This window comes from Somniosus microcephalus, chromosome 24, assembly GCF_052327205.1.
Source record: "Somniosus microcephalus isolate GS21.2 chromosome 24, FLI_Smic_1.0, whole genome shotgun sequence".
Taxonomy (NCBI): domain Eukaryota; kingdom Metazoa; phylum Chordata; class Chondrichthyes; order Squaliformes; family Somniosidae; genus Somniosus; species Somniosus microcephalus.
Window position 1 is genome coordinate 19022652 of NC_141010.1, and position 122412 is coordinate 19145063.

The 122412-nt window shown below is 45.4% G+C and overlaps 3 protein-coding genes across 6 annotated transcripts; 1 reads left to right on the forward strand and 2 right to left on the reverse strand.

The window, feature by feature from the left end:
* Nucleotides 1-8854: 8854 nt before the first annotated feature.
* On the forward strand, nucleotides 8855-52849 carry atxn7l3a (ataxin 7 like 3a). Of its 3 annotated transcripts, none has more exons than XM_085966292.1 (13): nucleotides 8855-9271; nucleotides 12707-12818; nucleotides 16461-16593; nucleotides 21743-21914; nucleotides 29452-29549; nucleotides 29835-29857; nucleotides 29977-30022; nucleotides 31889-31920; nucleotides 34776-34844; nucleotides 35099-35142; nucleotides 45632-45703; nucleotides 46731-46864; nucleotides 48128-52849. In XM_085966292.1, exons 2-13 carry the CDS (start codon nucleotides 12768-12770, stop codon nucleotides 48271-48273), a joined length of 1020 nt encoding a protein of 339 aa, XP_085822418.1. In that variant the 5' UTR covers nucleotides 8855-9271; nucleotides 12707-12767; the 3' UTR covers nucleotides 48274-52849. The 3 variants fall into 3 exon arrangements, with proteins under 3 accessions (XP_085822418.1, XP_085822416.1, XP_085822417.1); XM_085966290.1 differs by lacking the exon at nucleotides 8855-9271 and adding an exon at nucleotides 14677-14875 and having other exon boundaries at nucleotides 12728-12818; XM_085966291.1 differs by lacking the exons at nucleotides 8855-9271; nucleotides 45632-45703 and adding an exon at nucleotides 14677-14875 and having other exon boundaries at nucleotides 12728-12818.
* A 7002-nt stretch (nucleotides 52850-59851) lies between these two features.
* tmub2 (transmembrane and ubiquitin-like domain containing 2) lies at nucleotides 59852-77858 on the reverse strand. Its single transcript, XM_085966293.1, has 4 exons — nucleotides 77688-77858; nucleotides 69943-70563; nucleotides 62393-62690; nucleotides 59852-59988 (listed from the first exon to the last, which is right to left on the reverse strand). The coding sequence occupies exons 2-4, from the start codon at nucleotides 70539-70541 to the stop codon at nucleotides 59932-59934; spliced, it is 954 nt and encodes a 317-aa protein (XP_085822419.1). The 5' UTR covers nucleotides 70542-70563; nucleotides 77688-77858; the 3' UTR covers nucleotides 59852-59931.
* Nucleotides 77859-89536: 11678 nt separating this feature from the next.
* Nucleotides 89537-104422, reverse strand: asb16 (ankyrin repeat and SOCS box containing 16). 2 transcript variants are annotated; one of them, XR_015073445.1, is made up of 6 exons: nucleotides 104031-104422; nucleotides 99309-99576; nucleotides 96996-97488; nucleotides 95897-96010; nucleotides 93594-93724; nucleotides 89774-89857 (listed from the first exon to the last, which is right to left on the reverse strand). XR_015073445.1 is itself a non-coding variant. In XM_085966294.1 (5 exons), exons 1-5 carry the CDS (start codon nucleotides 104326-104328, stop codon nucleotides 89672-89674), a joined length of 1359 nt encoding a protein of 452 aa, XP_085822420.1. In that variant the 5' UTR covers nucleotides 104329-104419; the 3' UTR covers nucleotides 89537-89671. The 2 variants fall into 2 exon arrangements, 1 of the variants encoding a protein (XP_085822420.1); XM_085966294.1 differs by lacking the exon at nucleotides 93594-93724 and having other exon boundaries at nucleotides 89537-89857; nucleotides 104031-104419.
* Between the last annotated feature and the right edge of the window lie 17990 nt (nucleotides 104423-122412).

The following is a 122412-nucleotide window of genomic DNA, read 5'->3' on the forward strand; positions in this document are numbered from 1 at the left end:
AATGAGTTGATACCATCATTGCAGCACTGTTGCTCCTTATGCCAGGATGCTATAAAAATACTGCATTGGTGTCATCAGAACCTCACTGTGCAAGAAATCCAGCTGAAGATTGTGGCTTTATTCCATTCAATGCTTCCCTGGGATTTGACATACTTCGCCACAAACTTATGTCTAATGCATTTGAATGAAGCATTTTGTACGATCACTTTTTTAAAACCGCATTTTATTACATTAGCCAAGTAAATTTAGAGGCATCATATAGCAAAGCTACCTTGTACAGTGCAGTTATACCTAATGTAATAAAAGACCTCCATATTATGTTAATCTTCTCTACACAACTGGAATATTTGACTTCCCTTTCAAGAAGAATGGAGACAAGAATAAGATGAAGAAAACGCAAATGAAACCTAGAATTCTGACTCTTTCCTAACAATAACGGGGGCGGAGGCATAGCCTGCCTCAGGAGGCACTGACTACTCTTTTCCTTTGTTCAAATGTTAATGTTGTGCACGATCTTTTATACTGAAAACAGTTTTATGTCATGTCCTTTTAGCTTAAAGGGACAATACTTACCAGTACTCTATTACACAATGGATATATCAGTTTTGCCTTTCATGTGGATGTAAGCAAACTGATTATCAGGAGTATATTAACGAGTAAAGTATACATTTTATATGTGCTCAAGATGTAAGTGCTGGAGGGGCCAGGAATTGAATACTTTCCCATTGCAAGACCCTGGTCTCGGTATCACACCCACACCATTAGATAAAGTGTAAAACTCCTTCCCCTCTGTCCTCGGTCTTGGAGGAGTGGCCACTATGCACCAGTGAGAGATTATTGAGTGAGATGTCATTTTACAAGCATGTTTGCGATCTGGGTGCAGGCTGGGTGTTGCAGACTATTGGGATCTGGATGCAAATGCCCAGGAGAAGTCTTGCATCTCAAAGCACTTCCAAGCGGAGTGAGGACGTACTGACCCAGGGGGCAAGCCTGGATTCAGACCCTGTGGGGGGGTCTGGGACTCGCCAGCCCAGGGTGGAATGAGCATTGTTTGTTTTACCCCAGGGGAGGGGCATTACTCGCTTTACCCTGGGGGGAGGGGCATTGCTTACTTTACCCCGGGGAAGGGGCATTGCTCACTTTACCCAGGGGGGAGGGGCATTGCTCACTTTACCCCGGGGGAGGGGCATTGCTCACTTTACCCAGGGGAAGGGGCATTGCTCACTTTACCCCAGGGGGAGGGGCATTGCTCACTTTACCCCAGGGGAGGGGCATTGCTCACTTTACCCAGGGGGAGGGGCATTGCTCACTTTACCCCAGGGGGAGGGGCATTGCTCACTTTACCCAGGGGAAGGGGCATTGCTCACTTTACCCCAGGGGGAGGGGCATTGCTCACTTTACCCCAGGGGAGGGGCATTGCTCACTTTACCCAGGGGGAGGGGCATTGCTCACTTTACCCCGGGGGAGGAGCATTGCTCACTTTACCCAGGGGAAGGGGCATTGCTCACTTTACCCCGGGGGAGGGGCATTGCTCACTTTACCCAGGGGGAGGGACATTGCTCACTTTACCCCGGGGGAGGGGCATTGCTCACTTTACCCCAGGGGAGGGGCATTGCTCACTTTACCCCGGGGGAGGGGCATTGCTCACTTTACCCTGGGGGAGGGGCATTGCTCACTTTACCCCGGGGGAGGGGCATTGCTCACTTTACCCCGGGGGAGGGGCATTGCTCACTTTACCCCAGGGGTTGGGGCATTGCTCACTTTACCCAGGGGAAGGGGCATTGCTCGCTTTACCCCAGGGGAGGGGCATTGCTCACTTTACCCCGGGGGAGGAGCATTGCTCACTTTACCCAGGGGAAGGGGCATTGCTCACTTTACCCCGGGGGGAGGGGCATTGCTCACTTTACCCCGGGGGAGGGGCATTGCTCACTTTACCCTGGGGGAGGGGCATTGCTCACTTTACCCCGGGGGAGGGGCATTGCTCACTTTACCCCAGGGGGAGGGGCATTGCTCACTTTACCCTGGGGGAGGGGCATGGCTCACTTTACACCGGGGGAGGGGCATTGCTCACTTTACCCCGGGGGAGGGGCATTGCACACTTTACCAAGGGGGCGGGGCATTGCTTGTTTACCCCGGGGGGAGGGGCATTGCTCATTTACCCCGGGGGGAGGGGCATTGCTCACTTTACCCTGGGGGAGGGGCATTTCTTGTTTACCCCGGGGGGAGGGGCATTTCTTGTTTACCCCGGGAGGAGGGGCATTGCTCACTTTACCACGGGGGAGGGGCATTGCTCACATTACCCTGGGGGGAGGGGCATTGCTCACTTTACCACGGGGGAGGGGCATTGCTCACTTTACCCACGGGGGAGGGGCATTGCTCACTTTACCCACGGGGGAGGGGCATTGCTCACTTTACCCTGGGGGAGGGGCATTGCTCACTTTACCCCGGGGGAGGGGCATTGCTCACTTTACCCCGGGGGAGGGGCATTGCTCACTTTACCCCGGGGGGAGGGGCATTGCTCACTTTACCCCGGGGGAGGGGCATTGCTCACTTTACCCCAGGGGAGGGGCATTGCTCACTTTACCCCGGGGGAGGGGTATTGCTCAGTTTACCCTGGGGGGAGGGGCATTGGTTGTTTACCCCGGGGGGAGGGGCATTGCTCACTTTACCCCAAGGGAGGGGCATTGCTCACTTTACCCCGGGGGGAGGGGCATTGCTCACTTTACCCAGGGGGGAGGGGCATTGCTCACTTTTACCGGGGGAGGGGGAGGGGCATTGCTCACTTTACCCCGGGGGGAGGGGCATTGCTCACTTTACCCCGGGGGAGGGGCATTGCTCACTTTACCCAGGGGGAGGGGCATTGCTCACTTTACCCAGGGGGGAGGGGCATTGCTCACTTTACCCCGGGGGAGGGGCATTGCTCACTTTACCCCGGGGGAGGGGCATTGCTCACTTTACCCCGGGGGAGGGGCATTGCTCACTTTACCTCGGGGGAGGGGCATTGCTCACTTTACCCACGGGGGAGGGGCATTGCTCCCTTTACCCCGGGGGAGGGGCATTGCTCACTTTACCCCGGGGGAGGGGCATTGCTCACTTTACCTCGGGGGAGGGGCATTGCTCACTTTACCCCGGGGGAGGGGCATTGCTCACTTTACCCCAGGGGAGGGGCATTGCTCACTTTACCCAGGGGGGAGGGGCATTGCTCCCTTTACCCCGGGGGAGGGGCATTGCTCACTTTACCCCGGGGGAGGGGCATTGCTCACTTTACCCAGGGGGGAGAGGCATTGCTCCCTTTACCCCGGGGGAGGGGCATTGCTCACTTTACCCCGGGGGAGGGGCATTGCTCACTTTACCTCGGGGGAGGGGCATTGCTCACTTTACCCAGGGGGAGGGGCATTGCTCACTTTACCCAGGGGGGAGGGGCATTGCTCCCTTTACCCCGGGGGAGGGGCATTGCTCACTTTACCGAGGGGGGAGGGGCATTGCTTACTTTACCGCGGGGGGAGGGGCATTGCTCACTTTACCCCGGGGGAGGGGCATTGCTCACTTTACCCCGGGGGAGGGGCATTGCTCACTTTAACCCGGGGGAGGGGCATTGCTCACTTTACCCCGGGGGAGGAGCATTGCTCACTTTACCCCGGAGGAGGGGCATTGCTTGTTTACCCCGGGGTAGGGGCATTGCTCACTTTACCCCGGGGGGAGGGGCATTGCTTGTTTACCCTGGGGGGAGGGGCATTGCTCACTTTACCCTGGGGGAGGGGCATTGCTTGTTTACCCTGGGGGGAGGGGCATTGCTCACTTTACCCTGGGGGAGGGGCATTGCTTGTTTACCCCAGGGGAGGGGCATTGCTCACTTTACCCAGGGGGGAGGGTCATTGCTCACTTTACCCCGGGAGAGGGGCATTGCTCACTTTACCCTGGGGGGAGGGGCATTGCTCTTTACCCCGGGGGAGGGGGCATTGCTCACTTTACCCGGGGGGGGGGGGGGGCATTGCTCACTTTACCCCGGGGGAGGGGCACTGCTCACTTTAGCCCGGGGGGAGGGGCATTGCTCACTTTACCCCGGGGGAGGGGCATTGCTCACTTTACCCCGGGGGGGGCATTGCTCACTTTACCCTGGGGGGAGGGGCATTGCTCACTTTACCCCAGGGGAGGGGCATTGCTCACTTTACCCCAGGGGAGGGGCATTGCTCTTTACCCCGGGGGAGGGGCATTGCTCACTTTACCCCAGGGGGAGGGGCATTGCTCTTTACCCCGGGGGAGGGGCATTGCTCACTTTACCACGGGGGGGGGGCATTGCTCACTTTACCCCGGGGGAGGGGCATTGCTCACTTTACCCAGGGGGAGGGGCATTGCTCACTTTTCCCGGGGGAGGGGGGCATTGCTCACTTTACCCCGGGGGAGGGGCATTGCTCACTTTACCCCGGGGGGGGGCATTGCTCACTTTACCCCGGGGGGGGGGCATTGCTCACTTTACCCCGGGGGGGGGGCATTGCTCACTTTACCCCGGGGGAGGGGCATTACTCACTTTACCCCGGGGGGGGGCATTGCTCACTTTACCCCGGGGGAGGGGCATTGCTCACTTTACCCCGGGGGGGGGCATTGCTCACTTTACCCCGGGGGAGGGGCATTGCTCACTTTACCCCGGGGGAGGGGCATTACTCACTTTACCCCGGGGGGGGGGGGGCATTGCTCACTTTACCCCGGGGGAGGGGCATTGCTCACTTTACCCCGGGGGGGAGGGGCATTGCTCACTTTACCCCAGTGGAGGGGCATTGCTCAGTTTACCCCGGGGGGAGGGGCATTGCTCACTTTACCCCGGGGGGGTGGGGGCATTGCTCACTTTACCCCGGGGGGGGGGCATTGCTCACTTTACCCCGGGGGGAGGGGCATTGCTTGTTTACCCCGGGGGGGGGGGTGCATTGCTCGCTTTACCCCAGGGGAGGGGCATTGCCTGCTTTACCCCAGGAGGAGTAACATTGCCTGCTTTACCCCGTGAGGAGTAACATTGCCTGCTTTACCCCGGGAGGAGTAACATTGCCTGCGTTACCCCAGGAGGCGGAACGTTGACTGCTTTACCCCAGGGGGAGTAACATTGCCTGCTTTACCCCGGGGGGAGTAACATTACCTGCTTTACCCCGGGAGGAGTAACATTGCCTGCTTTACCCCAGGAGGATTAATGTTGCCTACTTTACCCCGGGGGAGTAACATTGCCTGCTTTACCCCAGGAGGATTATTGTTGCCTACTTTACCCCGGGGGAGTAACATTGCCTGCTTTACCCCAGGAGGAGTAACATTGCCTGCTTTACCCCGGGAGGAGTAACATTGCCTGCTTTACCCCAGGGGGAGGATCATTGCCTGCTTTACCCCGGGAGGAGTAACATTGCCTGCTTTACCCCGGGAGGCGGAACGTTGACTGCTTTACCCCAGGGGAAGTAACATTGCCTGCTTTACCCCAGGAGGATTAATGTTGCCTACTTTACCCCAGGAGGAGTAACATTGCCTGCGTTACCCCAGGAGGAGTAACATTGCCTGCGTTACCCCAGGAGGCGGAACGTTGACTGCTTTACCCCAGGGGGAGTAACATTGCCTGCTTTACCCCGGGAGGAGTAACATTGCCTGCTTTACCCCAGGAGGATTAATGTTGCCTACTTTACCCCGGAGGGAGTAACATTACCTGCTTTACCCCGGGAGGAGTAACATTGCCTGCTTTACCCCAGGAGGATTAATGTTGCCTACTTTACCCCGGGGGAGTAACATTGCCTGCTTTACCCCAGGAGGATTATTGTTGCCTACTTTACCCCGGGGGAGTAACATTGCCTGCTTTACCCCAGGAGGAGTAATGTTGCCTACTTTACCCCGGAGGGAGTAACATTGCCTGCTTTACCACGGGAGGAGGATCATTGCCTGCTCTGGAAGGCCTGGATAGACTAGATGCAGGAAGGATGTTTCTGATGGCCGGGGAGTCCAGAACCAGGGGTCACAGTCTAAGGATAAGGGGTAAGCCATTTAGGACTGAAATTAGGAGGAATTTCTTCACCCAGAGAGTGGTGAACCTGTGGAATTCTCTGCCACAGAGGGCGGTGGAGGCCAGTTCATTAAATATATTCAAGAAAGAGTTGGATATATTTCTTAAGGCTAAAGGGGTCAAGGGATATGGGGAGAAGGCAGGGACAGGATACTGAATTTGGATGATCAGCCATGATATCATTGAATGGCGGAGCAGGCTCGAAGGGCCTACTCCTGCTCCTATCTTCTATGTTTCTCTACCCCAGGGGGAGTAACATTGCCTGCTTTACCCCGGGGGGAGTAACATTGCCTGCTTTACCCCGGGGTGAGGAGCATTGCCTGCTTTACCCCAGGAGGAGTAACATTGCCTGCTCTACCCCGGGAGGAGTAACATTGCCCGCTCTACCCCAGGAGGAGTAACATTGCCTGCTCTACCCCGGGGTGAGGAGCATTTCCTGCCTTACCCCAGGAGGAGTAACATTACCTGCTTTACCCCAGGAGGAGTAACATTGCCTGCTTTACCCTGGGAGTAACATTGCCAGCTTTACCCCAGGAGGAGTAACATTGCCTGCTTTACCCCAGGAGGAGTAACATTGCCTGCTTTACCCCAGGAGGAGTAACATTGCTTGCTTTACCCCGGGGTGAGTAACATTGCCTGCTTTACCCTGGGAGGAGCAACATTGCCTGCTTTACCCTGGGAGGAGCAACATTGCCTGCTTTACCCTGGGAGGAGCAACATTGCCTGCTTTACCCTGGGAGTAACATTGCCTGCTTTACCCCAGGAGGAGTAACATTGCCTGCTTTACCCCAGGAGGAGTAACATTGCCTGCTTTACCCCAGGAGGAGTAACATTGCCTGCTTTACCGCGGGGTGAGTAACATTGCCTGCTTTACCCCAGGAGGAGTAACATTGCCTGCTTTACCCCAGGGTGAGTAACATTGCCTGCTTTACCCCGGGGGAGTAACATTGCCTGCTTTACCCCAGGAGGAGTAACATTGCCTGCTTTACCCCAGGGTGAGTAACATTGCCTGCTTTACCCCGGGGTGAGTAACATTGCCTGCTTTACCCCGGGGGAGTAACATTGTCTGCTTTGCCCCAGGAGGAGTAACATTGCCTTCTTTACCCCGGGGTGAGTAACATTGCCTGCTTTACCCCGGGGTGAGTAACATTGCCTGCTTTACCCCGGGGTGAGTAACATTGCCTGCTTTACCCCGGGGTGAGGAGCATTGCCCGCTTTACCCCAGGAGGAGTAACATTGCCTGCTCTACCCCGGGAGGAGTAACATTGCCCGCTCTACCCCAGGAGGAGTAACATTGCCTGCTCTACCCCGGGGTGAGGAGCATTGCCTGCTTTACCCCAGGAGGAGTAACATTGCCTGCTTTACCCCAGGAGGAGTAACATTGCCTGCTTTACCCTGGGAGTAACATTGCCAGCTTTACCCCAGGAGGAGTAACATTGCCTGCTTTACCCCAGGAGGAGTAACATTGCCTGCTTTACCCCAGGAGGAGTAACATTGCTTGCTTTACCCCGGGGTGAGTAACATTGCCTGCTTTACCCTGGGAGGAGCAACATTGCCTGCTTTACCCTGGGAGTAACATTGCCTGCTTTACCCCAGGGTAACATTGCCTGCTTTACCCCAGGAGGAGTAACATTGCCTGCTTTACCCCAGGAGGAGTAACATTGCCTGCTTTACCCCGGGGTGAGTAACATTGCCTGCTTTACCCCAGGAGGAGTAACATTGCCTGCTTTACCCCAGGGTGAGTAACATTGCCTGCTTTACCCCGGGGTGAGTAACATTGCCTGCTTTACCCCGGGGGAGTAACATTGTCTGCTTTGCCCCAGGAGGAGTAACATTGCCTTCTTTACCCCGGGGTGAGTAACATTGCCTGCTTTACCCCGGGGTGAGTAACATTGCCTGCTTTACCCCGGGGTGAGTAACATTGCCTGCTCTACCCCGGGGAGGAGTAACATTGCCTGCTTTACCCCAGGAGCAGTAACATTGTCTGCTTTACCCCAGGAGTAACATTGCCTGCTTTACCCCAGGAGGAAGAACATTGCCTGCTTTACCCCAGGAGGAGTAACATTGCCTGTTTTACCCCAGGAGGAGTAACATTGCCTGCTTTACCCCAGGAGGAGTAACATTGCCTGCTTTACCCCGGGGTGAGTAACATTGCCTGCTTTACCCCAGGGGTGAGGATCATTGCCTGCTTTACCCCAGGGTGAGGATCATTGCCTGCTTTACCCCAGGAGTAACATTGCCTGCTTTACCCCAGGGGGAGGAGCATTGCCTGCTTTACCCCGGGTTGGGGGGGGGGTAACAGTGCCTGCTTTTCCCTGGGGGGAGTAACAGTGCCTGCTTTACCCCAGGAGCAGTAACATTGTCTGCTTTACCCCGGGGTGAGTAACATTGCCTGCTCTACCCCGGGTGAGTAACATTGCCTGCTTTACCCCGGGAGGAGTAACATTGCCTGCTTTACCCCAGGGAGGAGTAACATTGCCTGCTTTACCCCAGGGAGGAGTAACATTGCCTGCTTTACCCCAGGGAGGAGTAACATTGCCTGCTTTACCCCGGGAGGAGTAACATTGCCTGCTTTACCCCAGGGAGGAGTAACATTGCCTGCTTTACCCCGGGGGGAGTAACATTGCCTGCTTTACCCCGGGGTGCAGCCCTGTGGAGCAGCGCACGGTGCACCCAAACTTGAAACGGGCTCCCGGGGGGCCCGCGGTCACCGCCCCGCCCCAACCTCCTTCCTCGCTTTGCGATTAGTCGGCCGGGCGAGAGCGCCAGCCACCATTGGCTGGCCGGCCCCTGTCAATCAGTCTACCTCCCCCCCCCTGCCAGTGACGCGCATCCGCCCTCAGGTTGCGCTGCACGCGGCCTGGGCAGAGCGAGAGCGAGCGGGCACCGGGGCAACAGCAGCCGGGCCCGGGGTGGGGGACAAGAAGCAAGGCTGCCATCGCAACGCCTCCGGCCAGACCCAGGCTGAGGCCCAGCACCGCCACCGGCCGCGCTTCGCCGCTCTGCAAAATGGCAGCTCGGGCTTGAAGTGCGATTGCGCCGAGAGCCGGGCGCGGATCAGATCGGATCGGAAGCCGCTCTCTCTCTCCCCCTGTGTGGTTTGGGAAGGAGCGAGATGCAGGAGGGCCGTGGGGTCGGGGGCGCTGCCGGGCTCTAGAAGGCGATGGACTCGCGGCTGCAGAGTTGCACCATTCAGGATTGATTGGGTCCGGAAGCAGCGGCGGTAGAGAGAGGCATCTGCAGGTACAAGGCTGAGAGAGGGATCTGCAGGGGGGCCTGGGAGAGAGAGAGAGAGGGATCTGTACACACCTCCTGGGAGAGGGGGATCTGTACACACCTCCTGGGAGAGAGAGAGAGGGGGATCTTTACACACCTGGGAGAGAGAGAGGGATCTGTACACACCTCCTGGGAGAGAGAGAGGGGGATCTGTACACACCTCCTGGGGGAGAGAGAGAGAGAGGGATCTGTACACACCTCCTGGAAGAGAGAGAGAGAGGGATCTGTACACACCTCCTGGGAGAGGGGGATCTGTACACACCTGGGAGAGGGGGATCTGTACACACCTCCTGGGAGAGGGGGATCTGTACACACCTGGGAGAGGGGGATCTGTACACACCTGGGAGAGAGGGATCTGTACACACCTGGGAGAGAGGGATCTGTACACACCTCCTGGGAGAGAGGGATCTGTACACACCTGGGAGAGAGGGATCTGTACACACCTCCTGGGAGAGAGGGATCTGTACACACCTCCTGGGAGAGAGGGATCTGTACACACCTCCTGGGAGAAGGAGAGAGGGGGATCTGTACACAGCTCCTGGGAGAGAGAGGGATCTGTACACACCTGGGAGAGAGAGAGGGATCTGTACACACCTCCTGGGAGAGAGAGAGGGATCTGTACACACCTCCTGGGAGAGAGAGAGGGATCTCCACACACCTCCTGGGAGAGAGAGGGGGATCTGTACACACCTCCTGGGGGGAGAGAGAGAGAGGGATCTGTACACACCTCCTGGGAGAGAGAGGGGGATCTGTACACACCTCCTGGGGGGGGGGGGGGGTGGTGAGAGAGAGAGGGATCTGTACACACCTCCTGGGGGAGAGAGAGAGGGGGGTCTGTACACACCTGGGGGAGAGAGAGAGGGATCTGTACACACCTCCTGGGAGAGAGAGAGAGAGAGAGAGAGGGGGATCTGTACACACCTCCTTGGGGGGGGGGGGGATCTGTACACAGCTCCTGGGAGAAAGAGAGGGGGATCTGTACACACCTCCTGGGAGAGAGAGAGGGATCTGTACACACCTCCTGGGGGAGAGAGAGAGATCTGTACACACCTCCTGAGAGAGAGAGAGGGGGGGATCTGTACACACCTCCTGGGAGAAAGAGAGGGGGGATCTGTACACACCTCCTGGGAGAAAGAGAGGGGGATCTGTACACACCTCCTGGGAGAGAGAGAGAGGGATCTGTACACACCTCCTGGGAGAGAGAGAGGGGGATCTGTACACACCTCCTGGGAGAGAGAGAGGGGGATCTGTACACACCTCCTGGGGGGGAGAGAGAGAGGGGGATCTGTACACACCTCCTGGGAGAGAGAGAGGGGGGGATCTGTACACACCTCCTGGGGGAGAGAGAGAGAGAGGGGGATCTGTACACACCTGGGAGAGAGAGAGGGGATCTGTACACACCTCCTGGGAGGGAGAGAGAGGGGGATCTGTACACACCTCCTGGGAGAGAGAGAGGGGGGGATCTTTACACACCTGGGGGAGAGAGAGGGGGATCTGTACACACCTCCTGGGAGAGAGGGGGGGATCTGTACACACCTCCTGGGGGAGAGAGAGAGAGGGGGATCTGTACACACCTCCTGGGAGAGAGAGAGGGGGATCTGTACACACCTCCTGGGAGAGAGAGAGGGGGATCTGTACACACCTCCTGGGGGAGAGAGAGAGCGAGGGATCTCTACACACCTGGGAGAGAGCGGGGGGATCTGTGGTACAGAGAGGGAGAGGGATCTGCAGACACAGCCTGAGAGAGAGGGAGAGGGATCTGCGCATACCACCTGGGAGAGGGAGGGATCTGCAGATACAACTGGGGGAGAGAAGGATCTGTGGAACAGTGAGAGGGGTCTGCAGACACCGTCTGGGAGAGAGGGATCTGCAGATACCTCCTGGGAGAGAGTGGGGGATCTGCAGGTACCTCCTGGGAGAGAGTGGGGGATCTGCAGATACCTCCTGGGAGAGAGTGGGGGATCTGCAGATACCTCCTGGGAGAGAGTGGGGGATCTGCAGGTACATCCTGGGAGAGAGAGGGATCTGCACATACATCCTTGGGGAAAGGGATAGCCTGAGGGAGGAGCAGCTGGGGAATACACATTGAGAGTGAGGGATACAGTCTGAGGGAGTGATCTTTAGACACAGTCTGGGAGCGGGTTGGATCTTCAGGACAGCCTAAGAGGGGAATCTGTAGATACAGTCTGGGAAAGGGAGTTCCGCAGGTACTGCCTGAGAGGGAGGGATCTCTAGGAGTAGCCTAAGAGGTGAATCTGCAGGGACAGCCTGAGAGAGGGGACATCAATCCAGAGAGAGACAATCTCCGACTCAATGAAAAGACATCTCTGGCTCAACACACACAAGCAGGACACGCCAGAACCTTTCTAAAGGAATAGTTTGTGACTGGTGCAATATAAATGGGGGGGAAAACACTCTAGTTTTGTTTCTTTAAAATGTAAAATTAAAATGATCTGATTGTATTTCACAGAATTCTAATCAATCCTGATGATCTTGATTTTTTTGCCTAATGTGTATGGAAACCCATCGTCATGCTCAAGAGTCTCAACTGAGCTACTGAGAAAAACATACAGCTGGAGATTCTGTTTGCCCATACACACTCCCCGTAGGGACACACCCCACTTCCTAAGTCCAGGGTGCTTCAACGCAGGTTGGCAAAAGCCAGGGCTTGGGAGTCTGGTGTTCAACCACCGAAAATCACACGGCTTACCAGCACAAACTGCTGATAAATTTTCCACATCTTCGCCAGCCAGGACCGTCCTGTCAATTAGGACATTACCTTGAGTTATCTGTAGCTGAATGTGAAGAATCTCAGGCCCCAGTGATGAGTCTAACCCTTCAAATCCCATTGGTGAGAGAACCTGCCTGTCCCAAGCATTGGACCACTGAGTTTGCAACAGAGGATTGACATGATTATTTCCACAAAGTAGGCATCATGTTTAACTGCGATTCAACTCTATTGTGACGAATGTGTGATCACTAGCACGCTTACTGCGGACCAATACAACATCTAAAACAAATACGGAAAATTACCAAAATAAAACTTTCACACATCCCAAATTGACCCAGTTCTGATTTATTCTTTTATAGATTGCAGATATTTCAGTACATTTAATGCCAAATTTTGTCAGCCTCAGTTACATTATAAACACTGCTACAATTCATTATGTAGTTGTAAGTAATAAAGTAGGAGAGTAACGTCAACCAATAGGGTTAATAGCAATGCCTTTGAAAGCGACTAATATATTAGCTTCCTGTGTTTGCTGTTTGTCCTGTTGTACAACATGTAGAGTAGAACATATCCCCCCCTCACAAATAGTTTTCCTGGGATGCCCCTGGTTTAGTGTAGGTTTCAAGTCTCCATGTTATTTTTAAACTAACATTATCTTTTCTTTTTCCTAGTGTTCTCGCTGACCACCTTGTTACTATGTAGAAATAAAATAGTACGGAGTACTGATTGCCAATGGAAATGGAGGAAATGTCATTATCTGGCTTAGAGAACAGCAAATCCGAGGTAAGGAGCAGGAGTCTTAGGAGTTGGTCCTACCTCAATAACTATTTTGATATGATATGGTTGTTTGGTTTTAGCGGGTGCGTGGACGTGTATATCCAGTGAGTGATGATGTCTGTGCTGAATGGGGGAATATGTGCTTGCTGAGGGTGTGTCTGTTGCATATGTGCTTGTTTGGGAGGTATGCATGTGTTGAATGCTTCGAAAGGATATGCATACGTGCCCAGTGACAGAGTATATGTGTTGTGTATGATGTGTGTGCATACTATACACACACAGTAATGAATTCAAAAACAGTAAATGTGTGGATTACTTCAGGATATCTTAAGCCATAACCATGGGTTTGCGTCACCTGTAGTAGAATTGGGTCTGTCCATTTATTAGTTGCCATCTGTGAGTTTTGTTCCCGTCGTGGGGTTGGGATGTGTTTCTGGCTTTTCTTACGACTGTAAACTTCTCCCAATTTCTTCTTGCCGTTGATGACCTCTTCCATACCCCTCAATTTTATTACAGCCTTTTGAACACACTCTCCGCCATCCCTCCTCTTCCCGTGTCTATTTTTCTCAGTGTGAATCTGTCTGTCACTCTTCTGTGTTCACGAATGACCATGTTTCTCCCTGTTTTTGTCATGCACTCATAGATGGCCTTCCTTTATCTGGTCACACATTCCTAAGGATTTATATAAGGTACTGGTTTCGTGTCTGAGGCACTAGTCAGATGCAGATGTGGCTGAACTATCTGCTGGGAAGCTGAGCTTCACCAGGGCACCAGTTTTACAGGTTCCACTGGCACCTATAAATCTGGAGTTCCTGGTGATAGTCAACTACAACAGTGAAGTAATCATTTTCTCCTACCACAGAATCAGTTTTAATCTCTGAATATTCTGATGTCTGACGTCAAACATACAGCAGGAATGCGCTTCGTTCATATTCGTCCTCGTGACCGACCTGCTCTTGGATGTTCCTCTGAGTTCTTCTTATTCCCCAGTCTTGACACTTCACTTCTTCACGTGGGAGACCCTTTATTTGCTGTGGTCTTTGCCTGTTGCATTTCACCTCTGACCCGTGCTATCAAACAAAAAGGCTTGGATCGATACTGTGACTCCTAGGATGCGGAGTAGAAACAAGCACAGTGTCCACTTCCCTTGTTTAAGCAGCAGTTTTTCCTCATCTTTTAAGCTTTGGCGTTCTGAGAAGCAGACAAGGATACCTGTTTGGATTTGGTCTGCGAGATGCGATAAGAATTCTTTTTGTCCATTTGTTAGTAATGTGCTATGTATGAAAACTCAAAAAAGAACTTCAGGTTTGACCAAGCATTTTACAATGCCTGGCCAGCCACCTTTCTTCCATCCCAGGCATCTTGGTATTCTGCTGTGAAGCTCGCTCACAGATGTCTGCTGTTCTCTGTAACTGAGTGTACAGATTCTTGATCTCAGCCAGTTGAATATAGTCTCCGGTGATGATGGATAATTTCAAAGTGAGCTTGTCCCTGTGACAATCCCCTGGCGTGTGATCAGTGGGACCGCGCCTTCTTTTTACATTTTAGAGCATTCTGGGGTCAGAGGAAAGAAAACTTTGAGCAAATCTTGAACTTTGAAGGAGATTATTTTGGCCACAAGCGAAGGTTTTCGTCCAGAGTCCCGACTGTCTCCTCAGATATGGAAAATGAATAAAGTGGCTCCGGATTGGCTGGTGAGTACGCTAACTGATTCCATCTTTTACTTTTAGTCAGTGTTTCTCCAGTCACTGGGAACTGAATCTGCCCAGGTGGACCACTCGCACTGACTAAACTTAGAATAATTTTGCTCAGCTTCTCGGCGTAATTTTAGACTGGCCTAAATTTCTGTTCTCTAACCTAACAGAACAGATGACGAGAGAAGTCAGTTCATAAGAGGATCGTGTTGTGCGAACTCTGCAGCCATGCCCAAGCTGAAACGGGTATCTTCGGAGAAGAAGCAGAAATACTGGCGACAGCTGAAACGAGACCAGAGACAGATGAGCAGAGAGCACAGTGACCAGGCCATGGAGTTTGACGCTACTCCCGAAAGTTCGGCAGAGCAGGCCAGTACCACCACACCCTCTTCTGTTCTTTGTCACTGCGTTTCATTGCTCTACCATGCTTACGTGTCCCAGCGTTGAATGCTTTTGATGTTAAACCACACTTTTCTTTATGTTGAGGATGCACTTTTGGTTCACTGAATGAATAAAGGTTCTGTCTTCAACGCTGGATATCCGTGTATTCTGTTGCTTCATCTTTTGCAGTTTTTTTTTGAACAGTAATTTCGACAATACTATACGTGGCTGTTCCCTGAGGGACTGCCACAAGGCTAGGCCTCTTAACAAGGCATTGCCACCATCATGACTAGGGGTCACAGTCTCAGAATAAGGGCTCGGCCATTTAGGACTGAGATGAGGAGAAATTTCTTCACTCAGAGGGTTGCGAATCTTTTGGAATTCTCTACCCCAGAGGGCTGTGGATGCTCAGTCGTTGAGTATATTCAAGACTGAGATCGATAGATTCTTGGGCACTAAGGGAGGGATATGAGGATAGGGCAAGAAAGTGGAGATGTAGCAGATCAGTCATGATCGTCTTGAATGGCGGAGCAAACTTGAGAGGCTTTATGGCCTACTCCTGCTCCTATTTCGTATTTTCTTCTCACTTTCTTCAGTCTCTACTTGTGGCATTGCCATATGGCGGGGGGGGACTCGGAATTGTGCGGCTGAAAAAATGAGAAACAAACCACATTTCGTTCCACAGAAGGTTGCTTTGCTCTTTGTGTTGCCCCGTGTACTTGGCCTTATTGTCGAAATGGGAGAAAGAGGTGGGTAAGGAGTGGCTGACGCCACCCAGGGATGTAAGCGCACGAGCTGGAGTGTTGTGATATTATTACGCAGGGCTTTGAAATGGGCGTGGGCAGGGTAATCATGATCTGTAGGGTTGAAATAAGAGGATAGCTGGCAGCATGTTTTTGAGCCTTTTTTGGCTGTGCAAGCAAGTAGCCCGGCTGCCATCCGTTGCTATCCTGACATATCCGCAGATTCAGTAGGAAAAATGGTAAATCTATGTCTCCTGTGTGGCATCACCTCTCCGCTCACTGTGCACCCTTGTGGTGACATGGCAGTATTATTCCTGTGTCCAGCTGGTGGTTTGGGGCCCTTTCCTGCCGAAGAACCGTTGGAATTTGCTGCAGCTTGGTGCTGGCGCTCCGGTAGATCCCAGTAGTGTGACATGCGGACCAATTTAGTGTGGGATTAAGAGGTCAGTCCAAGATGGTGCAAACGGTTAAATGTCCAGGAGCACCCCCACTAGAGGCTGCTGGTGTGGTGCACTCTACTGGCAGGACATCAGCATTCCATTGCTTCACAGTGAGGCTACTCTCCTCGCCAGAGGGACTAAAACAAATTCGTCTCAATTTTTTTTGATTTAAACAGCTAGCTATTTTTCTGAAAGTTGCGTATCATTTTGCGATGCCTTTTGACAAAAATTTGGGAACTGATTAGAAACTAGCTTCCTTGGTAAGGGCGCTTCTATGAGGAGAGGCTGGTTGGCTTCCTTTGGCCTGTCTGAGGAGGAATCGGTTCGCCTCCATAGTGAGTGTTACTCTTGTGAATCTCTTTCCATTTACCTGTGAGCTTTGTGTTTCAGGCCATAGCTCATGAGATCTATTCTGATCTCGTAGACGATGCGTGTCTGGGACTTTGTTTTGAGGTGCACCGAGCTGTAAAGTGTGGTTATTTCTTTTTGGATGAGACGGACCCAGACAGCATGAAGGATTTTGGTAAGTGTGTTTTGTGTGACTGGAAGGATGCTTGCCTTGAATATAGACATATCTTTGGCGAGAGCTGGGAGCAGGCGTAGAGAACGGTTTATAGGCGGGTTTAATGGATAAAGGCACTGCACCATTGTGGAGCTGAGCCATACAGATCAGGGACATCCCAGGTTCAGCGCTTGGTCAGTGCTGGGTTAGTTGATCTCTGTCAGGCTGGCAGGTGGGATGGCGTCGTTGGCCGCAGGGCCCCAAGAGCAGGGAGAAGAAAAATTAACCAGGGTTCCCACAGTGGCTCATGCTGGAAAATGTCGGTGCTTGGGCGATGAGCTAAGCTGAAATGACCCCATAGACCCAATAGCAGGCTAACACTCACTAGCGAAGCTTACACATGAAGAATGGCTGCTTGCACGCTAGCACCGATGGAACTGTGATCCAGGATGGCTCTGTGTCGTGGAATCTGGGTAGAACTGAGAAATACCATGGGGCAGAAAACGTTAGTGGGAGTTGTATACAGACCCCCAAACAGTAATGCTGAGGTTGGGGATGGCATTAAACGGAAAATTAGAGATGCGTGCAATAAGGGCACAGCAGTTATCATGGGTGACTTTAATCTACATATAGATTGGGCTAACCAAATTAGTAACAATACTGTGGAGGAGGAATTCCTAGAGTGTATACGGGATGGTTTCCTGGACCAATATGTCGAGGAACCAACTAGAGATCAGGCCATCTTAGACTGGGTATTATGTAATGAGAAAGGATTAATTAGCAATCTTGTTGTGCGAGGCCTCTTGGGGAGGAGCGATCATAATATGGAGAGTGAAGTAGTTGACTCAGAGACTAGGGTCCTGAATTTAAATAAAGGAAACTACGATGGTATGAGGCGCGAGTTGGCTAGGATGGATTGGGGAACGTTACTTAAAGGGTTGACGGTGGATAGGCAATGGCAAACATTTAAAGATCGCATGGATGAATTACAGAATTTGTTCATCCCTGTTTGGCATAAAAATAAAACAAAAAAGGTGACTCAACCGTGGCTAACAAGGGAAATTAGGGATAGCATAAGATCCAAGGAGAGGACATATAAATTGGCCAGAAAAAGCAGCAAACCTGAGGATTGGGAGCAGTTAGGGATTCAGCAAAGGAGGACAAAGGGATTAAATAAGAGGGGGAAAATAGAGTATGAGAGTAAGCTTGCAGGGAACATAAAAACTGACTGTAAAAGCTTCTATAGATATGTGAAGATAAAAATATTGGTGAAGTCAAGCGTAGGTCCCTTGCAGTCAGAATCAGGGGACTTTATAATGGGGAACAAAGAAATGGCAGACCAATTAAATACATACTTTGGTTCTGTCTTCACAAAGGAGGACACAAATAACCTTCCTGGAACGGTAAGGACGGGGAACATAGGATCTAATGAGAGGGAGGAATTGAATGAAATCAGTATTTGTAGGGAAATGGTGTTAGGGAAATTGATGGCATTGAAGGTTGATAAATCCCCAGGGCCTGATAATCTACATCCTAGGGTACTTAAGGAAGTGGTCCTAGAAATAGTAGATGCATTGCTGGTCATCTTCCAAAATTCTATAGACGCTGGAATAGTTCCCATGGATTGGAGGGTAGCTAATGTAACCCCACTATTTAAAAAAGATGGTAGAGAGAAAAAGCCTGACATCAGTAGTGGGGAAAATGCTAGAGTCCCATTATAAAAGATGTAATAGCAGAGCACTTGGAAAACAGTGACAGGATCGGACAAAGTCAACATGTATTTACAAAAGGTAAATCATGCTTGACTAATCTACTGGAATTTTTTGAGGATGTAACTGGTAGAATAGATAAGGGAGAACCAGTGGATGTGGTGTATTTGGACTTTCAGAAGGCTTTCGATAAAGTCCCGCATAAGAGATTGGCGTGCAAAGTTAAAGCACGTGGGATTGGGGGTAAGGTACTGACTTGGATAGAGAACTGGTTGGCAGACAGGAAGCAAAGAGTTGGAATAAACGGGTCTTTTTCCGAGTGGCAGGCAGTGACTAGTGGGGTACCGCAGGGATTGGTGCTAGGACCCCAGCTATTCACAATATATATTAATGATCTAGACGAGGGAACTAGATGTAATATCTCCATGTTTGCAGATGTCACAAAGCTGGGTTGGCATGTGTGCTGTGAGGAGGATGCAGAGAAACTCCAGTACGATTTGGACAGGTTGGGCGATTTGGCAGATGCAGTATAATGTGGATAATTGCGAGGTTATCCACTTTGATGGCAAAAACAGGAAGGCAGATTATTATCTGAACGGCAATAGATTGGGAAAAGGGGAAGTGCAACAAGACCTGGGTGTCCTTGTGCACCAGTCGCTGAAGGTAAGCATGCAGGTGCAGCAGGCGGTTAAGAAGGCAAATTGTTTGTTGGGCTTCATAGTGAGAGGATTCGAGTACAGGAGCAAGGATGTCTTGCTGCAGTTGTACAGGGCCTTGGTGAGACCACACCTTGAGTATTGTGTGCAGTTTTGGTCGCCTTATCTGCGGAAGAATGTTCTTGCCATGGAGGGAGTGCAGCGAAGATTCACCAGACTGATACCCGGGATGGCAGGAATGACGTATGAAGAGAGATTGGGTCGATTAGGCTTATATTCGCTAGAGTTTAGAAGAATGAGAGGGGATCTCATTGAAACTTATAAAATTCTAACAGGACTAGACAGACTAGATGCAGGAAGGATGTTCCCGATGTCGGGGGAGTCCAGAACCAGGGGTCACAGTCTAAAGATAAGGGGTAAGCCATTTAGGACTGTGATGAGGAGCAATTCACTCAGAGAGTGGTGAACCTGTGGAATTCTCTACCACAGAAGGCAGTTGAGGCCAACTTATTAAATATATTCACGAAGGAGTTAGATATATTTCTTAAGGCTAAATGGATCAAGGGCTGTGGGGAGAAAGCAGGGACAGGGTACTGAATTTGGATGATCAGCCATGATCTCATTAAATGGCGGAGCAGGCTCGAGGGGCTGAATGGCCTACTCCTGCTCCTATCTTCTATGTATCTATCTATGTGTTTCCGGCGAGGGGGTAAACAATTTGGTAGGTAGGATTTTTTCAGAGAGTTTCAGGGACTCATTGAGCAAAGACTGCAATCTGCTCCGGGTAACATCTTGGTCTGCGGTTCCTATTAATGTTTGTGCCATTTTTAATTGGACAATCACTGGTGTTTTGGACTAACAAATCCAGCATTTAGTACAGGCATTGGTTTATCTTACAATTTTTCTAAATGACTGTAGTGTCTTAAATCAAGATAACGACCTATTCTTCATTCGGTTATCCTCTATGTACAGCAAGTGAGCCTCACATTATCAGTAAGGAGAGATTTGCAAGAACTCTGTCCCTTTAAGAGGTTGTTTATCAAATGTGCCCCTCCTTCCTCCCACAGCATGTTTCTGCATCCTGGGTTTCACTTCTTTGTCCTCTTTGGCTAATTTGGTTCCTCAGCATAGCGAAAACTGTCCACAGACTTTTGTTTTACTTAATTTTGTTCTGACTGTTCCTTCTACTTTGGAGAAAAGTTAAAATGTTAACTTTGGTTAGGACCCATGAAAGTGTGGATGGCCTGCTTCTGCATCCAATCAAAGTCATCATCTAACGTGCAGTCTCTGATCTGCAATGCTGCAGAAACCGCCCCACTTGCACAAGGATGTAAAGGCTCGTTAGGAAATCCTTGTTTGGACAATGGCAGATGTCTATGTTAGAAATCCTGAAAAGAATTGGGGGAACAAAAGGGTTAAAAATTAGCATTAGAATGAGATAAATGCTCCATTCGATATAGCATTAGCCAAAACTATGGCCAGGAGTCCTCGGTGGAGTTGAATAAATAATCAAACAACTGGTCCTCTACTGTGGACTCAAACCTGATCTCCAGTGACCAGCTAGATACGTAGACGCTAAGTAGTTTGTTAACTGCAACGTAGATTATGACTTTGGTTGGATGCAGGAACAGACCCATGACAAGCAGTGTCTACAGGAATTAATCTCATTCTAATGCTAATTTATAATCATCTTGTTTCCAACATCTTTGGGGTTTTTAGCTGAAAATACCCTGAATGCAGCTACTGAGGAACGCACTTAAATATCCATTGCCTCAACCTGTGCTTCCCTTCATCCCTGAGAAAGGCCAACATTTTTGGACCATTGCCTACATACCAAATTCATTAGGTTGGATTTGTATATTGGAGGGAAATAGAATAGAATTGATAGATAGGTGATTTCCTCCCAAGTGTTATGTGTAGTAAAATTCTAAACACGTTTATAAAGAACAGGTTTATGAGTTTCCTCTGCACCGCATACAGATGAAATCTTTCCTGCTGGAATTATCCCAGATTCTACCTTGGGTGAGGATCTCACAATTTAGCATCCCTGGAACTTGGTGTTTTCAGAAGAGGAGGGAGAAAGTTGTTGGGTGGAACTCTCCAGTGTTTCAAGGCTTCATTGAACGAAGGGTTTTCTGTCACTGTGATACAGCCTTTCGGCAAATGCCAAAAGCAATCTGGATGTAATACTAGATAAACACACACACAAAGGTCACCCCAGAAGCAAAACAGATTTACATTGTGCTTCCTTTTCAAGCCAGAAGTGTTTCAGCATCTCTCGTAAAAGGAGGAAGCATATCTGTATGCTTGACTATCCTTGGTCCAAATCCAAGATTCATTTCCTCTTTCCCAGGAAGAGACCATATTTGTGCCCATCCATTGTTTCTTTGACAACGGAGTGCAGATTTCATTGTGTAGATATTAACATATTTCTGCCGCTCTAAAAACACTTAGCAATCAAGCGGTCAGTGCATCTCATGGGGGATGTGATGCCGATCCGAAGAGCAAATGGCACATGTCTCTGGTCTCAGTGCAGTGGGGAAAGGGTGGTTAGGGATTGTCTTTGAGGGTAAGGGAACAGGAAATTTCTCTGGATTTGAAAGATGCCTTTGTAGGTGGGGATTGGAGAGTGGTGTTGGGGCTTAAAGACTGCTGTCAGGATTGCAGATTAAGATTTACTGTTGGGCATGAGAATATGGCACTGGTTTTGAGCTTGCTGCAGGTTGCAGATGAGGGAGGGCAGGATTATCACACTTGCATTATTTTTCAGTCCACTCGTTAGTGATGTTTGCTTCCGTGTTTCAGAAATTGTGGACCAGCCAGGTGTGGACATTTTTGGTCAAGTCTACAACCAGTGGAAGAACAAGGAGTGCGAATGTCCAAACTGCAGTCGCAGTATCGCTGCCTCCCGCTTCGCTCCCCACCTGGAAAAGTGTTTGGGAATGGGTCGCAACAGCAGCCGGATTGCAAACAGGAGGTCAGCTAATTGCCTGAATGAACTAAGGTTCTCTTGAGCTTGAGTGGTGAATCTAAAAGGCAACTGCCATCTAAAATGTAAACTTGCACATATTTCAGTGTTCTTTTTGTTATGGTTCTTAACTTCGCCACTCAAATAATCATACTTTCCAAGACCCTTGACTAGTTCCAGCTTTTCAAAGTTCTTTGTCTGACCTGGTTCCAGGGTTTAGTTCGGCTTTTATAAACTCCTGTTTCATTTGATCTGTGGTAACACATACTGTCTGCCGTGGTTCAGTTCAGCTCCTCCATTATTAAGGTATACGATGCCAAATAGAAGAGATTTGTATATTGGTGTGGGCTAATTTCTTCATTTCACTTGATTGCAATATCTTGACTACTTTACTTTGTCACCGTTGAGAATGATACAGCACAGATACAGGCCATTTTGACCCATCAAGCCTGTGCCAGTGTTTTTCGTCACATGGGACACATAGCCTAATTCCACTTTCCTGTTCGCTTCCCATGCCCTTTAATATTCCTCTTTTTCAAGCAACTATCCCGATTTTCCTTCTTGAAAATATTATGGACTCTGCTTTAACAATTATTTGTAGCAGAGAATTCCCCAAAAAAATTTCTAACCCCTTTATTTTTTTTTGTTATTATCTGAAATTTGGGCCTTCCTGTTATCGTCTTGTCAATTATTTTATCACTAGTTACCCTATCGGAACCCCTCATAATTGTGAAGAGTTCCATCAGGTCACCCCATCAACTTCTCGGGTCTCTTCCTAGCTATAGCCTCCCTTCCCCCCACATCCCTGGTGCATCTACATTGTACCTTTCCCTTTGCTTTTATCTCCTTCCTATAATGGGAGGCCCCAAAACTGTGCACAGTATTCCAGCTGCAGCCTAACTAAGGTCTTGTACAAGTTCAACATTACCTCCTTGCTTTTTGTATTATTTGCTCCTAGATACAAAGCTTTCATTGTTCTTGAGGCCTAATGCTCCCTCTGGCAACCATTGCATCCCAGCACCTTCCACAGTGTCAGCTGTGGCTCAGTGGGTAGCACCCTCGCCTCTGAGTCAAGGTTGTGGGTTCAAGTCCTGCTCTAGGAACTTGAGCACATAAATCTAGACTGACACTCCCAGTGCAGTGCTGAGGGAGTGCTGCACTGTCGGAGATGCTGTCTTTCGGATGAGACTTTAAACCGAGGCCCCGTCTGCTCTCTCAGGTGGACGTAAAAGATCCCATGGCACTATTTCGAAGAAGAGCAAGAGAGTTATCCCCGGTGTCCTGGCCGATAGTTATCCCTCAACCAATATAACAAAAACAGATTATCTGGTCATTATCACATTGCTGTTTGTGGGAGCTTGCTGTGCGCAAATTGGCTGCCGCGTTTCCCACATTACAACACTTCAAAGGTACTTCATTGACTGTAAAGCGCTTTGAGACGTCCGGTGGTTGTGAAAGGCGCTATATAAATATAAAATAAGTCTTTCTTTCCCAACTGAGTGTACAAAGCTTGCGGAACACACCCTGAAAGATGCGTGGAAACATAAACCACACGGTCTTACCAACAACACCAGCTTGGTTGTGCCCAACGTTCCCTTTAAGCTGCGCAGCTGCCTAGAGGTTTTTAAATAGAAAACCGTGCCTGCGCGGAATTTTGACTGGCCCGCGCAGCCCGTTAAAGGAGCCGTGCGGGCCAAAAAAAAATTAGAGGGAACATTGATTGTTCCTATGATTTTGAGTAACCTCAAATTCTGAAACACAACAAAAAACCTTACACTTGGGGTAGCACTTTGTGAATTCATAGAAATTTCATTTTTAGTTTAAAAAAAATTAATTTTGGAAGGAAGTGAATTCTTTGTAACGGTTACTCTTATTCAAAACTCTGAGTGTCAAGTGAGCAAACTTTATATTCTAATGACTCGACATTATATTTTATCAGACAGAACTGACGTTAGGTGTCGTTTGAATTTTTGATTACAATCTTGTAAATTTGATTTGTATCAAGATTTGCCCAGATTCTATCCACCATCTGGTTCACCTGAGCTTTAACATTGATTTCACTGCAGTGATGTTTATAAGGTCTTGGCATACCATTTATATACAACCAGCATTTGCCAATCCTGGTAGCTGCTTGTTTCTTTTGGAAATACAATACTAGATGGTTCTATCTGTAAACCTGGTTTTGTGAGGTGAGTTACAAAATGCATTTCTATGCTGTAACTTAACTAGTCATAATTGACTAACAGAATGAAAGCTTATTCTGCATAAGTAGTGGTTAACTCAACCGTCACCATCAAGTAGATTTCTACTGAGTTATTTTGTAAGGTAATTGCATGGAGAAGCTTCCTTGCTTTGTGCAAACATTCCCGTTTGTGAAAATATGTAATTTAGCACGTCTGTGCTAGTTATCCACCCCCATTTCCCATCCTGCACTTGTACAATTGATAGATGGAAAATGAATGAATCAAGTGTTAAGTCTGTGTGCTATATTGCGAATTACTACACAGACCACAAGAGTAAACTTTAACAGGTCTTTACTAGTTGAAGGTCAGGGCGGAACTGCCCAATAAATCATTACACAGCACTTATATACCGGTGTGGTCACCACCGGTATTACAGTATACGGCAGCCAAGATAAAGTAGTGCAACCCTTAAAATAGTTCTCTTAAAGGTGGAACGGTTACATACACTACAATCCTCCCTTTTTAGGTTAACAGTATATCTTCCCATTAAACATAACATCATAACATATATACACAACTTAATGTAAAAACAGTTCACAGATTCAGTCTCTCTGGAGGCTTCCTGACTCGGTCCGGATAACGCCTCGGTTGTGTAGTAGTTTTCGGTGGTAGTAGGTTCTTTTGGCAAGGTCGATTCGGCTTGAATGTCAGTGTCGGGTTCATCTGGTTCCAGTATCACCGGATCGGAGGTAGATACTATGGGTATCTCTGCTTCATCATTAGGCGTATAGAGTTGTGGTGTAGGTTGTCCCTTTTCGGATGACGCTATGATCTGGTCAGCATGGCGCTTTATTATGCTTTCACCAATGTCCACGGTATACATCAGCGGTCCTAGTCGTGTGCAAATAGTTCCAGGCTGCCATTTCTCGGTACGGTAGTCCCAGGCCAAAACTTGTTGACCTATCTGGAAGGTTCTAGTTGGCCTTTCATTCATGCCTTGAAATTGCCGGTTCTCTACGTCCCTTCTGATGTTTGGCTTGATCAAATCCAGCCGGCATCTTAGTCTTCTATTGAAAAACATCATGGCAGGAGTTTGGTTTGTGACCGCATGTGTTGCATTCCTGTACGCCAACAAGAAGTTATCTACCTTATGTTGTAGATTTATGTCTTCATTACCCATGGCCTTTATGGCCTTCTTGAAGGTCTGGACAAACCTTTCAGCTAATCCATTGGTGGCGGGATGGTATGGGGCGGACGTGTAGTGCTTAACCCCATTGTTTTTTAAGAACTTCCTGAATTCTTCGGACACAAATTGCGGTCCATTATCAGAACAGATCTGTTCCGGCAGCCCATTCCTGGCAAATATGGTCCTTAATACTGTGATGGTTTTTTCCGTGGTGGTGGAGGACATCTTTATTACCTCCGGCCACTTGGAGTGTGCATCCACTGCGATTAAGAACATTGAGTCCATAAATGGACCAGCAAAGTCGATATGTACCTTTTGCCATGGAGATGAGGGCCACTCCCATGGATGCAGAGGAGCTTGTGGTGGGGCGTTTTGGACCTTCTGGCATCCTAAACAGCTCTTGGTCATTTCTTCGATGTCTCCATCGATACCTGGCCACCACACGAACGCTCTGGCTAGGTTCTTCATTTTCACTCCACCCAGATGCCCCTCGTGAAGCTCCTTTAGCACTTTTTGCTGGAGTTTGGGTGGAATCACCACTCTGGATCCACACATCAAAGTTCCTCGGCACACTGACAGCTGTTCTCTTCTTTGCGAAAATGCTGGCAACAGTGGTTCGCCATGTGCTGGCCATCCCTTCACCGTTAAATCGTAGACTCGTGAGAGAGTTGGGTCATTTCTTGTTTCCTTTTCGATCGTAGAATTTGTTACTGGTAGACATTCCACTATGGTTGAGTGGAACATCTCCACTGGGTCCACTGTAGGCGCCTCTTCTACCGTTGGCAACGGTAGGCGTGATAAACCGTCAGCATTCCCATGCTGTTTTGATCCTTTGTATTCTATGTCATACTGGTGTGCCCCTAGGAAAAGGGACCACCTCTGTAGCCTTTGCGCTGTCATAGTGGAAACGCCCTTTTTAGGGTTGAATATGGATACCAACAGCTGGTGGTCTGTCAGCAGTGTAAACTTCTGGCCCTGCAGGTAATGATGAAACTTCTTTATTCCCCACACCAGGCTGAGAGCCTCCCTATCTATCTGAGCATAGTTGCGCTCAGCGGAGGTCAATGATCTGGATGCAAATGCGACTGGCCTTTCTGAGCCATTTGGCAACTTGTGTGAGAGTACTGCTCCAATACCATAAGGAGAAGCATCACAAGCTAACCGAATAGGTAGCGTTGGGTTGAAGTGAGCCAACACTTCCTCTGAGGTGATCAATGTCTTGCTTTTGCGAAAGGCCTTCTTACAGTCCTCGCTCCACTTCCATGGTACTTCTTTCTGCAAAAGAGCATTCAGCGGGTGCAGCACCGTGGATAGATTTGGCAGAAACTTATGGTAATAGTTAATCAACCCTAGGAACGATCTCAACTGGGACACATTTTCCGGAGCGGGAGCCTTCACAACCGCTTCGATCTTGTCAGGTGACTTGTGCAGCCCCTCCTGGTCAATGACATGACCACAGTACGAGATCCGTTCCTGAAAGAACTCACATTTCTGGCGATTAACTCGAAGGCCATATTCCTTCAACCTGGTGAGCACCAGTTTCAAATTTGCAAGGTGTTCCTCATCGTCATCTCCTGTAATCAGGATATCGTCCAAGTAACATTGAGTGCTTGGAATTCCCTGTAATACCTGCTCCATGGCCCTCTGCCAAATTGCCGGAGCCGAAGCCACTCCAAAAACCAGTCTATTATATCGATACAAGCCTCTGTGCGTGCTGATTGTGAGATACTGGCGCGACTCTTCCTCAACTTCCATCTGTAAGTACGCTTGCGCCAGGTCTATCTTGGTGAAGCGTTTCCCGCCAGACAATGAAGCAAAGGTATCCTCAATCCGCAGAAGCGGATATTGCACCGTGTGAAGCACCGGATTAACTGTGATCTTGAAGTCTCCACAGATGCGGACCTTCCCCGGTTCCCCTGGCTTGTTACTCGATGAACGCTTCATGACGGGAACAATGGGCGTGGCCCACTCACTCCAGTCCACCTTAGACAGTACTCCTGAACGTTCCAGCCCTTCCAGCTCAGCTTCCACAGCAGGTCGTATCGCATACGGTACCGGTCTGGCTTTGAAAAATTTTGGGTTTGCATGTTCTGCAATCTTGATTTTTGCCTTAATTCCTCTCAGTGTTCCCAGTCCCTGTTGGAACACCTCTTTAGCCTCATCCAATATTCTGGACAATCGTTCAGGTTTGACATCTTTTTTTCCGGAATCTACCGTTATTGCGTTTAGGGAGTGCCAGTCCATATTTATTTTCCTGATCCACTCCCGTCCCAGAAGTGGTGGACCTCCCTCAGGTAGTACATATAAGTCCATTCCTTGGTGTTCTTTGCCCTTGTGTATCACCTTGACTTTTATCTTTCCGATGGGGTATACTTTTTGCCCCGTGTATGTCTGCAATACTATCTCCGTATCCCATAGGGGAATATGTTTGAATAACTTTTTGTAATCTTGCTTATTCATGACCGTCAACGCCGATCCGGTGTCCAATTCCATCTTCACTTGGACTCCTGCTATCTGCAGTGTGACCCAGATAGTTTGTCGGTCAGCTTCCTTACTCACGTTGTGAATTCTCAGACTACCCAGTTCCTTGCTGTTGGAGTCCGAATCCGAATTCTGTTCATCCGAACTCTTCTCAGCCACCTTATGTACCTTTCTGCACTTTTCCTGTGGTGACGTTTTGTTGCTGGTCTTCTTTCCTGACCGGCATACTTTAGCTATGTGACCAAGCTTGCCACATTTTCTACATTCCTGGTTTTTAAACCAGCATTGGTTCTGATCGTGTGTTGTCTTCCCACAACGATAACATTACATCAAGTAGCAAAGAAGATCACACCAAAAGGACATTTAACCACATTATTCATCATTGCAGTTTATCTAGATTGAGCCGGGATAAGTGGTATTAAAGGAGTGATCTACACAAGGTACTTCTGAATGCCAGATTGGGATTGGCGATGTAGCAGTACTTTATTCATTCACGGGATGTGGGCATCACTGGCAACTGCCCATCCCTAATTGCCCGTAACTGAGTGGCTTGCTAGGGCAGTTAAGAGTCAGTTAAGGACGGCAGATTTCCTTCCTAAGGACATTAGTGAAGCAAATGGGTTTTTTACGACAATCCGGTTATCTGACTTCTGAAACAACAAGGCATCTTTGGATTTTTATTCCAGATTTATTTATTAACTGAATTTAAATTCCCCAGCCGCTGTGGTGGGATTTGAACTCTTGTACCCCGGATCATTTAGTCCAGATTACTAGTCAAGTAACATAACCATAACTATAACTATGCTACCATTCCCTATAGGGATATAGCATCGGGTAGCAGTATGATCAGTTGTGGTTATCTGACTTCTCAAACAACAAGGCATCTTTGGATTCGGGCTCATGTTGATGTAATACAGAAATCTGCAATGTCGGGTACACAAGTGTTTGTCAGCTGTGGCTCAGTTGGTAGCACCCTTGCCCCTGAGTCAGAAGGTCTGTGTGTTCAAGCCCAGAGACTTGAACACAAAAATCTAGGCTGACACTCCCAGTGCAGTACCGAGGCCCCGTCTGCGCTCCCAGGTGGACGTAAGAGATCCTATGGCACTATTTCGAAGAAGAGCAGGGGAGTTATCCCCGGTGTCCTGGTCAATATTTATCCCTCAATCAACATCACTAAAACAGATTATCTGGTCATTATCACATTGCTGTTTGTGGGAGCTTGCTGTGCGCAAATTGGCTGCCATGTTTCCTACATTACAAAAGTGACTACACTTCAAAAGGTGCTTCATTGGATGTCCTGAGGTCGTGAAAGGCCCTATATTAATGCAAGTCTTTATTTTTTCAAGCCCTTTTCTTTCATCTTTTCAATGGTTTCAAAAGGGTCCAATTAAAGAAGCGTTTAATGGGTGCCTTCTCAAGCTTTCCGTTACCTTACCTGTTCTGTAATGATTGCTAAGCTTCAGTACTCCAGGAAATGTTTTGAATTGTTCCTTTAACCATCTCCTCTTCTGTAAATTTAACATTTCATTGCATGTAAAAAAAAAACTTGTTAATAGACACCACGATAATGATTGAACATGTAACAGCCATGGGCATTAATTATTTTGAATTAATTATTTAGACACCTTGGCAAGGGGCTTAAATATAATCGTGTCCGTGGCCTTTATGCTGATGTGCATTTTATTTTACATTGTAGAATAGCCAGTAGCAACAACCTCAGCAAATCTGAAAGTGACCAAGAGGACAACGATGACATCAATGATAACGACTGGTCATACGGATCTGAGAAAAAAGGTAAACTTTTATCGATACTTATTATCCTTGGGCCTCAGCTGCAGATATAACTCTGCAATGCATGCTGTCTCTTCCATATGGTCTCTGATTGGTGTGCTTCAGTTTATGCCTTGATTGCTCTCTGGTTTGGTGTGTGCCGCAGCTACTGTCTCATTCCGTGCACCCCGAAATGGGATCTCAGTTGACAAAATGTCATCCTTTATACCCCCTTAAAAACACTAGATTTTGGAAATTATTTTCTGCGTCAGCTAAGATTTCTTTTTCTTTTTCTTTTACTTCATCCAGCAAAGAAGAGAAAATCTGATAAGGTACGTACCGGCCGAGGGTTATTTGTATTTCAGGAGGTTGAAGGCTCTTATTTGTTGCCCTGATGGTAGGAAGCACCTCTGCTGCTGCTGCTGCTTAAAGAGCTGCTTCTGTCTTTCAGAATCCCAACTCGCCGCGGAGATCCAAATCTCTCAAACATAAAAATGGTGAGCTTGTTTTTCATAAGTGTTTCTGTTATTTTAAGAAGTACTCAACAACTATTGCAAACCTGGCACCTTTATTTTGCACTTAGAGTTACATCTATCATCCCAATGGTTCCGCTTCATGCAGCGTTGTACCAAGGACGTACAGATCGGGAATATTCCTGGTTAGATCCCTAATCTCTGCTGTGTATCAAGTGCTTGGATGAGATACAGTCCCGAGTTTTGAAAGGAAACATCAGCCACAGATCAGACCGTACAAAGGTTAAGGTTACTTCTGTATTTATTTTCCATTTAAATAATGAAACACCAGAGTTAGGAACACTCGAGCACGACGCAGTTTCCACATACACACAGCACAGAAAATCTGTCAGAAAGTTAGTGGGCTTAGAATTAAACAGGTCTCAGTATTAGCAGCAGTAAAATGCAAACCATTCATCAAAGCACTCTTCCTCCTGCTCAAACTTTGTTGAAGAACATACACACGTTCAGGTGAGCTCTCTGTTGAAACATATGGCTTATAAACCATGTTTCTCTTCGAATTTTGCATTTACAATACCATCAGATTCACAGATGGTATATACAAATAACAGTGAGTTTTAATGATTCAAGAGAATCTTGCTTCAAATACACCCAGATAACTATTACCAATTCTTGATCCTATACTTGAAACAAGAAAAATCACTTTCTGTTGACGCACATTTAAACATCCTAAATGTCTGGAGCCAAAAAAAAGTCGTACCCTATAAATCAGCCAGCAAACAAAGCTGTTATCACCGAATTCTTTGATTAGCATTTTGAACCAAATAGCCCAAGTCCTATGTAGCAAGTCCAGCCACGCTGGAGCCATTGGGGGGAAAAGAAGGGTTCTGACCAAGTGGTCTACACCCAAAACATTAACCTGCTGTTTCAATTTTTAGATGCTGATGAACCTGCTGTGTATTTCCAGAATGTTGTGTTTTTATTTTAGAACTTGGTTTGACTTTTGTTACTTTAGGGTTTAAAGAATGCAAGTCACAACTGGGCATATTTTCAATTTTTGTCACGGGATGCAAAAACTGAAGTAGTATTCCACTTCCCGGAACTGCCAATCCTATTTGATGAGCACAAAGTTCAACAGCAAACACAAATTTTATACTATAACCAAATGGAGAAGGGAAACAACAATATTTATGGGATTTCATGCAAACCGTGCAGTGAATAATCAGTGTCAGCTTAATAGCAAACTTGTGGCATTGCAGAAATGCAGCATGTACCCTGATGACTCATTAGATAAATTTACTGGAGTGTGGCACTGAGTCATAGGTGTCGCATTTGATACCTGACCTGAGTGCTGAGTTGCTTGATCTCAGTCGAGCGGCAGGTGGGGATGTTAAATTGGTTCATGCCAGTGGGCTAGGTGGGGAAATCTGGCCACGGTTCCGGTTCCTTATCGCTATTTTGTAAAAAAAAAATTATTCATTCATGGGATGTGTGCGTCACTGGCGAGGCCAGCATTTATTACCCACCCCTTGAGACGGTGGTGAGCTGCCTTCTTGAACCGCTGCAGTCCGTGCTGGATTCTCCCTGCTGGATGTGCCTGTGTACGGACGTCGTGGATGACAGCAGGATCCATCCAGCTCTGCCACGATCGTATGGATTGCTAACGTTCACTCTGTAGGTTCGTCCATGATGACTGGCCACATGGGAAAGGCACCGGAGCGGACAGCTGCAGACACCTGCAGAAGTCATGGGGAGAGGAGAAAACCTTTTGTTTTTAAATGCCGTGTACATTTTCCAATCGGAGAATGAAGCTCTGCTTCCTCGTTTAGTTAAAACCTTGACATAGATGAGACAGCTTTTGATCACATTACTTGTGCCATCTTTTTGCAGGCGAGCTCAGTGGAAACTCAGATCCATATAAGGTAATAATGCACACTTCTGCTTTGCTTATTTGTTTGTGTGTATGGCTCATATTTCAGTGTGACTATTTGATTGAAATGTGGTGTATAAGAATGAGAAATGAGCCTTAAGCTGAACCACACACAGATGAATATAAAATGCTGCCTTTCTGGTTTAAAGTCATTGCAGTTAGGCTTCAGCGTCACCATAATCTTTACGCACTCCTTCATTTACCACCTTTGTAGTTTGTATTCAACCGTAATAATGTTTAAGTACTTACTTAATGGGTGCTGTTGGTGGTAGTTGTGTTTGAGGAGTCTCTGCTCACCAATGATATTGGTTATATTTGACAAGACTGTACTTGCCAGTGATATTGGTGGATGTATTTGAGGAGACTCTACTTACCCATGGTATTGGCAGTTGTGTTTGAAGAGGCGTAATTTTTTTATTCAGTAGCAGGTGCTTGAGTTGTTGCTGAACCAGCCCCAATTTGTGACAACTAGGAATAAAGCCTCTTTCTCCATGGTTTCAGGGAAGTGATTCTGAAGGAGCAGAAATTTTTCCCTGAACAGGGAATTTGCTATATTTTACCGACAGTTAGGAAGACAACCAGCAAACCTAGAGTTGGCCATGTGGAAAGAAATTCCTTTAAAGCCTGGGGGATACAATAGAGCCTGGATGCTACCAAGACTGCTTAAAATAAATTTCCCCCCATTTTTTTAGTCATAGTCCACATAAAGACGGTAATTAGAAACCCGTGGAAATGTGCCTAGAAATTTTGACATGCTTACTCAATCCAGAATGTGGTTTCAATTCAGAAAGAATTCTGCCATTAAGCTCATCAAATGAAATGTGTTTAATAAACATCTTGCTGAGGCCTCAGTCTCAAGTCCTGAGAATCATAGCCAACTGGGTTGTCCTTGTGCCGAAAGAAGCTGGGAAATTCTGCTTGCCATCTATGAAAGAGTTATTTCCTTCATATAGCTCAGCCTGAAGCTATGCCCCCATACTTGCTACAGTGTTAGCTAGTACCAGAAGTGAGATCGTGGCCTTATGAAATGGCTCAGTTTGGGTTTTGTCCAGCTTAACAGAGCTGCCCATGTCGACGTTTTCAGTAACTGAGGACATGGTATGAACTGAGTTGAAAGTCTCAGATATGGAATCCTACAGTACAGAAGGAGGCCATTCGGCCCGTTGTGCCTATGCCGGCTCTTTGAAAGAGCTATCCAACGTGTGATTACTATCTAGATCTTTCTCTTCCTAGGAGAATGGTGGAGTCAGCAGTTTGCACTATGTCCTACTGGGGCTAGGAATCAGAATTTCCTGGATCAACACCAATTCTGTTGAGATGACTGCTTTAGGTAGTCCCGGAGAAAAATCCAGTGGGGGCATTGAGTAGCAGTCGGTGACTTAGGATTCTCTGGTTTCTCAGTCAGAGCTGAAAAGAGTTGATGCTTTTTACCAGTAACCAAATTCACAGGTTAGGCTAATTTGTGACCGGTTTTGGAAGATGATGTAGTGGGGGGGCTGAAGGACTACAGTGCTTTCTGTGTGTGTGTGAACCCCTTTGCTTTAGAAACAGACACTGGCTGAGACAGAGGAGGGTAATTACAGCACCTGCCTTTTCTTTTGTTTATACTGAAAACTCCAAAATAATTATCCCTATAAAGATTCCTTAATGTAGCTGTGGTATTTACATAACCAGCGGGTAAGGAAAGCACCATCAAAAAACACTTGCCTCACTGTCTCTGCGTAAGACTCCTAGAAAATCTCACCCTCACTTCTCCTTTCTAGCACCCCCTCCCCCTTGCAACAGTGTAATCTCAGACTTGCTGTTAGCAACACCAGGGGAGACCTGCTGAAAATATAAAGGTGTTGCATCTAGCTCCTGCTAGTCAAAGTGTCACATTTTGCTACAGATGCAATCTTTTAAAAAAAAAAGCAGTAAACAGCTGCCCTCTGGCCTCAGCAGTTTTGTTCTTGAGAAGCAAATCCAGGTAACTGTAGCGACATGTATAGAACAGTGACCTTAAACGGATAGGCCAGGTTGGCAGCTAAACATCACAACCAGGCTCCAGACCCCAGGTGAATTGTAAGCAATGCCACGGAAAATCTTCTGGTATTATTTGGAATGATTTACAATTCCCAAATTTATCTGAAAATCAGTAAAATCTGAAATTGAAGACGCTTTACAGTAGAACATAAAATATCTGATCACAGCATATGGTTATCCAGAGTCTCGGGCTCTCTACTAACATTGCTGTTTCTCAATCTTGATGGGACTGATTTGCCTCTCTTCACACCCCACCCCAACCCCCGGGTGCTAATCAGTGGCAGCCAGAAAGTGTGCCCCATCTGACCTGCAACAGGTGTGGAAGTGAAACTACTGCAGTGGCCCTGAGAAAACTGTAGCAGCAATAATGGTCACTGGCTATGGGACTCTCGAATTGCTGCCCAAAAAGTATCACCCAGAAGGCCTCCACCACCAATCTCTGGAAGAAAAAAGGATTCGCCTTTTTTTGATCCTCTGGTGTTTTCCAATCCTCTGCTCAGAGAGGGGCAGGGTGAAGGGCCTAAGGCCTACTTGTGGGATCACTTCAAAATGAGTGCCCTTCCAATGTTGTGGGTGGAAATTGAAGCAGAAGGGCTAGTGACCTCCTTTTCCACCTCACTAGCCTGCCTGCCCTTTGCGTCTGCTGCGGTTGCAAGCCTCTCCTCCCCTCTTCCACCTAGGCCCCCCAGCAGAAATCCTTGGACAGCATGAAGGGACACAGACCCAGCTTAGGAGCCGAGTGTCTCCCAGATGGATTGGACAAGGAAAGTCTGAAATAAGTCTTGACTCTGCAGTAATACTTGTTTCTGTTCTCCTTCGACACAGTACAATAATAATTCTGGCATCAACTATGAAAACCTGGGTCCTGAAGAGTTGCGCTCGTTGCTTACAACGGTGAGTGTTAACTGACTGTGATAGGAGCGAATGATCTTGGAAAACTGGATAGCTCTTGAAGTACAGTGAAGATAATTTCAATGCCCGCAGTTACTTGTGAGTTGTCACGTCCATTCATTTGTGAAAATACTCTAAGTTGCTTCTACTCATCCCCCCCACTTTCTCCACAGTGTCCAGTTTTATGTGACTGATCAGTCTGCTTTTAGACAGATTCCATGGGACGTTCTCAGTAAATCTGTCTTCTCTTTTTTCAGCAATGTGGAGTCATCTCAGAGCACACCAAGAAAATGTGCACACGGTAAGAACCCTACAAATTAGCTTATCATAGAAACAAGGTGATGCGCCATCAATTACTCAAAAGACTGAAGTTGAGCGAGTAACAACCAGGCTTTTATTAACTAAAGAATGAAGGTCTTGTCTCGAGTGGTCGACCCGTCCAGAATACTAAGGGACTGGGAGGTAGTCACTTATATACCTGGAATAGTGGGAGGAGTCAGCCGAGGCATGTCCAGACCTGTACCTAGTGGAATACACATACAGACACCGACAGGTATGACAGTGGTTTACCACACAAGGCAGTCCAGTGATGGAGTCTCTGCAGTAGGATCATAGAATGGTTACAGCACAGAGGGCCATTCGGCCCGTCGAGCTTGTGCCGGCTCGCTCTAAGAGCACTTCAGCTAGTCCCACTCGCCCCATCCCTTTCCCCATAGCCCTGCAAAATGTTTTCCTTCAGGTACTTATCCAATTCCCTTTTGAAAGCCACGATTGAATCTGCTTCCACCACCCTTTCAGGCAGTACATTCCAGATCCTGACCACTCGCTGCGTAAAGAAGTTTTTCCTCGTGTCGCCTTTGGTTCTTTTGCCAATCACCTTAAATCTGTGTCCTCTGGTTCCCGACCCTTCCGCCAATGGGAATAACTTCTCTCTATCTACTCTGCCTAGACCCCTCATGATTTTGAACATCTCTATCAAATCTCCTATCAACCTTCTCTGCTCTAAGGAGAACAACCCCAGCTTCTCTAGTCTATCCACGTAACTGAAGTCCCTCCTCCCTGGAATCATTCTCGTAAATCTTTTCTGAACCCACTCCTTAAGGTCTTCACATCCTTCCTAAAGTGCAGTACCCAGAATTGGACACAATACTCCAGTTGAAGCCGAACCAGTGTTTTATAAAGGTTCATCATAACTTCCTTGCTTTTGTACTCTATGCCTCTATTTATGAAGCCCAGTATCCCGTATGCTTTTTTAACCACTTTCTCAACCTGCCCTGCCACCTTCAATGATTTGTGCACATATAGCCCCAGGTCTCTGTTCATGCACCCCCTTTAGGATTGTACCCTTTAGTTTATATTGCCTCGCCTCGTTCTTCCTACCAGAATGTATCACTTTGCACTTTTCTGCGTTAAATTTAATCTGCCACGTGTCCGCCCAATTCACCAGCCTGTCTATGTCTTCTTGAAGTCTATCACTATCCTCCTCACTGTTCACTATACTTCCAAGTTTTGTGTCCTCTGCAAATTTTGATACTGTGCCCTATACACCCACGTCCAAGTCATTAATATGCATCATGAAAAGCAGCGGTCCCAGTACCGACCCATGGGATACACCACTGTATACCAGTGATACAGTAACCACCGCCCATCATGTCTTGTAAACTGCTTCTTGAAAATTCCCTCAGCAAAGATTGTTAAATTCATGAGGCTCGATTCAGTAGCAAGTCATGGCATTGGCAATGAAGCACACAGGAATGGGCCTCCTTGTACGGAATAGCAAGGTGCACAGTGGACTGGGAGAGACAAGTAGCACTAGAGTAAAGAATAGTTCAGAAATGGGAGGGATCAGACAGGGAGCAAATGCAAAGCAGTCTAAAATGGGTTTGGATTGCATGTACGTAACTGCACAGAATATGGTAAATAAGGTTGGTGAGCTGTGGGCACAAGTCTCCACATGGAACTATGATATAGTGGGGATAACAGAGACCTGGCTCAAAGAAGGGGAGGATTGGCAACTTAATATTTCTGGCTACAAGGTGTGGAAGATAGGGATGGAAAAAATGGAGGGGGTGGCCGTATTGATTAACGAAACTATTATAGCACTGGAAAGGGATGATGTAGTTGAGACAGAATCTATTTGGTTAGAATTAAGGAACAATAGAGGAGCTATTACGCTACTGGGTGTAAACTATAGGCCACCAAATAATAGGTAGGAGAGGAGCAAATTGCAGAAAGATGCAAGAACTGTAGAGTAGTGATAATGGTGGACTTCAATTATCCTAATATAGATTGAAATAACAGTGTTAAGGGCAAAGAGGGGCAGGAATTCTTGAAATGTGTACAAGAGAACTTTCTTGATGGGTATGTTTTCAGCACAACAAAGAAGGAAGCAGTGCTGGATCTGGTTGTGGGGAATGAGGTGGAGCATGTTTTAGTGGGGGAGCATGTGAGGAACAGTGATCATAATATCATCAGGTTTAGAATAGCTATGGAAAAGGACAAAGAACAATCAAGTGTAAAAAGACTTAAAGAAAGAAAAGAAGACTTGCATTTCTATAGCGCCTTTCACGACCACCAGACGTCTCAAAGCGCTTTACAGCCAATGAAGTACTTTTGAAGTGGAGTCACTGTTGTAATGTGAGAAACGCAGCAGCCAATTTGTGCAATTGAACAGGAGGAGGGCTCATTACGGTGAGTATAAAAGGGATCTGACCCAGGTGGCTTGGAATCAAAAATTGGTTGGCAAAACAGTCACTGAAGAATGGAAGGCTTTCAAAGAGAAGATGGTTTGGATACAGAGTAGACACTTTCCCACGAGAAAGAAAAGAAGGGCATCCAAAGCTAGTTCTCCCTGGATTACTAAATATATAGAGATTAAAAATGAAATAGAAAAAAGCGACTTATGACAAATATAAGGTTCATAATACAGTTGAGAACCATGCTGAATACAAAAAGTACAGAGGAGATCTAAAGAAGGGAATAAGGGACAAATCGAGAGTCTGAGGAGAGATTAGCAGCTAACATAACATGGAACCTAAAAGTCTTTTCTAAACATACAAATAGTAAAAAAGTAGTCAAAGGAAGGTTGGGGCCAATTAGGACCAAAAAGGAGATCTTCTTGTGGCCGCAGAGGGCATGGCTGAGGTACCAAATGTGTACTTTGCATCTGTCTTCACTAGAGAAGAGGATGCTGCCAATGTCGCAGTAAAGGAGGAGGCAGTAGCAATGTTAGATAGGATAAAAACAGATAAAGAGGAGGCACTTAAAAGGATGGCAGTACGCAAAGTAGAAAAGTCACCCGGTCCGAATGAAATGCATCCTAGGTTACTGAGGGAAGTGTAGTGTATGTGCCTTTAAGAGCCCCATGTGTACTGTAATGCCGGTAATGGCCACTCGGCTATATAAGCCTGAGTATTGTGTTGTATCCGTTAGTTCCCCTCCAGACTTTGTTTAGTAAACACCTATCAAACCAACTCCTGTCTTCAGTGTCTCTATCAACACACAGACACAACAGTGGCGACGAAGTGGAAATGGACTTACCTACAATTCGGCAGGACCTCAAGGACATCGATTCCTCTGGCGTCCAGAAGAATCAAGAAGTGAAAGAAGCTGTTGTTTCACCAGCTGGCCAAGCTGGTGGCAGGTACTGCGGTAATCCTTCCTGGGCGTCAGGCTGGGGCTCCAGCGGCTGGCTCTACAGCTGGGCCAAGCAGCGAAAGCGGAGGCAAGCAGTAACAGACGGGGAGGGAGCACTCGGGAGACGGCCGGCGCTGCAAGCAGGTCGGCGTTCAGACCTAGAGAGAGAGTCCGGCGGGAACGAGTCTCCAACTGTAAATAAATAAATAAATAAAAAAGAACGGAAACAGCGTTGTCATCGGCGGGAAAGCGCGGGAAGCGCCATATCTTTTCTGCAGAAAAGAAAAGCGCGGGAAGCGCCATATCTTTTCTAAGATGCCTAATTCTGGCAATATTGATGCTTTTGATAACGAGATAGAGGATTGGACCACATATGTGGAAAGAGTGGAGGTATATTGCACCGCAAATGGAATAGAAGATGAAAAAAAAGCTTCAGTACTTCTAAATCTAATGGGCGCAAAGACATACAAGCTGTTACGAAACTTAATCACTCCAGCCGAACCGATGGACAAGAATTTTAAGGAGATTGTTGATACCCTACACTGCCAATTCGAGGCAGGACTGGCATTCTCTACGAGACAAATTCGTCTGCGGTCTCCTAAGTGTAGGAACACAAAAAAGGCTACTTTCTGAGAAAGATTTAACACTGGACAAGGCTTTCAGTGCAAGAGGAGCTGCAGAGATACAGCAAAAGCCACAAGACTTCGGCACCCATGAAATGACACGGGGTTTCGAGAGATGTTATCACTGCGGCAGATCCACCCATGACCAGAGGGACTGCTGGTTCAAGGACAAAGCATGCAGGCAATGCGGAAAGATGGGACACATTACACGTGTATGCCGATCTGGAAACAAAAAATCCACTAACAGGAAAAAAATCAATAAGGAAAAGCACAGAAAGGTACAAGTGATGACAGACAGTAGCTCCGAAGACCAGAAGAGCGATAGCGACTCCGGGAACAAGAGACTAAGCTCTCTCAAATTACATAATGTAATTGCCAAAGAAGATTACCAGACCATTTGGGTTACCCTCACAATAGCAGGGTCCCCAGTTAAAATGGAGCTAGATACAGGATCAGCTCTGACTGTCATAAATCGACAGGATTACGAGCGGCTATTTCCGCATATACCTTTAAAAGACACATCCATTATCTTGAAAACATATACGGGGCAGAAAGTATACCCCAAAGGAAAAATAAGGGTGCCTGTTGTATACAACGGCAAGGAAATACAGAAGTTGTATTTATACGTTCTACAAGATGGTGGTCCACCGCTGTTGAGACGTGAATGGATCAGGAAAATACGTTTAGACTGGCACTCCATTCAGGCACTGACGGTGACCAGTAAGGAAAAAAATGATGATGACGTCATACCTGAACGATTAAAAGACATCTTGGCCAACGCCAAGGAAGTGTTTCAAGAGAAACTAGGAACCTTGAAAGGCATCACCGCCTCAATAAAAGTGGAAGATGCAGCAATTCCCAAGTTTTTTAAGGCAAGACCGGTGCCATACGCAATTCGTCCAGCAGTCGAGGCAGAGCTGGAGAATTTGGAAAAGGCAGGCGTATTATCTAAAATAGATTGGAGCGAGTGGGCAACACCCATCGTCCCAGTCATGAAGAAAGCATTGAAGAATGATAAATCTGAAGAACAGAGAAAAATTCGCATCTGTGGAGACTTCAAGGTGACTGTAAACCCGGTCCTTCACACGGTACAGTATCCTCTTCCGAGGATAGAAGATATTTTCGCCTCGCTATCCGGAGGGAAACGTTTCACCAAAATTGACTTGGCACAGGCATATCTACAGATGGAGGTTGAAGAGGCCTCTAAAAAATATCTCACGATAAATACACACAAAGGTCTGTACCAGTACAATCGACTGGTTTTCGGAGTAGCATCCGCTCCAGCTATCTGGCAAAGAGCTATGGAGCAAGTCCTCCAAGGGATTCCGGGGACTCAATGCTACCTAGACGACATCCTTGTAACAGGAGAAAACGACAACGAGCACCGTGCCAATTTGGAGCAGGTGCTCACTAGGCTGAAAGAACAGGGCCTACGAGCAAATCGCCCCAAGTGCGAATTTTTCCAAAATCAGATATCATATTGTGGCCACATAATTAATAAGGAAGGGTTGCATAAGTCACCTGAAAAAATTGAAGCGGTCATAAAAGCCCCAGCACCTGAAAATGTTTCACAATTAAGGTCATTCCTGGGATTAATAAATTACTATCATAAATTTTTTACCGAACTTATCAACTCTTCTACACCCTCTTAATGAACTGCTACAAACAGGAGTAATTTGGAAATGGAGCGAAGACTGTAAACGTGCCTTCCATAAATGCAAAGACTTAATCACGTCCAAAGAAGTTTTGGCTCATTACAACCCATCACTGCCAATCAGACTGGCGTGCGATGCATCCTCTTACGGCATAGGAGCAGTATTATCGCATAAATTCCCTGATGGCTCGGAACGGCCGATAGCTTTTGTGTCACGCTCATTGAACTCAGCTGAGCGTAACTATGCCCAAATCGACAGGGAAGCACTCAGCCTGGTATGGGGAGTGAAGAAATTCAACCATTACCTACACGGACAAAAATTTACCTTGTTGACTGACCATCAACCCCTCATCTCCATATTCAACCCTAAAAAGGGGTCCCCATTATGACAGCGCAAAGGCTACAGAGGTGGTCCCTTTTTCTAGGGGCACACCAATAGAACATAGAATACAAAGGGTCAAAACAGCATGGGAATGCTGACGGTTTATCGCGCCTACCGTTGCCAACGGTAGAAGAGGCACCTACAGTAGACCCAGTGGAGATGTTCCACTCAACCATAGTGGAATGTCTACCAGTAACAAATTCTGCCATTGAAAAGGAAAGGAGAAATGACCCGACTCTCTCACGAGTCTACGACTTAACGGTGAAGGGATGGCCAGCACATGGCGAACCACTGTTGCCAGCATTCTCACAAAGAGGAGAACAGCTGTCAGTGTGCCGAGGAACCTTGATGTGTGGATCCAGAGTGGTGATTCCACCCAAACTCCAGGATAAAGTGCTAAAGGAGCTTCACGAGGGGCATCTGGGTGGAGTGAAAATGAAGAACCTAGCCAGGGCGTTTGTATGGTGGCCAGGTATCAATGGAGACATCGAAGAAATGACCAAGAGCTGCCTAGGATGCCAGAAGGTCCAAAACGCTCCACCCCAAGCCCCTCTACATCCATGGGAGTGGCCCTCATCTCCCTGGCAAAGGGTACACATCGACTTTGCTGGTCCATTTATGGACTCAATGTTCTTAATCGCGGTTGATGCACACTCCAAGTGGCCGGAGGTAATAAAGATGTCCTCCACCACCACGGAAAAAACCATCACAGTATTAAGGACCATATTTGCCAGGAATGGGCTGCCGGAACAGATCTGTTCTGATAATGGACCGCAATTTGTGTCCGAAGAATTCAGGAAGTTCTTAAAAAACAATGGGGTTAAGCACTACACGTCCGCCCCATACCATCCCGCCACCAATGGATTGGCTGAAAGGTTTGTCCAGACCTTCAAGAAGGCCATAAAGGCCATGGGTAATGAAGACATAAAACTTCAGCACAAGGTGGATAACTTCTTGTTCGCATACAGGAATGCAACACATATGGTTACAAACCAAACTCCCGCCATGATGTTCTTCAATAGAAGCCTAAGATGCCGGCTGGATTTGATCAAGCCCAACATCAGAAGGGACGTGGAGAACTGGCAATTTCAAGGCATGAATGAAAGGCCAACTAGAACCTTCCAAATAGGTCAACAAGTTTTGGCCCGGGACTACCGTACCGAGAAATGGCAGCCTGGAACTATCTGCACGCGACTAGGACCGCTGATGTATACCGTGGACATCGGAGAAAGCATAATAAGGCGCCATGCTGACCAAATCATAGAGTCATCCGAAAAGGGACAACCTACACCACAACTCTATACGCCTAATGATGAAGTAGAGATACCCATATCTACCTCCGATCCAGTGATACTGGAACCCGATGAACCCGACACTGGCATTCAAGCCGAATCAGCTTTGCCAAAAGAACCTACTACACCACCAGAAACTACTACACCACCGAGGCGTTATCCGGACCGAGTCAGGAAGCCTCCAGAGAGACTGACTTATAATTAATTAACTGCAGCAATGTATAGATTATTTTTCTTGTAACATGTAATTAATAATTACTTAAAATATTATGTACTGGTTAGCTAAAAGGGGAGGAATTGTAGTGTATGTGCCTTTAAGAGCCCCATGTGTACTGTAATGCCGGTAATGGCCACTCGGCTATATAAGCCTGAGCATTGTGTTGTATCCGTTAGTTCCCCTCCAGACTTTGTTTAGTAAACACCTATCAAACCAACTCCTGTCTTCAGTGTCTCTATCAACACACAGACACAACAGGAAGTAAGGGTGGAAATTGTTGAGGCTCTGGACACAATCTTTCAATCCTCCCGTAGATATGGGGGAGGTGCCAGAGGACTGGAGGATTGCAAATGTTACATCCCTGTTCAAAAAAGGGGAGAGGGATAAACCCGGCAACTACAGGCCAGTCAGCCTAATGTCGGTGGTGGGGAAACTTTTAGAGACAATAATCTGGTAAAAAATGAATTGGCACTTGGAAAAGTATGGGTTTATCAAAGTCAGCACGGATTTGTTAAAGGCAAATCATGTTTGACTAACTTGATTGAGTTCTTTGATGAAGTAACGGAGAGGATTGATGAGGGTAGTGCAGTTGATGTTCTGTATGTGGACTTTCAAAAGGCGTTTGATAAAGTACCACCTAATAGGCTTGTTAGCAAAATTGAAGCCCATAGGATTAAAAGAACAGTGACAGCATGGATACAGAATTGGCTAAGGGACAGAAAGCAGCGAGTAGTGGTGAACGGTTGTTTTTCGGACTGGAGGGAAGTATACAGTGGTGTTTCACAGGGGCCAGTATTAGGACCACTGCTCTTTTTGATATATATTAATGACCTGGACTTGGGTATACAGGGCATAATTTAAAAGTTTGCAGATGACACGAAACTTGGAAATGTAGTAAACAATGAGGAGGATAGTAACAGACTTCAGGAGAACATAGACAGACTGGTGAAATGGGCAGGCACATGGCAGATGAAATTTAATGCAGAGAAATGTGAAGGGATACATTTTGGTAGAAAGAATGAAGAGAGGCAATATAAAAAATGGTACAATTTTAAAGAAGGTACAGGAATGGAGAGACATGGGGGTGTATATACACAAGTCTTTGAAGGTGGCAGGGCAGGTTGAAAAGGCTGTTAAAAAAGCATATGGGATCATTGGTTTTATTAATACAGGAATAGAGTACAGAAGCAAGGAAGTTATGCTAAATCTTTATAAAACACTGGTTAACCCTCAGCTGGAGTATTGTGCCCAATTCTGGGCACAAAACTTTAGGAAGGATGTCAAGGCCATGGAGAGTATGCAGAAGAGATTTACTAGAATGGTACCAGTGATGAGGGACTTCAGTTATGTGGAGAAGCTGGGGTTGTTCTCCTTAGAGCAGAGAAGGTTAAGAGGAGATTTGATAGAGGCGTTCAAATTCACAAACGGTTTTGATAGAGGAAATAAGTGGCAGAAGGGTCAGTAACTAGAGGACACCAAATTTAGCTGATTGGCAAAAGAACCAGAGGTGACATGAGGGGGGGGGGAATTACGCAACGAGTTATTGTGATCTGGAATGCACTGCCTAAAGGGTGGTGGAAGCAGATTCAATAGTAACTTTCAAAAGGGAATTGGGTAAATAATTGAAGGGAAAACATTTACAGAGCTATAGGGAAAAAGCAGGGGACTGGGACTAATTACCAAAGAGCAGGCACAATCGGCCGAATGGCTTCCTTCTGTGCTGTATCATTCTATGATTCTTTCATTGGTGAAACTGTAAGGATGACTATTTGCGTAGAGTAGCCAGTGATGTACTTGAAATTATAGGCCCGTCATTTCCGATCGGAGGCTTCCTGCGTGCGGAGGCCTCCTATCGGAAAAAAATCTACGGACTTACCTGAAGGTTCCCGAGGTCCGGACACTTCCGCTCCTGGGCCTCTCCACAGTCGAAATGTGCAGGGCCCACGTATCCCAGGGGCGCAGGCGGTTCGCAAGCGTCCCTGGGATCATGTGGGCCAGGCCAGCCAATGAAAGAAGGGAATCCCCCTTCATACTTTTGACAGATAGACCCGTCAAATATATGAATGGGGATCACTGAAAAAAGACACTAAAACATTAAATAAATGTTTTTTTAAAACCATCACATTTTTAAAATGAATTAAAATTACATTAAATTAAATACTTTAAACAAAAATTTATTTTTTGAAAAAAATAATTAGTTTTTTTTAATGGTGCTAAAAATAAAATTAACCTTTTTTAAAAGTATTTTTTTAATTATAAATGAGTGAAATTTTTCAAAATTTTTTTTGAAAACTCTTTTATGCTGGTAAAAACAGGCCTTACGCCTGTTTTTACCAGGCGTAAGATTTCTAAGTGTTTTCAGCGGGTGGAGGTTCTGTAGAGGCCCTTCTCCAGGGCAGGCGTCCGATCTGTCAAGAGCATTCTTGACAGATCGGAAATACCGGTTTTCAGTTCATGCGCTTCGCATGCCTGAAACCGGCATTTCCGATGTGTCCTACGGGTGTGTACACAGCTCGTACACACCCGTAGGGATCGGAAAGTACGGGCCATTATTTTCTCTCAAAATATTTGAGTCTGAGAAAAAAAAATTTAATTCAGGCTTTGAGAAATGAGCAGCTCTGGGCCAATACATTAAAGAATGGCTGATTATTACTCACTGATTACTCATAGCACTGTACATGTGGGAAAGCCCAACAGGATATTTTAAAAGCCACAGGAGGATTGTAGAGTATCCCAATGTTAGTAGCTCAATTACAACAGAACCAGTTATGCTGGTGTGGAGCATAAACACCGGCATCGACCTGTTGGGCCGAATGGCCTGTTTCTGTGCTGTAAATACTATGGTGGATGGGACGGGCGGTACCAGCTGGGGGGCAACTGCTATACACAGTTCTGAGTGATCAGTCTCAATTCAGGTGCACTACTGTATCTGTACAGCACTAGGTGGTATGTTTCTGTTTAACTACAGCTTACTATTGGCTTTCAGATCTTTGCGGTGCCCTCAGCACACAGATGAGCAGCGGCGATCTGTACGGGTCTACCTCCTGGGATCTTCAGTGTAAGTTCTGTTGAGTGAGGAAGTGATGTTAATACAGTTCCAGCGAGTTTGGAAGGGGGCTTGTTTAGGCTCTTACTTTGAACATCTACAATCACACGCTGGGATGTCTTAACTCCTACGATTAGAACTGGGGATTTTCGGCTCAAATGTGGCGCCGTAGTCTGAACTATTTAATGTGCTTCAACCCTGACATCCACCTACTCCTCAGATCTAGCTTTGCAGTGTCCTAAATAGCACTTGACATCATCTTCCTTTTCCCATCCACCAGCACAGAGAAAACAAAGGTTGATTTGTCCACCTACAGTTTTTAACTGCCAAAAACTTAGGACTTGCTCAGTGCTTGGGCTGAAATACTCACCTATATGCTGAGCTGTGCGGAAACCATGCCGCACATACTCGTACACGTGGACACTGCCCCTTTATGAAAATTGTCCTGAGACACTAGGTAGTTTTCTCTTGCTGTGCTCGCTCTTGATCTAGTCCTTTTTTGCCTGGAAGAGAATGCATTGAGACGAACAAGAACACTGAAATATAAAACAATAAATCAGGATAACTGGCTTGTGGAATAATTTACTATTCAAATGGGAAAGCCATTGAGACAGACAATAGAAATTGATTCAAGAGTCGTATTTATTGAGAGAAGAGATTGAGGAATATGGTGAGAAAGTGGTTAAGTGGAGTAGATTATATTAAAAGGGCAGACTTATTGGTCCTGATGGCTTTTTCTTAGTCATAAGTATATTAGTTTCAGTAAAATAGCTTCAAGCCGTGCCAGGTCTGAAAGGTCAAAGTGCCCTGCCCTCAATACAGCAGCACAGTCCATCCCAAAGAAGAAGGAAGCAAAGCAATTTAATCCAATCGGTTGTGCAATGCACAGTAAATTTAATTCATATGGGGCATGAGTCTCTTCCTCTTGTTCTATCTCTTCTCCATCACTACTTATGAATCGACCTAAGGAGGATGGTAATTATCACAATATGATTACAAAATGGTGTGATTGCTCAGACTGTCTCTTGCCTCATTTCAGATCCCTTCCGGAATCTGAAGTAAGTGTAGAAAATGAGAGTTATGATGCCTCAGAGAGCCAGAGTTTTATGAGCCGACTGCAATGGGATGGCACATCAGATATTTCGCCTTCTGACTCAGCATCTTCCAAAGCAAGTGAGTGCCTTTTTGTGCTAAAGGTTGGTAGTGCTGGATTATTGAAATCAGACCAGACTTGTATCATTCCGAGGATGTTTTTGCTAAGAAATTGGTATTTATTTTCGAACAGTGGGACTGGCGCTATTGCTAATCCCTGCCTCAACTAGTAGCTTTTCTACTTTGTGAAGAAGGCGATGGGGAAGATAATAAATTCACATTTTTTTCCCCATTTTCTCCCATCATGTCATGAGGATTCTGATCCATGCTGTGGGGATAGGTGCTGACTACCCCTCTGGTACCTTGCCCAGGTGGTCATTTTTGACCTGCGAGCCTAAACAGTGAGTCTTGGTAGCCTATCTTGACATTTGAGCCTGATCCTGCCCACACTTGCACTTTGAGATAGTGATCAGAAGTGGATGCTCTGGCTGATTCTCCCACTCCCAGCCAGGAATACTGAGGCTAATTCAGCTGCCCCAAAGTAAGATCAGCACAGTCAGATCTGGGACCTTCGCTGTCTGTATAGCTCTATCACTGGGCAATGTATTTACTCGCTGAGCTTCAGAACAGTGCTTTCCTTGTAAGGCGCATTCTTGTTTCCTGCTGTGTCTTGTATTTGCCGTGGCAGCAGAGATTCTCCAAAATGACAAGTGACTATCACACAATATATTGTGTGTTCCTCTCCTGACATCACTACTGGAAGCTAATGATGGCCCCATAATTTGATTAGAATGCCTCGGACATTCGCGTCCTCCCAGCTAACTAGCAACTAACTCAACAAGAATTTACAGGAAACTTTGGTTTATCCGGAGGTTGTATGTCCGGAAACCTCGATCTACCGGCAGAAATCAGGAGCTGTTTTGTTAGGTTTTTTTTCTTCTCGTGGCTTTTTTTCACCAGTCAGGCTTTGCAAAGTCTCTCTGAAGCTGTTGCTAAGCTACAGAGACGCTTCCAAGATACGGGCCGACTGTTTAGAAGCTGTTGCTAAGCAACAGTGTTTGTTGCCAGATACGGAGCTGCAAATCTCCGTATGCTTCAACATTAACGCTGGTATGTCCGGCAGTTTTGATAGATCGGCAACAGCTCGGTCCCGTCGGTGCCGGATATAACAAAGTCTCCTGTATTTCTAGTAGAGAACTCTTGTGGTGGTTGGTATTTGGTTTAATTTGCCTGCTGTTGCTTTTGATGCCCAGCTGGCTGTGCCTGAAGCGTGTTTTGTGCCTGAAATGTCCTTCAGTATGGTGGAATCTGTTGCTAACACATTTTTTATTGTTCCGTGTGAAGGTACCAACAATTCTGACTCCAAGAAGAGCAAAAAGAAGAAGCCTCACCTCGGGCTCGCTGGTGCCCCTGGCATGAGCTCCAGTAAGAAGAAGAAACTGAAAGCACCAGCTCCGCCCACTCCCAGCATATATGATGACCTCAACTGAAAGAAGTGGAGCTACTTTTATTTTCTTCTCCTGTTCTGTCTCAACAAGTTTCACGTTGGTGGTTACTGTGATGAGATGGCCATTGAACCACCCACTTGCTAAGAAGAGTGGATTGGCTTCAAGACTGTACTTGACCCTTGGATGCCTGTGGTGCTGTAGGCTGAAGGCTTCATTCCATGATGGTTGACAGTGTCTTTTCCTATTTATTATTCACAGAATGAGGAATATTGCTGGGTGAAATGTTGCTGTTTTGATTGCATTAATTGTGTATGGATCTCTGATGCCCGAAGCTGCCACTCGTTTCTGACCTTCCTCCAGATCAACCTCATTACCCCTTGTTTCGCCAGACCTGGCTATAAGTTTACAACTTGTTTTTTCCCTTTGTACAGAGTGCAACATTGTGTGATGCCTCACAGTGCGGTCATAGCATTTGTTGTGCCAACTGTATGAGGTTTGTCTATTCAGGAGGGCAAGGGTTATTCACTGTGTAACTTTGTAGAGTTACTGTGTATTTATCGAAGGTTAGGGTTTCTGATCGTAATGTTCTTCATAAGAGCCGTGGAGAGCAGGCCAGCAGTCAGGATACGCGCAGCACATAGAATTCAAAAGTAGACTCAGTTTTGAAGAAAAGACTGTTTCTCAAAGATAGATTTGATCTGATCATTCCGGTAAATGATATCAGCATCACAAGCAGGAACTTTCTGCTGGCTTATCCAGACTGTAATTCAAAAATATCTTCGTTTGTCCAATGCACCTTTTTTTCGAAGCTCCAGCCTACTCCAAACCTCCCACAAGATTAATTGAAATGTAGGTGTAAATACTGCAAGGTATTTATGTCTGATCTTCCAACAGTTTCCAGGACGTCTCTTGTTTATGGGTTGTAAGGGATTGACCACTCTGAACAGTGGCCCAGCATTTCAGTTTGAATAATGGAGGCTGAGCAACTGTAATAATGATACGGACCTGAAGGACAGAGATTGGTTTCTCAGTGAAGCCAAGATCGTGAAGGTTTTTGTGCCGATTCTTGTGGGTTTGAAATGCCGCCTGGGTGTACCAGTGTCAGCAATTGTCAGTTGGAATTGAGGCATATGGCTGCCGTTTATTTGCCTGTTTTGGTTACAGCAGCACAGCAGATGGATGGACAGCAGCAAACCTTGAAGTCCCTTATGGCTAACACCAGACACTTCCAAGTGGTCAAGACAGCAACTCATTGCAGCCTGTTTGTTATATCGTGATCACCGTGACATAGTCTGACACCATGGTCCTAAATATTTTGAAGTAATGGATTGACTACGATCACTGAAAGTGGGTTCCTTCTCACGCTGGAAAGTCCCTGTCAGCAAATCCTTTTGAAACTGCCTTTGTTCCCATTCTTACTGATATCACGACATTGGTTGACCGAAATTGGGTGCCCAGGTTGGAATGAGGGGTACTTGGAGAAAGAGACCATTGATTGTCATCACTTTTCAAAACAGCATGATTTTTTGCGTGCGGGACCAAATTGGAGTAGACATTTCATTGTGTTTACATCTGAGAAGCTGGAAATCTAGTTTTTTTTTCTCAAAGTATATATATTAGCAAACCTAAGATGGGTGGATCTCAATTGCTTCTTGACATTATAATCGTTGGGAGAAGTGGTCTGTGTGTTGCTTCCTGCCAGGCAGCATGATGTTGCCCAACACTAAAAAAAAAACATTGCACTTTACGTCTGTTTGTGTGTGTGTGCTGGATTCGGAAGGTTCTTCTGGACTTGATACGGCCCTTTCTCAGGGCCGTGAAAAAAAAAACAACACAACTGTTGTGAAATGCTTTGCAGATGAAACTGAATGATCTGTCGCAGATTTCAAAGAAAGGAAAACAAAAAGAAAATCATGAATGAATTTGGCAAATGCCGTTGCTTTGTATTTTATGTTGTAGCCAGCTGACCTGCGTAGCACATTGAGCATGTTCTTTTTGAATCATTATGTAACATGACTAAAACTTGTGCTTCCAGTTTTGCTGCATCTTGACTATAAAAACAAAATATAAATCAAGGAGTAACTGCAACGGAATGAATCCTTGCTATGCAGAGATGCTACAGTCTAATTTTGATAGACAAATATATTCCATACTGGGCCCTTGTAGAGCATGGACTAAAATGGCATATGATACATTGGCTATAATGTTGCTTCTTTAAAATTGTGTGCTATGTGAATAATACGAGAGTTATGTTCAGTCATACTGTAGCAGCCAAACACATGAGAGCTGTGGTCATTGCTTTTCATATTAGCAACTTTATTTTAAAGCAGAAATTTTTTAATATCTTTCAATTAACCAGATAATGTTTGACACTTTTATTTCTGAATCTTTATATTTTACCCTTTTGATTCCTGCTGCAGTTTGCAGCTCCCTTGTATCCCCCTTCTTGGGCTAGGAGATCAGGGCAGACTGAACCAGTCAGAAGGGCGTGCTTAGGGTGCAAGGAAGAGCTCTTCAGTTCCTGGGCGACCTGGCCTTCCTCGGGAAGTGTGAGTGATAGTCAGGCTGGGATTTGAGATCCCTTTTAGTTCTGGAAGTGATTATTTGCCTTTTCTGTGTATTTGTATTGTAAGTTCGGGCTGGAGTACCACCTGCTGGTCAGAGAGGTCACTGGCCACCCATTGTATTCCCACTTGAGATTACAGCTGTACACATTATGTGTGCTAGTTTCTAACAAAATACCTGCTCCAGTTTTCCACTCATTAGTTCAACAGTTGATGCACCAGGAGATTGTTGTGCCTTTCTAGTGCAATACTTAGATGTTGATCAGAAGTTTATATGGGTTACAGTCCTGGGTCTGCCGTCATTCAGAGTTTAATTGATTTCCAGCTAGGAACCGAGATAGAGCGCTCAACCTTGAATGCAAGCTATTGCATCTTCAGAGGAAAAAGCAGATGTTGTGCGGCATAGACTGATCATGATGAAGTCTCTGGCCCAAGCCAATTTGCCTCCTGCACTCAGAGGGGGCTGTAGTGGCAAGTTATATAACCAGTCAGTTATGTAGGGTATATACTAATGGGTTGCTGTGACGTGCAGCATCTAATGTTACTAAACAACTTGGATGGAAATTGTTAACGCTAGAATCCTCTTAATGAGGGTACTGCTGTAACACTTTAAGGGTTGATAGTTTTACAAACGGACTTGTGTCTCGATGTCCGAGTCTATATTTACTTCTGAAGGGAACTATAAGGCTGATGCAGGTTGTGCTGGTGTTTGGAAAGAAACACATGCCCATAAACATTCTGTACTTGAAAATGGAATTGTCACCTCAACATAAAAGGTTCTTTCGTTTTAACAAAATTTGTTATCTTGTCGGGCTCTTTATTTTTGATGTTACATAAGCTGTACTATGCCTAGATAAGTCTAAACATCCACGCATATTTGTGATGGACAGTAAGTAAAATGTATGTAGTGACTGTCTCTGTCACCATACTGAGAGGTGGGAACCTCACGTGCAATTCTCCACTTGAACACTGAGCTCACTTTTATGCGGAAAAGTACAGACATTTGGCGCTCGAGCAGTATACATCGTGCCAGCGACCGCACTCATTCTAGCACCAGGTTTTACTTGCAATGATGTTGACGTTCCTATTGGTACTGAAGGCTTACTCATGGAGCTGGTGATGCTGGGAATGCTCATTCAATCTGTGTTTTCATGATTATTGGCACTGGCTTTTCTGTACTTTTGTTGGTACACTGTGGAATATGACGACAATGCCAGGCATGTCTATACTGTCTTGTAACGCTGGTTTGTCTAATTTCTTGTAACAGCACTGGTATGTCTGTACATTCGCATTAAGTTAGTAGGTGTACTCGACACTGACAGATGTTCATATTACTAGTTTATTTTTTTAAGTGAATACTGTGTGAATTTAGCAAGCTCCATTATTAACAATCAACTGCTTCTGTTGCAGTGCAGTAAGGCCAGAATTCTTGCATTGTACATGTGTAGGCAGGAGGTAGCCCCATGAGCATGGAGGCACAGAATGATCTTGTAGACTTGCTATAATATATAGGTGAGGATTACAGTTAGCTATGCATACTTTGCTGTGTGGGATACAGAGCAGCCATACACACTTGCTGGATATGAGCAGGTATCTATGATTTCCACAGAAACAGCTGAAGACCCCCCTCCCTCTTTGTGCTTAATGAATCTTTAGATTCCTGTTGTGAAAATAAGCACCCTTAATATCTGCATGGTATTGGATGTAGCTGTGTAGTACTGAAAGCCTCATGGCTCCCAATAGGTTTTTTTTTGGTCTTTGGCTGTGAAACTGGAAACGCAAGTTTTATTTATTATTTAGATGCAGGTTTGAGCAGGATAATGTGTATAATCACGAGTTGGGGGGGGGGAACATTTGGCTCAGTTTTTTGTGACTGTTGTGCAGTGACACTGAAATATGCATGCAGTTATATCTGTCGATAAGAATAGGGTCCTGTAAGTTTTAATTTTTCATACATATCCCCAAACAGAATGCTGGTTCACTGTATATTTCTGTAACCCATAGTGACTATGTGCTGCTTCAGTGTAAATAAAGGTGTACAGTTGAACTCTGAATCTTTTGACTGTCTTTATTGTTCTCAATATTGGTGATTACTGACCCCATTTATTCTCGCCTCTCTCTGACAGATCTCTTATTTGTGAGTAAAACCGATGTCACATCATAATGGGTTATGTGCATGCAACCGTTTTTTTGGTCGTCAACAACAACTTGTATTTATATAGCGCCTTTAACGTAGTAAAACGTCCCACAGCACTTCACGGGTATTATAAGACAAAACAAATTCGACACCGAGCCACATAAGGACAAATTAAAACAGGTAACCAAAAGCTTTGAGGTTTTTTTTTATTATTCGTTGTTCATTATTCCCATTCGTTATGGGATGTGGGTGTCGCGGGCAAGGCCAGCATTTATTGCCCATCCCTAATTGCCATTAAGATGGTGGTGGTGAGCCGCCTTCTTGAACCGCAGGGGCAGTTAAGAGGTGTTGGAGAAGGATGGAGTGGTCAACCGTGTCAAAGGCTGCAGACAAGTCGAGAAGGACGAGGAGGGATAGTTTACCTTGGTCACAGTCACAAAGGATGACATTTATGACTTTGATGAGAGCCATTTCGGTACTGTGTTGGGCGGAAATCCGATTGGAGGGATTCAAACACGGAGTTGCGGGAAAGATGGGCACGGATTTGGGAGATGACAACACATTTGGAGGGGAAAGGGAGGTTGGAGATGGGGTGGTAGGTTGCAAGGACAAAGGGGGTCAAGAGTTGATTTTTTGAGGGGGTGATGATGGCAGATTTAAGGGAGAAGGGGACAGGACCTGAGGAGAGAGAACCATTAATGTCAGCTAACGTGGGAGCCAGAAAAGGAAGTTGGGTGGTCAGCAGTTTGGTGGGAATAGGGTTGAGGAAGCAGGAAGTGGGTCTCATGGACAAGATGAGCGCGGAGGTGTCATGAGGGGAGATCGGAAAGAAACTGGAGAAAGATGTGAGTTCAGGGCTAGGGCGGGGGGAACCTTAGAGGAAGCTAGGGGAAGGAAGGGAAGTGGCAGAGGCAGCTGAACAGATGATCTCAATCTTAGAGACAACGAAGTCCATGAGTTCCTCACACTTATCGGAGGGTGGAGGAGACGGGTGAGGGGTTTATCTTTGCATTCCAGAATGATTCTGGAATAGTGAGCAATTTTGGCAGACGAGAGCAGGACCTGATAATGCTCTACGTGGTCCAGCCTGATCTGGCGGTGAATGGCTAAACCAGTTGTCTGCCATATCCGTTCAAGTCTGTGTCCCTTGGACTTAAGGGAGCAAAGATGAGGGCCGTACCAAGGGAACAGTCAGGTTGAGAGTAATTGTTTTAATAGGGACTAGGGCATCAAAGGTGGTGGTGAGGATGCGGTTGAGGTTAACTATGTAGTAAGGGACAAGAGTTCAAAAATGGAAAGATTCTTCAGGATTGGGGTGTGGGGTCACTTGTCCTATCACTGTAAAAAGATTCCCTCCATTACAAGGGGCGTCCAGTAAAGAAAGATGTGCATTTATACAGCGCCTTTCTTGACCACCGGATGTTCCCAAAGCGCTTTACAGCCAATGAAGTACTTTTTTGAAGTGTAGTCACTGTTGCATTGTGAATTTGTGCACAGCAAGCTCCCACAAACAGTAATCTGTTTTTAGTCATGTTGATTGAGGGATAAATAACTCCTCTGCTCTTCGAAATAATGCCATGGGATCTTTTACATCCACCTGAGAGAGCAGACGGGGCCTCAGTTTAACATCTCATCCAAAAAACACCTCCAACAGTGCAGCACTCGCTCAGTACTGCATTGGAGTGTCAGACTAGATTTTTGTGCTTAAGTCTCTGGAGTGAGAGTTGAACCCAGGTGAGAGTGCTACCAATTGAGCCACTAGCTGACAGCAAGAATGGGGAAGCATCTATTGAACAACTGGCTACAGAAGTGGTACAACTCGTTAAGCAGCTGGCCACAATGCATATTAAGAATCTACTGCCCACAATATGTAGGTCAAGTTCCATTAGTGGCAGTATTGCACTTTATACTGTGTGCACTGTGGTATGATTCAGGAATCAAATGCTGCACTTTGTATTTCCACTCTTGTGAAGGTGGTGCTTTATTCTGAAGTATAGTTACATCGCTGCTAGTGATCCTTTGATATCTCATCCATCCACGTTGCTAGTCTCCATGGGACCGATATGTGCTTTCAGCTGCTTATACTGGGAAAACTGCAGGCGGCTGCCCACCACTTTACAATGTATATGACCAGCGAGAGTCCCTACCAACTCGGTGTACTTAAGATCAGCTCTTGAGAGAGTGTCAGTCAGCAGGTTATTTAAACCATAAGGACAATCACTGCTGAATCTGATTACATCCTGACCTGATGATGTCAGCACTGTGCCAAGGGGTACATGTATTCCAGACCTGGGCTCTGAACTTTCGACAATGAGAAGATGTTTCCACTTGTGGGTGAAACCAAAACTAGGGGCCATAAATATAAGACAGTCACTAACATATCCAATAGAGAATTCAGGAGAAACTTCTTTACCCTGAGAATGGTTAGAATATAGAACTCGCTACCACAAAGAATAGTTGAGGCGAATAGCATAATGATTTTATCTAGCTTCCCCTTAAGAAATGAGGGAGAAAGGAATAGAAGGTTATGCTGATAGGAGTTCGATGAAGAGGGGTGTGGCGCATAAACACCGGCATGTACCAGATGGACCAAAAGGCCCATTTCTGTGCTGTACATTCTAGGTAATGACATAAAATGGGCAATATTGTATTTTGATCTTCGAAAACTCTTTAAACTATCAGTGAAAGTTCAATATTCATTACCTCTTATTTTGTTCCAGTATAAATTTCCATCATGCAGTAAATTTGATTGGTAACTTACCCTGAAATATTTGGTCTGTCAGTGTGATTTATCTGTCTATTGGAGCAATCAAGAGAATGTGGTGGGCTTTCCAAGCATCGTTCCAGCGTGTAACTTGAGAAAAGAGTAATTGTTAATCTTGAAGCACACCCACCCATACACTCCACACACAAGGTGTATAAATTTCAGTTCAAAAGGAGGCATAGGCATATCTAAGCAATTGTGTTGTTACTGAGAGTATAAAGAATGTCTCTGAATTGTAACATCTTAGCACCAACCCAAAAAGAACTACATCATTGAGCAACTTTGTGTATCCTGCTTTCAGAAAAATTGTATTTGTGAAACGTTCAAAAATCAGATAATTATTAGTGAAATTCATGAAACTAAGTCCATCATCTTTGGAAAAAAAAAGAATTATGAACCAGGTCTTTAATTGCAAAGAAGCACTGACAATGTAAATGTTAAGGTTTTTAAATGTGGAAGTTGAAGAAATGGGTAATAAAAATGCAAAGCCTTCAGACTGAAGTTAAAAAGAAAACACTTTTTACCCACTTACAGGGTTAGATATACAAATTCCCTCCCCCCCCCCAGTGAAACTAGAAACATTGTCAATAAACTCCTTTTAGAAATGTTGTATATTTTAATAGGAGATTGAGGATAAATACAGCCATAATCAAATACTTGATGGAACACTATATAATGAAACTGAAAGTTGAATATCCTAGGCAGTATTGTTATACATGTAGACTATCCTTTATCCGAAAACCTCGGGACCAGCCGTGTTTCGGTTTTAGGAAAATTTCGGTTTTCGGAAGGTGCGCGAAAACACTTCGGTTTTCAGAGGTAATTCGGTTTTCGGGAGTGCGGATAAAGGATACACTATCCCTTATCCGAAAATAACGACTATAAATACTGTAGTTACAGGGATAAATACTGTAGTACAGTTTATTTGTAAGGAAAACATTCAGTAAAACTTCAAACATGTACAGGTACAAACTAAGCTAAATACCTGTACATAAACATGCAATAAAGGTACATTACATCTGGCTTGAGGATCTTGGAGAAGATGGTACATCAGTGTTGTCATCATTGTCATCAGGTTGGAGTTGGACATCTGAAGATGGGCCAGGAACAGGATTCTCAAGTGATGAAGCATGACTACGACAGACGGCCTTTTTAAAGACTTCTTCCAGTGTCATCTGTCTCATTAACATTGGTTTCTGTCTAAGCAGTCTCTCTTTAATTGAGTAAACTTGCATAATCTCTTGCTCACTGATAAATGCACGTTTTTCAAGGCCAGCAATTAACTGATCACACATTGTCACCATATCGTCTATGGGGATTTTGTCACCTGTGTTCACAATGTCATCATCATCATCACTACTGTCCTCATGCTTGTCTTTATTTAACACCATTTCAGCAATTTCCCCATCACTCAACGAATTCACAACAGGTGCATCATTGTCAATGTTCAGCACTTCTTCGATGTCAGCTTCCTCTAACGTATTTACACTTTCGGATGATAAACCTTTGGCGTAAGTGAGGAGGTTTGATATCATCTTCTCCTGACAGGAAATCCTTCAAACTCGTCATCTGCAGGTCCATCTTCATGAAACATCGTTGAAGGCCAAAGTCTGTGCCAAGCATTTTTTAATGTTGGTTTGTCAACATCGTTCCAAGCATTAGCAACTGCATAAATGGCATCCTTAACATTGAATTCTTTCAGGAAGCTTTGGATTCCTTCGCCTCTGTTGATTGCATCAAGCATAGAGTTCAAAAAAACGTCTTTATACTTGCTCTTCATGGAGCGTAAAATTCCTTGGTCACAAGGCTGTATTAAAGATGTCACATTAGGGGGAAAGTTAATGCCGAAAACATAACTTTTCACAAGAAGTTCAGGAGGGGGATGTGCGGAGCAGTTGTCCAGGAACAATAAAATTTTGCAGTTTTCTTCCAGTCCAACTTGCCTGCAATGAGCTCGTGTCGCTGGTACGAAGTGGTTATTGAACCAGTGAGAAAATATTCCTCTGGTTACCCATGCTTTCCTGCTCGCATAATAATGCACAGGTAAATTGCATACACCTTTCAAACATCTCGGATGTTGGCTTTTTCCAATCACTACCAACTTTAACTTGTGTGTGCCTGCAGCATTGGCACACCCAAGAACAGTCAACCTGTCCTTAGCATCCTTAAAACCTGCTGGTGCACTCTCATCAGCCGTTGCTAATGTTTTTCTAGGAACGTAGCGCCAGAACAGAGCTGTTTCATCAGCATTGTAAATTTGTTCAGGACCGAGGTTTTCATCCGATATTATTTTTGCAAACTCATCTATGTAATTTTCAGCTGCTTCATGATCAGCAGAAGCTTTTTCACCACAGATTTTCAGATATCTTATACCATGACGCTTCTTAAATTTATGCAGCCAACCTTCTGAATATTTACACTCAGCTTCAATGTTCAGTTCTTCATGGTATATTCTAGCTTGCTTCATGACCATCAAACCAGTCAGTGGCACACGTTCACCTCTGCGTTGTCGAATCCACTCAATCAGCACACGGTCAAGATCTTCATTTTTTGCCCTATGCAATGTTTTCCTAATTTTCATTAGTTTATGGTCATCACTGTCAGTGTAAAATTTCAACAACTTGTCTTTCTGTTTCTTTAAGTCATATACGGTGGTACTTCCCACACCATATTCTTCAGTAAGATGTCGCACAGACACACCACGATCAAGCTTCTGCAATAACTCCACTTTCTGCGATATCGATAATGAGCGACGCTTCCTTCTCTGCTTCTCACTGTTACCCATTGGGGTATCTGCAGCTCTTTTTAGCATTTTCACAAATTGTTAAAAGCCAGCAAATATCTAAGAGAGCTGCAAATATCTAAGAGCTGCAAATATCTAAGAGAGCAGCAAATATCTGAGAGAGCAGCAAATATCTGAGAGAGCAGCAAATATCACACAGAGCAGCATAACACCTGCGTGGGTCAAGCATCGGGTCATGCTTTGCGCCACTTTCGGCTTTCAGAGGTTTTCTGGTTTCGGATGTGTGGATAAAGGATGGTACACTATCTCTTATCCGAAATTGGGTGGGGTTCGGCGGGGGTGGGGTACGGCGGGGAGGTCGGGGGTCGGGTTCGGCCGGGGGTGGGGGTCGGCGGTGGTCGTGCGCATTTCGGTTTTCAGAAGTCATGCTTTGCTCCACTTTCGGCTTTCAGAGGTTTTCTGGTTTCGGATGTGCGGATAAAGGTTTCGGTTTTCAGAAGTGCGGAAAAATGCTACACTATCCCTTATCCGGCTAGGCCTGTAAGTCATGCGCCACTCTGGTCATGTCGTGCGCACGACTTACGCTGACCGAAAAAACCTTCGGTTTTTAGAGGGTTTCGGTTTTCGGAAGTCCGGATAAAGGGTAGTCTACCTGTAATGACATTTGGGATTTTGGGAGATTAGTTTTTAGGGGCAACAGGACTCACGAAAACATTTTTTTTTAATTTTTTTTTTTTTATGTACTGTACTGGAATTTTTAAACTGCATTTAGCCACTCCCTTCAGGAAATTAAAGCCACGACAGGACAAATTGCAGAAGCAACATGCTTGATGAACTAAATATATCTAATGCCACTTAAAAAGATGGTTTTATAGAACATAAGTAGGAGGAGCAGGAGTAGGCCATACGGCCCCTCGGGCCTGCTCCGCCATTCAATAGGATCATGGCTGATCCGAATCTAGACTCGCGTCCACTTCCCTGCCCTCTCCCCGTAACCCCTAATTCCCTTATCTGCTAGGAAACTGTCTATCTCCGATTTAAATTTATTTAATGTTGCAGCTTCCACAGCTCTCTGGGGTAGCAAATTCCATAGATTTACTACCCTCTGAGTGAAGAAGTTTCTCCTCATCTCAGTTTTGAAAGGGCAGCCCCTTATTCTAAGATTATGCCCCCTAGTTCTAGTCTCACCCATCAGTGGAAACATCCTCACCGCATCCACCCCGTCAAGCCCCCTCACAATCTTATATGTTTCGATAAGATCGCCTCTCATTCTTCTGAAGATAGTGAAATGAATGAATTCTCACCTGTGCATCATCTCCACACACGCTCAGTCCTACTTGCAGTACTCTGAATCAGTACCGAATCCCTACATCATACATGCACATAAATAAATCAACCACCACAAACTCAGAACTGGTTTCTGTGTTTAATTACATTCAATGAGCTGTTATTGCAAAACAAAAGGGAGAACATTTCAGAAATGTTACAGATTTTAAACCCAATAGCCCAGTGCCCTGCTTTCAGCACAATACAGGTCTGTTCTACAGATCTGAAAAATAAACAGCAGCAATATTTTAAAATCCTGAGGGCACAATTAAAAAAATTATAAAGGCAGCAGAGATATTGACACAACTCCCTCTGGGCATCCACTACGCTGATTCTCTTTTCAGGTAGCCACCATGCTCCCTCATCCTCTGGCCACAGCCCTCCCTCTCCCTCCGAGTACATTGGGGATTCACCGTCGCCCCCACCAGGTACCAGCCAGCATCAAGACCTCCCTACTTTGTAGGCTACACTCCTCTTCCTTTGGGTACTTGGCTGCTCCCCATCTCTCCTTTGGGTACTTGGCTGCTCCCCATCTCTCCTTTGGGTACTTGGCTGCTCCCCATCTCTGCTCAGGGTATCTACCATGGTGCTCTCCCTTCCCCGGGCACTTCTCCCTAGCTTTGCCTTGGGCTCATACCAGAGGAGTCTTGATTTTTATTGAAAATATTTCCAAAATAAGCAGCTCTCTCTTGATAAAGGCTTGATTTAAAATAGTGAAGTCTGAGAAATATTAAACCAAGCGCAGATCACTTTAGCCAATCTTTGCTGCAATTTCTGTGGAGCTTTAGACTCAGTGGAAAGGGACTGCCGAGAAGCACATATAATCCCACATCACGGACAACAAATTTAGGTGAATTACACCATTTTACAACATTGAACCATGTAAGCTGTGGATTTTAAATTGGTGACCGGCATTTGAATTAAATCTCTGCTGCTGTTTTATTCTTTTTAAAGCGCACGTTTCTCACTTTGTGGCAGTGTTTTCTTTGTAAAACTCTCATTTCTGATTATTTAAACAACTTCTTCTTTTCTCCACTGGTCCACTTTAAAAAAATTTGCTGCTTTTTTTTTGGTTGTAGAACTTTCCTTCTCTATAAAGCTGACTAAATTTGTACATTGGCTAGCTTCGCTCCCCACTTTTCTCTCTCAAACTCTGACCTTTAACTGCAGTAGTACTGTGTAATCTTAGAATAAACATGATACGGTATCAGGAAAGCAGTCATGGAACAAACCAGAGATTGGACACATCTTAATACAATTATGCATATACAATGGTTGCTGCACTTTAATATGATCAAGCAGTTATAAAAAATCATGTAAATATTACATAGCCTGACATTCAAAAAATCAGGGGGTAAAACTCGTAGAATTGATCATTTGTTGAGCTCCTTTGCCAACTGCCATGAGTAACGGCATTGAGCGGCTGTGGACAAAAGAAAGATCCACCTTTTACCATCGTGTCGAATCTCCGTCTCCCTGGCTTTTGGAGACCACTGTAATAACACCAGATGAAATAACACCTTCTTTGTCCACTTCACGAGGCTTTGTCTGTTGGTGCGACGATTGATAGCTTTTATATACAGGAAACTTTCTGGTATCCGGCACTGACGGGACCGAGCTGGTGCCGTCCCATCAAAACTGCCGTAGAAACCAGCGCTAATGTTAAAACATACGGAGCTTCTGAGCTCCGTGTGAAGCAACAAACCCTGTTGCTTAGCAACAGTTTCAAAACAGTCGGCTGCAGCTGCAAGCGTCTCTGCAGCTAAGCAACAGCTAGACCTTGCAGAGCCAAGACTGGAGAAAAAAAGCAACGAAAAGAAAAAAAACTTATCTGAACCGACTCCTGAATTTTGCCGGTGGATAGAGCTTTCCGGACATTTAACCTCCGGATAAACGAAAGTTTCCTGTATCATGCTTTACAGTAATACACCCCATCTCTTAAAAACAACCTTTAGGGCTTGCAAGCTGACGACTGGTACTGTAAATATAGTGGAGCCCAGATAAATGCATGCCTGACCCATGACAAAATTCCCATTCGCTGGCACTATGAAAAATCCAATCATACATATACCTTCAATGCCATAGGGGCTTGAATATTTCTGATCGTCGGAGACAAAAATCCTTGCATTTGAAACGTAAATTTTTATATTGGCAGTTTAATATTCATTGAATGCAAGACCGGATTTATATTAACGGTTCCTTAAGTGTTCTTTTGGGGCAAATTTACTTTGCATTTATCAAGATTCGACTGTATGAAACATTATCCGGCTCAATGTAACCTTATTCCTTTATAAATCAACAGTAAAAGTCCCCATCCCAAATTCTGCTTAACTGTGAATGATCATTTCCTAGCTAGGCTTTTAAAAAAATTTATATCATTAAATGCGAGTAAGTTGCCAACAGCATGGTACTCTGGCAAAAGTCAGTGCCAAGCTGGATCCCGGTTTTTCTTTTTTTTTAAAAAAATACACTGGTTCCACATCACATCTTATTTCAACATTGACCAGTAACACCACATTCAGTTGGGCTGGATAAGCAGTGATGAAGATGAATGAGAATACATCACTGTGCCTTTATCGACCGTAAATGCCAAACACGAGAAAACTGAAGAAAACGGTAACGCCAACCAGGGAAACTGTGGCTGGTGCAGTGAAGAACTGGCGGTAGTTGATGCGGTAGTACCAGACTACAGCAAGCATGATGACAAAAACTGGGATCATCAGGTTGCCAACGTTAAGGGCAGCTTGGTTCTGCTCCGCCACGGAGGAAACAGCGGGGCCAGGGGAGGATGCAGTCTGCGAAATGTGACAGTGGATGACACAGTTGTCTGTGATGTTGAGGGACCCAAGGGTGCGGGACTGGTCCTGCAGAAGCTGGCCCTGGTAAATGAACTTCATTTGCTGCTCCTGTCCTGGGAAATATTTGCTGGGGAAGAGGGAGAAAGGGCACACAGAAACAGGGAGAGAAAATGGAAAGCGGCGAGTCAGAGAGAAAATTAGTCAGAACAATTTTCATAAACTCTAAATAGAGAAATAATGCTGAGGTCAGACAATCGATTAGCATTAACAGTGACAAAAAGAACATCTACTTTCTGTTTCCATAATTTTGTTCTATCCATTTTCTTTCCTCCACCTGAAGGCATTGACTTTTTGCTGGGGTACGGGTCTACAGACATCAATCACCCGTTTGCACCTTGTCCAAATGCCCAGTATTTGTGTTGAGAGCACAGACAGTGAGCAATGTCCATACGTGCACTTTCAGCAGGGGTTGCTATATAGCAATCAGTGAGAAACCATCCCCTAGCACAGCGCAGATGACAACTGCAGTTTCCACTACCCCAGTTGCGATCAGCTAGCTCAGCATAGACTGGAGATCAAACTTCGCACCTTTCAGATCTCTGTGGCTCCGTTACATCATTTGTCTTCAGACTTTGAATTGATGCAACTCCTGTTCCAAAATGAACAGCTGAGGATCCAGGTTCCTTGCAAGATCTTACAATGTGAATATACCAGATCACTAGATCCCTACAGCACAGAATGAGTTACCTTAATATGTGATTTTTAAGATTTCAGTTATTGAATAAGCACCAAAAAGCAGGTGGAGAAGAATTTAAACTGGAAAGTTTTGCAGTCACGTATTCTAACTTGCCCTTCACCTGTTTTGTTGCACCACCTATGTTTCCTCTTCATTGAACCCCAAGTCCCGTACCAACTGGCTCTGATCAAGTTACGTTCCTCGATCAGCCTATCCTTCACTCCCAGTACAGTCTTTCATTTAGGAATCTGTAAGTGTAGGAATCTATTTCCATGACATTTGAAATCATTTTTGACATAACTGTCAATATTTCATATTTTAAAATTCTTATGTTTGATAAATTTCCCAACAAGCTATGTGTTGACCTGGCCTATGTTATTCATTTGAATGGCAGCACTCGTTTCAATCTCACCAGAATGACTTGCTTGTTTATGGTAATTACTAGGAGCTGCCAATAACTTCACAACTTCCCCATTTTCAGTATGCCAATGTCGTTTGTTGCCGGCAAAATGGCAAGTGTCCTTTGGATTAAACATTTCAGGCTAGAAATGACTGACAATGATGTTAGCAGGCAAATGCTTACTGGACTTGGCTCTGCCCTTTTCAAAGCTAACATTAACCCATGGTTAAAGGGTGAACAGAGGAATGCCACACCAATGTGTTACGTGTTCCTCCACTAATAATGACAAGTCATTTCTAGGCTTTTGAATGTAACAGCATCAACCTCTCCTTTAGGCTTCCCAAATGACAAAAATATAATTTATATTCACAAAATTCCATAAAGCGAAGTTACAGGCTAAATCACTAACAATGGAAGATTATTTCAAACAATAAGTTTAAAATGATAAACTTTAAGTCAATCATGATGTCCCTCCTCCCCCATAGATTCTTCCATTGATCAGCACATGAATTATAGCTAACCTTCATCATTACTTATTTAGCACTACAGATTTGAGCTGAATGTACTGTACTTTAATCAAGGGGGACATAGGGAACATTGACTGGCTCCAAGCAAGAAGGGACCACGGGGTTTCAATCAACCAAGATGAGAGCGTAAAAAGAACACAATAGGGACATGGAGATTTGAGGCACCAGGAAAGTTCACAATGTAATGAGGCTATTAACGTCAACATAAAATATCTGATGGTCCTCGGAGATAAATTTCAGTTTTCAAATTCTAATGAAATGCTTCATGTTATACATGAAGGAATCTTCTTAGGCAGTCCCTCGGAACCAAGGATGACTTGCTTCCACATTAAAAATGAGTTCTCAGGTGACTGATGAGTCCAATGCGGGACCTACAGTCTCTGTCACAAGTGGGGCAGACGGTGGTTGAAGGGGCGGGTGGGTGGGGTGCTTGGGTTGACGTGCGCTCCTTGCACTGCCTGCGCTTGGCTTTCGCTTGCTCCTGGCGAAGAGTCTCGAGGTGTTCGGCGCTCGGCGCCTTCCCGGATGCTTCTCCTCCACTGTGTGTGGTCTTGGGCCAGGGATTCATGAAGGAATAGGCATTCAGAAGCAGCTGTGCTAAAAAAAAATTCTGAGTTCTGACAAAAGGTCATTGACCTGAAACGTTAACTCGGTTTCTCTCTCCATAGAAGCTGCCTGACCTGCCGAGTATTTCCAGCATTTTCTGTTTTAGTTCAGATTTCCAGCATCCGCAGTAGTTTGCTTTTGTCCTCAACAGTTCCTACTTTATTACAACAGTGTCTTGTTGACCACTTCAGTTCTGGAGAATGACCTTCTGGAACATTGTGTAGTTGGACCATGTAATGCAGGTGGGCAAGTGGGTTGGGAATGCAAATGCCCAGATTCAGAAGGCATCAGAGAGAAGTGCCAGAATACTAAATTGTCTATACTATTAACAAGGAGCCTTACTTAATTGATGTGGTCAAATTAGCTTTAGCCATACAAATTCTGCAGGCTGAATCATAAACCCTTCTCAATGTATCATGTGATACCTATACACAGGCTGGGTAGGAGAGAAGGCCCTCTCCCAACAATCAGTTCGATTCCTCATCCCCTACAAATTTCACTCTTCCACTCCTGAGGATGATGGCTTCTACTAGTGAGGTGCGACCACTGGCAGCTCTTCAGTTTCACCCAAGTGACTATTCTTCGTGTGTGGGCCTGGACAATGAATGCTGGCAGGCTACGGGGAGAGCCTGATCCAGTGCCTATAGACACAGGTTTTCCAGCCAGAATGAGGGGATAGCTTCAAGAGCAGGGTCCTTGACTGATGTTCCACCTTCCTACCCCTGGGCAGAAATTTAAATGCACGATTAAAATCAATACAGTACAATATTCCAATAACTACACAAAAAAGTCACTACAGAGACTAGAAAACAGCTCAGAAAGATTTTTGATGTGTAGAGAATGAAAACTGTTCATCTAGGCTGACAGCTCAAAACATTTCGGCTGGGTAAAAGTGAGAGATCTTCCCTAGCAGCAGCCCTGCAGACACTGTCCAGCATGGCTTCCAGGTCACAGAATTTAACTAATGGAATGACATTTTCCTACTTGGCTTCCTACCTGGTAAGCAACAATATTGTAGACAGTATTTAACTATCACTTTGCCAGTCTGTTTCAAAATAGCAGGAGACATACAAGGCCCATAAAATATTAAGGACTGCCTATTTTTGCAGAGAGGGTCGTTCCATCTACGGCCAAGCATTCGTGTATTGAATTCCATGTTCCATCTGCGACCTGTGCAGAGGCAGCTGAAATGCAGCAATGCTAGATTAGGTCCCATAGGCATGGTCTCCCTCACTCTCCCAAGCGAGTGTCAACATGACTCAGTTGGCAGTTCTCTGGACTCCAAATAAAAAGAATGTGGATTCAACCCTTGCCCAAGGATGCGAGCACATAATCTAAGCTGACACTTCAGTGCAATAATTAGAGAATACTGCATTGTCAGAGATGCAATCCTTTGGATGGGATGTTCAATTTAGGCTCCCTCTGCCTTTACTGGTGGTTCAAGTGGATATTAAAGATCTCACAGCACTACTCAAAAGAGCAGGCAGTTCTCCCAGTGTTCCTGTCCAACGGTCTTCCTTCAACCAACACCACTAAAACCAGATCAACTGGTCATTCATATCGTTGTTTATTGTGGGACATTTTTTTTTTAATTTTTTTTTTTACACAAAATGGCTGCATGATTCACCTCCATAGTAAATGTGACTACACATTAAAGCAATATATTGCATATGTAGCAATTTGGGATAATTAAGAGATATGTGATAAGGTGCATTATGAAAGAAAGTTCTTGCTTTGAAGGGTAACTGTGCTGCTTGGAGCTCAGCCTGTTCATATGCCGTTTGGATTGTGCAAAAGCTTTGGCTCCAGGTGCCCTGTAACCATCACCAAGTGGTGATGGATGATGTAACCTGAACACCTTTAGCTCCAGGGCCAATGATCAGAAAAGATAACAGATTCACTGCTGCCCGTTGTGAATGGTGAATGACCAGAAGGGCACTGGGCAAGGTTTAGTTTCATGGAACTTGCATTTAGCACTATGTACTTTCAGACCGAGAACGGGCAAGTCGTACTTTGCAAATAGCTGCAGTTCTTGGTACAAGGGAGATGCCATGCTCTGGAGAGTGTTGGTAGCCTGTTGGTAAGGAAGAATGGCCAAAGTTGTTCAAAAAGGTACAAATATCCTTATTTTGGCTCCAAAAAGGAATAGCTTTGAGTTGACAAAAACTCAGAGCAAAGCTTCTCAATTGCCATCCTTGCATTCTTCTGATAAAGTGATCCAACATGCCAACTATGTAAATAAGGACAGACCTGCAAGTGTCACAGCTGTAGCTGGGCTGCAACAATATAACTGCATTTCATAAACACTTAGGGGGCAGATTCCCTGCTCACTGGGAGAGCTGGTAAATACTGTCTAGGGAATGAAACCTCGAACAGTACCGTAGATGAACAACCACATCAAAGAAAGCATTTTCACGGTCCCGTGCAGTCAGCCAATCCCCTGAGCAAACTATCTGAACAACAGGAAGCTATTCTGGATCTGTCCTTTTCAGAAAGAATGAACAAACTTGCATTTCATTTATATAGCACCTTTCATGTCCTCGGCACGTCCCAAAGTGCTTCTCAACTAACAAATTACTTTTGAAGTATAGTAACTGTTGTCATGTGGGCAATCCTAGCAATCAATTTAGGGCACAGAAAAATTCAAAGAAATTGTCTTGAATAGGCACGGGGCACTAATTATTTGCAAAGCTCACAAAATAATTTCATTACTGCCCCTCATCAAATCTCCTGCATCACACCATACTGAAGCTTATTGTTGACTTCAGCAGCTGGAATGTCTCCAGATGCTTGGCTCCCTTGACTTCAAATGTAGGGAGTAGTTCAGCTCTTTGGTTTATCCGACCTAAGCATTGGCAACAATGTACCTCCACTGGGCTAAATAAGGTAACAAAAGATTTCCCAACATAGAAACATAGAAGATAGGAGCAGGCCATTCGGCCCCTCGAGCCTGTTTCGCCATTTAATGAGATCATGGCTGATCATCCAAATTCAGTACCCTGTCCCTGCTTTCTCCCCATATCCCTTGATCCCTTTAGCCTTAAGAAATATATCTAACTCCTTCTTGAATATATTTAATGAATTGGCCTCGACTGCCTTCTGTGGTAGAGAATTCCACAGGTTCACCACTCTCTGGGTGAAGAAATTCCTCCTCATCTCTGTCCTAAATGGCCTACCCCTTATCTTTAGACTGTGACCCCTGGCTCTGGACTCCCCCGCCATCGGAAACATCCTTCCTGCATCTAGTCTGTCTAGTCCTGTTAGAATTTTATAAGTTTCAATGAGATCCCCTCTCATTCTTCTAAACTCCAGCGAACATAAGCCCAATCGACCCAATCTCTCCTCATACGTCATTCCTGCCATCCCAGGTATCAGTCTGGTGAATCTTCGCTGCACTCCCTCCATGGCAAGAACATCCTTCCTCAGATAAGGTGACCAAAACTGCACACAATACTCAAGCTAGGTCTCCAGAGGATGGCCAGAAGAATTCCCACTGTGTGATTAGGGACAGGGGGATTGGGCTTCTTGTGCACATCCTGTTGGTGCCCTGGGATAAATGCTTACAGCCCTTCAGCAACTCACAAAAGACTACGGTGATGCGGCGTCTACCTTGGTGTGTGAGCGTTAGATTTGCCAGAAAACCATTGCAGGCATCACATCAAGGTTCTGATGTTAACATTTCTATTTGTCTTAATAAAAATTTCAACCTGGTCACCAAAATCATCTCCAAAATCTTAGACAGTAGGTTTACAGAGCAACCCAAAATCCACGGTTACTGGAGCTGGCTCTAAGCAAAGAAATTGCAGTCCCACAGGTCCAGCTTTTTAAACTCCATGTCTGAGGAAAACAAAGAGTTCTTGCCTTGAGGAGCTCGATGTGCTTTATATGAATTTGACAGATTACAACAGTCACTTGGAGGTGAAGTACATAAAAATTTTGAACAGGTTAGATGCATGTAGAGAAGCTGGCTGTTAAAAGGCAGCTGATGGACTACCAGGCTGATACCTGGGATGGCAGGAATGACGTATGAAGAGAGATTGGGTCGATTGGGCTTATACTCGCTGGAGTTCAGAAGAATGAGAGGGGATCTCATTGAAACTTATAAAATTCTAACAGGACTAGACAGACTAGATGCAGGAAGGATGTTCCCAATGGCGGGGGAGTCCAGAACCAGGGATCACAGTCTAAGGATAAGGGGTAAGCCATTTAGGACTGAGATGAGGAAGAATTTCTTCACCCAGAGAGAGTGGTGAACCTGTGGAATTCTCTACCACAGAAGGCAGTGGAGGCCAACTTATTAAATATATTCAAGAAGGAGTTGGATATATTTCTTAAGGCTAAAGGGATCAAGGGATATGGGGAGAAAGCAGGGACAGGGTACTGAGTTTGGATGATCAGCCATGATCTCATTAAATGGCAGAACAGGCTCGAGGGGCCGAATGGCCTACTCCTGCTCCTATCTTCTGTGTTTCTATGTTCCACAAAACTCCTCGTGACATTGTCCACAAGAGGGGAAGGGCAAATCCTACTAAAGCCCCCCAAAAATTGGCTTTTCTGAAGGAGGGCTATAAATCCTGGGGAGAACTCTGCAAAGTTCCATCACCGAGAGCTCATCAGTCTTGCTAGTGGCACACGGAGTGCAGTCCTCGGCGTCAGGTCATTCGGAGTCACCAAGTCCATGGACTGTCGTTCTAAGGCCTCAGCTGGCAGTTTGAAAGGTTTAAAATAAAACATGGGCGATGATATGCAGTCCCTCAGAACCAAGGATTCCCCTGGCATGTAATAGTCACCCAGCCTGGAGCCAGCTCCGAACAAACGAGCTCTCAGGTCTTTGTCAACTCAGACAAATGTTCTCACATTTATAGTATTTTAATTGTTACTACAGGTCAACAAATTGTTCTATAACAGTCAGCAATATTTTACACACAGGGTTTCTTTCATTTTCAAACATTACAAAGTATCTGGCTACATTGTTGCAAAATAAAGTTCAAGGGAATTTTTTTACATTTGATAGGATTTTAAAAAATAATTTTAATATGGCATTTCAGAGATCTCCGTGATAAAGCTGCTTTTAAATCCTCCAAATAATCTTAACTTACAAATATCTTACCTCTTCAGAAACCCAATGGTATCATCTGGTTTCACTCGTGCAACCTCTTCGGTGTCATTTAAAAACTTCAGCCGTACTTTAATCTGCCCTTCGCCCTCTTCACCACTATCCACTGTGTGAGTAAGAGCATTGCAGTTCTCAAGCATTCCTCGGTCCAGTCCCTCCCCAGTGCTAATCTCACTGGTTGATGCTCGCTTGCGTAAACCCTGTATGTTCAAAAGAGGATCGAGACTCGAATCGGTTAAATTGGAAGCCCCTTCAATTGGCACCTGCTCACTTGTGGGTCCATTGTTTCCAGGTGATGCTCCCGGCCCAGAGTCGCCTTCTTCCTCTGGCTTTTGCTCAGCAGATGCAGTTGCTGACTGGGCTTCATCTGCCTCGGGGGCTGCTGCATTGGCCACATACCGCTCGACACTGCTCAGACCCACTAACGATGGGTTCCCCGTGGTAACAATGGTCCCAAATATTTGCTCACTACGATCAGCCACATGTGTGGAGAGCCAGGCGAGGACAAGCGCCAGAACCAGGAGAACGATTCCACACAGAACTGTAACTTCATCACCAACTCCTTCGATAAATGACATGGCGCTGGGGTCCATTTATCGAAAATACTCAAAAAAACTGAGAGAAAATGAAAACATTGTCAGTAACGTCATGTACTCTGTCATTATAATACTTTCTTGCCATCCTCATCACTAATAAACATCTTTATTATCCTAAATGTCTTTTGCTGTTCATCTATTGATTACAGTCTACTCCTGATAATTACGTCAATTTTTCCATTAAGAATTCTGATTCCCCAATCATTTGAAATAAGCAATGGAAATAAAATAGCAAAGTGGGAATTTCAGTGCTAAAAATAGATGTTGAATTATTGGTAATTTGAGTTAAGCATCTTTGAAACAAGAGGGGTCAGCTAAGTTATTGAGCCTGACAACGTGAGGAAGCCCAATTAAACACGACTATATTAAGGTCCTCACACCGTCACACATGAATTTGCCCCAGCCAGCTCTCTCAAGTCGGAGGTCAGCACTCCACAAAACTATTCAAAAATCAGAAAGAAAAACTAAAGAAAACTAGTTATTGTACCAGGTTGCTTGTTTTTTTTTTAATTATAAATGGGCCACGGTGGAGGATTTCGCTTTTTTGCAAAACTTTTTACTTTTAAATTACGTAGCAACAGTTACAATACGCTAGAAAAACCCTAAACAGAGATACAAGGAAAAATTCTGTCAATAAAGGAGTTGTCACGGTCGCACTCGATGAGGCAGAATAGCAATATTGCAATAACGACGAACTTAATTACAAGATTGTAACGTCTAAACAGCTGAGGCAAGACTAAGCAGATCAACCGTGGCATGCAATGACCTTGTAAATTAAGACATGAGACATGGTGGCGAGAATCTCGACAAGGACTAAGCCAAGGAGAACCATTTATGGTTGGGACCAGGTGAGCAAGTCGTTGAATTTGTACTGGAAAAGGTCTTAGGCATGACTTTCAACACCAGTTCAACAAATATTTGAAGCAACACACCCGCACAGAAAGAGAAAAATCAGAGAAAAATAGGTGAACAGTACGGGGAGGGGGAAAAACAGATATAAATGGCACAGCTTCCTTTCTCCAGGGAATTGGAAGGCAATTGCATACTGTGAACAGCTCAATTAAATGCTCCATTCCTCATCAAACTGGACCGCCACAGGGAAGCACAAGAGACAATGTGATAGGTCGGGTGCTATACAGAAACTTGCTTAAGACTTAACCTCGTGCAATGTAATGTCAATTTGACTGGACTACAATACAGATAGTTTTTGCTCCTCCCCAACCTCTCCAATCTCCGCTACCCAATGATGCACCACACTGGCGTGTGGTAGGTACCATGAAGAATTTTAAGTTGTAACTCCCACAGGCAGTTGCTAGTTGACAGTGGGAAGTGGATGTCAAATAACCTCCATTTGGATTCCCTTCTTTTATTATGCCATACCAGCCATTTTGACAACTTCTGACCTGAACACAGAACTGCCAAACAACTGAATGACACTATCTGAAGTATAACCACCCCCCACAAACTACAGGGAACTTTCTGGTATCCGGCACTGACGGGACCGAGCTGGTGCCGTACCATCAAAACTGCTGTAGAAACCAGCGCTAATGTTAAAACATACGGAGCTTTTGAGCTCCGTGTGAATCAACAAACCCTGTTGCTTAGCAACAGCTTCAAAACAGTCAGCCGCAGCTTAAAAGTGTCTCTGTAGCTAAGCAGAGCCTGACTGGAAAAAAAAAAAGCAATGAGAAATAAAAAAACTTATAGGAAACGGCTCCTGAATTTTGCCGGTAGATAGAGCTTTCCGGACATTTAACCTCCGGTTAAACGAAAGTTTCCTGTACCATCTATCTCAGTTTTGAAATTTCCAATTGACCCAGCCTCAACAGCTTTTTGGGGGAGTGTTTTCCAGATTTCCACTATCCTTTTTGTGAAGAAGTGCTTTCTGACATCACCCCTGAACGGCCTAGCTCTAATTTTAAGGTTATGCCCTCTTGTTCGGGCTCGCCCACCAGAGGAAATCGTTTCTCTCTACTTACCCTATCAGATCCTTTAATCACCCTTAATCTTCTATATTCAAGGGAATACTATGCAACCTGCCCTCATAATTTAACCCTTTTAGCCCCGGTTTCATTCTGGTGAATCTGCGCTGCACCCCCTCCAAGGGCAATATAGCTCGCCTGAGGTGCGGTGCCCAGAACTGAACGCAGTGCTCCAGATGGGGTCTAACCAGAGCTTTGTACAGCTGTAACTAACTTCACCCCTTTGTATTCCAGCCCTCGAGATAACAGCCAACATCCCATTAACCTCAGTAGGTGAAAGAGCTTTAATTAGTTCCTAATTCATGTTAATGACTTGGATATGAATGTAAAGGGTATGATCAGTAAGTTCGCGGATGATACAAAAATTGGTAGGGTGGTAAATAGCGAGGAGGGTAGCCTCAGTCTGCAGGACGATATAGATGGGTTGGTCAGATGGGCGGAACAGTGGCAAATGGAATTTAACCCGGAAAAGTGCGAGGTGATGCACTTTGGGGGGACTAACAAGGCAAAGGAATACACAATGAATGGAAAGACCCTAGGCAAGACGGAGGGTCAGAGGGATCTGGGTGTGCAAGTACACAGATCCCTGAAGGCGGCGGAACAGGTGGATAAGGTGGTAAAAAAGGCATATGGGATACTTGCCTTCATTAGCCGAGGCATTGAATATAAGAGCAAGGAGGTTATGATGGAGCTGTATAAAACACTGGTTAGGCCACAGCTGGAATATTGTGTGCAGTTCTGGTCGCCACACTACAGGAAGGATGTGATCGCGTTAGAGAGGGTGCAGAGGAGGTTCACCAGGATGTTACCAGGGCTGGAGCGCTTCAGCTATGAAGAGAGACTGGGCAGGTTGGGTTTGTTTTCCTTGGAGCTGAGGAGGCTGAGGGGGGACATAATTGAGGTGTACAAAATTATGAGGGGCATAGATAGGATGGATGCTGAGGAGCTTTTTCCCTTAGTAGAGGGGTCAATAACTAGGGGGCATAGATTCAAGGTAAAGGGCGGGAGGTTTAGAGGGGATTTGAGAAAGAACTTTTTCACCCAGAGGGTGGTTGGAGTCTGGAACTCACTGCCTGAAAGGGTTGTGGAGGCAGAAACCCTCACAACATTTAAGAAGCATTTGGATGTGCACTTGAAATGCCATAGCATACAAGGCTACGGGCCAAATGCTGGAATATGGGATTAGATTAGACAGGGCTTGATGGCCGGCGCGGACACGATGGGCCGAAGGGCCTCTATCCGTGCTGTATTACTCTATGACTCTATGACTCTATACTTGACTTGGAAATGTTGAATGTTGATAGTGCCTGTAAAAGTGGCAAAAAAAAAGATTCTATTCCCCACAGCCTAGGAATGACTGTTGGCAATACCATACACATTTGTATGACATTGTTCTGTATGCTATTTTAGTGAGGCAATAACCCATTTAAAATAAAGCAGTTAGGGACCTGCATTAAAGTACTGGACAGGGAATGTCATACAAATGTGTCAACTACTATCACCAACAATTAACATTTCATCCAGTCTCCCACCCGAAGCTGGCCCACAGACATATCTCTCCCTTCTTAATCTGCAGACCTCCAAGTTCCCCTCCAAGTCACACACCATCCTGGCTTGGAAATAGATCACCGTTCCTTCATAGTCGCTGGGTCAAAAGAGTACCTTCACCACACGGACTGCAGCAGTTCAAAGTGGCCGCTCACCACCACCTTCTCAAGGGCAATTAGGGATGGGCAATAAATGCTGGCCTTGCCAGTGACGCCCACATCCCATGAACGAATAAACAAGACCGACCCTTCAGCAATGCTGTGGTCCACATTCCTAAAACGAAGCTAACAGCACCATTACTATCTGCCTCTATTAATAGTAATAATCAATGCAGCAGCATGTCTGATACTGGAATAAGAGACCTTGAGCTGATTAAAGCACTTGCACTTTAATTATCTCTACATTCCTATTTCAACAAAAGACTTTTAAATGGTCATTGTAACGATAATAATCTGAAGAAAGAATGAATAAAACAACTTGGCCTAGAAATTCGGTAGGCTTAGCGCCGCTTTTGAGGCGCTAGAGGGCCTAGCCGGAGTTATGGCCAGTTTGGAAATTGAGTGGGTCCCTAAATCGGCGTTAGGCCGTTAGCGCTGCGCCGGCACCGATGACGTCATCGGTGTGCGCAGCGTCCCGGTTGCCATGGTAACCCGCCCGAACTCCGAAATTGACTTGCGGCCGCCTCGCCCGTGGCAGCCGCAAGCAACGTTCTGGCAGAGGTGCCTTACTGGACTTTGCGCCGGCGCATTAAAGGCCCCGCGGCGGCCGGCCGCTTTCCCGCCGGCCGCCTGGCCGCAGCTCCCTCCCCGGACTTCTCCCCCCCCCCCCGGGACAGATGCAAGCCCGGCACTTGTCCGAGGTGCCGGGCTCATTTTTACAATGATTTTCGCGGGCCGCGGCCGGGTGCAGGCAGCTCCTCCTTAAGGGAAGGAGGAGGCCTGCACTTCCCGAACCTGCCGCACCGCAGCGGGCGCCGCAGCGCCGGAATAGCGCCGCAATTCAGCGCGTAGCGCCAGTTTTCAGGCGCAAACAGCTTTCAGCAGCGCCGGCAGCCGTTTGGGCGCAGAACTAGTGAATTTTTGGCCCGCCCAGCGCGACTTAGCTCCGGCACTAACTTCCGGCGCTAAAGCCGTCGCTGCGCCAAAACCCAATTTCTAGGCCCTTGTATTTAAATAGCATTCCTCAAGTCAAAGACAAAGACAAAATATATTTGTTTAACTCCTTGCCTCATTCACACCGAGACATAGTGACATAAACTAAAGATAGACCCCAAAATATCACAGCTATACATTAGTTATGTATGAAACAATTCAATCCCGGTATGATTGCAGTATCACTAAACTACCATCCAGTACATCATATCTCCACATTTCTTTCCTTTAGAGCTCAGAAGGTTTATCATTGGTTTCTTGGGAGCAGGGATAATTGCATTTCCTTCTTGACTCAGGAAGAGATGGATGAATGTGTATAATACATGATAAGGTGTTGGGGGGGTGCAATTAATTTCCTATATGCGGGCTGAACCAATAACCATGACCATGAATGCTAGTTATGATCAGCACACAAGTGGAATGTGGATCACATCACATAGCTAACAGAAAAAATGTTGGACTAATTAATTAAAATACAAATTAGATATAAATGTTAAGTTGTAACTGAATTAATAAGAGGACTGCAGACTTGTTTGCTACTGTGAAATAATTTTATTCTAATCTATTCTTAACTGCATATCTTCATGGAACACAAATATATACCATAATAATAATAATAAAGGTGAGACCAGCACATGTGGTGTAAAAATAATCTTTGTGTTGGTGGGTGGGAGATAACTCTAGACATAGTGATTTTTGATGTTTGGCAGGTTATCATTAATGATCAAGTGCCTGGTGCAACACACACTGCGGTTATAGACAGCCTACCCAATTTAGGTTTTATAGGTTCTTTGTAGTAGGAAATCAACTCTTCCACATTGAAGAATTGCTCCTTGATGCGTTGCCAGATGTCAACAGTCCACAGTTTTGAGATCATCTCATTAGAGATCTTTTTAAATTATTCATTCACTGCCCATCCCTAATTGCCCTCGAGAAGGTGGTGGTGAGCCGCCTTATTGAACCGCTGCAGTATACTTCTTTGTGGCGGTTTGGTACAACTGAGTGGCTTGCTAGGGCAGTTAAGAGTCAACCACATTGCTGTAGGTCTGGAGTCACACATACCCAGACCAGGCAAGGACAGCAGATTTCCTTCTCTAAAGAACATCAGTGAACCAGATGGGTTTTTACAACAATCCAATAATGCCATGGTCACCATTGCTGACACTTTATTTATTAACAGAATTTAAATTCCCCAGCTGCCGTGGTGGGATTTGAACTCATGTCTCCAGGTCATTAGTCCAGGCCTCATGGATTACTCGTCCAGTAACATAGAAAAAACATAGAAGATAGGAGCAGGAGTAGGCCATTCAGCCCTTCAATGAGATCATGGCTGATCATCCAAACTCAGTACCCTGTCCCTGCTTTCTCCCCATATCCCTTGATCCCTTTAGCCTTAAGAAATATATCCAACTCCTTCTTGAATATATTTAGTGAATTGGCCTCAACTGCCTTCTGTGGTAGAGAATTCCACAGGTTCACCACTCTCTGGGTGAAGAAATTCCTCCTCATTTCAGTCCTAAATGGCTTACCCCTTATCTTTAGACTGTGACCCCTGGTTCTGGACACCCCCGCCATCGGGAACATCCTTCCTGCATCTAGTCTGTCTAGTCCTGTTAGAATTTTATAAGTTTCAATGAGATAACAATCACAATCGACCGTAACCCATGTGTCAATGAGGAAAGTGCCACAGCTTCTGTGGCTTATCTTGTGTGCATGAAGTGAACTGGCTTTAATCATCTGTGACTCAATAAAAAATGGTTGTGTTCAAACTGCTTGTCTGAGCTTTATTACAAAATAGCCTTGCAACTTCAATTGAAATATAATTGAACTTTGTCGAATGGCCCACCTGAACCAGTTTCTGTAATGTTAAATCCAAATTCTGAAAAGGTAACTGGAACACTATAGAAATGGTTATGCAGGACAGTATTTTGCGTGAGTAACATAACCACTATGCTACCGTACCCATAGACTGCAATACGTTATACCCATCCTGGAACCATCTCAGTTGACTTAGATACAAATTCCAGAATTCTTGCTGCACAAGTATTTTCGCAGCACTTTTCCATAAAATATTTTTTTTTTGGAGTGTGTGCTGATTCTGTAATTCTGCACCAGTCGGGTTTGAGACACTGGGCTGCAGATGTGTGCACACACAGGGTTCATGCCCACAGCACCTTCCAGAGTGGCCATGTCGGTGCCCACAAGAGCTGTGCCCTGGGCAAGGTGCCAGGGCGCTGATGGCACTGTACAATTAAAACCTTGCAAACTCTGCTGCTGCAGAGCCTCCTCCCCACCATTTGAGGGGCCGGGAGCCGGCTGCACCCATATCCAGCCCGGGGAAGAGGAGGGATCGGCCTCACTCGGCCAAACCCGGCCCGGCCCATCGCTGCAAAGCCCGGCTAACTGGCCCGCGCGTACAACACCGCTCGCTCGGCAGCGGCCTCCCGCTTTCCCCTTCTCACCTGTCCCCTAACACCATGTTCCCGGGGCGCTGGGAGTCGAGCTGCTTGCGAAATGTCGGCTCAGCAGATTCCTCCCAACCTCCTCTCCTCCTCCGCCGCCGCCATCAACACACACAGAGTGCGACGTCAACGCAACTATGCGCTCCTGTCGCCCGGCCGCGACTGCGCCATGACGTCACCGCAATCCGCGCTCTCCCGCCGCAACTGCGCCTGCTGTAACGTCAGGGAAAGGCCACCGCATGATGTGGGTGAATCCTCTGGCAAATTTGAGCCAATAAAATTATTTTGAGTCATCTTCTTTGGCATTTCTTTAACAAGATTAAAAGAGTGCGCAAGTGCAACCTAGTACGTGTACTTTAAGCAGGGGTGGGGGTAATAGTAGGAGAAATATAAGTAGAGAAGCAAAACTTTGGTTATTTTCAGCTCCTTCAGCCAAAAATCCCAATCCTGACTGCACTAGCAACCACATTGCTGTGGGTCTGGAGTTACATATCGGCCAGACCAGGTAAGGGCAGCAGATTTCCTTCCCTAAAGGACATTAGTGAAACAGATGGGTTTTTACAACAATCCGTTAGTTTTCATGGTCACCATTACTGATACTAGCTTTTTTTTTGCTCTTAGAAGTATGGTAGCATAGTGGTTATGTTGCTGGAGTAGTAATCCAGAGGACTGGACTAAAAGGTTCACCAAATTGATTCCTGGGATGAGAAGAGATTGTGTAGATTGGGCCGATACTCTCTGGAGTTTAGAAGACTGAGCGGTGATCTCACTGAAACATACAAGATTCTGAGGGGGATTGACAGGGTAGATGCTGAGAGGTTGTTTCCCCTGGCTGGAGAGTCTAGAACCAGGGGTCATAGTCTCAGGATAAGGGGTCGGCCATTTAAGACTGAGATGCGGAGGAATTTCTTCACTCAGAGGGTTGTGAATCTTTGGAATTCTCTACCCCAAAGGGCTGTGGATGCTGAATCGTTGAGTATATTCAAGGCTGAGATAGATTTTTGGACTCTAGGGGTATCAAGGGATATGGAGATCGGGTGGGAAAGTGGAGTTGAGGTAGAAGATCGGCCATGGTCTTATTGAATGGCAGAGCAGGCTCGAGGGGCTGTATGGCCTACTCCTGCTCCTAATTCTTATTTTCTTATGTTGGCAGGTTATTTGACCACTGTGGTGTATGTGCCTTTAAGAGCAATTGTGGTGTATGTGCCTTTAAGAGCCCCAGGTGTGCGTAATGCCGGTAATTGCCACTTGGGCTATATAAGCCTGTGTATTGTGTATATCCTTTAGAACCCCCCCCCCCCACCCCCCCCCCTACCCCCCCCCCCCCCCCCTACCCTACCCCCCCCCCCCCCCCTACCCCTACCCCCCCCCTACCCCCCCCCCCCTACCCCCTACCCCCCCCCCTACCCCCTACCCCCCCACCACCCCCCCACCACCCCCCCCCCTCCCCCCCCCCCTACCCCTACCCCCCCCCCCACCACCCCCCCAGACTTGCTTAGTACATACCTATGAACCAACTCCTGTCTTCAGTGTCTTTATCTACACACGGACACTACAGTGGCGACGAAGTGGAAACGGACTTACCTGCAATTCGGCAGCACCTCAAGGACATCGATTCCTCCAGCGTCCAGAAGACTCAAGGAAGTAATAGAAACTGTGGTTTCACCAGCTGGCCAAGCTGGTGGCAGGTACTGCGCTAATCCTTCCTGGGCGTCAGGCTGGGGCTCCAGCGGCGGGCTCTACAGCTGAGACAGGCAGCGAAATCGGAGGCAAGCAATAACGGACTGGGAGGGTGCACTCGGGAGACGGCCGGCGCGGCAAGCAGGTCAGCGTTTAGACCTCCGTCGGGAACGAGTCTCCAACAGTGAATAAACAGAAACCACAGTAAAACAGAGAGAAAAAAAAAAGCGCGGGAAGCGCCATATTTTTTTTGAAATGCCTAAGTCTGGCAATATTGATGCTTTTGATAACGAAACAGAGCCTAACTTTGGCAATATTGATGTTTTTGATAACAAGATAGAGGATTGGACCACATATGTAGAAAGAGTGGAGGTGTTTTGCACCGCAAATGGAATAGAAGATGAAAAAAAAGCTTCAGTGCTTCTGGATCTAATGGGCGCAGAAACATACAAGCTGTTACGCAACTTAATCATTCCAGCCGAACCGATGGACAAGAATTTTGAGGAGATTGTTGATACCCTACACTGCCAATTCGAGGCAGGACTGGCAGATTCTCTGCAAGACAAATTCATCTGCAATCCCCTAAGTGTAGAAACACAAAAAAAGGTATCTTCTGGAAAAGATTTAACACTGGACAAGGCTTTCAGTGCAATAGGAGCGGCAAAGATACAGCAAAGGCCACAGGACTTCGGCACCCATGAAATGACACGGGGTTTCGAGAGATGTTATCGCTGCGGCAGATCCAACCATGACCAGAGGGATTGCTGGTTCAAAGAAAAAGCATGCAGGCGATGCGGAAAGATGGGACACATTCCACGTGTATGCCGATCTGAAAATAAAAAATCCACTAACGGGAAAAGAATCAATAAGGAAAAGCACAGAAAGGTACAAATGATGACGGACAGTAGCTCCAAAGACCAGAAGAGCGATAGCGACTTCGGGAACAAGAGACTAAGCTCTCTCAAATTACATAATGTAATTGCCAATGAAGATTACCAGACCATTTGGGTTACCCTCATAATAGCAGGGTCCCCAGTTAAAATGGAGCTAGATACAGGATCAGCTCTAACCGTAATAAATCGACGAGATTACGAGAGGCTATTTTCGCATATACCTCTAAAAGACACATCCATTATCTTAAAAACATATACGGGGCAGAAAGTATACCCCAAAGGAAAAATAAAGGTGCCTGTGGTATACAACGGCAAAGAAATACAAAAGTTGTATTTATACATTCTACAAGATGGTGGTCCACCGTTGTTGGGACGTGAATGGATAAGGAAGATACGTTTAGACTGGCACTCCATTCAGGCACTGACGGTGACCAGTAAGGAAAAAAACAATGATGACATCATACCTGAACGATTAAAAGACATCTTGGCCAACGCCAAAGAAGTGTTTCAAGAGAAACTAGGAACCTTGAAAGGCATCACCGCCTCAATAAAAGTGGAAGATGCAGCAATTCCAAAAAATTTTAAGGCAAGACCGGTGCCATACGCAATACGTCCGGCAGTCGAGGCAGAGCTGGAGAATTTGGAAAAGGCAGGCGTATTATCCAAAATAGATTGGAGCGAATGGGCAACACCCATCGTTCCAGTCATGAAAAAAGCATTGAAAAATAACTCTGAGGAACAGAGAAAAATTCGCATCTGTGGGGACTTTAAGGTGACTGTAAACCCGGTCCTTCACACGGTACAGTATCCTCTTCCGAGGATAGAAGATATTTTCGCCTCACTATCCGGAGGAAAACGTTTCACAAAAATTGACTTGGCACAGGCATATCTACAGATGGAGGTTGAGGAGACCTCTAAAAAGTATCTCACAATAAACACACACAAAGGCCTGTACCAGTACAATCGACTTGTTTTTGGAGTAGCATCAGCTCCAGCTATCTGGCAAAGAGCTATGGAGCAAGTCCTGCAAGGGATTCCGGGGACTCAGTGTTACCTAGACGACATCCTTATAACAGGAGAAAACGACAACGAGCACCTTGCCAATTTGGAGCAGGTGCTCACTAGGCTGAAAGAACGGGGCCTACGAGCAAATCGCCCCAAGTGCGAATTTTTCCAAAATCAGATATCATATTGTGGCCACATAATTAATAAGGAAGGGTTGCATAAGTCACCTGAGAAAATTGAAGCAGTTATAAAAGCCCCAGCACCTGAAAATGTTTCACAATTGAGGTCATTCCTGGGATTAATAAATTACTATCATAAATTTTTACCGAACTTATCAACTATTCTACACCCTCTTAATGATCTTCTACACACAGGAGTGATTTGGAAATGGAACGAAGACTGTAAACGTGCCTTCCATAAATGTAAAGACTTAATCACATCCGAGAAAGTTTTGGCTCATTACAACCCATCGCTACCAATCAGACTGGCGTGCGATGCATCCCCTTACGGCATAGGAGCGGTATTGTCCCATAGATTCCCTGATGGCTCGGAACGGCCGATAGCTTTTGCATCACGCTCATTGAACTCAGCTGAGCGTAACTATTCCCAGATAGACAGGGAAGCACTCAGCCTGGTATGGGGAGTGAAGAAATTCAACCATTACCTACACGGACAAAAATTTACCTTGCTGACTGACCATCAACCCCTCATCTCCATATTCAACCCTAAGAAAGGTGTCCCCATTATGACGGCACAAAGACTACAGAGGTGGTCCCTTTTTCTAGGGGCACACCAATACAACATTGAATACAAAGGGTCAAAACAGCATGGGAATGCTGACGGTTTATCGCGTCTGCCGTTGCCAACGATAGAAGAGGCACCTACAGTAGACCCAGTAGAGATATTCCACTCTACCATAGTGGAATGTCTACCGGTGACAAATTCTGCCATTGAAAGGGAGACCAGAAATGACCCTACTCTCTCACGGGTCTACGATTTAACAATGAAGGGATGGCCAGCACATGGCGAACCACTGTTGCCAGCATTCTCGCAAAGAAGAGAACAGCTGTCAGTATGCCGAGGAACCTTGATGTGTGGATCCAGAGTGGTGATTCCACCCAAACTCCAGGATAAAGTGCTAAAGGAGCTTCACGAGGGGCATCTGGGTGGAGTGAAAATGAAGAACCTAGCTAGGGCGTTTGTATGGTGGCCAGGTATCGATGGAGACATCGAAGACATGACCAAGAGCTGCCTAGGATGCCAGAAGGTCCAAAATGCTCCGCCACAGGCCCCTCTACATCCATGGGAGTGGCCCTCATCTCCCTGGCAAAGGGTGCACATCGACTTTGCTGGTCCATTTATGGACTCGATGTTCTTAATCGCAGTTGATGCACACTCCAAGTGGCCGGAGGTAATAAAGATGTCCTCCACCACCACGGAAAAAACCATCACAGTATTAAGGACCATATTTGCCAGGAATGGGCTGCCGGAACAGATATGTTCTGATAATGGACCGCAATTTGTGTCCGAAGAATTCAGAAAGTTCTTAAAGAACAATGGGGTAAAGCACTACACGTCCGCCCCATACCATCCCGCCACCAATGGATTGGCTGAAAGGTTTGTCCAGACCTTCAAGAAGGCCATAAAGGCCATGGGTAATGAAGACATAAAACTTCAGCACAAGGTGGATAACTTCTTATTTGCATATAGGAATGCAACACATGGTTACAAACCAAACTCCCGCCATGATGTTCTACAATAGAAACCTAAGATGCCGGCTGGATTTGGTCAAGCCCAACATCCGAAGGGACGTGGAGAACCAGCAGTTTCAGGGCATGAATGAAAGGCCAACTAGGGCCTTCCAGATAGGCCAACCGGTTTTGGCCCGGGACTACCGTACCGAGAAATGGCAGCCTGGAACTATCTGCACACGACTAGGACCACTGATGTATACCGTGGACATCGGAGAAAGCATAATAAGGCGCCATGCTGACCAAATCATCAAGTCATCCGAAAAGGGACAACCTACACCACCACGCTATACATCTAACGATGAAGTAGAGATACCCATATCTACCTCCGATCCGGTGATACTGGTACCCGATGAACCCGACACTGGCCTTCAAGCCGAATCAGCCTTGCCAGAAGAACCTACTACACCACCAGAAACTACTACACCCCCGAGGCGTTATCCGGACCGAGTCAGGAAGCCTCCTGAGAGACTAACTTATAATTAATTAATACAGCAATGTATATTATTTTGCATATCACATGTAATTAATAATTACTTAAAATATGATGTACTAGTTAGCTAGAAGGGGAGGAATTGTGGTGTATGTGCCTTTAAGAGCCCCAGGTGTGCGTAATGCCGGTAATTGCCACTTGGGCTATATAAGCCTGTGTATTGTGTATATCCTTTAGAACCCCCCCCCCCCCCCAGACTTGCTTAGTACATACCTATGAACCAACTCCTGTCTTCAGTGTCTTTATCTACACACGGACACTACAACCACATGGGTCAATATGGCTCAGTCCAATTCTGTTCACGTCCGATGTCCACACATATGCACTTCCAACCAGGATCACTGGATACAATCAAAATTTGGGACCTAAGATCAGCTAACTCAGCACAAACCAGGGATTGAAGCTGGCATCTCCCTGGTCTGCATATCTCAGCTACTCACGGCATAAGCTCACTCGATCCTTTAGATGAGTGCTTTGTTCCCATTTTGTTTGGTTGTTGGTTCCTGTTATGGTCCCCTCCACTTAAACCGCCCACCTTTAAATCAGGCAGTCATTTAAATCGAGCAAATAGCACTATCCAATTTCCATTACCATTATAGTCAATCACAAATTTATAGTTTACAGTGAGTTAAGTGCGCCGACTATTTCAGGCGGAAGCAGGTGTTCAGTAAGTAGTTCGCATCTCGTTGAGGTGCAGTCACCTTGCGTACTTAATCCCATCTAAGTAGTGTCTGGTTAAAGGTTGTGATCCATTGCTGGTCTATAATCATAAATGATTATCACTTTTACATTCATTTTTATCATAATGAAGATGTATAATAAAGAAAGGGATCTATTGAAGCAATCAAACTTGCCTACTACCTCGGCAGAGATCAAATTCATATAAACTGTACAAGAAGCAAGATAAATATTTTCCTCACTCATACTCAAAAGGAACAAGGGCAAGACCAGGGCAAGAACATTACAATAATGTGCGAGACATGGAGTGGGGCAGTTAGCAATTCCAATGGAAAAAGGATTAGATATCCACGACTCATCAGGACAACCTTTCCAAACTAGTTACAGGAAACTCTTTTTTTTTATCCGGCACCGACGGGACCGGCGTGGTGCCGGTTTATCAAAAAGTCCGGATTACAGAGAGGTATAGTAAAAGGTACGAGAGCTCCATACACAGCAACAAATCCAGGCTTCCCTGTTGCTTAGCAACATGTGCAGGAACCCCGGCCACAGACCAAGCATCCCTGTTGCTTAGCAACATGTGCAGGAACCCCGATTGCACAGCCACAGATCGAGGAACGGCCACTAATATGAAGTAAAACTTACCTGAACCTACTCCTGAATTTTGCCGGTTAACCGAGATTTCCGGTTATTTAGGTGCCGGTAAATCGAGAGTTTCCTGTACTATGCTTTTTCAATGTGTTGGTTGTTACTTTGTTTTTTTTCTGTTCTTTGTGTTGGATTATTGTGTTCATCTATGCTCTGCATTATTCTGTACCAGTGTGGTTGCCATATCTGATATATACAAAAATAAAGTATAAACAAAGTGGAAAAGCTTAAGGTGAAAAAGCAGTAATTAATAGATAGTAAAACATTACATTTTAGTAGCAATGGCTAGTTTAAGTTATTTTTATAAGGCTTAAATAAGTGCTTGTACTGACATTGTAAATGACAACTGCATTCCTTCTTAGGGTTTAATTTTTTTAACTGGTTAATGCATTTAGCTAAAGTTCTTTTATGGCTGTTCTATTGCCATCATTAACCCCTTTATTTTAAACAGGGTAATGATAGTGGTAAAATAGCACATAAAGGAATTTTATGTGGATGTGTTGACCAGTGCTCTACCAAAAAGACTTAAATCATCTCAGAATAAGGAGTTGGCCATTTAGGACTGAGATGAGGAGAAATTTCTTCACTCAGACGGTGGTGAATCTTTGGAATTCTCTGCCCCAGAGAGCTGCGGAGGCTCGATCGTTGAGTATATTCAAGACAGAGATTGATAGATTTTTGGATTTAAGGGAATCAAGGGATATGGGGATAGTGCGGGAAGGTGGAGCTGAGGTAGAAGATCAGCCATGATCTTATTGAATGACGGAGCAGGCTCGAAGGGCCGAATGGCCTACTCCTGCTCCAATTTCTTATGTTCTTAACACCATTTTTTTCATCTTTTGATTTAGTGCTACCCATTATTCTCTTTCAGTTGGACTGTTATGTCCTTGTTACACTTTTGGTTTTTTCCCCTGTGTGCCTCATTGTTGATCCCTGTTAATTGTTGTGTCTTTGTTCTCTCTTTTGGTCTCTGCTGCTATTCCTTTTCCTAGTGTTGGATTGCTAAATCTTTAGCTGTTTTTATTTTGTGTTCAGACCCATTCTACTGGTGCCAGTTTCTGACGCCTGGGTCTTGTGCAGCCAACAACAACTTGAATGGCAACTTGCTGGGGTGGGAGGGGGGCGGATTCACTATAGCCATCAGCCGGGAAGATCCAGGAAAAATTGACCTTTCTGGCCTTCGGGTTTAACGAATCCCGACAAATTTACTTTCGGGTTGTAGCTGGCTGCATGACATTGGTGCATCAGATGCCACAATAGTGCCACTAGCCTGGATCTTGTGCAATGTAAAGGAAGCTTTTGTAACTGCATTTTCTCGTGTATTTAATTATTTTGTCCCAATTACTCTGCTCTTAGTGTTAGAATATTGTGCTCTTTCCTTGTGATTCTTGTTACCCTGCATTCTTCCTTTGTACAACTGTTATTCTGTTTTAATAATTACTGACATATGTCCTATTTATATTTTTGTTGAGTATATTCAAGGCTGAGATAGAATTTTGGACTCTAGGGGAATCAAGGGATATGGGGATTGGGCGGGAAAGTGGAGTTGAGGTCGAAGATTAGCCATGAGCTTATTGAATGGCGGAGCAGGCTCGAGGGGCCGAATGGCCGACTCCTACTCCTATTTCCTATGTTATTATATTCTTGACACTCTGTTCTTTTACTTGTGTTTCACTGCCAGTCAATGTTATTTGTTTCTTTGTTTTTTCATTAGCAATTATCTTTATTTGGTTCTCCCTGTTACTCTATTCTCTGTCGGTTTTGTCTTGGTTACAGTTTTTTCTGTTGAACTGTGCGTCTGTTGCTCTGTATTTTTCTTTATATTTAATTAGCACCGCACAAGTCAGTATCACAGCTCCTCTATTGGAGAAAGAGATTACAAACCACTGAAGTGGATAATGTGATCTACATCCTTTTAGAGAGCTCTCAAAAAGTATCTTCTAGTGGAGACATGAACCTGTCAATTCTCTTCACAGATACTAACTGACCTGTGTATTTGCAGTATTTTACCCCATATGAGGCTCCAGCTCTGACACACAATCCAATATTGTGTTGCTCGATGGCAGAGTTTCCTGGAAACCTTTAATTATGACATTTTTGATTGTGCGTGTTATTTGGCTCAGCTTTACAATCTTTGTGCTTCTCCATAAAGGAAACATTTCCATAAAAAACACTCACAAGGAGCAATAAAAGCTCAATTTATTTTATTGAAAATACTGTTCTGACCTAGCTATTCATTTATTGAAGTACAGGAAACTCTCTTTTAACCGACGCACCTAAATATCTGGAAACCTCTCTTAACCGGCAAAATTCAGGAGTAGGTTCAGGTAAGTTTTACTATATATTAGTGGCCGTGTAACCGGTGTTCCTGGATCTGTGGTCGTGTAACCGGGGTTCCTGCACCTGTGGCCGTGCAACAGGGACTCCTGGATCTGTGGCCGTGTAACCGGGACTCCTGCACAAGTGCCGTGTAACCGGGACTCCTGCACCTGTGGCCGTGTACGGGGCTTTTGTACCTTGGTAAGTATACCTCTCTGTAATCTGGACTTTTTGATCAACCGGCATCACGCCGGTCCAGTCGGTGCCGGATAAAAAATGTTTCCTGTACTTCACATGGATAACAATTCCCCATGGGGAAAAAAATGGATAATTGGGAATGAGATAGACCTTTTAGAACTGATGAGGAGGAATTTCTTCTCTCAGAGGGTCGTAAATCTGTGGAATTCTCTGCCCCAGAGAGCTGTGGAGGCTGGGCCATTGAATACATTTAAGGTGGAGATAGACAGATTTTTGCAAGATAAGGGAGTGAAGGGTTATGGGGAGCGGGCAGGGAAGTGGCTTTGAGCCCAAGATCAGCCACGATCTTATTGAATGGTGGAGCAGGCTCGAGGGGCCAAGTGGCCTATTCCTGATCCTATTTCTTATGTTCTTATGTAGACAGTAATATGTGCAGGTATCAGCAGATTCGATGAACAATTGCAGAACTATTACTGCAAGTTTGCTTGAGAAATAAACCCAATTTTTCTAAATCCAGCAGTTTGAAGAGCTGGTCTCACTGAAATTTCCAAAGCAAGTGCTCCCCTTAGTTGGAATCGACTCCCTGCACATGGTAAACCTGTGGACTGGACTGGATGGCTGCAAGTTGGAAAACTGGGCAAGCCAGCAGCTCTGAAAGGGCCGCTGCTCTCCTGTAAAAGCAAACATACTCTTCCCCCACCCCCATCCCGAGCTGTTTTTGCACTTAAAGATGTTGTGCCCTCATGAATTGGTCCTCCTCATTCCAATTCATGCAATGCTATAGGAATGCCCAACGAGATTTCCATTCTCCCTACTTAGTTAGCTGAGTAATTGCCAAGACTTCAAAAAAAAAAAAGTAGGTCTTAGCAAAATGAAGTCTTCAACAAAAAGTCAAAAATGCGGAGGGGGAAAAAAAGTAAAAGTATGCAAGACGTTCAATGTAAAAGCAAAGAAATGTTCCCTGGCAAAAAAAACTATCTTCCATATTGAATCAAACAACATATAAACTAGTTCTAAGAAACATACTAAAGCAGGCCAGGCCTTTTTCCCTGTCATATGCCAATTTTGTATGGGCAAGCAGCAAGTTGGGAGTGGATCCTCACCTTCAGACATGAAATTCAGCGTGAAACCGGATTTGCATAATTAATATAGGGTAATGTGGACTGTCCCTTTCCGCAGCAAGTCCTCTTCATTCTAACAAAATGTGAATTGGGCATGCGGGGTTGGAGACCGAATTTTGCAACCCTCACCCATTGCCAGTGAGGGTCCCAATTACAGGGCTTGAATTTTCAATTTATTGCCATGAAATTCTAAGCCTACTATGTAACACATACACATAAAAGTATTAGAGAGATCCAAAAGTTAAATCCAATATAGTACGTCCAGCACTGCCTGTTTTAATGGGGATTCTTTTTTTGTCTTCTGGACTTTGCATCACAATCTAATCAGCTTGGTCAATGCCTTCCATACCAGTAACAGAATATTCGAAGGATAGGTGTCTGAATTTCTCTTAAGCCTATTGGTGGTAGATGATGTACCTCATTTCGATATGGCCAGCGAGACCTCATGCCCTCTTGCATCAACGCAAGCTAATCTATTAAAGAGCGTTAGATACACTGTACCAAGAGGCCGATTCAAAAGGCCTGATAGTATCAGGTTTGATTCCTAGTTAGCGCTGAGTTAGTTAATCTCAGCTAAGACAGAAGTAAGGGTGTTACAATGCGCTCAGCATTACGAGTCAGGGAAAGGAAAAATAACTAATAAGCCAGGATTCCTATCACTATACATCATTCATGTGTGTATGCAGATGCTGGGGAAGGACAGGATTAGACTCATCTGTAATGTCTACACAGTTTAATTCTCACCGTCAAGGTTCACACATGAATAAGTGTCACTTGGGTGAGGTACTAGATGATGACTGGCACCCATGATACTAAAACTCAGTAAGGGAAGGAATCAATGCCTTCAGGAGAGGAGAAAATTGGCAGAGAAAAATTGGCAAGATAAATATTTTTTGAATTACCATCATTAGGAAGCAGCTGACACTCTGACATGGCATGCCAAAGGGAAGAGGGCACGCATTGTGGGCTCTTGCCAAAACACTGTAAAACGGACAGACTTTTTTTTGTCTCACGGTTGGCAAGTCGTACTTTCCCATGTTACTTAAATAACAGGCGTAACAAATTTGACAGATTATTAAATTTAATAAATCATAATCTAAAGTAAATCACAGCAACACATTTTAGTTGTTACAGCTACTCTGGAAGACTCAATCAACAAACTGTAAAAGTGGAACTATTTAAGGATTCTGAGCTTTTTTCACTTGACATAGCCTTCAAATTTCAACAGTAAAAACTCCTTGAAACGAATTGGAAGTTGCAGCTGTGGTATGACTGAATGGCATCTAGTTCCGAGATAGTTCCTTAAAGCACAGCGTGCGAGATGCTGAAGACAACGAGGTTTGTTGGTCATTTGCATAATGGAGTCATAGAAAACCTGATGTTTCTGTAAGAAAGCGAAAAGATCTCATATATCATATATGTCTGATTCTGTGAACCCTGTGATATTATCACCAGTTAGGGAATATTGGAAACATAATAGAATCATAACATTTATAGGACAGAGGGAGGCCATTTGCCTCATTGTGCCTGTGCAGTGTTATATCTAGAGCTTCCACTCTAATCCCATTTCCCAGCCTATCCCAGTATCCGTTTGTATTTTTCCTTTTCAAATATGTATCCAACCCCCTTTAAATGAGTTTATACCCTCTGTCTCAATAGCTACTTGTGGTTAAAAAAAAATCCAGATTCTATTAACCCTCTAAGTATAATTTTTTTTTCTAACTTTACCCTTTGGTCTGCTAATGATAATCTGGAGTCTATGGCCTAGAAATTTGTGCGTGCCCCTTTTAGGGGCCGTGTGGCGGGTGTAGGGATCAGGTGGGGTGGGGGGAGCGACTCCGCTCTGGGGCGGGGGGGCGGGGGGCTGAAATCGGTGTTCAGCAGCAGCCCATGCCTTTTTAACATGGAGTCGGGAGTGGCGCTCCTGCTTCTCCCGTCTCCACATCTAGCTCAGTATATTTTTAAAACTTACCTTGCTCGTCGCGGCCTAACAGGCTGACACTTTAAGGACTGCCTCTTAAGCTGCATGTCGGCCTGGTTTAGACATAGAAACATGGAAGATAGGAGCAGGAGTAGGCCATTCGGCCCCTCGAGCCTGCTCCGCCATTCAATGAGATCATGGCTGATCATCCAAACTCAGTACCCTGTCCCTGCTTTCTCCCCATATCCCTTGATCCCTTTAGCCTTAAGAAATATATCTAACTCCTTCTTAAATATATTTATCGGTTTTCCCGAGTGCAGTCGGCGCCAGTGCCGGCTGCCTCAGGGCAAACAAATCTTGCAGTGGGGGGGGGACCACAAAACAGGGGTCAGGCACCTTATTTACATATGCGAAGGGCCTACGGCCTGTTTATGGCGTGGGTACTGAACGCTGTTTTTGTTTTGGCCTTTGCCAATATGGCGTGCGGCGCCCTTCCGTCTCCTAATGCGCATGCGCTTTCTGTCCACCTTAAGGGCTTCGGAGGCCATTTAGTGGCTGAAAACTGGGTGCTGTGTGGCCAAATTTCTAGGCCTATGCCTCCTTGTTCTCAATCTGAGACCATTTGTGCCAACTGATTGTCCTAAACTGCCACATAGCCCCGGTCTATATTGAATTAGCTGCCCTGACTCAGGGCAGCAACAGGGGGTGCTGCAATTGTGCTCAGGATCCCTGGCTTATGGATAAGTTGTATATGGCCAAACCTGTCTGTTATAATCCTATTTGGGACTGACTATAATGATCATTTTAGGCTGTCTGTAATACTGAATCAAACCTAAATTATCAACTGGCATTGGTCCTTAAAATAACACTAAAAAGCATGAGTGAGATGGGGCCCACTGAGTCCATCAAGTCCACTCTCTTGAAAGACAATGTACAGAATCCACACGTTATCTTACCATGGAGTCTGCCCCACCCATTTGTCGCCATAGGGAAAGCTCCATACAAAAATACTCCGTGACCCCTAAAGATACACAAGCTGAGGCAGGTATTCTTTGAGACAGGATAATTTGACTGGAGTGCTATTCAGAAATTGGAATCACACACACAGCCACCCAAAAGGAAGTCTGTAAAGTTGGGAGACTTCAAACAAGTTTTAAAAGACATTTTTACTTTGCCTAGATTGGAGCCATGACTTCTGTGTGCCACTCTCTGCTGTTTACCAGGTGCTCCTGCGAACATTGCTGGAAACTAGAGACCTAAAATCCCAATTGGTAAAAGGGAGAGAATCTGGCTTTGTGGTTTTGCATTTAGGTAGTGGCCAGGTGGCAACTCAAGGCCCACAAATACCATTGCGGATCCAGAATTCCCCCATCTTATATTAGTGTGTGTCAGGGACAGAGGAAGAACCACAGGTTTGCAGACAGCGTTATCACCGAAAGTAAACGTGTCCAAAGAGAATCCTTTTATACTTCTAGTTTTGAAATACTTCTCTATTTGATCTTCAATGTTAACATCAGGAGAGCAATTGAATTGTTTGTAGTAATTTTAGGGTCCATTTAGTGCTCATTACAGAAAGACTAATCTCACGTTAACCATATTTTGGCATAATTACCATAAACTCCCATTTTGCAGTTAATCAATCACAAGCATGATGCATTAGTACACCAGTGTAAATCCCCAATTAAACAGATCACTCTCATCATGGAGTAGACCTCAGAATAATAAGACAACCCAGCACTGAACAGTATGCTGTAAGATACATTTGAAGTAAGGTTTAAAACTCACCAGTTATCAAGGTAAAGGTAAAATAAAATGGGGGAAAAATTCAGTATCGCCCCGTTTGGGGCGCGATTATCGGCTGTGCGCAAAGTTTAGCACCTGGCGCTAATTATTGCCTCCAACTGCAAATTTGGCTTTTATCGCCCCCGGAGTTGATTGGAGCGCTAAATCAGGCAATACACACCTCTCTTAAGGCACAAAGGCCGAGGAGCAAGGCGCTAACTCAGAGCGCGGGTGCAGCGCAGGTGATGTCAGTTAGCCATGGAACACAGACACACTGGCGCCGGACAGTTCTTAAAGGGGAGGGTTGATCTTGCTCTCCATCCACATCCTGCTCATTGCAGCCTTGAATCTCGGCCAGGAGAGACCTGCACATCAAATCTGCTGGAAAGAACAATGGAGAGGTCCAGGGAAAGAGCTCAGAGTGCAGCCCTCACAGTCTCTTCTAAATCGATACAAGGAAGGGCAAATCAAAATGAACCTGCAAAGTGCTGCTCAGTACCCAAAACTCCTTCACACAGTGTTGAATCTCTCCAGAAGTCTCTCTCTCTCTCAATGCGTGGTGCAAAAATGTCACCAACAAAAAAAGGCAGGAAGCAGTCGCCTTTAAATAGCGCTCCCCCAGTCCCTTCCTGACTGCAAAACGCTCCCCTCAACCTGTTGTTGCTAGCGGCAGGCGGTAAGGCAGGGGGCGTCACTCAATATCCGGTCCGGGGCGCTACCGGGGCGTTGCGCACTCGACTGACGTCACAATCTGCTGGCGCAGGAGATCGTGGCGGTAGTGTTTAGCACCGCCGCAAAATGTCTAGTTAATTTCGCGAGCGGCACAAACATCGCCGCGCACAGGCGCTAATTGCTTTGTGCCCCATTAGCGCCCTCTTAACGCACTAACGGGAGGCGCAAACCAACTGAATTTTTCCCCCAATATCTTTTTGTTAGTATGAGACAGGCAGTGGGAGGGTCCCGAGCTGTCGAAGAAAATCAAGAGTAGTGTGGTGAGGAGAGACATGGGGGCGATTTTAACCCTACTCGCTCAACAGAAACCTGGCGGGTGGGCAGTTAAAATCTCCCTGGCTCTTACCTGCCCGAAAGCTGCCATGATTGCAATATTTGCAATTTTAACCTGCAAGGACACACGTCCGGAGCCTAAAGGGCCCTTCTTTACATATGCATGCTGTGGCCCGATGACATCATTGAGACCCGACTGTAATTTTAACTCAGGCCTGAGCGGGGAATCCACCTGGAGTTAAAATCGGGGCCCGATTTCACTAAAGGGTAATGATGGGCTATCATGTCTGGCCAGGAGTGGGGATTACTTGTGTTTTTCCCTCATCGGCTGCCTTTAACACTGCCAGTTCATTGAGAGTCCTACATTAATGGGGTTACCCCTACAGATCAGCACAAGTCAAACCACCTATACCTAGCAAAATACTGCGGATGCTGGAAATCCGAAATAACAACAGAAAACGCTGGAAAAACTCAGCAGGCCAGGCAACATCCGTGGAGAGAGAAACAGAGTTAATGTTTCAGGTCGAAGACCCTTCGTCAGAACTGAGAAAAAAGCAAGAAATGAAACAGATTAAAAAGCAAATTTGGGGGCTGGGAAATGGGGGAGGGGATGAAAGAACAAAAGGGAAGGTCTGGGAGGTGAAGAGACATTAAGAGATATTCAAGGTGAGACGAGATGGTAATAGTACAGGCAAAGAAACAAACCTAGAGTGATTTCACCCTTGTAAAGTCTGTCTCTATTTGCATGACAATGACTCATTTGATTTCTGTACACTGTTCGCAGATGAATAGTGTTCATTACTTGTGTTATCTTTCAAAACACCTAGCTCTTAAAATTAAACATATTTCTGGGTCAATAACATAACTTAGAGCCTGAAATTCCTCTTAACAAATGGGGTGAATACTCATTTCTCTCTGTAATTAATGACTCACCAGCGAAACTGTGGCATGTATGACTTTGAAATGTGATTTTATTTGCTGATTACTTACAGGGACAAACAGACACTCTTCCATTTTTTTCTTGGAAGTATTTCTCTTCATTCATGCCATGTTGCCACTGAATTTTACCCTTGTCCGTATTTTTCACCGAATGTTTGCTTTTTATTTTTTATACTTGGCTATTCTCCTCAGTCTGGCAACTTGTTTAAAGTTCGTCAATAAAAACAAGTTAAAACTCTGTGAGTCTTTGTGGTACAAGAAACAGGCTCGCCAGCAAAGTTGAAGCCCGTGGAATAAAAGGGACAGTGGCAGCATGGATAGGAAATTGGCTAAGTGACAGGAAACAGAGAGGAGTGGTGAACGGTTGTTTTTCGGACTGGAGGGAGGTACATGGTGGTGTTCCCCAGGGGTCGGTACCAGGACCACTGCTTTGCTTGATATATATTAATGTCTTGGACTTGGGTGTACAGGGCACAATTTCAAAATTTGCAAATGACACAAAACTTGGAAGTATAGTGAACAGTGAGGAGGATAGTGATAGACTTCAAGAAGACATAGACAGGCTGGTGGAATGGGCGGACACGTGGCAGATGAAATTTAACACAGAAAAGTGCGAAGTGATGCATTTTGGTAGAAAGAATGAAGAGAGGAAATATAAACTAAAGGGTAAAATCCTAAAGGGGGTGCATGAACAGAGAGACCTGGGGGTATATGTGCACAAATCATTGAAGGTGGCAGGGCAGGTTGAGAAAGCAGTTAAAAAAGCTTACGGGATCCTGGGCTTCATAAATAGAGGTATAGAGTACAAAAGCAAGGAAGTTATGATGAACCTGTATAAAACACTGGTTCAGCCTCAACTGGAGTATCGTGTTCAATTCTGGGCACCACACTTTATGATGGATGTGAAGGCTTTAGAGAGGGTGCAGAAAAGATTTATGAGAATGATTCCAGGGATGAGGGACTTCAGTTACGTTGATAGACTGGAGAAGCTGGGGTTGTTCTCCTTAGAGCAGAGAAGGTTGAGTGGAGATTTGATAGAGGTGTTCAAAATCATGAGGGGTCTAGACAGAGTAGATGGAGAGAAACTGTTCCCATTGGTGGAAGTGTCGAGAACCAGAGGACACAGATTTAAGGTGATTTGCAAAAGAACCAAAGGCGACCTAAGGAAAAACTTTTTTATGCAGCGAGTGGTCAGGATCTGGAATGCACTGCCTGAAAGGGTGGTGGAGGCAGACTCAGTCGTGGCATTCAAAAGGGAATTGAATTAGTACCTGATGGAAAAAAATTTGCAGGGCTACGGGGAAAGGGCGGGGGAGCGGGACTAGCTGAAGTGCTCTTGCAGAGAGCCGGCACGGGCTCGACGGGCCGAATGGCTTCCTTTTGTGCTGTAACCATTCTATGATTCTATGGTTTGAGTGAGATAGTTACCTCCACCTATTCATTTATCATTTTTATTTTAAATAAATTTTGCAATCTGTATTTTAACGGCCAATTTGCGCGCTGCTATCCTCAGATTTATAGGGTATGGCTTTGAAAGAATTAACGAATATGCTTAATTTTTACATGTTGCAGCAACAGGGAACTGAATCGCTCTAGGATAAACTGTAGTACTAGTCTTGCAATTAGTCTTTCACGAGTTTATCATTCATGTAGAATAGTTATATTTAGTGGTTTATTCTGAATTAGTTAATAATGAGTTTCTTTGGCCACCCTCCAGTGTAATTATTATAGGATATATAGGGATTGTTAATTAATGTATTATTCCACTGTACATACTTGCCACACATCCAGGGGAACTGCCTCAATCCAAGAGTCACAAAGTGGAATGCACTCATAGGTATTTAACACAGCTTCAATCGTCCAGGGAGACACTGCACATCGTTTGAGTATCTGAAACAGAAACAAACTCTGCAACATTACACTTGTTCCAATCTGTTGAGCATGCATGACGAGCTCTGTTGGTTACCATACTGACATTAGATTCAACGGAACAGCACAATCGTTGGAGTTGTGAGTGTGATGATATTAGGGCAAAGTGTATAAGTATCCTGGTCAATGGGTTCTTCATGTTCCTTGCACGCTATGAAGGCTTGATTTAAAAGATAAAGATCTCCCGATGGCTAAGTGAAGTTATCATGTGAATAGCTGAGCCACGCAGACCAAGAAGGTCCCAGGTTTGATTCCTGATCTGCACTGAGTGAACTGATCTCGGTCGGTGTGGCAGCAAAAGTGCCACAATTTATCTCCGTGCCCTGGTTAGAGAGGGGAAAATCAGCCTGCGTTCCATCCAACAACCCTTACTGGAAATGTCTATGTATGGAAATCAGTTGAGGACTGGACTGGACTTCGCTGTGAGGACCTATGCAGCTTAATATCCGGCCAGCACTTACGAGGCCCAGGCATGTATAATAGCAACTTTGAGAAGATATGAAAATGCATTTGGTGCACATGTAACCATAGCTAGCAAAGAGCCTTTGGGAGAGAAGGAGATGGGAAAAAAAATTAAATATAAAGGGGAAAGCTGTATTATAATACTTGACAAACAATCCTGCCATTGTTTCAGGACTAGCCAGACTCCATGGGGGTAATTATAACTTAACTTGCCAGGCACAAGCCCACAGGATCAGGTGGCATGCCAGTTTTACACCCTGCCCAATATTACTCTCCACTGACTCCAATGGAGAGCAAAATTGGATGGGGTGTAAAACCATCGTTGCACCCGATCTCACCGGTTTGCCGACAGCCGGGTTAGGTTAAAATTCCACCCCCATGTCTGTTAGTTCTCAGCCTCGTAATTTGTTTAACAGCCCCCTGACCCATCTCCTTCTGGTCACATCAGCATTCACATCACGCATTCATTGCAAAGTCTGAATACCTTAGGGTCAACCGGAGCTGCTCCATGGTTCAATAGAGCCAAGACAATTTGCTCTGGATTATGTTCCAAGTAATCTTCAACAGCCTGTAAAATGCAGTGCATTGGGGTGTAGCCAGCACAGTTCTTGGCATTTACAGAGGCTCCGTGTAACAGCAACAAATCCACAATCCCAGGGTGCCCATTCCCACAGGCATTGTGGAGTGGTGTGTGATTTTTCTTCCCAGCCGTTTTCACATCAGCTCCACAATCGATCAGCATTTTACAGACTCTGTAATATCGGCCAAAAGCCTCAGGTTTCTCCGCATACGAGCAGGCAGCATTGAGCGCGGTTTCTCCTTCTCGGTTTTTCTTGTGACTGTAGGCACAATAGCTCAGGTAAAGGTCCACATGTTCATCTAATCCATGCTTTGCAGCCACATGAAGTGGAGTATTCTCTCTGTCTTGGGTCTGCATATTAACTCTGGCATTGTGTTCCAGGAGGAGTTTAGCACATCTGAAACAGCCATTGAGAATTAGATGAGCCTGTATATATGCATTTCCTCAATTTCTGCCATGTTCCCGTACTGCCACTTCCTACCATTGATATTTTCTTTAGTTCTGATAGTTCAGGTAAGCAATAAGTGAATACAATTTGTATTAAAAAAAAATCCTGACCATTCAGTGTTGCTGCAGTATGTGTCACTTCATGCACGAATTTATTCTACAACTGCCAACTCAAACTTATTCATAGCCAATCTAAAATCAGAAAACTTGACACAGACAACTCACCGTCTAAACTTAAAGTTTCCTCAGTTGCCTAAGCTTTAAATGGGGCAGGCTGCGTATCATTAGGTCAGGGTTATACTGGGAACCGTGGTTAGGGACCGGGCAACACAATATGTAGGAATACAGGACTGGATCATCTCCACTTGTGGTAATGTTACCACCCATTGATCACACTTTAGTTCAGATTTATTTTCCGTATGTACTCAACCCCATGCACCGCTCCCTGAATGAGAGGCAAGATGGGCAGTTGACTGGATGCTAGTGTCAGCTTGGCTCAGTAGCAGCACCCTTGCTTCTGTGGTGCAAGCCCCACTCCAGGACTTGAGCACATAATCTAGGCTGGCACTTCAGTGGAGTACTGAAGGTGTGCTTCATTGTCACAGGTGCCATATACTGAATGGGACGTTATATCCAGGCCCTGTCTGCCTGTTTTGGATGTGATGTTTACACCGAGACCCCTGGTTGTTTAGGTTATGTAAAAGATGCTGTTGTCCTCTTCAATGAAGAGAAGTGGAATTCCTCCAGTGACTCAACCAACGCCATCAAAATAGATTAACCGGCTGCTTATCTCATTTGTAAGATCTTTCTCTGTGCAAACTGGCTGCCAGGTTTGGCCACTTAACAACAGTGAGTATACTTCAAAAGTAATTCATTGGCTGTGAAGCACTTTGAGACATCCTGACAACGTGATAAGGCACTATTATAAAAGTTGTTGTTCTTGCTACTTGTGTCACTTGGTACCCAGACACGAAATAATATGCAACAGCAGCCCAGGTGACTTGTCCGGCAGTGTTCCCTCCCTTCCAAGGAATCACCTCATCCCTTCTTGCTTTGTACACAAGCTGCTCTGGTTGAAATCAGGAAACTGAAGAAACATTGGGAAACATGCATCTTACTGCTCCATGGTAATACCAGTGCACCTTTTTATATTTTACATAATTATTTTAATAATAAAAGCTTGGACTTATGTTTATATTGTCAAGGCACTAATAAAAATATAGGGGGAAAATTGAGTCGCGCCCCCTTTGGGGCGCTAACTTCGCCGGGGTGCTACTTTTAGCGCCCCATAAAAATTAGCGCCCCTGCGGCTGATTTTCCCAGGTAGCGCCCTGAGAGGGAGGAGGGGCACTACTGGAAGCGTCCTGCGTCCCTCTTGGGGCGCTGCACACAGCGATGATGTCATCGCCAGCGGCGTAGCCCCGTGGGGCGCTAACGGTTACCGCCGCCGCTAACCTCCTGCTGAATTTCATGGGAGGCATTGGCGCCGCCGCGCCCGGGCACTAGTTGCTTTGCGCCTCCCGTTAGCGCCCTCTTAGGGCACTAATGGGAGCCATAAAGCAACCAAATTTTTCCCCCACGGTAATTAAAGGGTTACTATCACCTCCATTACTTGGTTTCTCAACATTGGAATATATTTGTGTACAGACACACTACACTGTGCATTTCCCCAGTGTCCCGCGTTCTAAATCTAAGCACTCAGGGAAAGAATACTTACTGTGCTAGGGATCAGCTGCAACATAACCGTATATAATCAAGAAATAAACTTACAGGATGGTCTGGGGACTGGTGCACAGGTGCAGAGGTGCATACCCTTCTTCAGAGATTGCATTGGGATTAGCACCAATACTAAGCAGAAGCTGGGCACATTCAGTGTGTCCATTGGCACAGGCAGTATGCAAGGCAGTCGCTCCTCCAGGGGCAGCATTTACATCAGCGCCTTGCCCCAGCAGGTGTTTCACACAGGCTGTGTGCCCTCGCTCTGCAGTAATACGGAGTGCAGACGTCTGCTTCTGTTTGGAGGTCAGTGACCAAAGACCTGCAATACAAAAATAGATCATGTGTCCATTAAAGTGCTTTACGCAGCATTTCCAGGGAGGCCTCTGTATGACACAGCAATCCGATTTAATTGACAGTGGCAGAAAAAGATCTCCTCTATGTATTTGACTAAAAGGCCTCCTGAATGGCAAAAGTTTAAATGTGATCTGTACAATCAGCAAACCTTCACATTCAAAAGGTATTCTATTAATAATAGGAGAACTGCAGGATGGGATTAAGTTTGACAAAAGTGCTGTTAATGTAATTACAGTAATACACAGCAAGGGTACTGCACAGTAATGCTCCAGACACTGCAGAGCAATGTTCTAGGAATTGTAAATATAGCGGAAATAAGGCAACCTATTGACTGCTTCTCTAGTCTGGGATGGTTTCAGTCAAGTAGTCCATCTTCCATCTTCCTTCTCCCTTGAATACAAGGACTCATCAAACAACAGTGAATGTCAGTGTTTGACAGCTTCACAGAGCTGTCAAACGATGATAATTCATTTGTCAAAAATTTTTGACAGATGAAAAGCTGTAACTGGCTTCCCCTTAATTGGCCTGCTAAGTCCGCTGGGTGGGCTTAACAAGGTCAATCAAGGGAAAATAGCGTGGGTTGGCCAGACGTCGATGGAGGCGGGACTAAAACCCGACAAGCAGCAGTCCCGCCTCCAACGCGCCCCCATTGGCAATATCACCCCCTCCCCCCCAGCCACTGTTGTAATGTAGGGAAACGTGGCAGCCAATGTTGCACACAGCAAGTTCCCACAAGTAGCAAATGAGATAAATAACCAGATAATCTGCCTTTGGTATTATTGGTTGAGGGATATGTATGGGCCATGACAGTGGGAGAACCTCCCTGCTCTTCTTCAAATAATGCCAGGGGATCTTTTACACCCACCTGAGAGGGCAGACAGAGCTTTGGTTTAACATCCGAAAGACAGAACCTCGGACATATTGCGCTGAAGTGTCAGTCTAGATTATTTGCTAAGGTCTCTCGGAATGAGCCTTACACCCGTAACTTACTGACTTGAGACAAGCGTGCTACCACTGAGCCAAGGCTGACACCTTAATGCTTAACATCTTAAAAATACAACTCATTAACTTACATCTATATACATTATAGGGAAGCCTAGGATAATACTCATCCATCTTCCTTCTGTCCGGGGCCTGGAGCCCAGTCATACAAAACTGCAGCAGATGCTGGGAGTCAATTAAAATTTTCAAGACTGAGATTGATAGATTTTTTTATTAGGCAAGGGCATCAAGGGATATGGATCAAAGGCGGGTAAATGGAGTTGTGATAAAGATCGGTCTTGATCTAATTGAATGGCGGAACAGGCTTGAGGGGCTGAATGGCCTCCTCCTGTTCCTATGTTTAATATGGCAAGGTGGCCAATTGCATCAATTGCAGTACATTATAATTAACAAAGATTGGATCTAAAAATCAAAATATTGCAGGTGCTGGAAATCTGAAACAGAAAACGCTGGAAACAATCAGCAGGTCAGGCAGCATCTGTGGGGAGAACAAAGTTCAACAATTTGGGTATAGATTTTTCCTCAGAACTGGAAGATATTACAGATGAACAGCATTTGGAAAGGAGTAGAATGGGGAGAAGGGTAAAAAAATCATACACAGAGGAAAATAAATAGAATAACCTGTAAAGTGCTTAGGTGGAGAACAGGGGATGGTTAAATGGCAGAAGAGATTCTCACTTGAAACAAAAGGAGGTATAATGAGAGAAATTAAAGAAAAACTTTTACCTCTGGGCTGGATTTTCTCAGCCCCGAGGAGGCGGGTATGGAGCGACTGCCGGTAAAGTAGCAGAAAGTGGGGGCGGATGGCAAAGCCGCCCCCATCCCGCCTCCGTGCCCTTTTGCCAGGAGGCGGGAAGATGTGCTGCTTCGGGTCCTGTCTCCTGGAGGCGGGAAAGGGATGAAATCTTTTTAAAGAAAAAAGGATTAGTGCCATTTTACCTTCTCAGGTGAAGGCTTCCCAACCTCGGAGAACCCCGCCGGGTTGGAGGAGTCGAGTAGGAGGTCTGTGGGGGTCGGAGGGGCCTGAAAGTAAGATGTAGAGGTGAGTGATGGGTGCAAGTGTGGAGTGGTAAGTATGTAAGGTGAGTGTTAACTGTTAAAAAATGTTCACTTACCTTGGTTTCTGCCTACAACCTTCATCCAACCTGGATCAGGTGTCCCAACATCTTCCTTGTTGATTTCACAGACTGGCTGTTGGATCCTCTGACCCAACAGTCATCTGAAATCTACAAAATTGAAAGGTTTGATGAGTCCTGAACACAAGGACTCATCAAACTACAGAGAATGTCAGTGTTTGACAGCTTCACAGAGCTGTCAAAAGCTGACATTTCTTCTTTCAAGAAGTCTTGACAGATAGCACGTCAGACTTCCCTCCTAATTGGCCTGCTGAGCCAGGGCGGGCTTAACAAGCTCAATCAGGGGAAAATCCCGTCTCAATTGAGAAAATCCAGCCCAGTGGGCAGACTCCGGAGTCTGGTGGGAGAAAGTAAGCAGGTCGACAAAGAAGGTATTAAACCATCACATTCATGTTAAAACCAATTGTTGAATCGATTTACAATCAGGTTAATTAGAGACGTGGGAATCACACAGCAAGAAACTAGCAGTGCGATATTTATTATGTAAACAGCCTTCAAAACAATAAATAGCGCTGGATGTTTAGAGGGCCATTCCAACATTCTTTGACTGGATTCTATAATGAAATGAGATATGGACAAATGGCTCCCAAGAAGCCATTTTGCTGCCCCAACATGGAAACAGGCTGTTAAAAGGAAACTAGAAATCCAAAGAAATACAATTTTGCTGCTTGATTATGAATAATATCAATAATCAATCAGCCAATCACACTATTCATGATCTTGGCCAGTCAGTAAATAAGATGCGAACAGCAGCTGCTTGGCTATCTGTAGAGTCATTTGCTTGGGACATCTGGCACAACAGAAATAATTCTAAATGCCTGAATTCAGTCATTAACATTAGCACGCATTACCATTTCAAAGGTGTCATGAACTTACCAGAGTAGTTTATCATTAGACACTAAAATCAAAACGAAGGCCGGCTGCATCCCCATGAAACTAATAGGTGCCTCCAGACAGCTTTGTGTTTTGTTCCCCTCTCCCCCCAACACCAAGGCAAAGAACCCTATGTTTCTGCCACCGCTGCAGGAAATTAATTAAAAAAGACGTCTAATCTAAAGTCATAATAAAAAAAGATAACAGTACAGAAATTTTGCCTGTTTGCCACATACTGCATTTCTGCTTCCATCACACGATGGGCCAAATGGCCTCCTTCTGTGGTGTAAATTTCTACGATTCTACTCCTTCTACAATTATTAGAGCAAAAAGCAAATAATATTCCTGGGGGGGCGGGGGAAGGGAAGTATTTTAATCCAGAGTCCGTGTTCATGGAGATGTTTCTGAGCTTGTCCAAGTGCCTGCTGAACAAAGTGTTATTGACAACAGCATCTCTACAGAGCCTCAAACAAAAAAGTGAAAATGCTCAGAATGTCTCCTCAGTTCAATGACAATAACTGCTAAACACTTTTTTTTTAAGTACTGGATAGAAAGCTGAACAATACACTCTGCTCTCCTTGTCATCTGGAGGGCCAGTCAAGGATACCTATCAATATACAATAATCGCAGGTAGTGAATTCAAGTTCAGTCAGTTCGTTGGGGGGGGGGGGGGCGGAGGAGGGGGTGCGGGTGTAATGGCTTAAATATTGATACAGCTAGAATGAAAAAGTGTCCATATGACTGAGCAGGAGGGATGCGGGAGCACGGAGAGTAGGAAATGCAAAGAAATAGAAGGAAGCATGAAAAAGAAAGACTTGCATTTATATAGCACTTTTCACGACCACTGGACGTCCCAAAGCACTTTACAGTTGGTGAGTACTTTTTTTTTGGAGTGTAGTCACTATTGTAATGTGGGAAACACGGCAGCCAATTTGCGCACAGCAAGCTTCCACAAACAGCAATATGATAATGACCAGATAATCTGTTTTCGTGATGTTAAGGGATAAATATTGGCCAGGACACCAGGGATGACTTCCCTGCTCGTCTTCGAAATAGTGCCATGGGATCTTTTACATACACGGCCTCCGTTTAATGTCTCATCCGAAAGACAGCACCTCCGACAGTGCAGCACTACCAGCCTAGATTTTTGTGCTCAAGTCTCTGGACTGCTGAGGTGAGTGTGCTGACCAACTGAGCCACAGCTGACACATGAAGAAGGTGGAGAGTGCACCGTCCCAGTCAACACACCATGAACAGGCCCTTCATCCCACTTGGCTCTGGTATAATCACTAGAGGCAAAAGCAAGATAAAATCATATAAAGCTTTGCTGTAAGTGACAGAACTTAAACTACCTTACGCTGACACTATCATAGAAACTTTAGCGTGGAGTATGGAAAGATATTCATACCTAGCTCTGCAGACCAGCTCAGTTCATGACTGGCCGTCTCTATAATCACGTTGACCGAGTCCTTGCTGTTGAAGATGCCTCTGATCTTGTCTAGATCCCCATTGAACAGAGCGTTGTGTACAGCTATATCGCTCGAGAGCTGGCGCCGAATTCTCGATTCCCTGACTGCGGTTTGACTGACAGCAGTAGTTTGCCTGTCTCTGGGATACCTGGACAAAGCTCTCCTCTCGTCCTCCAGACCCTGCAACCTCAACGACGGGAGTGTCGAAGGAGTGAAAAAAAACGTGTCCCTGAACATGGTAGAACTGCAGTTGCTGTTGAAGCCACTCAGCAAAGGCTCGACGCGGATTATGTTCAGCTGTTCTCTGTCCTCGGGGTTGACTAAAGCCAACATTTAGTCATGAGTGCAAATGATTTAAAAACATGATCACAAGACCAAATATCCAGGGGCCACTGAGGTAATAAATTTGATAGTACAGGGTACGTGCAACTAGGATATAAACAGATCCATCGGCGTAGCTGTAAATACTGCAGCGACATTTCATGCATTTAAAATGGGATAAAATAGTCTAACTGAGCTACAGGCGTCATTAAAGTAAGTGTCCCTAAAGGAACTGCCCACAGAATCTAAAGCGTTTATACTGCCAGCTGTATACATTATTTACTTGTGGTTTGAACCATTAACAGTTCACTTATAGCTGGGAAATTATCCTTTTTTTAAATGAATAGCAATTCTAGTCATTTTCTAGATTGAACCACACGCTACAAAAAGAAACGTTCAAAGGTGTAAATACAGTCTGGTTTCCAGCCGTGCGTGTGTGTCAATGTCAGAAATCTTGGTACAAATGGTACCAATGAATTTCAACTACACCTTCTCCCCAATGTTCCTGCAATTTTTTTGGGGGGGAGCGTGTCCCCTTTAAGGGGCTGTGCGGCCCATTCAAATTATAACTTACAAATTATAATTTTTTCCATTATGACGCCGTGGAGCGGCCTGTGCGGTTCCTGCTGATTGCTGCGCGACTACGCATCTTGAAAGAGAACATCCCCTTTGCTGTGGGCAAAACAGCAGCAAACGCTTGCCAACATAGTGACTGCACTTTGACATAACTCACTGTATTTGCAGTGTTTTGGGATATTTCTGAGAGGGCCGGTAAGACGTTATAAAAATGCAAGTTCTTTCTTCCTACATAACCCAATAAACAGAAAAGAAGACTCCGGCTGCTGGATGGACTCTGTTATTCTCAGCATGGCGCCCACATTACTGACATCTAACCAGTTCTGATGTGTAGATTTTTTTGAACTGTGTAAGCTTCCATTATCTGCCACAAGTGTATAAACCACTATATGTTCTTAATTCCCTTATTTTCTGCCTTAGCTCTATTTTATCGTAGTTCCTGGTGTTATTTACAAGTGTTGCCTTTTGCCAGATAAGAAAGGCTAAATATTCTTTTTAAAGCCATAAATTGCATGACATTCCAAAACCTTCAGGAGTGCTGTCCTATTGATGGATTTAGCTTTTAATAAACAGAAATCCATTAGGGACCGCATTACATGAGCACAGAGCTAACCAGTACAAATAATTACTCCCATGAAATGAAACCAGTAAGAACGAATAGTTATTCACTCAATGAAAGTACTCAACCATCAAAATGAGTAATTATTCACAAGTGTTGTTTCCGAGACTGAACTGAGCTATCTTACTGTTTAACTTGTTAAACTGAGGTGCTTTAGTATACCTAGATTAATAGATGGAAGTTCCATATTTTTTTTATTCGTTCCGGGATGTGGGCGTCGCTGGCAAGGCCAGCATTTATTGCCCATCCCTAACGGCCCTTGAGAAGGTGGTGGTGAACCGCTTTCTTGAACCGCTGCAGTCCGTGTGGTGAAGGTACTCCAATGGTGTTGTTAGGTAGTGAGTTCCAGGATTTTGACCCAGTGACGATGAAGGAACGGCGATATTTCCAAATCAGGACGGTGTGTAACTTGGAGGGGAACTTGGAGGTGACGGTGTTCCCATGCGCCTGCTGCTCGTGTCCTTCTAGGGGGAAGAGGTCGTGGGTTTGGGAAGTGCTACCGAAGAAGCCTTGGCGAGTTGCTGCAGTGCATCTTGTAGATGGTACACACTGCAGCCACGGTGTGCCGGTGGTGGAGGGAGTGAATGTTTAAGGTGGTGGATGGGGTGCCAATTAAGCCGGCTGCTTTGTCCTGGATGGTGTTGAGCTTCTTGAGTGTTGTTGGAGCTGCACTCATCCAGCCAAGTGGAGAGTATTCCATCACACTCCTGACTTGTGCCTTGTAGATGGTGGAAAGGCTTTGGGGAGTCAGGAGGTGAGACACTCACCACAGAATACCTAGCCTCTGACCCGCTCTTATTGCCACAGTATTGGTGTGGATAGTCCAGTTAAGTTTCTGGTCAACGGTGACCCTCAGGATGTTGATGGTGGTGGATTCGATGATGGTAATGCTGTTGAATATCAAGGGGAGGTGGTTAGATTCGTGCTTGTTGGAGATAGTCATTGCCTGGCACTTGTGCGGTGCGAATGTTACCTGCCACTTATCAGCCCAAGACTGAATGTTGTCCAGGTCTTGCTGCATGCGGGCATGGACTGCTTCATTTTCTGAGGAGTTGCGAATGGAACTAAACACTGTGCAATCATCAGTGAACATCCCCACTTCTGACCTTATGACGGAGGGAAGAATATTGGGGATTCCTTATAAAGTCAAATAGCTTTAAAAGGTCTGCGTATGTAAATAAAGCTATTTGTGTGGGGATAGTCATCTTTATTACAAAATATGTCCATTAAATGCAAACACTAGAGAAATAGGCTTCCCTGGGGTGGGGGTGGGGGTGGGGGTGGGGGGGGGGAGACACCACCCAGTCTGGTAATGAGCCAACAGGCCAGACGGTTCCAGGTTTGCTCCCTGCTCCGTGCTGTTAGCTGATCTTTGCAAAGACAGCAACTGGGGAGCTATAATTGGCCTCTGTACCTCTGGGCTGGGTGTGGGAGGAAATCAGCCAGGGTTCCTCCTGCAGATTGCTATTTCCCTCCTGGAATGAGTGTTTGGTCATTGGGTAAGAACAGCATCAGCTGTGACGCCCTCCATAGTCAAATGGTCTGCAACACTGAAGAATGATCAGCTGGGTGAGGTTCTGGAGGTTACCCACAGCTGTGGAACTACACCCAGGAAGAACCAATGCCATGAGGATAGTAGGAGAGACAAACAATAAAATGGGGTGGAACAGGAAGAGAAAGACAACAGAAATATTCAGTGCTACTGGAAAAGTCACTCACATAAAAAAATCAAAAGAATTACTCAGCTCCTCTTTAACTTACTCCCAGTTCACTGCCTCCTCAGATTCCTCATAATGACGACATTACAAGCCCTTGGGCTTTCTACTTGCTGCAGCCTGAAAACACATCCCACTGCGATGGCAGAAAGTAATTTGACCATCATTCCTGGCTTATTGCCTGCAACAAACTTCCAGGAAAGCAGCTCAACCTAATAAGACAGAAACCTTAAAGGCAAGCCTGGACAACATCCAGCCTTGGGTTAACAAATGAAATGTAACATTCGCGTCACATAAGAACCAGGTAATGACAATCTCGAACAAGAGGACGCCTAGCCTTGTCCCCTTGACCTTTAATGGAACTACCATTGCCGAGTTCCTCACTATCAACATCTTGGGGAAGGGAGTCACCAGAAGCTTAATTGGACCAACTATGTCAACACTGAGGCTACAACAGCAGGGCAAACACTGCGTACTCTGCAATGAGTGGTTCACCTTGTGACTCCTCAAAGCTTCTCCACGAGCTACAAGGCTCATCAGGAGTGTGAAGGACCACCCACCGCTTGCCTGGATGGATGCAACTGCCAAAACACTCAAGAAGTTCAACACCACCCAGGACAGATCAGTTCACTTAATTGATTTCCCTGCTACTGGACTCAATGGGCAGGATTTTCATTGGGCTGTGGAGTCGGGATTGGAGGCGTGGGGGGGGGGGGGGGGTGTTAAAATCCTGAAGTCAGGGGTCCTGACCCCATCCCGCACCCAAACCCGCCTCCATGCCAGTTTCAAAGGAGGCGGGTACCCGCCCCGCACTGGGACCCGCCTCCCCGAGGCGGGAAGGGATTAGTGCCAATTAACTGCCCATTAACAGGTAGTTAACAGGCAGTTTTTAGCCTAATCCCTATTTTTGATGTTGACATGTGGGATTCCCGATGGCTCCAAACCACGCCAGGTTAGAAGAGGTAGGCCGTCGGGTTGAAGGACTTGGAGGGGTCGAGATGTTGGTGTTCAGGTGAGTGATGTGTGCATGAGTGCAAAGGTAAGTGTGTTTGGTGTGTCTAAAGTGATTAAAGAAGTTTAAATGACCTTTTCTTACCTTTTCAGCCTTCCTTCCTTTAGGTCCCGGGAGTCCCTCATCTCACCGGCACAGAAAGCAGAATGGCTGCGAACTGTCAAAAGTTTTCTGTGCAGGAGAGATGTCTAACTGAGTCTGTGGAGAAGGACTCAGGTTAGAAGTAAGACGGTCAGTGTTTGTCAGCTTCAAACAGCTGTGAAACGCTGATATTTCATGTCAAAACCGCTTGACAGATGAAATTTCAGTCTGTGACGTCACCTGTTGCCGGGTGGCCCTTAATTGGCCTGCTGAGCCCGCTGGGCAGGCTCAACAAGGTCAATCAAGTCAAAATCGCGTGGATTGGCCACATCTTGATGGAGGCGGCACTACAACCCCGAAAGTTGTAGTCCCGCCTCCTACCCGACTCCTGAATGAAAATCCAGCCCAATATCTATCTCCTCTGCCACGGAAACATTTTCATTGCAGTTTGTAAAATCTATAGGATACACTGCAGCAACTCACCAAGGTTACTTCGATAGCACCTCCCTCCTCTATGACCTCTACCACCAAGTGACAGAGCAGCAATGTTCTGGACCGATGGACATTATGTGACGTTCTGGACCAATGAACATTTATGTGTGTAGATGGCACCCTCTGGTGGCGGTTATTGTGTTAACAGTTTGTATGCTGGAAAGGTCATCTGATCTTTCTTCCTGTGTGAGGTCATTTGACCTTTGTTCCTTTCTTCCTGTGTGAGGTCATTTGACCTTTGTTCCTTTCTTCCTGTGAGAGGTCATTTGACCTTCCTACCTTTCTTCCTGTTGACCCCAGGAAGCAGTTTTGCCAGGAAGAACCTGACTTGAGTAATGGAGAATCTGCCATGAGAGGTTCCATTTACAATCCAATGTAATCTGATGTCATATGTTAGGCCAAGCGCAATATCTGTGAGTATCTTTGTTCCTTAGCATAATAGCAATGTTGTCAGAGTAATATTTTGATAATACTATGTTTATAAAAGGTTAATATTTAATAGTTACAGAAGTTAGTTCAAATGTTAGTTAGTTATACAATTAGTCCATTCTACTGTTGTAAATATGTTTATATCTTATGTAATATCGAATGTATAGTACTCAGTTTATGTACAAAACATACTTTGTCTTTGTTTACAGTTTCACAAATTTGTTCAAGTAAAGCTTCAAAACAGCAACCGCTTCAGAAGAATTATTTTTGAATGAGTGTTTAACTTGCTGGATAGCTAGATAGGAGCACGTCTAGCGCGGCCAGTACAGTGAAAAGATAGCAATACGGCTAGCTGTGAAGAGCGGAGCAGGAGGAGCCCAGAGTAAGCCTTAACCTCGTAGAGCACATCTACCTCACATCAACATGTCAGAAGATAATAACGAAAATGCTTTGCAGCAAGTAGAAGACCTTAAACAGGCAGATGAAACTGTAGAACGTGACAATCGGTCTATAAGCACCGGTTACTACAGATCGAAAGGTGGTTCACGGTCATCGGGTGGTTCTAGAGTAAGCATAGCCATCGCCAAAGCACAGGCTAAACTAGTAGCAGCTCAAGCCAGAGCTGCGCATACGGACAGTGAAATAGAAATAAAAGTAGAACAGGCCCGACTCCAAGCTGAATCCCAAGCAGAACAGGCCCGGCTCCAAGCAGAGCAGGCCCGACTCCAAGCTGAATTCCAAGCGGAACAGGCCCATCACCAAGTGGAACGCCAGGCTGAACAGGCCCGTCTCCAAGCCAGATTAGAGGCTCTGCAGCAACAAAAAGAGATAGATGCTGCATTAGCCGAGACACAAGTATTCGATGCAATTTTGGAGGGAGCTGATCCCGAGACAGCTTACAAACCTTTAATTCCCGTTCCGTGGCAGAGTCCACGACAGCGCACCATAGATTACGTGAGCGACCATGCCGACATACAGTTTACAGGAGAAAGGGATGGAGGCCCGCACATCTCTACAGACGCAAACACTTCGTATAACATGCCACAAGTTGCCAACCAAGGTCAAAGCAGACGGCGTGCCTCAAGCCGCAGAGTCTCCGCCAGCAGAACGGAAGACACAGTGCAAAGGAATAGGACGCCGAATAGAGAAAGTCAGAGGCAAATCCCCTCTCGGTTCCTTGAGACCCCCAACAGAGCCCCCAGTCAAGGCAACCCTGGCACAGGTCCCAGTACCTACGACCTCGCCAAATACCTTGCACGCACCCATCTGGTGACTACAGGGTTAACCAAGTTCGATGACAGGCCAAAGAATTATCGGGCTTGGAAGTCCTGCTTCCACGATGCCACATCGGGCTTAGACCTGTCGGCAGGAGAAGAGCGCGGCCTCCTTATCAAAGAAGCCAAAGCCAGGAACGACCCCAGCTTCAACTTCTTCTCTTCCCACCCAGCACTTGCCAGAAGAGACAAGTTCGACAGACATGGAAAGACACCAATATCTGTCCACAGAATGCAAGTGTCCTCAACTGAGCACACAAAGATTCAGAAGAAACCTGAGGATATGAGCAAACAATGCCCTATCCACAACAAGCCCCATCCTTTAAAGAAGTGCAGAGGCTTCAGGGAGATGTCCCTGGAAGATCGGAAACAATATCTTAAAGAGAACTCTATATGTTTCAGGTGCTGCTCGTCCACGAGCCATCTCGCCAAGAACTGCAAGGTCGATGCAAAATGCACCGAATGTGAAAGTGATCGGCACGTTTCAGCACTACACCCAGGCCCAGCTCCTTGGAAGTCAGAGACGCCTCCTCCCGCATCAGAGCATGGCGGGGAGAGAGAGGGAGCTGCTGGTACAGAGATTACATCCAGGTGCACCGAGGTGTGTGGAGAAGGAGTGAGCGCAAGAGCATGCTTCAAGATATGCCTCGTTAATGTGTACCCTGTAGGACGTCGCACACTAGAGAACAAGCCATCTCAGGTGAGCACACTCAAGACTTCCATCTTGGAGAATGGTCGTCCAAGCTACCTTACCCTATGCAGTCGACAGTTCCGCGTGGTGTTTGACTCCAGTGCACCATATCAGGGCATCTCTCTCAACGACGTACTCCTCACAGAGCCCGATCTTAACAGCCTCTTGGGAGTGCTCATGAGATTCAGGAAAGAGCCCGTCGCCATCACTGCCGATATCCAGCACATGTTTCATTGCTTCGTGGTGAGAGAAGACCACAGAGACTTCCTCCGCTTCCTGTGGTATCGGGACAATGACCCCAATAGAGACATTGTGGACTACAGAATGCATGTCCATGTCTTTGGGAAATAGCCCATCCCCTGCTGTTGCCATATACGGACTAAGGAGGGCTGCCAAGGAAGAAGACGACGACTTTGGCAGTGATGTGAGAGGGTTCATCGAACAAGAGTTCTACGTCGATGATGCACTGAAGTCATTCCCGACCGAAGCAGAGGCCATCAGTACCCTCGGACGAGCCCAGGAACTACTTGCACTATCCAACCTCAGGCTGCATAAGATAGCCTCTAACAGACCAGCAATGATGGAGGCATTCCCCCCTGAAGATCATGCTAAGGACGTCAAGGACCTAGACCTCTTCACTGATGACCTCCCCCTACAGTGTAGCCTAGGGGCGTCGTGGAACATAGCAACAGACACGTTCACGTTCCAAGTCCTAGATGCCAAGAAACCCTTCACACGTAGAGGAGTGCTCTCTGCAGTCAACAGCCTATATGACCCTCTCGGCTTCTTAGCCCCTGTCACCATACAAGGCAGGCTGCTCCTCAGGGAACTCTCCACACGCGCTGAAGAGTGGGACAGATGGAGAGACTCACTCCAAGACTTACAGGAGATCCGAATACCTCACTGCTATTCGTCTTTCTCTCCCTTAAATGCCCAATTCAAAGAGCTTTGTGTCTTTGCAGACGCATCCGCTAAGGCCATTGCAAGTGTGGCTTATCTGAAGGTCACCACTCAAGAAGGACAAAGCAAAATCGGCTTCGTCTTTGATAGAGGCAAGTTGGCGCCCCAGCCAGACCTCACCATACCCAGGTTGGAACTGTACGTAGCAGAACGCAACCTACCCCCTCACAGCAGTCTACGGAAGCTGCATCCTATCATCGAAACCGACGGACTGTCTCCGAGGTGGTGGTTCTTTTGTCGCCAGAGGACTCCAGTGACAAGTAGAGTTCGGACTATGTGGAGTCATTAATGACGCCAGACGGGGAGTGTTCTGGACCGATGGACATTATATGACGTTCTGGATCAATGAACATTTGTGTGTGCAGATGGCACCCTCTGGTGGCGGTTATTGTTTTAACAGTTTGTATGCTGGAAAGGTCATCTGATCTTTCTTCCTGTGAGAGGTCATTTGACCTTCCTACCTTTCTTCCTGTTGACCCCAGGAAGCAGTTTTGCCAGGAAGAACCTGACTTGAGTAATGGAGAATCTGCCATGAGAGGTTCCATTTACAATCCAATGTAATCTGATTTCATATGTTAGGCCAAGCGCAATATCTGTGAGTATCTTTGTTCCTTAGCATAATAGCAATGTTGTCAGAGTAATATTTTGATAATACTATGTTTATAAAAGGTTAATATTTAATAGTTACAGAAGTTAGTTCAAATGTTAGTTAGTTATACAATTAGTCCATTCTACTGTTGTAAATATGTTTACATCTTATGTAATATCGAATGTATAGTACTCAGTTTATGTACAAAACATACTTTGTCTTTGTTTACAGTTTCACAAATTTGTTCAAGTAAAGCTTCAAAACAGCAACCGCTTCAGAAGAATTATTTTTGAATGAGTGTTTAACTTGCTGGATAGTTAGATAGGAGCACGTCTAGCGCGGCCAGTACAAGCAATGTTAGGGAACTTGGAAGTGATATCACACACCATCCTGACTTGGACATGTATTGCGATTCCGTCATCGTTGCTGAGCTCAGTATCCCGGGATTCCCTATCTAATACCATAGTGGGAGCACCAGCATCACAAGGTTAAAGGGAGAAGGCCCACCACCACCTTCTCAGGGGAACCAGGGATGGGCAATAAATGTTGACTTTTCAGAGTTGCCTGCATCCCAGGAATAAAGTTGAAAAAAATGATCAATAGCATAAAGTGTTTGCTGTAATTGTAAAATAATTGCAAAGTTAAATTTAAAAGCTAGCCTTTAAGTCTTGAAATGGCCAATTGTCAACAGTGTGCTGTAAGACCAAAGCCATACAAAGAAATGATATGTCTCTACATCTCTGCATCAGAGACAGAATAGATATGGCAGCTCTGAACCAAAGGCCAGTCATCACAAGGTAAGCAATGTAAATTGTATTTTCACTTTAAAAAATGTAATGAGTTGGAAGAGAAACATTTTGATTCAGATACATACTTATAAGAGGACTTTGTTGCAGTAGAGAGAGTTCAGAGAAAAATAACTACACTTCTCCAAATCATGACGGGAGACTCAAAATGAACTTACTTTCACTGGAGGGAGGAGCAAGAAAATATATTATCGAGATACTTAAAACATGAAAGAAAAGAACCTGCATTTATATAGCGCCTTTCACAACTTCAAGACACCCCAAAGTGCTTTAAAGCCAATTGAAGTACTTTTGAAGTGTGGTTGCTGTTCTAAGTTGGGAAATGCAGCAGCCAATTTGTGTACAGCATGGTCTCACAAACAACATTGAGACTGATGACCAGATAATCTGGTTAAGTGATAAATATTAGCCAAAACACGGGGAGAACTCCCTTCTTCAAATAGTACCATGGATCTTTTACATCCAGCCAAGAGGGCACTTTAATGTCTCATGCCAAAGGCAGCACTTCCAACAGTGCAGCACTGCCTCAGTATTAGCCCAGATTATGTGCTCAAGTCTCAGGAGTGAGACTTGATCCCACAACTTTCTGATTCAGAAGCAAGTGAGACCTTAAGAAATGTGAACGGTGAGATGATAAACAGAACCAGAGGACACGAATAGTAAATAATTAGATTACTTTTGCCTATAGGGTAGTAGATATGTGGAATAAATCCCCCAAGTCACACCTCCCCACAGAAGCAATACATCAATGAACAATTTTTTTTTTATTTTTTAAAAAGGATAAAATGTCTGTTTACAAAGCTGATTGAAGGTTAAGGATATGCATAGATGATCAAACATTGCACTTGGGAACGTAATTCTTCATACCCTGCTGCGATTATGACGGATTCCTCTGTGGAATGTATCTGGAATTGAACAGTGTCACCTTTAATATTCTGGAGTTTTGCTAAATTGTCTTTAGAGGATTGGGCAGTCATTTCCCAGAACTTTTTTCTCCTAGAATCCAAATTGTGGCTCGTCATTTCCATCAAGAGATTGGATTATAGTTAATCTACAAGTTGCTCAAGAAAGGAATGGGCTTGATGGGTTGTCATAATCCATGGCTCTCATGCATTGGAAAATTTCATTAACAAACACAATTTTAAGATTGAAAGTTGCATCATTTCCTCGACAGCTGGGGGGTGAAGAAACTGAAACACACAATAATGGTGCATGATGCTCACCTTGGACACTAAAGCCAGGCATCCAATAATGGAGGATATTTGCTTGAATTGAGTCTCAACCATCATCAGAAATCAGTATCAGATAGTAATCAACAGACGTACTCTCCATACACATCTGAACCCCACCATCCCAAACAGCCTTTACAAATTCTGGGAGACAAGGTTAATGACGCATTGAAACATAGAAGATAGGAGCAGGAGTAGGCCATTCGGCCCCTCAAGTCTGTTCCGCCATTTAATGAGATCATGGCTGATCATCCAAATTCAGTTCCCTGTCCCTGCTTACTTCCCATATCCCTTGATCCCTTTAGCCTTAAGAAATATATCTAACTCCTTCTGAATATATTTAATGAATTGGCCTCAACTGCCTTCTGTGGTAGAGAATTCCACAGGTTCACCACTCTCTGGGTGAAGAAATTCCTCCTCATCTCAGTCCTAAATGGCTTACCCCTTATCCTTAGACTGTGACCCCTGGTTCTGGACACCCCCGCCATCGGGAACATCCTTCCTGCATCTAGTCTGTCTAGTCCTGTTAGAATTTTATAAGTTTCAATGAGATCTCCTCTCATTCTTCTAAACTCTAGCGAATACAAGCCCAATCGACCCAATCTCTCTTCATACGTCATTCCTGCCATCCCAGGTATCAGTCATTGATAATATAATATATAATACATTGAGCTCTATTATTAGTCAGTATAAGGCGATTGTGAAAACTTTTACTGACATGTTTCGGCTCCTTACAGCGTGGCTGTATGCTGCTTGCTTGAGTGATTACTGACCCCTGCCATTTCACCATCATTGGGTTGGATTACCTCTGCTGACGTTATTTATAAGTCCAGGCCAAAGAATCCCGAAATAGAATAGACAGATCACGCTGAGTTCTAAAACAACTTCGAAGCCTACGTTCAACACACAATATCCAGGGGTAGGACTGATGGCACATTTTTCTGAATACATGTTTGGTAATCACAAACATTTTAAAACTGATCCAAATCTGGAAAAGATTGTTGATAAATATTAGTGTGTTGAAAATAGACAAATCAAGTCATCCTTGGAAACTAGATCTACCACCAAGGAATCAGCGACCAGTTGGGAAAAGGGGCTTCCTCTGCAACATGCACCCCATAAAGTCCACCTGGGTTTGAAGCCACTGGGGAACCTTGTTACAGAGTTTTCTATCCACTGTGTTGGAAGAAATTAAACAAACATTGGCCCAGAAATTCGGGTCGGAGGCTTCCCGCAGGTGCAAGCCTCCGACCTGCACTTACCTAGTGCGCCAGCCGTTGTGCTGTGGGCCCGCGTGGGATTCCGATCCTGGGCCTCCTCCAGTTGCCAGCGCGCAGTGCTTACGTATCCAGTTCGAAGCGTCCCCTGGGATCACGTGGGCCATGGAGAGCCAATGGTAGCAGGGAATGCCCATTCATAAATTTGACAGGAAGAGCTGTCAAATCTATAAATACAAATCAGCCCCAAAACATAACTAAAATGTCAAATAAATAAAAAAAAAAATCACATTTTTAAAATAACTATAAATTACATAAAATAACTATTTTAAACAATTTAAATTTTTGAAAAAATTAATTACCGTTTCTAACGGGGCTAAAAATAAACTTACCTTCCTTTAAAGTATTTAAAAATAATAAACCTGTGGAAAAAATGTTTTAATTTTACTTAATTCACCACTTACCTTGTTAAAAGCAGGCCTTGCGACTGCTTTTTAAAAGTGTAGCTCCTGGAGACTTACCCTCCCAGAGATACCGGGAAAAAAAAAACGGAAGTTCCAGGCGCACGCGCTGCCTCTCCGGCGCACGCGTTCGACCTGTGAACCCCTTCCTTTAAGGGAACGGAAGTTCCGGTTTCCTGCGCATGCGCAGTGCATGCACGAAACCGGCACTTTCGTTGGGCCTACGGGTGAGAACCCCGTGCGTACTCACCCTTGGAGACCCAAATTTCTGGGCCAATGAAAGGTCTAATCTGCAGATATGTTTACTCGGTATTTAGTAGAATCTTTATCTTTGCAGGAGTGGAGCCTTCAGATAATTGGGCTTCTAATTGGGAAGCTATTCACACAGTATTAACGTTAACTCTGTTTCTCTCTCCCGATGCTGCCTGACTTGCTGACTATTTCCAGCATTTTAGGAAGAACCTTCCAAAGCACTTCACAGCCAATAAAGCACTTTTGAAGTGTTAATGTAGGGAACGCGCACAGCAAGTTCCCATGAACAGCAACGTGTTAATGACCAGATAATCAGTTTTTTTAGTGCTGTTGAGTGAGATATAAATATTGACCACGACATCGGGGATAACTCCTCTGCTCTTCTTTTGAAATAGTGCCGTGGGATCTTATACGTCCACCTGAAAGAGCAGATGGGGCCTCGGTTTAAAGTCTCATTTGAAAGACGGCTCCTCCGACAGAGTAGCACTCCCTCAGTACTGCACTGGAGTTTCAGCCTACCCTTGGCCCCAAGATTTTATGATCAGTGACATTATTCATAAGCACATGATCAGCTTCCATTTGCACAGTGACAACTCCCAGCTTTACCTTTGCGCCACCATTCTTGACTGTTACCAACCTGTATGATATGAAATAGTGGATGAGCCAGAACGTTCTCGAGCTAAGCATTGAAAAGACCAAAGGCATCCCTGTTTGGCTCTTGTCAGACATTCTAGTTTATCCCAGATTTCATCCCTATACCTGGCTGCACCCAATGGAGTGCAACTTTGGTGTCCTATTGACCTGGAGCCGCGTAATCAAATCCCATAACCTTTCCAACACCAAGACCACTGATTTCTACCTCTGTAACTCACCCCACCACTGCTGAAACCCTCAATCATACCTACATCACACCTTCAGGCTCAATATCTCCAATGCTTTTTCACTGGCAACCTGAACTCCTCTACCTATACAAACTTCTCCAGCTGTGTACACCTCCTCACACTAACCTTTCTTTCAACTTTCATCTATTTTCTGACCACCCCACCCACTATTGCTCCACCATTGGTAGCAGAACTTTCAGCTTTCATATGATTTTTCTAAATTACTCCACCTTGTTACATCTCTCTCCACCTTCAAAAGCCTCAAAACCTTTTTAACCACCGTCACAATTTCTCATCCTAACTCTTGCTTGGTGTAAATTTTCTTCCCTCGAGAAGCATCTTGAGACATTTTACTAAATTAAAAGCTGCAAGTGCAAGTTGATGCTCTGCTTATAGGAAAGCTGTAATTATCAATGGGCTGCTTTGGTGCTGCTCTCGAATCTCAGTATTTATAAATCGACCTGGATCAGTATTACAGCCAAGCTCGAAGCGACTACTCATACAATTGCCCAGCACAAATCGGAATCTGAGATTTCTCTGCACCTAAAGACTTGGGCTTAGGTATCAGTGCAGCAAAGGTAACTTTTAGTATGATGTATCAACGCATTTATATTAAGTTTGGAGAAGGCTCCACACTTGGAGAAATTATGAATCAGAATAAACAGATGTGCATCTGCCACTGGAAAGGATCCACACAGGCATTGATGGTAGTTATCCAAGAGTTAACCAAGCAGCATTGTACCAACCAAAACTGTAGGAAGGTATACAGTGGTGTTCCCCGTGGAACAGTACGAGGACCACTGCTTTTCTTGATTATATATTAATGACTTGGACTTGGGTGTACAGTGTACAATTTCAAAATTTGCAGATGACAAAACTTGGAATTATAGTGAGCAGTGAGGCTGATAGTGATAGACCTCAAGAGGACATAGACAGGCTGGTGAAATGGGCAGACATGTGGCAGATTAAATTTATCACAGAAAATTGCGTTGTGATACATTTTATTAGGAAGAACGAGGAGAGGCAATATAACCTAAAGGGGGTACATGAACAGGGAGACCTGGGGGTATATGTGCACAAATCGTTGAAGGTGGCAGGGCAGGTTGAGAAAGCGGTTAAAAAAGCATTCGGGATCCTGGCTTCATAAATAGAAGCACAGGGCTCGAATTTCATCGGGCCGTCGAGGTGGGATTGGAGGCGTGTGGGGGGTTAAAATCGCGAAATCGGGGGGCACGAACCCATCCCACCCCCAACCCGCCTCCATGCCCGTTTCACAGGAGGTGGGTACCCGACCTGTGCTGGGAGCCACCTCCCCGAGGCGGGAAGGGGATTAGTGCCAATTAACTGCCTGTTAACAGGTAGTTAACAGGCAGTTTTTAGCCTAATCCCTATTTTTATCCCTGAAGTGTGGGCTTCCCGACGGCTCCAAACCATGCCAAACCAGGCGGACTGTCGGGCTTGGAGGGTTCGAGATGTCTGGTGTTCAGGTGAGTGATGGGTGCATGAGTGCACAGGTAAGGGTGTTTGGTGTGTGTAAAGTGTTTAAATAAGTTTTACTTACCTTTACTTAATAATGCAGCCTTCCTTCCTTCAGGTCTCGGGAGACCCTCATCTCACCGGCACAGAAAGCAGAATGGCCGTGAGCTGTCAAAATCTGCAGCCTCTGCTTTCTGTTCTGGAGAAATCTCTAAATCAGTCCGAGAGTACAGATTGTCAGTGTTTGATAGCTTCAAAGAGCTGTCAAACGCTGATATTTCATCTGTCAAAAGCTCTTAACAGATGAAATGTCAATCTGTGACATAACCTGTTGCCGGATGGCCCTTAATTGGCCTGCTGAGCCCACTGGGCGGGCTCAACAAGGTCAATCAGGGGAAAATCGAGTGGGTTGGCCACAACTTGATGGAGGCGGGACTACAACCCCAAAAGTGGGAGTCCCGCCTCCTACTCGTCGCCATTGATAAAATCCAGCCCATAGTGTACAAAAGCATGGAAGTTATGATGAACCTTTATAAAACACTGGTTCGGCCTGAACTGCAGTATTGTGTTCAATTCTGGGCACCGCACTTTCGGAAGGATGTGAAGGCCCGAGAGAGGGTGCAGAAAAGATTTACGAGAATGATTCCAGGGATGAGGGACTTCAGTTGCGTGGATAGACTGGAGAAGCTGGGGTTGTTCTCCTTAGAGCAGAGAAGGTTGAGAGGAGTTTTGATAGAGGTGTTCAAAATCATGAGGGGGTCTAGACAGAGTAGATAGAGACTGTTCCCATTGGTGGAAGGGTCAAAGATCAGAGGAAGCAGATTTGAGGTGATTGGCAGAAGGTCCAAGAGCGACATGAGGAAAACTTTTTTATGCAGCGAGTGGTTAGGATCTGGAATGCACTGCCTGAAAGGGTGGTGGAGGCAGATTCGATCGTGGCTTTCAAAAAAGAGAGTTGGATAAGTACCTGAAGGAAAACATTTTGCAGGGTTACGGGGCAAGGACGGGGGAGTGGGACTAGCTGAAGTGCTCCCGCAGAGAGCTGGCACGGGCTCGACAGGCTGAATGGCCTCCTTCTGTGCTGTAGCCATTCTATTCTATGATGGTGGGCAGACACTAGCAAGTATTAGGTTAAAATTGCACCAACAGGCAAGCAAAAAAGAAATGTAGCAAATTTAAAGAAACAAATTTTAGAGGACTGCTTCCATACTTAGCAAAGATACTGGACTGAATAACTAGAAATACAACTAATCCATGAAAGTTTCTTGATGTGGGAGACAGTGACTAAAACTACAATGGTGTAAAAAGAACATGGTCCAGAATATGACCACATGTTTAGCAGAGTTGGGGGGGGTGGCGGGGGAGAAAAATCACTGCACGTGGTGTGAAAGAGCAATGCCCAGGGTATTTCCTCACATGAGGAGGGGGGTGAAGAGAAACAAATAAATTTTGTTTGCAGCTGAAAGCTTCTTGAATGAAAAGAATAGTGATTAAATCATAAGATAAGGCCCCTCCAACCTACCTTTGTTGGATGTACTTTGTAAGAAGGGTCTCCACAAGTGTACTTCACAAAATAGTCACAAAGAAAGACTTTTATTTATATAGCGCCTTTCATGACCACCGGACGTCTCAAAGCGCTTTACAGTCAATGAAGTACTTCTGAAGTGGAGTCACTGTTGTAATGTGGGAAACGCAGCAGCCAATTTGCGCACAGCAAGCTCCCACAATCAGCAGTGTGATAATGACCAGATAATCTGTTTTTGTTATGTTGGTTGAGGGAGAAATATTGGCCAGGACACCAGGGAGAACTCCCCTGCTCTTCTTTGAAATAGTGCCATGGGATCTCTTACGTCCAGCTGAGAGAGCAGACGAGGGCCTCGGTTTAACGTCTCATCCGAAAGACGGCACCTCCGACAGTGCAGCACTCCCTCAGCACTGCACTGGAGTGTCAGCCTAGCTTTATATGCTCAAAGTCCCGGGACAAGGCTATATACATTATATCTTGTGTGTGTAATATTACAAGGCTAATACTGTAGTAAGCTTGTAACATTGCCGATTGGTCTTTGCTAACCATGTGACAACAGCACAACCGTATCCTCAAACAGCCACATTGAATTTTGCAATTAGTCTGGGGCTATTTGCTGACAAAAATATTAAAATAAAGTCAGGAGTTCACTGCAGAAATTTAATTGCAGGCCAGAGAACGTTGCAGCTGTGGTTGAATTCAACTTAATTATTTTTGAACCGAATGGTTGAGAAATGCAAAGGTTTGTAGCAGGGCCGCAAATTAGGAGAAAGATCTGGAGGCAGATGAAGTAAGCTGGAAGACAGGCACGGAAGTAACTCTGATGATAATGTGCCAAACACCATCAGTGTCAGTAAGAGGCAAGAGCCCAAACCATATAAATCTATAAGTAATGCCACACAAGATGGACTAGTACGGGGTTGTCCAGGATGCAGTCTGAAGGCCAAATCCAGCCCGCAGATTTCTTTTACTGTGCCCAGGAAGCTCCCATTGATTCCTGCTTTATTTGTGTGCCTGTACGTTACGCCGTCTTCTACTTCTGTTCCGCCTCAGCACTTTACCAATCCTCCAGGGCTGGGAAATCTAAAGGCAATTTTTGGTAGGTAAAGGTAAAGTCTTCCCTGACTGGCGGACTTCGAGTAACAAGGGAGCAGCCTTCAGTAAGTCTCCAAGCCTGGGAAGTTTAAAAGAGAGTCGCGGGCTGGAGCTTAGGTTCCCAAGTGTTCAAATTGTGTGCAGCAAGAGCGATGGACAGATTCAGTAGCATACACATAGGGAAAGGCAGCAGAGGCAAAGTGAGTAGCAGTGGTGGGGGATCCCAGTGCGGAGCAAGTGACACTGCAGCATAGTAGACGTGGGATAGCAGAACAAGCCAGGCAGAGGAGGACAGTGGATGGTGGTGGAGATGATCAGAACACGGAAGTTAGAGCAAACAAATGAGGTTGAAGCAGCCAGTCAATTTTTGCAGGGAAAATGTGAATGTGTTTTGCACGATAGAGTGTGGGGGAGAACTCACATTTCTGAAATCATGAGATCCACTCATTAGTTGTTCCATTTTAGATCTAACCCATGGTGCAAAAAGCTTAACATCCCCGAAGTAGTATACATGACTTGACAGCTTGCTATCCATAAAGTGCATTAGTCTTTCCTTCGTTAACGGCACATTCACAAATGTTAAATTCCACAAACCAAGTTTCAGAATTCAGTCTACAAAG

Bases quoted from the DNA above. Each gene is read 5' to 3' on its own strand.
- atxn7l3a (XM_085966290.1), top strand. From the start codon at position 14,735: ATGCCCAAGCTGAAACGGGTATCTTCGGAGAAGAAGCAGAAATACTGG. The intron at 14,876-16,460 runs GCCAGTACCACC...TTTGTGTTTCAG, and splicing joins CCGAAAGTTCGGCAGAGCAG to GCCATAGCTCATGAGATCTA. The intron at 21,915-29,451 runs GTCAGCTAATTG...TTTACATTGTAG, and splicing joins AGCCGGATTGCAAACAGGAG to AATAGCCAGTAGCAACAACC.
- tmub2 (XM_085966293.1), bottom strand. From the start codon at position 70,541: ATGGACCCCAGCGCCATGTCATTTATCGAAGGAGTTGGTGATGAAGTT. The intron at 62,691-69,942 runs GTAAGATATTTG...CCTCTTCCCCAG, and splicing joins ACCATTGGGTTTCTGAAGAG to CAAATATTTCCCAGGACAGG. The intron at 59,989-62,392 runs GTTGGCGTTACC...TTTATTTTTCAG, and splicing joins CACCAGCCACAGTTTCCCTG to ATCTGTAGAACAGACCTGTA.
- asb16 (XM_085966294.1), bottom strand. From the start codon at position 104,328: ATGTTCAGGGACACGTTTTTTTTCACTCCTTCGACACTCCCGTCGTTG. The intron at 96,011-96,995 runs GTATTCAGACTT...TTTCTGTTTCAG, and splicing joins CAGCTCCGGTTGACCCTAAG to ATACTCAAACGATGTGCAGT. The intron at 89,858-95,896 runs GTATGTACAGTG...GCTTTCTTACAG, and splicing joins TTCCCCTGGATGTGTGGCAA to AAACATCAGGTTTTCTATGA.